General features: G+C 42.9%; 1 protein-coding gene across 4 annotated transcripts; it reads left to right on the forward strand.

Moving 5' to 3' along the window:
• Positions 1-18,814: 18,814 nt before the first annotated feature.
• LOC141175908 (solute carrier family 66 member 2-like) lies at positions 18,815-93,785 on the forward strand. 4 transcript variants are annotated; one of them, XM_073659902.1, is made up of 5 exons: positions 18,815-18,891; positions 69,127-69,362; positions 70,914-71,089; positions 89,284-89,500; positions 93,261-93,785. In XM_073659902.1, the coding sequence occupies exons 2-5, from the start codon at positions 69,169-69,171 to the stop codon at positions 93,433-93,435; spliced, it is 762 nt and encodes a 253-aa protein (XP_073516003.1). In that variant the 5' UTR covers positions 18,815-18,891; positions 69,127-69,168; the 3' UTR covers positions 93,436-93,785. The 4 variants fall into 4 exon arrangements, with proteins under 4 accessions (XP_073516003.1, XP_073516004.1, XP_073516002.1 ...); XM_073659903.1 differs by lacking the exon at positions 18,815-18,891 and adding an exon at positions 33,828-34,019 and having other exon boundaries at positions 70,914-71,068; XM_073659901.1 differs by lacking the exon at positions 18,815-18,891 and adding an exon at positions 33,829-34,019.
• The last annotated feature ends 50,394 nt before the right edge of the window (positions 93,786-144,179 follow it).

The following is a 144,179-nucleotide window of genomic DNA, read 5'->3' on the forward strand; positions in this document are numbered from 1 at the left end:
TATATAAACAGTAAAAGGATTAAAACTGATGGCGTTGGCCCATTGAAAAATAACCTGGGTAAAATCCTAGAGGGCGATGAGGGTAAAGCAAACCTACTCAATAGCTTCTTCTCCACTGTTCTCACAAAAGAAAACAATTTATCAGAGGAAATGCAGAGTGATAAAGTAAACCCTCCGCTAAATATCACCCACCTAACCCAGGAGGAAGTTCAGAAACGCCTAAATAATATCAAAATAGACAAGTCACCAGGCCCAGATGGCATACACCCCCGGGTACTAAAAGAATTAAGTAATGTGATAGACAGGCCGCTGTATCTTATATTCAAGCACTCTTTATGGACAGGGACTGTCCCACTAGACTGGCGCCAAGCAAATGTGGTACCAATATTCAAAAAGGGGTCTAAAAGTGACCCTGGGAACTATAGAGCAGTCAGCTTAACGTCTGTTGTGGGTAAATTGTTTGAAGGATTTCTTAGAGATGCTATTGTAGAATATCTTAATGATAATAACTGTCTAACTCCGTATCAACATGGATTCATGAGGGATCGCTCCTGATGGCCTTCTACGAGGAGGTGAGCTCACAGCTGGACCGGGGAGAGTCAGTGGATGTTGTAGACCTTGACTTCTCCAAAGCGTTTGATACCGTGCCACACAAAAGGTTGGTCTATAAAATGAGAATGCTTGGTCTGGGGGATAATGTGTGCAAGTGGGTAAATAGCTGGCTGAGTGATAGAAAGCAGAGGGTGGTTATCAATGGAGTAAGCTCAGGGGGTGTCAGGGTTACTAGCGGGGGCCTCAAGGGTCTGTCTTGGGCCCTATATTATTTAATATATTTATTAATGATCTAGTGGAAGGGTTGCATAGTAAAATAGCAATATTTGCAGATGATACTAAACTTTGTAAAGTAGTTAATACAGATGAGGATAGGGCACAGCTACAGGAGGATTTAGATAAATTGGGGAGTTGGGCCAAAAAATGGCAAATGGGGTTCAATGCCGATAAATGTAAGGTCATGCACATGGGAAAGAAAAACAGCAGTCACCCATACATATTAAATGGGAAACCGTTGGGGAAATCTGACATGGAGAAGGACCTGGGCGTCTTGGTTAATAGCAAATTAAATTGGAGTGCCCAGTGTCAGGCAGCAGCTGCGAAGGCAAATAGAGTCATGGCATGCATCAGAAGAGGAATAGGGGCATATGATGAGAAGATTGTTCTTCCTCTGTATAAAGCGCTGGTAAGGCCGCACTTAGAATATTGTGCACAGTTCTGGGCTCCGGTGCTCAGGAAAGACATATTGGAGCTAGAGAGGGTACAAAGGAGGGCGACTAAGGTAATAAAGGGAATGGAGGGACTAGAATACCCAGAGAGGTTGTCAAAATTAGGCCTATTTACGTTGGAAAAGAGAAGGCTTAGGGGAGACCTCATAAACATGTATAAATACATCAGGGGGCAGTACAGAGATCTCTCCCATGACCTGTTTATACCAAGGATGGAGACAAAGACGAGGGGGCACACTATGCGTCTGGAGGAAAGGAGGTTCCTGCACCAGTATAGAAGGGGATTCTTTACGGTCAGAGCCGTGAGACTCTGGAACTCTCTGGGAGAGGAAGTGGTGATGTCCAACTCACTTAATGAGTTCAAGAGAGGCCTGGACGCCTTTCTTGAGAACAATAAAATTACATCTTATGCTTAGTGATAGTTAATTAATCCAGATTGGTGTCGGGAAGTGAATTTTTTCCTCAATGATGTCAATTGGCCTATACCGCATGTTTTTTTTTTTTGTTTTTTTGTTTTTTGCGTTCCCCTGGATCAACGCTGCGGAATAGCTGCAGTGCACAAGAAATAGTCTGAACTGGATGGACGCTTGTCTTTTTTCGGCCTTATAAACTATGTAACTATGAGGTCTCGACCGCTCGTTGCGCTGGTTCAGGACAAGGACTTCCCTATCATGAGGTGTCCTGCACTCCCCGACTTTACTAGACTATCTCCACTTTTTCGGAGCGGTGACCTTACACCCTCCTCTGTCTTCTTGCAGGATGTTGCGTCCTAGGAATGGGCGACGGTGGAGAAGATGGACATGATGAGAAGAAGCTGGGCGACAATTGTCTGAAGCGACTGTGAGCGACGGCGACTACACCAGGTTATTATGTCTTATTGTAAACAGGAGCTGGGGAACAACCACCGGCGTGGACATCACTGACGTGTAATAAGGTCTGGGATTATCACCTTGGGGGTTATTGGGTGATGGCATTAGCGGTGGCCATAACGGGGGCCGCACTGGTCGTCACCCAGCTTTCCCAGACTGCCGGGTCTCACTCACACAGGACGAGTGGTGCTGGCGGTCTCGGTGTGAGCTATAGTGAACGCCCTGTGTTGTCACCCAGCTTTCCCAGACTGCCGGGTCTCAGTCACACAGGACGAGTGGTGCTGGTGGTCTCTGTGTGAGCTATAGTGAACGCCATGTGTTGTCACCCAGATTTGATGGCTCTGCACAGTGCGTGAACTTCAGGGCTTTATTTATCGGGGGTCGCTCTCCAGCAGCGGAGGGAGGTGAGCAGATACAGTACAGACCAAAAGTTTGGACACACCTTCTCATTTAAAGATTTTTCTGTATTTTCATGACTTTGAAAATTGCACATTCACACTGAAGGCATCAAAACTATGAATTACCACATGTGGAATTATATACTTAACAAAAAAGTGTGAAACAACTGAAAATATGTCTTATATTCTAGGTTCTTCACAGTAGCCACCTTTTGCTGTGATGACTGCTTTGCACACTCTTGGCATTCTCTTGATGAGCTTCAAGAGGTAGTCACCGGAAATGGTCTTCACTTCACAGGTGTGCCCTGTCAGGTCTAATAAGTGGGATTTCTTGCCTTATAAATGGGGTTGGGACCATCAGTTGTGTTGTGCAGAAGTCAGGTGGATACACAGCTGATAGTCCTACTGAATAGACTGTTAGAATTAGTATTATGGCAAGAAAAAAGCAGCTAAGTAAAGAAAAATGAGTGGCCATCATTACTTTAAGAAATGAAGGTCAGTCAGTCCGAAAAATTGGGAAAACTTTGAAAGTGTCCCCAAGAGCAGTTGCAAAAACCATCAAGCGCTACAAAGAAACTGGCTCACATGAGGACCGCCCCAGGAAAGGAAGACCAAGAGTCACCTCTGCTTCTGAGGATAAGTTTATCCGAGTCACCAGCCTCAGAAATCGCAGGTTAACAGCAGCTCAGATTAGAGACCAGGTCAATGCCACACAGAGTTCTAGCAGCAGACACATCTCTACAACAACTGTTAAGAGGAGACTTTGTGCAGCCGGCCTTCATGGTAAAATAGCTGCTAGGAAACCACTGCTAAGGACAAGCAACAAGCAGAAGAGACTTGTTTGGGCTAAAGAACACAAGGAATGGACGTTAGACCAGTGGAAATCTGTGCTTTGGTCTGATGAGTCCAAATTTGAGATCTTTGGTTCCAACCACCGTGTCTTTGTGCGACGCCGAAAAGGTGAACGGATGGACTCTACATGCCTGGTTTCCACCGTGAAGCATGAAGGAGGAGGTGTGATGGTGTGGGGGGCTTTGCTGGTGACACTGTTGGGGATTTATTCAAAATTGAAGGCATACTGAACCAGCATGGCTACCACAGCATCTTGCAGCGGCATGCTATTCCATCCGGTTTGCCTTTAGTTGGACCATCATTTATTTTTCAACAGGACAATGACCCCAAACACCTCCAGGCTGTGTAAGGGCTATTTGACCAATGAGGAGAGTGATGGGGGGCTACGCCAGATGACCTGGCCTCCACAGTCACCAGACCTGAACCCAATCGAGATGGTTTGGGGTGAGCTGGACCGCAGAGTGAAGGCAAAAGGGCCAACAAGTGCTAAGCATCTCTGGGAACTCCTTCAAGATTGCTGGAAGACCATTTCCGGTGACTACCTCTTGAAGCTCATCAAGAGAATGCCAAGAGTGTGCAAAGCAGTCATCAAAGCAAAAGGTGGCTACTGTGAAGAACCTAGAATATAAGACATATTTTCAGTTGTTTCACACTTTTTTGTTAAGTATATAATTCCACATGTGGTAATTCATAGTTTTGATGCCTTCAGTGTGAATGTACAATTTTCAAAGTCATGAAAATACAGAAAAATCTTTAAATGAGAAGGTGTGTCCAAACTTTTGGTCTGTACTGTACATGAGAAGCGTCAGTCTCCCAGCAGGAGGCGCCGCTCATCTCCATAGTCACGCTCCGAAGTCCATACAGCACACAGAACATGGAGCGACGCGCGTTGTCGTTACCCTGCTCTCGTTTTTGAGGCTCACAGATCTTTCATTCTATGAGGCCCCTTCCCCATTTGGAAGATTCAGGGGTTGTAGTTGTGACCATACAGCCTAAAATCTTAATAAGCCAGACGTTTTGTTAATTCAAGAGAAATACACTATTGTGTTGTGTTGTCTTATAAATGTATTTGTATTTCTCTTTCTGATCAAAAAGGTCATAGTATTTGTATAACCCTGAATGTTGAAAATTATTTGTTTGGAAACAATCATGTTTACTATGCTAATGACAAATTGTGCTAAGTCTCCTGAAAGTTTATTTACAATAGCCCCTGTGATTCCAACTATGTAAATAGATTAGCTCAAACAATGATAGCTGAGCCCTGCTCCTTTACCTCTGACATGTGACTAATGACTCTTGACCTGTGGATGTGTACTTAAAAAGCACACATGTGCTTCTGTAGCAGTCAGACTTGAAACAGAGATTGGAGAAAGACTTTACAAGGAGAATGAGAGACATTCTTCAGGACAGTAGATGGATTGCATGACATTACCCAAAGTGACACAGATTTGTATTCTACATGATTCTAGCCTAAAGATGACTGGAAAGATACAGATCTGCTCCATTAACCATCAGGGAGACCATGGATACATTTGGAGAGACCAGGTTGGGACGATGAAGTCACTTGGCCCCATGGATATGTTGTTTGGGGTTGCTAGGAGGGACCCACCGGTCATCTGGCTCTATGGAAACTCTCGGAGAGGCCAGGTTGGGACCCTCGAGTCTCCTGGTCTTGTACCTTGATGGACTGCTAGTTTCCTAATCTTGCCACTACCTCCTCTCTGTCGGGGCCTGCCAGAAGCGGGGGGCCACTGGTTGAGGTAGTCGGCCCTGGAAGTCTCCAAAGTCACAGCTGCTCTATTCCCGGCGGGCGGAGAAGGAAGGGTGAGATTGTGTGATGTTGCCCCATCTTGGGTATTTGCTGGGACTGTTCTATGTGTTTATTGTCTGCTTTGTGGTTCAGTAAAGTATTGCCACGCTGTTTTACCCTCACCCTGTGTTGTCTGAGTAGCGTTACGCCCACGGAAGACCCCGGGTCTTCACAGTAGCGTTCTTCTGTACACCCCTCATAAAGATGAGTGTGTGGGGCTTCGTAGAGCAGCATGGTCCCCGACTCTGAGCCGCTCGTCCTTCCATCCCACGCTGCCTTTTACCTCTTGCCTGGGATGTGCCGGGTGTCCCTGGCGCTGCGGGTCCACCCTGCCGCTCATACTGGGAGTATATGGCTCTGCCGCCTGCACCCAATTAGGAAGACCACTAAATGGTTTCTCGCCTGCGGGTGACACAGGGGTCTCTCACCGGAGGATCCTCCGTATGTCTCAAGCTCTTTAGAAACAGCAGATCTGTCTTTACCCCGAGATTGGACGTAGGGTGCTCCCTGCACCCACACACTGCCCAGAGAGCAGCAGCTCCATGTGATGATAGACGAGAGTATTAATTATTCATGGTGGCCATATCCCGAGCGTGTAGCCTAATGAAAGCGTCAGCGGTAATGATACTGATGGATAATAGCTGTACAAGCACAGAAAGTTCCAGCCGTGTCTCCTCTGATTTATGAGACCCCCCCCACAGAGAGTCAGAGCACTGGATATCACATAGGGTGTCATAGAAAATATTAAAATCTCTGCTGCCACTCGGGAGGGGGTCATTCACCACCCTCCATCCTCCCCTCTCACACAGATCTCCAGTAAGGCAAAAATCAGCTGACCGAATCTCCTAGACTGATACCGTAGACATAAAGAAGTAGGGTATAGTTGGGAAGTGACAATCTTATTTACATGCACTCTGCTCCTTTTTGAAGTGAAAGACTCCGGCAGTGCCAACGAGGATGTCTTTTGTGCATAGACAAAGAATTATAGATTGGACAGGTAACTGAGACAGGAAAAGTCTTTTCACGGGGTTGGACAACAAAAGAGACATGTGTTTACACATAGATAGAGACATAGAAGAGCTTCTTTTATCCACAGGAAATGCATTGTTCCCTTCAAGGAAATGCTCTACATTAACCCCAGACCTATGTCTCCGAAAGAAAATTCTGAATATAAGAGTTTGTATCGATCCAATAGTGACGAATCAGGGAAGAAGATACATGTTTTTTTCATAACTGTAACCCCTGCCTATAAGCCACAAATCAATAGTGGACGGATAACTGACACCAGCCATGTCATGTTTGGTTTCTGGGGAAAGGTAAAATCCTGATAAAAAATATGGCGGTGATCTCAAACTTCTGCGATCATCAGGAGTGAAGTTATCGCACAAGTTGGGAATTTCATAAAATCCTGAGGACATCCCACAACCTGGCCCATGTGAGGTCATCACGGAGTGGGGGTGTGGGTGTGGGTGTATCTCAGGTGCTGATAAAAGGTAAAGACAAACTATGATCCGTGTTCCCATAGAGCAGGGGTGGGGAACCTCAGACCCACGGGGCATTTACTGCCCTCGACAAGCTATTCTCCGGCTCCCCGGGCAGATTCCTGGGGATTATAGTGCAGTGTTTGACAGCCGCCAGCCCTTTAATTTCTTCTTGCTCTGTGAGCATGCGCACACAGCGTTCACTACTGAGTGCTGAGGCGTATGCAGTGAAAGATTATGTCCTGACATTAGTGCCAGGGTCAGGACGTATCTTGTGGGCCGAGCTAGCGCGCGATTTGTACAGCCCCCAAAGGATGGTATAAATATGCAAAAGGCCCTTGGCAAAAGAAAGGCTTCCCACCCCTGCTGTAGAGAGATGGACATCGTGTGTGCCTGAATCCCGTTCACTGAACATCTCCAATCGAAGTGCTCTCCTTCGGCTAAGTTGACTCATCTCTGCGAGCCGCGTAGTAAGTTTTCTTTGTTATTTTATGTCACTGTATGTTTTGTTTTGTTTTGTCCCCTTTGTAAAATCTTTTGTGTATTTTTTATAAACACTGCCTCAATGTAATAGTTCTGTTCCTTATGTTCTGTAAGCCGTGCCTCGAAGCCATACGCTACCAGAAATCAGGCGTCCAGTCAGCTTGTATAAAACACGGCCGGTGGTGGCAGCTAATGATCTTTCTTGATTTATTATGGAATTCGCAGTGACCGTATCGGAGGTATATACATATATTCCATGCATTGGAATCGGAGAAGTATATACCATACGCTCACTGTTAGTTGCCCGATAACCAGCCTATTAGCCTCCTTCTGTTAATCGTCAGCCAATTGTGTAATTGTCTGGATGATAGGGGGCAGCAGAGAGCTGTTATCTCCAAAGATAACAGTGTGGTGAGTCTAGTTACGACCCCCCCTGGCTGTGATCTTTGACACAGGGCTTTGTTCTGGGGGCCACTGCGGCAGTGACGGTTGGGTCCCACTTGCCAGGGTGAATGAGCGCACAGTTTGCCTGCTGACTCGTGGGCTCATTCTCCCCCATTCTCTCTTTCCTCCAGGCTGTATAATGAGAGCTCTCTGTGGTCTCACGATCGAGGCTATTACCAGTGTTTTTCCATTGAAGTCAGTGGGGTCACGAGTTCTCCGGCAGGAGACCCTGCTATGCGCAAAGTGGACACTAGATGGCAGCGGTGTGCAGTAATCACTGCACAGCAGCGGCAGGAGAGCAATAAGTTGAAGTGAGGCAGGAGGATGAGGACGGACGTCTGGGATAGGTGGCGCCCGCAGTCACCGCTTCTGTTCACACACGGCAGATTTATTGTGAAGTCACTTCTGTCATCTAATACTCATGGTCCCCATTGACAGAAATGTCCGCTGCCTGTGAATGAACCCCGACAACCTGATGTCTGACAACCAGAGGCGCAGCCTGTGGGGTCCGAGGCTGGACAGAATTGTCAGGAGGACAGGGATAAAATGCCGCAATCACTGGAAGCCAAAAACTGTTCAGAATGATGGGAGGTCTCCAGGCCTAGGCCGAGGGGGGAAATGAATAAAAACTGAAACAGAAGTCACTGACAGCTCTGCCGCCATTACAGAGCGGCCATTCTGCTGCTCCCACCATGTTGTCCTGTAGGGATGACGCTCCTGACTACATATGTGTCAGGAAAACTTGGTCAGACCTTGCAGCCCTCTGGCGCCCCCTTATCCTGCTGGTCAAACACGTTATTGACCGAGGATAAGCACGGGCGCAGCTGCTCTCATTTATGTCGACCATTGTGGCACGTGATGTGACAGGACGTACAGTACAGGCCAAAAGTTTGGACACACCTTCTCATTTAAAGGTTTTTCTGTATTTTCCTGACTATGAAAATTGTACATTCACACTGAAGGCATCAAAACTATGAATTACCACATGTGGAATTATATACTTAACAAAAAAGTGTGAAACCACTGAAAATATGTCTTATATTCTAGGTTCTTCACAGTAGCCACCTTTTGCTTTGATGACGGCTTTGCACACTCTTGGCATTCTCTTGATGAGCTTCAAGAGGTAGTCACCGGAAATGGTCTTCCAACCATCTTGAAGGAGTTCCCAGAGATGCTTAGCACTTGTTGGCCCTTTTGCCTTCACTCTGCGGTCCAGCTCACCCCAAACCATCTCGATTGGGTTCAGGTCTGGTAACTGTGGAGGCCAGGTCATCTGGCGTAGCCCCCCATCACTCTCCTTCTTGGTCAAATAGCCCTTACACAGCCTGGAGGTGTTTGGGGTCATTGTCCTGTTGAAAAATAAATGATGGTCCAACTAAACGTAAACCGGATGGAATAGCATGCCGCTGCAAGATGCTGTGGTAGCCATGCTGGTTCAGTATGCCTTCAATTTTGAATAAATCCCCAACAGTGTCACCAGCAAAGCCCCCCCACACCATCACACCTCCTCCTCCATGCTTCACGGTGGGAACCAGGCATGTAGAGTCCATCCGTTCACCTTTTCTGCTTCGCACAAAGACACGGTGGTTGGAACCAAAGATCTCAAATTTGGACTCATCAGACCAAAGCACAGATTTCCACTGGTCTAACGTCCATTCCTTGTGTTCTTTAGCCCAAACAAGTCTCTTCTGCTTGTTGCCGGTCCTTAGCAGTGGTTTCCTAGCAGCTATTTTACCATGAAGGCCTGCTGCACAAAGTCTCCTCTTAACAGTTGTTGTAGAGATGTGTCTGCTGCTAGAACTCTGTGTGGCATTGACCTGGTCTCTAATCTGAGCTGCTGTTAACCTGCGATTTCTGAGGCTGGTGACTCAGATAAACTTATCCTCAGAAGCAGAGGTGACTCTTGGTCTTCCTTTCCTGGGGCGGTCCTCATGTGAGCCAGTTTCTTTGTAGCGCTTGATGGTTTTTGCAACTGCACTTGGGGACACTTTCAAAGTTTTCCTAATTTTTCGGACTGACTGACCTTCATTTCTTAAAGTAATGATGGCCACTCGTTTTTCCTTACTTAGCTGCTTTTTTCTTGCCATAATACTAATTCTAACAGTCTATTCAGTAGGACTATCAGCTGTGTATCCACCCGACTTCTGCACAACACAACTGATGGTCCCAACCCCATTTATAAGGCAAGAAATCCCACTTATTAAACCTGACAGGGCACACCTGTGAAGTGAAGGCCATTTCCGGTGACTACCTCTTGAAGCTCATCAAGAGAATGCCAAGAGTGGGCAAAGCAGTCATCAAAGCAAAAGGTGGCTACTGTGAAGACCCTAGAATATAAGACATATTTTCAGTTGTTTCACACTTTTTTGTTAAGTATATAATTCCACATGTGGTAATTCATAGTTTTGATGCCTTCAGTGTGAATGTACAATTTTCATAGTCATGAAAATAAAATACAGAAAAATCTTTAAATGAGAAGGTGTGTCCAAACTTTTGGTCTGTACTGTATATTTACCACCAGTTCCTTCCAGGAACGTATATATACCTCCGTCCAGCCACCCTCAAACCACAATATCACATAAATACTGGTATACTGCCACCACCGATCGCTTAACAGGGGGATCGGGTACCTGGTAGGTAACGTGAATTAATGGGTGAGGAACGTGTTTGCTCGACATAGGACAAGAAGAACGAAGCTGATAAATAATAATGATTAACTCCCGAAAGTGGGCAGTGTTTACAAAAGATATACAAGATATTATAAAAGAGACAATGTACATATATGCATAAAACAGTTATTAAAATAAAAGGGGTAAATAATAGCAAAACCTGCGCCACGAGGTGATGGTCTCAGATTCTGTTGGGGGGGACGGCTCCTCGGAAATTAGGTGTGATTCCTCCACGCAGCGAGGAGTGCTTGCGTCTGACGTCCCTGGGTTGGAATGAGCCAAAGATGGACGTTCTGGATTTTAGTAAAGAGGCAAAACACTAGGACACACCTTACCTCACATGAGGGCTCGGTTTTGTGAACCCACCCAGCTGCACAAGACATAAAAATCCTTTATTTTTCACATCTTGGTATGGGGGGGCCCCACATCCAAGATGGATACATCATGTTTGCCGTCACCAATATTCACGAAGATTGATATCAAATATGATATTTCTATGACGTTCAGAAGCTCAGAACCCATTTCCCAGGTTTCTGGTGGTTTCCCAGTTATGAAGGATACACCATCATAACTGGAAAAAGGTGAACATCCCAAAAATGTGGTCTATGTGTTTGTGACAGTCATGTGCATTATTAAACTTGACATTAAAAGTTTGTACAGTTACACAATAGGGCTTTGGAGGGGAAATCCAGTGTAGACCAGTATGCTTGCTCTTGGCTGAAGTTTATGGCGGTTATAAAAATTCCTTGTTTGGGGGAAGCAAGAGTTGAGTTCTATGGATGTCCCTTCCAAATGAACAGGTGCAGAGATTTAAGACATCTCTGGCTGTCCTTTCAACATGTTTAAAACTAGGACAAAAAATACATTTTGCCTGACAATATGTGACCCCTGCAGCCAATCACAGGCCTCAGCTGCATGTTTTATGCATTTTCCCTCCCTCAAATCCTGAAAATTGTCATCATCTTTACAGAATGCATCTTCCTAATAGACGTCAAGATCTCTGCTTGCTGTCAGTGACAGTGTAAACCCATGCACACAGCTGAAGGTTTGTGACAATGTACCAGTGAAGGTTGTGAGCTCAGGAGGTTTTTGCTGCTGTTTTGACCCCACACTGGCACATTGTGACCGAGCCCTGCTCTGTATGGACAGGGCAGGTACTTAGTATATTAGTTTTCTACCACGCGGGTGTTGGATGAGAGGGCGAGCTCTGATATCCGGATGGCTCCTGGGCCCACATGCTGTGACGCCGTGATATCGCCCCCTCGCCTTATGTCGCTGCCGGTAATGAGCGCTCTCCGTCTCCTGGTGATTTATCTACAGTGCGGAGCAGACTCCACCGGGGATGAAATGTATTTCACAGAATATAATCCCTTAATCCAGAAGGGAGAGAAGATCCGGATCTCAGTGCACTTTGTAAGCACAGATGTGATTTATAATGTCCCCATCTGTCTGCGCTCACCCCTCTGATTACACGGATGCTGGCATCAGTCGTCCATGGGCAGCGGTGCCCTCTGCGGGGTGAGCTCCGGAGATAGATATGAGGGGGATGGGCCGGGAAGATAAATATAGCTCCAGTGTGATGTCATAACTCCACCGTGTGCTGGACGTCTACAGTATGATGTCAAAACTCCACCGTGTGCTGGACGTCTCCAGTGTGATGTCATAACTCCACCGTGTGTAGGACGTTTTCAGTGTGATGTCATAACTCCACAGTGTGATGTCATAGCTCCACCGTGTGCGGAACGTCTCCAGTGTGATGTCATAGCTCCAACGTGTGCAGGACGTCTCCAGTGTGATGTCATAGCTCCACCGTGTGCGAGACGTCTCCAGTGTGATGTCATAGCTGCACCTTATGCTGGACGTCTCCAGTGTGATGTCATAGCTCCACCGTGTGCTGGACGTCTCCAGTGTGATGTCATGGCTCCAACGTGTGCGGGACGTCTCCAGTGTGATGTCATAGCTCCACCGTGTGCGAGACGTCTACAGTATGATGTCATAACTCCACCGTGTGCTGGACATCTCCAGTGTGATGTCATAACTCCACCTTGTGCTGGATGTCTCCAGTGTGATGTCATAACTCCACCGTGTGCGGGACGTCTCCAGTGTGATGTCATAACTCCACCTTGTGCTGGACATCTCCAGTGTGATGTCATAACTCCACCGTGTGTAGGATGTCTCCAGTGTGATGTCATAACTCCACCATATGTAGGACGTCTCCAGTGTGATGTCATAACTCCACAGTGTGTTGGACGTCTCTAGTGTGATGTCATAACTCCACCGTGTGCTGGACGTCTCCAGTGTGATGTCATAGCTCCACCGTGCCGGGATGTGAGGTCATCCATCCATTTATTGCTACGAGAGCTCCTAACATTTCTGTGTGATCTGGTTCGGTAACTCCCATAGGCAGGTATAGGGATGGACTCGTGGGCATGGCCCCCTGTCTATTTATGGAGATCACACGGGGCCCCAATCTCAAGGTAGATTTGTCAGAAATCCATAAAGGTCCCCAATGTGAATAACTCAAAGCTTCTGCTGCTAACGCCTTATGGCAGACACCAGAGACACCACCAGAGGCCGATCCTCAGTGCACAATATGACTGTGGTTCTAGTGTTCTGGCTGATAGGTGTAGATGGCACTTTCTCCTCTATGGTATACTCAGCGCTATAGTCCGCTACCCTGTGATGACCGCAGCGGCTCAGAAGTTGCCACTGTTTCCTTTGCCAGTCTGGGTACAGGTCTGGGTATTGGTCTGGGTAATGGTCTGGGTACTGGTCTGGGTAATGGTCTGGGTATTGGTCTGGGTACTGGTCTGGGTACTGGTCTGGGTATTGGTCTGGGTAATGGTCTGGGTACTGGTCTGGGTACTGGTCTGGGTACTGGTCTGGGTACTGGTCTGGGTATTGGTCTGGGTAATGGTCTGGGTAATGGTCTGGGTACTGGTCTGGGTATTGGTCTGGGTACTGGTCTGGGTACTGGTCTGGGTAATGGTCTGGGTAATGGTCTGGGTATTGGTCTGGGTACTGTTCTGGGTACTGGTCTGGGTACTGGTCTGGGTACTGGTCTGGGTACTGGTCTGGGTAATGGTCTGGGTATTGGTCTGGGTACTGGTCTGGGTACTGGTTTGGGTACTGGTCTGGGTATTGGTCTGGGTACTGGTCTGGGTACTGGTCCTGCTCTGTGATTGGTCTATATAATTAGGATCCATATGCAGTATACTGGGCAGGGGGCATCCTGGAGATTAGAGTGATTGAATGGGAGATAAACGGTGACATCACTTGTGTGATAGCTCCGCCCAGTGTGATTACATCATCATGCATTAGAAGTATGACATCACTCCCCTCCACATTGTGCCATTCGTGTACACCCCCAGTAGCTGCCAGGAATGATGCATTGTCCTGACTCATCATCTTCTTGCAGCCCCCGGGGTGCAGGGTCAGATGGTGTCCTCCAGCTGCAGTCAGCGAGCTGCAGGGTCAGATGGCGTCCGCCAGCTGCAGTCAGCTAGCTGCAGGGTCAGATGGCGTCCTCCCGCAGCAGTCAGCGAGCTGCAGGGTCGGATGGCGTCCTCCCGCTGCAGTCAGCGAGCTGCAGGGGCAGATGGCGTCCTCCCGCTGCAGTCAGCGAGCTGCAGGGTCGGATGGCGTCGTCCCGCTGCAGTCAGCGAGCTGCAGGGTTGGATGGTGTCCTCCAGCTGCAGTCAGCGAGCTGCAGGGTTGGATGGCGTCCTCCCGCTGCAGTCAGCGAGCTGCAGGGGCAGATGGCGTCCTCCCGCTGCAGTCAGCGAGCTGCAGGGGCAGATGGCGTCCTCCCGCTGCAGTCAGCGAGCTGTAGGGTTGGATGGCGTCCTCCCGCTGCAGTCAGCGAGCTGCAGGGTTGGATGGTGTCCTCCAGCTGCAGTCAGCGAGCTGCAGGGTTGGATGGCGTCCTCCCGCTGCAGTCAGCGAGCTGCAGGGTCGGATGGCGTCGTCCCGCTGCAGTCAGCGAGCTGCAGGGTTGGATGGTGTCCTCCAGCTGCAGTCAGCGAGCTGCAGGGTTGGATGGCGTCCTCCCGCTGCAGTCAGCGAGCTGCAGGGGCAGATGGCGTCCTCCCGCTGCAGTCAGCGAGCTGCAGGGTCGGATGGCGTCCTCCCGCTGCCGTCAGCGAGCTGTAGGGTTGGATGGCGTCCTCCCGCTGCAGTCAGCGAGCTGCAGGGTTGGATGGTGTCCTCCAGCTGCAGTCAGCGAGCTGCAGGGTTGGATGGCGTCCTCCCGCTGCAGTCAGCGAGCTGCAGGGTCAGATGGCGTCCTCCCGCTGCAGTCAGCGAGCTGCAGGGGCAGATGGCGTCCTCCCGCTGCAGTCAGCGAGCTGCAGGGGCAGATGGCGTCCTCCCGCTGCAGTCAGCGAGCTGTAGGGTTGGATGGCGCCCTCCCGCTGCAGTCAGCGAGCTGCAGGGTTGGATGGTGTCCTCCAGCTGCAGTCAGCGAGCTGCAGGGGCAGATGGCGTCCTCCCGCTGCAGTCAGCGAGCTGCAGGGTCGGATGGCGTCGTCCCGCTGCAGTCAGCGAGCTGCAGGGTTGGATGGCGTCCTCCCGCTGCAGTCAGCGAGCTGCAGGGTTGGATGGCGTCCTCCCGCTGCCGTCAGCGAGCTGTAGGGTTGGATGGCGTCCTCCCGCTGCAGTCAGCGAGCTGCAGGGTTGGATGGTGTCCTCCAGCTGCAGTCAGCGAGCTGCAGGGTTGGATGGCGTCCTCCCGCTGCAGTCAGCGAGCTGCAGGGTCAGATGGCGTCCTCCCGCTGCAGTCAGCGAGCTGCAGGGGCAGATGGCGTCCTCCCGCTGCAGTCAGCGAGCTGCAGGGGCAGATGGCGTCCTCCCGCTGCAGTCAGCGAGCTGTAGGGTTGGATGGCGCCCTCCCGCTGCAGTCAGCGAGCTGCAGGGTTGGATGGTGTCCTCCAGCTGCAGTCAGCGAGCTGCAGGGGCAGATGGCGTCCTCCCGCTGCAGTCAGCGAGCTGCAGGGTCGGATGGCGTCGTCCCGCTGCAGTCAGCGAGCTGCAGGGTTGGATGGCGTCCTCCCGCTGCAGTCAGCGAGCTGCAGGGGCAGATGGCGTCCTCCCGCTGCAGTCAGCGAGCTGCAGGGTCGGATGGCGTCCTCCCGCTGCCGTCAGCGAGCTGTAGGGTTGGATGGCGTCCTCCCGCTGCAGTCAGCGAGCTGCAGGGTTGGATGGTGTCCTCCAGCTGCAGTCAGCGAGCTGCAGGGTTGGATGGCGTCCTCCCGCTGCAGTCAGCGAGCTGCAGGGTCAGATGGCGTCCTCCCGCTGCAGTCAGCGAGCTGCAGGGGCAGATGGCGTCCTCCCGCTGCAGTCAGCGAGCTGCAGGGGCAGATGGCGTCCTCCCGCTGCAGTCAGCGAGCTGTAGGGTTGGATGGCGCCCTCCCGCTGCAGTCAGCGAGCTGCAGGGTTGGATGGTGTCCTCCAGGTGCAGTCAGCGAGCTGCAGGGTTGGATGGCGTCCTCCCGCTGCAGTCAGCGAGCTGCAGGGTCAGATGGCGTCCTCCCGCTGCAGTCAGCGAGCTGCAGGGTCAGATGGCGTCCTCCCGCTGCAGTCAGCGAGCTGCAGGGTCAGATAGCGTCCTCCAGCTGCAGTCAGCGAGCTGCAGGGTCGGATGGTGTCCTCCCGCTGCAGTCAGCGAGCTGCAGGGTCAGATGGCGTCCTCCCACTGCAGTCAGCGAGCTGCAGGGTTGGATGGCGTCCTCCTGCTGCAGTCAGCGAGCTGCAGGGTTGGATGGTGTCCTCCAGCTGCAGTCAGCGAGCTGCAGGGTCAGATGGTGTCCTCCCGCTGCAGTCAGCGAGCTGCAGGGTTGGATGGTGTCCTCCCGCGGTAGTCAGCGAGCTGAAGGGTTGGATGGTGTACTCCAGCTGCAGTCAGTGAGCTGCAGGGTCAGATGGCGTCCTCTCGCTGCAGTCAGCGAGCTGCAGGGTTGGATGGCGTCCTCCAGCTGCAATCAGCGAGCTGCAGGGTCAGATGGCGTCCTCCAGCTGCAGTCAGCGAGCTGCAGGGTCAGATGGCGTCCTCCTGCTGCAGTCAGCGAGCTGCAGGGTTGGATGGTGTCCTCCCGCGGTAGAAAGCGAGCTGCAGGGTTGGATTGTGTACTCCAGCTGCAGTCAGTGAGCTGCAGGGTCAGATGGTGTCCTCCCGCTGCAGTCAGCGAGCTGCAGGGTCAGATGGTGTCCTCCCGCTGCAGTCAGCGAGCTGCAGGGTCAGATGGTGTCCTCCCGCTGCAGTCCGCGAGCTGCAGGGTCAGAAGGCGTCCTCCAGCTGCAGTCAGCGAGCTGCAGGGTCAGATGGCGTCCTCCCGCTGCAGTCAGCGAGCTGCAGGGTCAGATGGCGTCGTCCAGCTGCAGTCAGCGAGCTGCAGGGTCAGATGACATCCTCCCGCTGCAGTCAGCGAGCTGCAGGGTTGGATGGTGTCCTTTAGCTGCGGTCAGCGAGCTGCAGGGTCGGATGGTGTCCTTTAGCTGCAGTCAGCGAGCTGCAGGGTCAGATGGTGTCCTCCCGCTGCAGTCAGCGAGCTGCAGGGTCAGATGGCATCCTCCAGCTGCAGTCAGCGAGCTGCAGGGTCAGATGGCGTCCTCCAGCTGCAGTCAGCGAGCTGCAGGGTTGGATGGCGTCCTCCCGCTGCAGTCAGTGAGCTGCAGGGTCGGATGGCGTCCTCCAGCTGCAGTCAGCGAGCTGCAGGGTCGGATGGCTTCCTCCTGCTGCAGTCAGCGAGCTGCAGGGTTGGATGGCGTCCTCCCGCTGCAGTCAGCGAGCTGCAGGGTCAGATGGCTTTCTCCCGCTGCAGTCAGCGAGCTGCAGGGTTGGATGGCGTCCTCCCGCTGCAGTCAGTGAGCTGCAGGGTCGGATGGCGTCCTCCAGCTGCAGTCAGCGAGCTGCAGGGTCGGATGGCTTCCTCCTGCTGCAGTCAGCGAGCTGCAGGGTCAGATGGCTTTCTCCCGCTGCAGTCAGCGAGCTGCAGGGTTGGATGGCGTCCTCCAGCTGCAGTCAGCGGGCTGCAGGGTTGGATGGTGTCCTCCAGCTGCAGTCAGCGAGCTGCAGGGTCACATGGTGTCCTCCCGCTGCAGTCAGCGAGCTGCAGGGTTAGATGGTGTCCTCCCGCGGTAGTCAGCGAGCTGCAGGGTTGGATGGTGTACTCCAGCTGCAGTCAGTGAGCTTCAGGGTCAGATGGCGTCCTCTCGCTGCAGTCAGCGAGCTGCAGGGTCAGATGGCGTCCTCCCGCTGCAGTCAGCGAGCTGCAGGGTCAGATGGCGTCCTCCAGCTGCAGTCAGTGAGCTGCAGGGTCAGATGGCGTCCTCCAGCTGCAGTCAGCGAGCTGCAGGGTCAGATGGCGTCCTCCTGCTGCAGTCAGCGAGCTGCAGGGTCAGATGGCATCCTCCCGCTGCAGTCAGTGAGCTGCAGGGTTGGATGGTGTCCTTTAGCTGCAGTCAGCGAGCTGCAGGGTCAGATGGCGTCCTCCAGCTGCAGTCAGCGAGCTGCAGGGTCAGATGGCGTCCTCCCGCTGCAGTCAGCGAGCTGCAGGGTCAGATGGCGTCGTCCAGCTGCAGTCAGCGAGCTGCAGGGTCAGATGGCGTCCTCCCGCTGCAGTCAGCGAGCTGCACGATTGGATGGTGTCCTCCAGCTGCAGTCAGCGAGCTGCAGGGTCAGATTGCGTCCTCCAGTTGCAGTCAGCGAGCTGCAGGGTCAGATGGCGTCCTCCAGCTGCAGTCAGCGAGCTGCAGGGTCAGATGGCGTCCTCCCGCTGCAGTCAGCGAGCTGCAGGGGCAGATGGAGTCCTCCCGCTGCAGTCAGCGAGCTGCAGGGTTGGATAGTGTCCTCCCGCTGCAGTCAGCGAGCTGCAGGGTCAGATGGCGTCCTCCCGCTGCAGTCAGCGAGCTGCAGGGTTGGATAGTGTCCTCCCGCTGCAGTCAGCGAGCTGCAGGGTCAGATGGAGTCCTCCCGCTGCAGTCAGCGAGCTGCAGGGTCAGATGGCGTCTTCCCGCTGCAGTCAGCGAGCTGCAGGGGCAGATGGAGTCCTCCAGCTGCAGTCAGCGAGCTGCAGGGTCAGATGGCGTCTTCCCGCTGCAGTCAGCGAGCTGCAGGGGCAGATGGAGTCCTCCCGCTGCAGTCAGCGAGCTGCAGGGGCAGATGGAGTCCTCCCGCTGCAGTCAGCGAGCTGCAGGGTTGGATGGAGTCCTCCAGCTGCAGTCAGCGAGCTGCAGGGTTGGATGGAGTCCTCCAGCTGCAGTCAGCGAGCTGCAGGGTCAGATGGAGTCCTCCCGCTGCAGTCAGCGAGCTGCAGGGTCAGATGGAGTCCTCCAGCTGCAGTCAGCGAGCTGCAGGGTCAGATGGAGTCCTCCAGCTGCAGTCAGCAAGCTGCAGGGTTGGATGGAGTCCTCCAGCTGCAGTCAGCGAGCTGCAGGGTCAGATGGCGTCCTCCCGCTGCAGTCAGCGAGCTGCAGGTCGGTAATTCCATCCTGTGCAGGAAGTTCTCTCCAGCTGTTTACATATTCACTGCAGCCTCCTCCTCTTCTCCTTTTCTCCAGCTCAGCTGTCCGACATCTACACCCGCACCCTGCAGGGGACTTCTCTGCGGTGAGTACCCCTCCGTGACTCCCCACATCCCACTGACAGCAGGCCGATTCAGGGTGCTCTGCACATGTGACAGGACTGTGATGTCACGTGTGGTGCATGATGTCACATGATGTCACCTGCTGACCCCCCACCAATCCTGTGTTCACATGTAGCAGATTGATTTCGAAAATTGCAGCAGCATTGGAGAAAATCTATACAATCATTAGAATAGATAATTCTGGAAGCAACGCACAGATTTCTGCAAGCTGCATTTACATGAATGAGACAGTCACCTTTGCTCCATTCATTCTCTATGGGATGGCTGGAGGCTGCCATCGCCACATACAAACGGGGAATTTTAGACTCTTGTTCTCTGGTTCAGTGAGAGTCCTGGTGTTCAGAGCCCCATTCCACAGATCAGTAAGGGTCCCTGCGATCAGAGCCCCGTTCTACAGATCAGTAAGGGTCTCAGCGATCAGAGCCCCTTTCTACAGATCAGTAAGGGTCTCAGCGATCAGAGCCCCGTTCTACACATCAGTAAGGGTCTAAGCGATCAGAGCCCCGTTCCACAGATCAGTAAGGGTCCCAGCAATCAGAGCCCTGTTCTACAGATCAGTAAGGGTCTCAGCGGTCAGAGCCCCGTTCTACAGGTCAGTAAGGGTCTCAGCGATCAGAGCCCCGTTCTACACATCAGTAAGGGTCCCAGCAATCAGAGCCCTGTTCTACAGATCAGTAAGGGTCTCAGCGGTCAGAGTCCTGTTCTACAGATCAGTAAGGGTCTCAGCGGTCAGAGCCCCATTCTACAGATCAGTAAGGGTCTCAGCGGTCAGAGCCCCGTTCTACAGATCAGTAAGGGTCTCAGCGGTCAGAGCCCCGTTCTACAGATCAGTAAGGGTCCCAGCGGTCAGAGCCCCGTTCTACAGATCAGTAAGGGTCTCAGCGGTCAGAGCCCCGTTCTACAGATCAGTAAGGGTCTCAGCGGTCAGAGCCCCGTTCTACAGATCAGTAAGGGTCTCAGCGGTCAGAGCCCCGTTCTACAGATCAGTAAGGGTCTCAGCGATCAGAGCCCCGTTCCACAGATCAGTAAGGGTCCCTGCGATCAGAGCCCCGTTCTACAGATCAGTAAGGGTCTCAGCGATCAGAGCCCCTTTCTACAGATCAGTAAGGGTCTCAGCGATCAGAGCCCCGTTCTACAGATCAGTAAGGGTCTAAGCGATCAGAGCCCCGTTCCACAGATCAGTAAGGGTCCCTGCGATCAGAGCCCCGTTCTACAGATCAGTAATGGTCTCAGCGATCAGAGCCCCGTTCTACAGATCAGTAATGGTCTCAGCGGTCAGAGCCCCATTCTACAGATCAGTAAGGGTCTCAGCAGTCAGAGCCCCATTCTACAGATCAGTAAGGGTCTCAGCGGTCAGAGCCCCATTCTACAGATCAGTGAGAGTCCCTGCGATCAGAGCCCCTTTCTACAGATCAGTAAGGGTCTCAGCGGTCAGAGCCCCGTTCTACAGATCAGTAAGGGTCTCAGCTATCAGAGCCCCGTTCTACAGATCAGTAAGGGTCCCTGCGATCAGAGCCCCTTTCTACAGATCAGTAAGGGTCTCAGCGATCAGAGCCCCGTTCTACAGATCATTAAGGGTCTCAGTGGTCAGAGCCCCATTCTACAGGTCAGTAAGGGTCTCAGCGATCAGAGCCCCTTTCTACAGATCAGTAAGGGTCCCTGCGATCAGAGCCCCGTTCTACAGATCAGTAAGGGTCTCAGCGGTCAGAGCTCCGTTCTACAGATCAGTAAGGGTCTCAGCGATCAGAGCTCCGTTCTACAGATCAGTGAGAGTCCCGGTGGTCAGAGCCCCATTCTACAGATCAGTAAGGGTCTCAGCAGTCAGAGCCCCATTCTACAGATCAGTAAGGGTCTCAGCGGTCAGAGCCCCGTTCTACAGATCAGTAAGGGTCTCAGCTATCAGAGCCCCGTTGTACAGATCAGTAAGGGTCCCTGCGATCAGAGCCCCTTTCTACAGATCAGTAAGGGTCTCAGCGATCAGAGCCCCGTTCTACAGATCAGTAAGGGTCTCAGTGGTCAGAGCCCCATTCCACAGGTCAGTAAGGGTCTCAGCGATCAGAGCCCCTTTCTACAGATCAGTAAGGGTCCCTGCGATCAGAGCCCCGTTCTACAGATCAGTAAGGGTCTCAGCGGTCAGAGCTCCGTTCTACAGATCAGTAAGGGTCTCAGCGATCAGAGCTCCGTTCTACAGATCAGTGAGAGTCCCGGTGGTCAGAGCCCCATTCTACAGATCAGTAAGGGTCTCAGCAGTCAGAGCCCCATTCTACAGATCAGTAAGGGTCTCAGCAGTCAGAGCCCCATTCTACAGATCAGTAAGGGTCTCAGCGGTCAGATCCCCATTCTACAGATCAGTAAGGGTCTCAGCGGTCAGAGCCCCGTTCTACAGATCAGTAAGGGTCTCAGCTATCAGAGCCCCGTTCTACAGATCAGTAAGGGTCTCAGTGGTCAGAGCCCCATTCTACAGGTCAGTAAGGGTCTCAGCGATCAGAGCCCCTTTCTACAGATCAGTAAGGGTCTCAGCGGTCAGAGCCCCGTTCTACAGATCAGTAAGGGTCTCAGCTATCAGAGCCCCGTTCTACAGATCAGTAAGGGTCCCTGCGATCAGAGCCCCTTTCTACAGATCAGTAAGGGTCTCAGCGATCAGAGCCCCTTTCTACAGATCAGTAAGGGTCCCTGCGATCAGAGCCCCGTTCTACAGATCAGTAAGGGTCTCAGCGGTCAGAGCTCCGTTCTACAGATCAGTAAAGGTCTCAGCGATCAGAGCTCCGTTCTACAGATCAGTGAGAGTCCCGGTGGTCAGAGCCCCATTCTACAGATCAGTAAGGGTCTCAGCAGTCAGAGCCCCATTCTACAGATCAGTAAGGGTCTCAGCGGTCAGAGCCCCGTTCTACAGATCAGTAAGGGTCTCAGCTATCAGAGCCCCGTTCTACAGATCAGTAAGGGTCCCTGCGATCAGAGCCCCTTTCTACAGATCAGTAAGGGTCTCAGCGATCAGAGCCCCGTTCTACAGATCAGTAAGGGTCTCAGTGGTCAGAGCCCCATTCTACAGGTCAGTAAGGGTCTCAGCGATCAGAGCCCCTTTCTACAGATCAGTAAGGGTCCCTGCGATCAGAGCCCCGTTCTACAGATCAGTAAGGGTCTCAGCAGTCAGAGCCCCATTCTACAGATCAGTAAGGGTCTCAGCAGTCAGAGCCCCATTCTACAGATCAGTAAGGGTCTCAGCGGTCAGAGCCCCGTTCTACAGATCAGTAAGGGTCTCAGCTATCAGAGCCCCGTTCTACAGATCAGTAAGGGTCTCAGTGGTCAGAGCCCCATTCTACAGGTCAGTAAGGGTCTCAGCGATCAGAGCCCCTTTCTACAGATCAGTAAGGGTCTCAGCGGTCAGAGCCCCGTTCTACAGATCAGTAAGGGTCTCAGCTATCAGAGCCCCGTTCTACAGATCAGTAAGGGTCCCTGCGATCAGAGCCCCTTTCTACAGGTCAGTAAGGGTCTCAGCGATCAGAGCCCCTTTCTACAGATCAGTAAGGGTCCCTGCGATCAGAGCCCCGTTCTACAGATCAGTAAGGGTCTCAGCGGTCAGAGCTCCGTTCTACAGATCAGTAAGGGTCTCAGCGATCAGAGCTCCGTTCTACAGATCAGTGAGAGTCCCGGTGGTCAGAGCCCCATTCTACAGATCAGTAAGGGTCTCAGCAGTCAGAGCCCCATTCTACAGATCAGTAAGGGTCTCAGCGGTCAGAGCCCCGTTCTACAGATCAGTAAGGGTCTCAGCTATCAGAGCCCCGTTCTACAGATCAGTAAGGGTCCCTGCGATCAGAGCCCCTTTCTACAGATCAGTAAGGGTCTCAGCGATCAGAGCCCCGTTCTACAGATCAGTAAGGGTCTCAGTGGTCAGAGCCCCATTCTACAGGTCAGTAAGGGTCTCAGCGATCAGAGCCCCTTTCTACAGATCAGTAAGGGTCCCTGCGATCAGAGCCCCGTTCTACAGATCAGTAAGGGTCTCAGCGGTCAGAGCTCCGTTCTACAGATCAGTAAGGGTCTCAGCGATCAGAGCTCCGTTCTACAGATCAGTGAGAGTCCCGGTGGTCAGAGCCCCATTCTACAGATCAGTAAGGGTCTCAGCAGTCAGAGCCCCATTCTACAGATCAGTAAGGGTCTCAGCAGTCAGAGCCCCATTCTACAGATCAGTAAGGGTCTCAGCGGTCAGATCCCCATTCTACAGATCAGTGAGAGTCCCTGCGATCAGAGCCCCTTTCTACAGATCAGTAAGGGTCTCAGCGGTCAGAGCCCCGTTCTACAGATCAGTAAGGGTCTCAGCTATCAGAGCCCCGTTCTACAGATCAGTAAGGGTCCCTGCGATCAGAGCCCCGTTCTACAGATCAGTAAGGGTCTCAGCGGTCAGAGCTCCGTTCTACAGATCAGTAAGGGTCTCAGCGATCAGAGCTCCATTCTACAGATCAGTAAGGGTCCCGGTGGTCAGAGCCCCATTCTACAGATCAGTAAGGGTCTCAGCAGTCAGAGCCCCATTCTACAGATCAGTAAGGGTCTCAGCGGTCAGAGCCCCGTTCTACAGATCAGTGAGAGTCCCGGTGGTCAGAGCCCCATTCTACAGATCAGTAAGGGTCTCAGCAGTCAGAGCCCCATTCTACAGATCAGTAAGGGTCTCAGCGGTCAGAGCCCCGTTCTACAGATCAGTAAGGGTCCCAGCGATCAGAGCCCCATTCTACAGATCAATAAGGGTCTCAGCGATCAGAGCCTTGTTCTACAGATCAGTAAGGGTCTCAGCTATCAGAGCCCCATTCTACAGCTCAGTAAGGGTCCCTGCGATCAGAGCCCCGTTCTACAGATCAGTAAGGGTCTCAGCGGTCAGAGCTCCGTTCTACTGATCAGTAAGGGTCTCAGCGGTCAGATCCCCGTTCTACAGATCAGTAAGGGTCTCAGCAGTCAGAGCCCTGTTCTACAGATCAGTAAGGGTCTCAGTGGTTAGAGCCCCATTCTACAGATCAGTAAGGGTCCCAGCGATCAGAGCCCCGTTCTACAGATCAGTAAGGGTCTCAGCGGTCAGATCCCCATTCTACAGATCAGTAAGGGTCTCAGCTATCAGAGCCCCATTCTACAGATCAGTAAGGGTCCCAGCGATCAGAGCCCCGTTCTACAGATCAGTAAGGGTCTCAGTGGTCAAAGCCCCGTTCTACAGATCAGTAAGGGTCTCAGTGGTTAGAGCCCCATTCTACAGATCAGTAAGGGTCCCAGCGGTCAGAGCTCCGTTCTACAGATCAGTAAGGGTCTCAGCGATCAGAGCCCCATTCTACAGATCAGTAAGGGTCTCAGCTATCAGAGCCCTGTTCTACAGGTCAGTAAGGGTCTCAGCTATCAGAGCCCCGTTCTACAGATCAGTAAGGGTCCCAGCGGTCAGAGCTCCGTTCTACAGATCAGTAAGGGTCTCAGTGGTTAGAGCCCCGTTCTACAGATCAGTAAGGGTCCCAGCGGTCAGAGCTCCGTTCTACAGATCAGTAAGGGTCTCAGCGATCAGAGCCCCATTCTACAGATCAGTAAGGGTCTCAGCTATCAGAGCCCTGTTCTACAGGTCAGTAAGGGTCTCAGCTATCAGAGCCCCGTTCTACAGATCAGTAAGGGTCCCAGCGGTCAGAGCTCCGTTCTACAGATCAGTAAGGGTCTCAGCGATCAGAGCCCCGTTCTACAGATCAGTAAGGGTCTGAGCGATCAGAGCCCCGTTCTACAGATCAGTAAGGGTCTCAGCGGTCAGAGCCCCGTTCTACAGATCAGTAAGGGTCTCAGCGATCAGAGCCCTGTTCTACAGGTCAGTAAGGGTCTGAGCGATCAGAGCCCCGTTCTACAGATCAGTAAGGGTCTCAGCGATCAGAGCCCTGTTCTACAGATCAGTAAGGGTCTCAGCGGTCAGAGCCCCGTTCTACAGATCAGTAAGGGTCTCAGCGGTCAGAGCCCCGTTCTACAGGTCAGTAAGGGTCTGAGCGATCAGAGCCCCGTTCTACAGATCAGTAAGGGTCTCAGCGGTCAGAGCCCCGTTCTACAGATCAGTAAGGGTCTCAGCGATCAGAGCCCTGTTCTACAGGTCAGTAAGGGTCTCAGCTATCAGAGCCCCGTTCTACAGATCAGTAAGGGTCCCAGCGGTCAGAGCTCCGTTCTACAGATCAGTAAGGGTCTCAGCGATCAGAGCCCTGTTCTACAGGTCAGTAAGGGTCTGAGCGATCAGAGCCCCGTTCTACAGATCAGTAAGGGTCCCTGCGATCAGAGCCCCGTTCTACAGATCAGTAAGGGTCTCAGCGATCAGAGCCCAGTTCTACAGATCAGTAAGGGTCTCAGCAATCAGAGCCCCGTTCTACAGATCAGTAAGGGTCTCAGCGGTCAGAGCCCCGTTCTACAGATCAGTAAGGGGCTCAGCGGTCAGAGCCCCGTTCTACAGATCAGTAAGGGTCTCAGCTATCAGAGCCCCATTCTACAGATCAGTAAGGGTCTCAGCGGTCAGAGCCCTTTTCTACAGATCAGTAGGGGTCTCAGCGGTCAGAGCCCCGTTCTACAGATCAGTAAGGGTCTCAGCGGTCAGAGCCCCGTTCTACAGATCAGTAAGGGTCCCAGCGGTCAGAGCCCCGTTCTACAGATCAGTAAGGGTCTCAGCTATCAGAGCCCCATTCTACAGATCAGTAAGGGTCTCAGCGGTCAGAGCCCCGTTCTACAGATCAGTAAGGGTCTCAGCGGTCAGAGCCCCGTTCTACAGATCAGTAAGGGTCTCAGCTATCAGAGCCCCGTTCTACAGATCAGTAAGGGTCCCTGCGATCAGAGCCCCGTTCTACAGATCAGTAAGGGTCTCAGCGATCAGAGCCTCTTTCTACAGATCAGTAAGGGTCTCAGCGATCAGAGCCCCGTTCTACAGATCAGTAAGGGTCTCAGCGATCAGAGCCCCGTTCTACAGATCAGTAAGGGTCTCAGCTATCAGAGCCCCATTCTACAGATCAATAAGGGTCTAAGCGATCAGAGCCCCGTTCCACAGATCAGTAAGGGTCCCTGCTATCAGAGCCCCGTTCTACAGATCAGTAATGGTCTCAGTGGTCAGAGCTCCGTTCTACAGATCAGTGAGAGTCCCGGTGGTCAGAGCCCCATTCTACAGATCAGTAAGGGTCTCAGCAGTCAGATCCCCATTCTACAGATCAGTAAGGGTCTCAGCGATCAGAGCTCCGTTCTACAGATCAGTGAGAGTCCCGGTGGTCAGAGCCCCATTCTACAGATCAGTAAGGGTCTCAGCAGTCAGATCCCCATTCTACAGATCAGTAAGGGTCTCAGCGGTCAGAGCCCCATTCTACAGATCAGTAAGGGTCTCAGCGGTCAGAGCCCCATTCTACAGATCAGTGAGAGTCCCTGCGATCAGAGCCCCTTTCTACAGATCAGTAAGGGTCTCAGCTATCAGAGCCCCGTTCTACAGATCAGTAAGGGTCTCAGCGGTCAGAGCCCCTTTCTACAGATCAGTAAGGGTCTCAGTGGTCAGAGCCCCGTTCTACAGATCAGTAAGGGTCTCAGCTATCAGAGCCCCGTTCTACAGATCAGTAAGGGTCCCTGCGATCAGAGCCCCTTTCTACAGATCAGTAAGGGTCTCAGCGATCAGAGCCCCGTTCTACAGATCAGTAAGGGTCTCAGCGGTCAGAGCCCCATTCTACAGGTCAGTAAGGGTCTCAGCGATCAAAGCCCCTTTCTACAGATCAGTAAGGGTCCCTGCGATCAGAGCCCCGTTCTACAGATCAGTAAGGGTCTCAGCGGTCAGAGCTCCGTTCTACAGATCAGTAAGGGTCTCAGCGATCAGAGCTCCGTTCTACAGATCAGTGAGAGTCCCGGTGGTCAGAGCCCCATTCTACAGATCAGTAAGGGTCTCAGCAGTCAAGAGCCCCATTCTACAGATCAGTAAGGGTCTCAGCGGTCAGAGCCCCATTCTACAGATCAGTAAGGGTCTCAGCGGTCAGAGCCCCATTCTACAGATCAGTGAGAGTCCCTGCGATCAGAGCCCCTTTCTACAGATCAGTAAGGGTCTCAGTGGTCAGAGCCCCGTTCTACAGATCAGTAAGGGTCTCAGCTATCAGAGCCCCGTTCTACAGATCAGTAAGGGTCCCTGCGATCAGAGCCCCTTTCTACAGATCAGTAAGGGTCTCAGCGATCAGAGCCCCGTTCTACAGATCAGTAAGGGTCCCAGCGGTCAGAGCCCCATTCTACAGGTCAGTAAGGGTCTCAGCGATCAAAGCCCCTTTCTACAGATCAGTAAGGGTCCCTGCGATCAGAGCCCCGTTCTACAGATCAGTAAGGGTCTCAGCGGTCAGAGCTCCGTTCTACAGATCAGTAAGGGTCTCAGCGATCAGAGCTCCGTTCTACAGATCAGTGAGAGTCCCGGTGGTCAGAGCCCCGTTCTACAGATCAGTAAGGGTCTCAGCAGTCAGAGCCCTGTTCTACAGATCAGTAAGGGTCTCAGTGGTTAGAGCCCCGTTCTACAGATCAGTAAGGGTCTCAGCGGTCAGAGCCCCGTTCTACAGATCAGTAAGGGTCTCAGCGGTCAGAGTCCTGTTCTACAGATCAGTAAGGGTCTCAGTAGTTAGAGCCCCATTCTACAGATCAGTAAGGGTCCCAGCAATCAGAGCCCCGTTCTACAGATCAGTAAGGGTCTCAGCGGTCAAAGCCCCGTTCTACAGATCAGTAAGGGTCTCAGCGGTCAGAGTCCCGTTCTACAGATCAGTAAGGGTCTCAGTGGTTAGAGCCCCATTCTACAGATCAGTAAGGGTCTCAGCGATCAGAGCCCTGTTCTACAGGTCAGTAAGGGTCTGAGCGATCAGAGCCCCGTTCTACAGATCAGTAAGGGTCTCAGCGATCAGAGCCCTGTTCTACAGGTCAGTAAGGGTCTGAGCGATCAGAGCCCCATTCTACAGATCAGTAAGGGTCCCAGCGGTCAGAGCTCCGTTCTACAGATCAGTAAGGGTCTCAGCGATCAGAGCCCTGTTCTACAGATCAGTAAGGGTCTCAGCAATCAGAGCCCCGTTCTACAGATCAGTAAGGGTCTCAGCGATCAGAGCCCCGTTCTACAGATCAGTAAGGGTCTCAGCGGTCAGAGCCCCGTTCTACAGATCAGTAAGGGTCTCAGCGGTCAGAGCCCCTTTCTACAGATCAGTTAGGGTCTCAGCGGTCAGAGCCCCGTTCTACAGATCAGTAAGGGTCTCAGCGATCAGAGCCCCGTTCTACAGATCAGTAAGGGTCTCAGCGGTCAAAGCCCCGTTCTACAGATCAGTAATGGTCTCAGCTATCAGAGCCCCATTCTACAGATCAGTAAGGGTCTCAGCGGTCAGAGCCCCGTTCTACAGATCAGTAAGGGTCTCAGCGATCAGAGCCCCGTTCTACAGATCAGTAAGGGTCTCAGCGGTCAGAGCCCCGTTCTACAGATCAGTAAGGGTCTCAGCGGTCAGAGCCCCTTTCTACAGATCAGTTAGGGTCTCAGCGGTCAGAGCCCCGTTCTACAGATCAGTAAGGGTCTGAGCGATCAGAGCCCCGTTCTACAGATCAGTAAGGGTCTCAGCGATCAGAGCCCCGTTCTACAGATCAGTAAGGGTCTCAGCGGTCAAAGCCCCGTTCTACAGATCAGTAATGGTCTCAGCTATCAGAGCCCCATTCTACAGATCAGTAAGGGTCTCAGCGGTCAGAGCCCCGTTCTACAGATCAGTAAGGGTCTCAGTGGTCAGAGCCCTGTTCTACAGATCAGTAAGGGTCTCAGTGGTCAGAGCCCCGTTCTACAGATCAGTAATGGTCTCAGCGATCAGAGCCCCGTTCTACAGATCAGTAAGGTCTCAGTGGTCAGAGCCCTGTTCTACAGATCAGTTAGGGTCTCAGCGGTCAGAGCCCCGTTCTACAGATCAGTAAGTGTCTCAGCGATCAGAGCCCCGTTCTACAGATCAGTAAGGGTCTCAGCGGTCAAAGCCCCGTTCTACAGATCAGTAAGTGTCTCAGCAATCAGAGCCCCTTTCTACAGATCAGTAAAGGTCTCAGCGGTCAGAGCCCCGTTCTACAGATCAGTAAGGGTCTCAGCGGTCAGAGCCCCATTCTACAGATCAGTAAGGGTCTCAGCGGTCAGAGCCCCATTCTACAGATCAGTAAGGGTCTCAGCGATCAGAGCCCTGTTCTACAGATCAGTAAGGGTCTCAGCGATCAGAGCCCCGTTCTACAGATCAGTAAGGGTCTCAGCGGTCAGAGCCCCGTTCTACAGATCAGTAAGGGTCTCAGTGGTCAGAGCCCCATTCTACAGATCAGTAAGGGTCTCAGCGATCAGAGCCCCTTTCTACAGATCAGTAAGGGTCTCAGCGATCAGAGCCCCGTTCTACAGATCAGTAAGGGTCTCAGTGGTCAGAGCCCCGTTCTACAGATCAGTAAGGGTCTCAGCGATCAGAGCCCCTTTCTACAGATCAGTAAGGGTCTCATCGGTCAGAGCCCCTTTCTACAGATCAGTAAGGGTCTCAGTGGTCAGAGCCCCGTTCTACAGATCAGTAAGGGTCTCAGCGGTCAGAGCCCCGTTCTACAGATCAGTAAGGGTCTCAGCTATCAGAGCCCCATTCTACAGATCAGTAAGGGTCTCAGCGATCAGAGCCCCGTTCTACAGATCAGTAAGTTTCTCAGCGGTCAGAGCCCCATTCTACAGATCAGTAAGGGTCTCATCGGTCAGAGCCCCTTTCTATAGATCAGTAAGGGTCTCAGCGGTCAGAGCCCCGTTCTACAGATCAGTAAGGGTCTCAGTGGTCAGAGCCCCGTTCTACAGATCAGTAAGGGTCTCAGCGGTCAGAGCCCCTTTCTACAGATCAGTAAGGGTCTCAGCTATCAGAGCCCCGTTCTACAGATCAGTAAGGGTCTCAGCGATCAGAGCCCCGTTCTACAGATCAGTAAGGGTCTCAGCGATCAGAGCCCCGTTCTACAGATCAGTAAGGGTCTCAGTGATCAGAGCCCCGTTCTACAGATCAGTAAGGGTCTCAGCGGTCAGAGCCCCATTCTACAGATCAGTAAGGGTCTCATCGGTCAGAGCCCCTTTCTACAGATCAGTAAGGGTCTCAGCGGTCAGAGCCCCGTTCTACAGATCAGTAAGGGTCTCAGTGGTCAGAGCCCCGTTCTACAGATCAGTAAGGGTCTCAGTGGTCAGAGCCCCTTTCTACAGATCAGTAAGGGTCTCAGCTATCAGAGCCCCGTTCTACAGATCAGTAAGGGTCTCAGCGATCAGAGCCCCGTTCTACAGATCAGTAAGGGTCTCAGCGGTCAGAGCCCCGTTCTACAGATCAGTAAGGGTCTCAGCGGTCAGAGCCCCGTTGTACAGATCAGTAAGGGTCCCAGCGATCAGAGCCCCGTTCTACAGATCAGTAAGGGTCTCAGCTATCAGAGCCCCATTCTACAGATCAATAATGGTCCCAGCGATCAGAGCCCCATTCTACAGATCAGTAAGGGTCTCAGCGGTCAGAGCCCCGTTCTACAGATCAGTAAGGGTCTCAGCGATCAGAGCCCCGTTCTACAGATCAGTAAGGGTCTCAGCGGTCAGAGCCCCGTTCTACAGATCAGTAAGGGTCTCAGCTATCAGAGCCCCATTCTACAGATCAGTAAGGGTCTCAGTGGTCAGAGCCCCGTTCTACAGATCAGTAAGGGTCTCAGCGGTCAGAGCCCCGTTTTCCAGATCAGTAAGGGTCTCAGCGGTCAGAGCCCCGTTCTACAGATCAGTAAGGGTCTCAGCGATCAGAGCCCCGTTCTACAGATCAGTAAGGGTCTCAGCTATCAGAGCCCCGTTCTACAGATCAGTAAGGGTCTCAGCGGTCAGAGCCCCTTTTTCCAGATCAGTAATGGTCCCAGCGATCAGCAAAGTATCACTTACTCTTTAGTTAACCTGATCCTTTTTAATTTTAGAAATGTATTTTAAATGACTGATACCTGATGCAGGGCCGGTGCACCCCTGTGAGTGGGTGTATGTGGTGCATGGCGTTCCTGGCATCATGTCAGCACTATGGTGTCTTGCACACAATACCTCCTCAAGAGCAACACTGTGCTCATGTATACAGGGTATAGAGTGTGACCCCCGGTCTTATATCTGTATACAGGGTGTAGAGTGTGACCCCTGGTCTTATATCTGTATACGGGGTGTAGAGTGTGACCCCTGGTCTTATATCTGTATACGGGGTGTAGAGTGTGACCCCCGGTCTTATATCTGTATACGGGGTGTAGAGTGTGACCCCTGGTCTTATATCTGTATATGGGGTGTAGAGTGTGACCCCCGGTCCTATATCTGTATACGGGGTGTAGAGTGTGACCCCTGGTCTTATATCTGTATATGGGGTGTAGAGTGTGACCCCCGGTCTTATATCTGTATACGGGGTGTAGAGTGTGACCCCCGATCTTATATCTGTATACGGGGTGTAGAGTGTGACTCCCGGTCTTATATCTGTATATGGGGTATAGAGTGTGACCCCCGGTCTTATATCTGTATACGGGGTGTAGAGTGTGACCCCCGGTCCTATATCTGTATACGGGGTGTAGAGTGTGACCCCCGGTCTTATATCTGCATACGGGGTGTAGAGTGTGACCCCCGGTCTTATATCTGTATACGGGGTGTAGAGTGTGACCCCTGGTCTTATATCTGTATATGGGGTATAGAGTGTGACCCCCGGTCTTATATCTGTATACAGGGTGTAGAGTGTGACCTCCGGTCTTATATCTGTATACGGGGTGTAGAGTGTGACCCCTGGTCTTATATCTGTATATGGGGTATAGAGTGTGACCCCCGGTCTTATATCTGTATACGGGGTGTAGAGTGTGACCCCCGGTCTTATATCTGTATACAGGGTGTAGAGTGTGACCCCTGGTCTTATATCTGTATACGGGGTGTAGAGTGTGTACCCCGGTCTTATATCTGTATACGGGGTGTAGAGTGTGACACCCGGTCTTATATCTGTATACAGGGTGTAGAGTGTGACCCCTGGTCTTATATCAGTATACGGGGTATAGAGTGTGACCCCCGGTCTTATATCTGTATACAGGATGTAGAGTGTGACCCCTGGTCTTATATCTGTATATGGGGTGTAGAGTGTGACCCCCGGTCTTATATCTGTATATGGGGTGTAGAGTGTGACCCCCGGTCTTATATCTGTATACGGGGTGTAGAGTGTGACCCCCGGTCTTATATCTGTATACGGGGTGTAGAGTGTGACCCCCGGTCTTATATCTGTATACGGGGTGTAGAGTGTGACCCCCGGTCTTATATCTGTATACGGGGTGTAGAGTGTGACCCCCGGTCTTATATCTGTATACGGGGTGTAGAGTGTGACACCCGGTCTTTTATCTGTATACGGGGTGTAGAGTGTGACCCCCGGTCTTATATCTGTATACGGGGTGTAGAGTGTGACACCCGGTCTTATATCTGTATACAGGGTGTAGAGTGTGACCCCCGGTCTTATATCTGTATATGGGGTGTAGAGTGTGACCCCCGGTCTTATATCTGTATACGGGGTGTAGAGTGTGACCCCCGGTCTTATATCTGTATACGGGGTGTAGAGTGTGACCCCCGGTCTTATATCTGTACACAGGGTGTAGAGTGTGACCCCTGATCTTATATCTGTATACGGGGTGTAGAGTGTGACCCCTGGTCTTATATCTGTATATGGGGTGTAGAGTGTGACCCCTGGTCTTATATCTGTATACGGGGTGTAGAGTGTGACACCCGGTCTTATATCTGTATACGGGGTGTAGAGTGTGACCCCTGGTCTTATATCTGTATACGGGGTGTAGAGTGTGACCCCTGGTCCTATATCTGTATACGGGGTGTAGAGTGGGACCCCTGGTCTTATATATGTATACGGGGTGTAGAGTGTGACCCCTGGTCTTATATATGTATACGGGGTGTAGAGTGTGACCCCTGGTCCTATATCTGTATATGGGGTGTAGAGTGTGACCCCTGGTCTTATATATGTATACGGGGTGTAGAGTGTGACCCCTGGTCCTATATCTGTATATGGGGTGTAGAGTGTGACCACTGGTCCTATATCTGTATACGGGGTGTAGAGTGTGACCCCTGGTCCTATATCTGTATACGGGGTGTAGAGTGGGACCCCTGGTCTTATATATGTATACGGGGTGTACAGTGTGACCCCTGGTCTTATATCTGTATACGGGGTGTAGAGTGTGACCCCTGGTCTTATATATGTATAGGGGTGTAGAGTGTGACCCCTGGTCCTATATCTGTATACGGGGTGTAGAGTGTGACCCCTGGTCTTATATCTGTATACGGGGTGTAGAGTGTGACCCCTGGTCCTATATCTGTATACGGGGTGTAGAGTGGGACCCCTGGTCTTATATATGTATACGGGGTGTACAGTGTGACCCCTGGTCCTATATCTGTATACGGGGTGTAGAGTGTGACCCCTGGTCTTATATATGTATACGGGGTGTAGAGTGTGACCCCTGGTCTTATATCTGTATACGGGGTGTAGAGTGTGACCCCTGGTCCTATATCTGTATACGGGGTGTAGAGTGTGACCCCTGGTCTTATATATGTATACGGGGTGTACAGTGTGACCCCTGGTCCTATATCTGTATACGGGGTGTAGAGTGTGACCCCTGGTCTTATATATGTATACGGGGTGTAGAGTGTGACCCCTGGTCCTATATCTGTATACGGGGTGTAGAGTGTGACCCCTGGTCTTATATATGTATACGGGGTGTAGAGTGTGACCCCTGGTCCTATATCTGTATACGGGGTGTAGAGTGTGACCCCTGGTCTTATATATGTATACGGGGTGTAGCGTCTGCTCCCCGGCACCAGTATCTTTGCTGCGTGTGAGCGGAGATGTGGCCGCCTGTACATGTCCTGTAATCACAGTCAGGAAGCCGCAGCCCTTCCCTCCTGAGCTGTCACTACATGTTCTGGTGTTTGGATCAGGATGGTCGGAGCTTGTGAACTTCTGCGCCCTACAAGAACCTTTCTCACAAGCACCCACTGACACCCCAAAACGACAGAAGCTACAGACAGCTACAGCAACACCCGGGAGCCTGCAACGCCACATGGAAGGATGTAAGTTGTGAGATGTTACCTCCTGTATTATACTCCAGAGCTGCACTCACTATTCTGCTGGTGCAGTCACCGTGTACATACATTACATTACTGATCCTGAGTTACCTCCTGTATTATACTCCAGAGCTGCACTCACTATTCTGCTGGTGCAGTCACCGTGTACATACATTACATTACTGATCCTGAGTTACCTCCTGTATTATACTCCAGAGCTGCACTCACTATTCTGCTGGTGCAGTCACCGTGTACATACATTACATTACTGATCCTGAGTTACCTCCTGTATTATACTCCAGAGCTGCACTCACTATTCTGCTGGTGCAGTCACTGTGTACATGCATTACATTACTGATCCTGAGTTGCATCCTGTATTATACTCCAGAGCTGCACTCACTATTCTGCTGGTGCAGTCACTGTGTACATACATTACATTACTGATCCTGAGTTACATCCTGTATTATACTCCAGAGCTGCACTCACTATTCTGCTGGTGCAGTCACTGTGTACATACATTACATTACTGATCCTGAGTTACATCCTGTATTATACCCCAGAGCTGCACTCACTATTCTGCTGGTGCAGTCACTGTGTACATACATTACATTACTGATCCTGAGTTACCTCCTGTATTACACTCCAGAGCTGCACTCACTATTCTGCTGGTGCAGTCACTGTGTACATACATTACATTACTGATCCTGAGTTGCATCCTGTATTATACTCCAGAGCTGCACTCACTATTCTGCTGGTGCAGTCACTGTGTACATACATTACTGACCCTGAGTTATATCCTGTATTATACTCCAGAGCTGCACTCACTATTCTGCTGGTGCAGTCACTGTGTACATACATTACATTACTGATCCTGAGTTACATCCTGTATTATACTCCAGAGCTGCACTCACTATTCTGCTGGTGCAGTCACTGTGTACATACATTACATTACTGATCCTGAGTTACATCCTGTATTATACTCCAGAGCTGCACTCACTATTCTACTGGTGCAGTCACTGTGTACATACATTACATTACTGATCCTGAGTTACCTCCTGTATTATACTCCAGAGCTGCACTCACTATTCTGCTGGTGCAGTCACTGTGTACACACATTACATTACTGATCCTGAGTTACATCCTGTATTATACTCCAGAGCTGCACTCACTATTCTGCTGGTGCAGTCACCGTGTACATACATTACATTACTGATCCTGAGTTACCTCCTGTATTATACTCCAGAGCTGCACTCACTATTCTGCTGGTGCAGTCACTGTGTACATACATTACATTACTGACCCTGAGTTACATCCTGTATTATACTCCAGAGCTGCACTCACTATTCTGCTGGTGCAGTCACTGTGTACACACATTACATTACTGATCCTGAGTTACATCCTGTATTATACTCCAGAGCTGCACTCACTATTCTGCTGGTGCAGTCACCGTGTACATACATTACATTACTGATCCTGAGTTACCTCCTGTATTATACTCCAGAGCTGCACTCACTATTCTGCTGGTGCAGTCACTGTGTACATACATTACATTACTGATCCTGAGTTACATCCTGTATTATACTCCAGAGCTGCACTCACTATTCTGCTGGTGCAGTCACTGTGTACATACATTACATTACTGATCCTGAGTTACCTCCTGTATTATACTCCAGAGCTGCACTCACTATTCTGCTGGTGCAGTCACTGTGTACATACATTACATTACTGATCCTGAGTTACATTCTGTATTATACTCCAGAGCTGCACTCACTATTCTGCTGGTGCAGTCACTGTGTACATACATTACATTACTGATCCTGAGTTACCTCCTGTATTATACTCCAGAGCTGCACTCACTATTCTGCTGGTGCAGTCACTGTGTACATACATTACATTACTGATCCTGAGTTACATCCTGTATTATACTCCAGAGCTGCACTCACTATTCTACTGGTGCAGTCACTGTGTACATACATTACATTACTGATCCTGAGTTACCTCCTGTATTATACTCCAGAGCTGCACTCACTATTCTGCTGGTGCAGTCACTGTGTACATACATTACATTACTGACCCTGAGTTACATCCTGTATTATACTCCAGAGCTGCACTCACTATTCTGCTGGTGCAGTCACTGTGTACATACATTACATTACTGATCCTGAGTTACATCCTGTATTATACTCCAGAGCTGCACTCACTATTCTGCTGGTGCAGTCACTGTGTACATACATTACATTACTGATCCTGAGTTACCTCCTGTATTATACTCCAGAGCTGCACTCACTATTCTGCTGGTGCAGTCACTGTGTACATACATTACATTACTGATCCTGAGTTACATTCTGTATTATACTCCAGAGCTGCACTCACTATTCTGCTGGTGCAGTCACTGTGTACATACATTACATTACTGATCCTGAGTTACCTCCTGTATTATACTCCAGAGCTGCACTCACTATTCTGCTGGTGCAGTCACTGTGTACATACATTACATTACTGATCCTGAGTTACATCCTGTATTATACTCCAGAGCTGCACTCACTATTCTACTGGTGCAGTCACTGTGTACATACATTACATTACTGATCCTGAGTTACCTCCTGTATTATACTCCAGAGCTGCACTCACTATTCTGCTGGTGCAGTCACTGTGTACATACATTACATTACTGACCCTGAGTTACATCCTGTATTATACTCCAGAGCTGCACTCACTATTCTGCTGGTGCAGTCACTGTGTACATACATTACATTACTGATCCTGAGTTACATCCTGTATTATACTCCAGAGCTGCACTCACTATTCTGCTGGTGCAGTCACTGTGTACATACATTACATTACTGATCCTGAGTTACCTCCTGTATTATACTCCAGAGCTGCACTCACTATTCTGCTGGTGCAGTCACTGTGTACATACATTACATTACTGATCCTGAGTTACATTCTGTATTATACTCCAGAGCTGCACTCACTATTCTGCTGGTGCAGTCACTGTGTACATACATTACATTACTGATCCTGAGTTACCTCCTGTATTATACTCCAGAGCTGCACTCACTATTCTGCTGGTGCAGTCACTGTGTACATACATTACATTACTGATCCTGAGTTACATCCTGTATTATACTCCAGAGCTGCACTCACTATTCTACTGGTGCAGTCACTGTGTACATACATTACATTACTGATCCTGAGTTACCTCCTGTATTATACTCCAGAGCTGCACTCACTATTCTGCTGGTGCAGTCACTGTGTACATACATTACATTACTGACCCTGAGTTACATCCTGTATTATACTCCAGAGCTGCACTCACTATTCTGCTGGTGCAGTCACTGTGTACACACATTACATTACTGATCCTGAGTTACATCCTGTATTATACTCCAGAGCTGCACTCACTATTCTGCTGGTGCAGTCACCGTGTACATACATTACATTACTTATCCTGAGTTACCTCCTGTATTATACTCCAGAGCTGCACTCACTATTCTGCTGGTGCAGTCACTGTGTACATACATTACATTACTGATCCTGAGTTACCTCCTGTATTATACTCCAGAGCTGCACTCACTATTCTGCTGGTGCAGTCACCGTGTACATACATTACATTACTGATCCTGAGTTACCTCCTGTATTATACTCCAGAGCTGCACTCACTATTCTGCTCGTGCAGTCACTGTGTACATACATTACATTACTGATCCTGAGTTACATCCTGTATTATACTCCAGAGCTGCACTCACTATTCTGCTGGTGCAGTCACTGTGTACATACATTACATTACTGATCCTGAGTTACCTCCTGTATTATACTCCAGAGCTGCACTCACTATTCTGCTGGTGCAGTCACTGTGTACATACATTACATTACTGATCCTGAGTTACATCCTGTATTATACTCCAGAGCTGCACTCACTATTCTGCAGGTGCAGTCACTGTGTACATACATTACATTACTGATCCTGAGTTACCTCCTGTATTATACTCCAGAGCTGCACTCACTATTCTGCTGGTGCAGTCACTGTGTACATACATTACATTACTGATCCTGAGTTACCTCCTGTATTATACTCCAGAGCTGCACTCACTATTCTGCTGGTGCAGTCACTGTGTACATACATTACATTACTGATCCTGAGTTACATCCTGTATTATACTCCAGAGCTGCACTCACTATTCTGCTGGTGCAGTCACTGTGTACATACATTACATTACTGATCCTGAGTTACATCCTGTATTATACTCCAGAGCTGCACTCACTATTCTGCAGGTGCAGTCACTGTGTACATACATTACATTACTGATCCTGAGTTACATCCTGTATTATACTCCAGAGCTGCACTCACTATTCTGCTGGTGCAGTCACTGTGTACATACATTACATTACTGATCCTGAGTTACATCCTGTATTATACTCCAGAGCTGCACTCACTATTCTGCTGGTGCAGTCACTGTGTACATACATTACATTACTGATCCTGAGTTACCTCCTGTATTATACTCCAGAGCTGCACTCACTATTCTGCTGGTGCAGCCACTGTGTACATACATTACATTACTGATCCTGAGTTACATCCTGTATTATGCCCCAGAGCTGCACTCACTATTCTGCTGGTGCAGTCACCGTGTACATACATTACATTACTGATCCTGAGTTACCTCCTGTATTATACTCCAGAGCTGCACTCACTATTCTGCTGGTGCAGTCACTGTGTACACACATTACATTACTGATCCTGAGTTACATCCTGTATTATACTCCAGAGCTGCACTCACTATTCTGCTGGTGCAGTCACCGTGTACATACATTACATTACTGATCCTGAGTTACCTCCTGTATTATACTCCAGAGCTGCACTCACTATTCTGCTGGTGCAGTCACTGTGTACATACATTACATTACTGATCCTGAGTTACATCCTGTATTATACTCCAGAGCTGCACTCACTATTCTGCTGGTGCAGTCACTGTGTACATACATTACATTACTGATCCTGAGTTACCTCCTGTATTATACTCCAGAGCTGCATTCACTATTCTGCTGGTGCAGTCACTGTGTACATACATTACATTACTGATCCTGAGTTACATCCTGTATTATACCCCAGAGCTGCACTCACTATTCTGCTGGTGCAGTCACTGTGTACATACATTACATTACTGATCCTGAGTTACATCCTGTATTATACTCCAGAGCTGCACTCACTATTCTGCTGGTACACTCACTGTGTATATACATTACATTACTGATCCTGAGTTACTTCCTGTATTATACTCCAGAGCTGCACTCACTATTCTGCTGGTGCAGTCACTGTGTACATACATTACATTACTGATCCTGAGTTACCTCCTGTATTATACTCCAGAGCTGCACTCACTATTCTGCTGGAGCAGTCACTGTGTACATACATTACATTACTGACCCTGAGTTACATCCTGTATTATACTCCAGAGCTACACTCACTATTCTGCTGGTGCAGTCACTGTGTACACACATTACATTACTGATCCTGAGTTACATCCTGTATTATACTCCAGAGCTGCACTCACTATTCTGCTGGTGCAGTCACCGTGTACATACATTACATTACTGATCCTGAGTTACCTCCTGTATTATACTCCAGAGCTGCACTCACTATTCTGCTGGTGCAGTCACTGTGTACATACATTACATTACTGATCCTGAGTTACATCCTGTATTATACTCCAGAGCTGCACTCACTATTCTGCTGGTGCAGTCACTGTGTACATACATTACATTACTGATCCTGAGTTACCTCCTGTATTATACTCCAGAGCTGCACTCACTATTCTGCTGGTGCAGTCACTGTGTACATACATTACATTACTGATCCTGAGTTACATCCTGTATTATACTCCAGAGCTGCACTCACTATTCTGCTGGTGCAGTCACTGTGTACATACATTACATTACTGATCCTGAGTTACCTCCTGTATTATACTCCAGAGCTGCACTCACTATTCTGCTGGTGCAGTCACTGTGTACATACATTACATTACTGATCCTGAGTTACATCCTGTATTATACTCCAGAGCTGCACTCACTATTCTACTGGTGCAGTCACTGTGCACATACATTACATTACTGATCCTGAGTTACCTCCTGTATTATACTCCAGAGCTGCACTCACTATTCTGCTGGTGCAGTCACTGTGTACATACATTACATTACTGATCCTGAGTTACATCCTGTATTATACTCCAGAGCTGCACTCACTATTCTGCTGGTGCAGTCACTGTGTACATACATTACATTACTGACCCTGAGTTACATCCTGTATTATACTCCAGAGCTGCACTCACTATTCTGCTGGTGCAGTCACTGTGTACACACATTACATTACTGATCCTGAGTTACATCCTGTATTATACTCCAGGGCTGCACTCACTATTCTGCTGGTGCAGTCACCGTGTACATACATTACATTACTTATCCTGAGTTACCTCCTGTATTATACTCCAGAGCTGCACTCACTATTCTGCTGGTGCAGTCACCGTGTACATACATTACATTACTGATCCTGAGTTACCTCCTGTATTATACTCCAGAGCTGCACTCACTATTCTGCTGGTGCAGTCACTGTGTACATACATTACATTACTGATCCTGAGTTACATCCTGTATTATACTCCAGAGCTGCACTCACTATTCTGCTGGTGCAGTCACTGTGTACATACATTACATTACTGATCCTGAGTTACATCCTGTATTATACTCCAGAGCTGCACTCACTATTCTGCTGGTGCAGTCACTGTGTACATACATTACATTACTGATCCTGAGTTACCTCCTGTATTATACTCCAGAGCTGCACTCACTATTCTGCTGGTGCAGTCACTGTGTACATACATTACATTACTGATCCTGAGTTACATCCTGTATTATACTCCAGAGCTGCACTCACTATTCTGCAGGTGCAGTCACTGTGTACATACATTACATTACTGATCCTGAGTTACCTCCTGTATTATACTCCAGAGCTGCACTCACTATTCTGCTGGTGCAGTCACTGTGTACATACATTACATTACTGATCCTGAGTTACCTCCTGTATTATACTCCAGAGCTGCACTCACTATTCTGCTGGTGCAGTCACTGTGTACATACATTACATTACTGATCCTGAGTTACATCCTGTATTATACTCCAGAGCTGCACTCACTATTCTGCTGGTGCAGTCACTGTGTACATACATTACATTACTGATCCTGAGTTACATCCTGTATTATACTCCAGAGCTGCACTCACTATTCTGCTGGTGCAGTCACTGTGTACATACATTACATTACTGATCCTGAGTTACATCCTGTATTATGCCCCAGAGCTGCACTCACTATTCTGCTGGTGCAGTCACCGTGTACATACATTATATTACTGATCCTGAGTTACCTCCTGTATTATACTCCAGAGCTGCACTCACTATTCTGCTGGTGCAGTCACTGTGTACACACATTACATTACTGATCCTGAGTTACATCCTGTATTATACTCCAGAGCTGCACTCACTATTCTGCTGGTGCAGTCACCGTGTACATACATTACATTACTGATCCTGAGTTACCTCCTGTATTATACTCCAGAGCTGCACTCACTATTCTGCTGGTGCAGTCACTGTGTACATACATTACATTACTGATCCTGAGTTACATCCTGTATTATACTCCAGAGCTGCACTCACTATTCTGCTGGTGCAGTCACTGTGTACATACATTACATTACTGATCCTGAGTTACCTCCTGTATTATACTCCAGAGCTGCATTCACTATTCTGCTGGTGCAGTCACTGTGTACATACATTACATTACTGATCCTGAGTTACATCCTGTATTATACCCCAGAGCTGCACTCACTATTCTGCTGGTGCAGTCACTGTGTACATACATTACATTACTGATCCTGAGTTACATCCTGTATTATACTCCAGAGCTGCACTCACTATTCTGCTGGTGCAGTCACTGTGTACATACATTACATTACTGATCCTGAGTTACATCCTGTATTATACTCCAGAGCTGCACTCACTATTCTGCTGGTACACTCACTGTGTATATACATTACATTACTGATCCTGAGTTACTTCCTGTATTATACTCCAGAGCTGCACTCACTATTCTGCTGGTGCAGTCACTGTGTACATACATTACATTACTGATCCTGAGTTACCTCCTGTATTATACTCCAGAGCTGCACTCACTATTCTTCTGGTGCAGTCACTGTGTACATACATTACATTACTGACCCTGAGTTACCTCCTGTATTATACTCCAGAGCTGCACTCACTATTCTGCTGGTGCAGTCACTGTGTACATACATTACATTACTGATCCTGAGTTACTTCCTGTATTATACTCCAGAGCTGCACTCACTATTCTGCTGGTGCAGTCACTGTGTACATACATTACATTACTGATCCTGAGTTACCTCCTGTATTATACTCCAGAGCTGCACTCACTATTCTGCTGGTGCAGTCACTGTGTACATACATTACATTACTGACCCTGAGTTACCTCCTGTATTATACTCCAGAGCTGCACTCTCTATTCTGCTGGTCCAGCCGCTCCCTCTCTCCTCACACACATATTATACATATATACACTATAATAACTACCTACACCATGACATCTGGTCCGGTTACCAAACAAATAATAACAATATAATAAACAATAACCGACAAATTATATACAAACTAATATATACATTCTTTTTTTTTTTTTTTTTTTTTAATAAATAAAATAAATGCTAACTATACAAATATATACAAGACAAAACAAAACCCCCCACACTGGAGCCCACCAGTCCCTCCCCGGCACTGACCTGAGAGCTGCTCCTGCGCCTCATGCCTCAGTCCATGTCCAACGTCCATAGGCCAGATCAGGCAGTGCCAGTTTTTCACCCAAATAACCAGTGTCCCACAAGATGAACCCACCTCCCCCCTTTTCCCTCCACCCAACCTAACACCTCCACCCAAACCCATATATACAATATATACAGAAACAAACAATACAATAACCACAACTGACAAAGCCCAAGTTCGGCGCCTGCAGCCCTACATCACTGTCTACTGATCAATAAAACAAAAATCTATGGTGTCAGCAGCAGCCCACCACCAGGAGAGGAGACGAGCAGACTAGGGCACACTAAAAGAAAAGCCCCTCCAGAGGAGAGCGGCCCTCCGTGTACCCAGTCTCTCATACTCCAGAGAGCGCACCTTCACCAGGTCACCGAGTATGGTCCTAAACACATCGTCCACTGGGAGGATTTTCCGCTGCGTCGATACTAAGCACCGTGCGTTCCACGTGTGATACCTAACCACTGCGCTAACTAGAAATAAGGTGCAGCGGTCCCGACCACCCAGGTCCCCGAATGCTCCATAGGCCCATTCCGCATAAGAGAGACCGGCCAGCCGGGGCCAGCCAATGGAGGCGTCCACCCTGTTGTACACCTCTGTGTTAAAGGGACAACGAAGCAGGAAGTGGTCCATGCTTTCAAGCATGGTACCACAATGCTCCCGAGGACAGTTCCTGTCCTCAGAGCTCCTACACTTCAGATTGTCCCTCACACACAGTTTCCCATGGAAGCAGCGCCAAGCCAAGTCCCAAACCTTCGAGGGGATCCTGATAGAATTCAAAAGATGCAGACCCACCCCAAGATCCCGACTTGGGCAATCCCTGAGCGCCAGAGGCCTTTGAAAATGGGTCAACAGAACCCTTTTGTCAAGGAGCTTCCTTGGCAGAGTCCTGACCTCCCACATTCCCAGACCCCACCGGCGAATTACCTTCAGAACCACGGTAGCGTAAGCCGGGAGATGTCCATGCGGTGTGCGGAGATCCTTCACTTGCCCTCCTGTCTCCCATTCCTGGAAGAAAGGCTGAAACCATCCCTTACAGGAGAATACGCACGGAGGAGCCCTCTCTTTCCAGAGGTTTGCAATATTGATCTTAATGAAGGTATTCACAAGGAATACCACAGGGTTGACCATACCCAACCCTCCTAGGCTCCTCGTACGGTAAGTAACCTCCCTCTTGACCAGGTTCAGTCTATTCCCCCATAACAGTTGAAAGAACAAACTGTAGACCCGAGTCCAGAGAGGCTCTGGCAAGATGCACACACTGCCCAGATAGATCAGCAAAGGGAGCAGGTAAGTTTTGATCAGGTTTACCCTTTCCCTTAGGGTCAAAGACCAACCCTTCCATTGGTTCACCTTCTGAGTGGCGATCTCTAGCCTGCTGTCCCAATTTTGTTTGGGGTAATCCCCCTGGCCAAATTCGATGCCAAGAACTTTTGCAGAGACTTTGGGTTCTGGAAGGGTGTCCGGGAGATCAAAACCAGGATCTCCTCCTCCCAGCCAGAGACTCTCACACTTATCCCGGTTGATCTTAGACCCGGATGCCTCCGAGTAGCGATTTACCTCTGACATCAGCCATTCTGCCTCCCCATCAGAGGAAACAAAAACGGTGACGTCATCGGCATACGCCACCACTCTCAGAGTGTCTTCCGGTGCTGCCCGGTCCATCCCGATCCCAGCCAACGGTCCACGCTCCACCCTCCTAAGAAGTGGGTCAATCGCAAACACGTACAGTAGCGGGCTCAAGGGACAACCCTGGCGAACACCACACCCAACCTCAAAAGAGCTGCCAATCCAACCGTTCACAAGCGGGAAACTCTCTGCCCCAGAGTACAAGGTCTTAAGCCAATCAACAAACCCCCCCAGCAGGCCATACCTCAGAAGGACAGACCAGAGGTACTCATGATTAACCCGATCAAACGCTTTTGCCTGGTCCAATGACAGCATGTACCCTTTCCAGTGGCCAGCCCTACCCTGCTCCACCGCCTCTCGGACACAGAGTACAGCACTAATTGTACTGCGGCCCGGAACAGAGCAATGCTGGGCCCCCGAAAGGAGCTGGGGTGCAAATTTCACCAGCCGATTAAACAGCACCTTTGCCAAAACCTTCCTGTCTGCATTGAGAAGCGCTATGGGACGCCATTTCTCAATGCAAGATGGGTCCTTACCCTTTGACAAGATGATCAGGGCAGACCTCCTCATTGACTTTGGCAGAGTGCCCGAGGAAAGACACTCATTGAATACCTCAGTCAAGAGGGGAACCAAGGCGTCCTTAAAGGTCTTATAGAATTCAGATGTTAAGCCATCCGGACCGGGAGATTTCTTCAGGGCAAGCCCTTCAATCGCCAACTTAACTTCCTCTTCCCTGATCATCTCTGTCAAAACGCCAAGAGAGGGGTCTACCCCTGGTTCGGGGACGGCTTCAGCCAGAAAAGCCGACATCTCATCCCAATCCAGATCCCTCTTCCCCAAGAGGTGCGAGTAGAAGGATCTGACGACCTCCAGGATCCCCGATCTGGATCTTTTCAGGGACCCCGCAGTGTCAACCAGTCCTGTAACAACTTTACTATTCACTGACATCTTGCAGTTTCTGTAAGGGTCGGGCGAGCGGTACTTCTCTTAATCCCTCTCAAAAACCAAAGATGCGTGTCTATCATACTGACACCTCATTAGCAAAGATTTTACTCTGGAGATCTCCTCGCGGCTACCTCCAGTTGAGACAAGATGCTCGAGTTTCCTCCTCAGGCCCTGATACAGGCGGTACCTGTCCAGGCTCCTGAGGCTCGAGAGCTGCCGGAAGAATCTCGCCACCCTTTTCTTAAGCATCTCCCACCACTCTGACTTACTACTACAAAGATCCAGTAAGGGTACCTGGCTATGAAGAAAATCCTCAAAGGACTGTCTTATTTCCGCTTCTTCCAAGAGAGACGAATTGAGCCTCCAAAAGCCTCTTCCCATCCGGGGGGTCTCTGTAACATTCAGGGAAAACAAAATCAAACAGTGATAGGAGAACTCCACCTCAACAACAGATACTGCTGAAGAGACGGCTTCCTCCTTTAAATAAAACCTGTCTATCCTGGACCTACAGTTACCTCTATGATAGGTGAACCCCTCGTGGCCTGCGGTGTGCCGGATGTGGACATCCACCAGGCGAGCCTCACTAGCTATACTATTAAGGGCGACGCTGTCATAAGTCAGCTTGTCTCTGGAACCTCCTCTATCCCGGGGCCTCGTGACAGTGTTGAAGTCCCCTCCAAAGACGACCTGCCGACTCGTAAAAAGGTAGGGCTTGATCCTCGTAAAGAGACACTTCCGGTCCCATTTAGATTGGGGACCATAGATGTTAATGAGCCGAAGCTCTTGTCCCTTCATGAGGACATCTAATATCAGGCACCTCCCCATTTCTAACTCAATAACCCGTCGGCATTCTACCGGTGCGGTAAAAAGGACCGCCACTCCGCTATACGGCTCGGCCGCAAGAGACCAATAGGAGGGCCCGAGTCTCCACTCCCTCTTAGCTATAAACACCTCTGCCATATTTGGCAGCCTGGTCTCTTGCAAAAAGAAAATGTCAGCTTCAACCCGGCTGAGAAAATCAAAGGCCGCAAATCTAGCCATGTTTGACTTAATGCTGGCGACATTAATGGACGCCAGCGTCAACGGAGTGGGTACCGCCATCATTGGTGATTGAGTTAGATGGCTTTCTTCTTCCCACTCCCCTTATCCTCTGCCTCAGAGGAGGAATCCTTCCCCCTCTTTAATGACACAGAGGTGTCCATTCCCACATTTTTCCTTCTTTTCTCGTCCTCGTCTCCGGACTCTGGGCCAGTCCCTCCCCCCAAGGACCCTGCATCCCCAGGAGAAGGAGACTCGGCGCCCCCTGTAAGCTCCGCCGAAGCCGGAACCTCACCCTCAGCCTCCTCTTCTGAGGAAGAGATGTTATCAAGGGCTTGGAACCGGTTAGAAAGACCAACCAGAGGGGAGTCAGTTTTACCTTCCTTAGGTACCTTGGTCAGAGCGGGAGAAGATGTTTTATCTCCCTTCTTTCTCTTCTTTTTGGTGCCGAGCTTACGCTTGTGCTCTAGCCACCGCTTATTATCCTCATCCATACTTTCATAATGGGAGGATTCTGAGGCAGAGGCGGTTTCCTCCCTGTGGATCCTCCTGACCTCCTCATCCAACTCATCATCCCTCGGGGCCTCAGCAGCAACACTGGCATCCAGGACAGGGGCTGCCCCGGTAGTCTGGGGCTCGCCCCGCTCCCTCTCCTGTCTGCGCTTGTCTAGACGCCTCAGCTGGGCAGGCGTCTTTTTATTGCTTTTCTTCCCTGGCCCCTCAGCTCCCCCACCCCTGCTAGTCCCCTCCCCAGCAGAATCAGCCTCACGGCTTACTCCCACCGGGGTCTCGACTGCATTAGCGAAGGAGCGAGGACAACGGCTGAATGGGTGACCTAACTCACCACACAGGTGGCACCTAATCTCCACACAAGAGGCGGCAAGATGGCCGACACCCCCACACAACGCGCATTTCTGCACGGTGCAGTTTGCACTGAAGTGTGTGGGGTCGCCGCACCTGTGACAGAGCTTCGGTTGCCCCTGGTAGAAGACCAGGATACGATCCCTACCCAGGAAGGCAGACGATGGAATGTGGGCAACCGTACCACCTGAACGCTTAAGTTTTACCATAAACGTCCAGGCCCCTGACCAGATACCAAACTCGTCGCGGTTTTTCTTTGGCATCTCCACCACCTCTCCATACCGACCAAGCCACGTCATGATGTCATAGCAAGAAAGCGACTCGTTACGAGTCATCACGGTCACTTTCTTGATCTGGTTTTGGCGAGACACTGCCTGAACGGCAAAGTCTCGCCAGCCGGGCTCATTTTTTGCCAACTCATAATTCGCCCAGAAGAGCTCAAGCCCCTCCGGCCGAACAAAGCTGACATCAAACTCAGGCGTGGAATAGGGATGTATCAAGGCGTAGATGTCAATCGCCTTGAAGCCCATCCTCAGCAGGAGCTCCACAACTTTAGACCTTGGCGGACATGCATCACTGCCCCTCCACCGAAGACGGACCACATTCCTACGCACACTGCCTGGCCCGGCTGTTGGGAGGGACCACACTGTATCCCCCCCTTTTTGCTCTCGGAAGGCCCCGAGGCCATGCCTCTCTATCCAGAAGGATAGATCAACCTCTCGACCCTCTACCATTAGTGATCTCTCCCCCTTCTTTAGAGCCTCCAGAAGGCGCCGTTGCAACATGCCGTCCCCAAAGCCCGGAGACGAGGAGGATGCCCTATTTGCCCCGGAGGTGATACTGGCATAACTCTGGACAGGTGTTGCCACCCCCGGGGGGGCAACCGGACCAGTGACCACATCAGCCCCAACAGTATCACCATTACCCACCTCCATCTCACCCTCCACCAAACCAGCAACCACACCACTAGACAATGAATTATCCTCATTCACCTCCACCACCACATTCATTCCTGCTGGACCAGTAACAATGGTGGATGACCTTTTGACCTCCGCATCAGGCACAAGGGGCTCAGTCACCTCCATAGAGCTGGAGGCGACCTCACCCCCGGTCTTATGTGTGCCCTCCACATCATCAGTCGGTAATTTCCGCTGTTTGGCATTTGGTATAATGTGCCGCTGATCTCTAGCTGCAGTTAGGCGCCGCTGATCTTTAGCATCAGGATCTTCCGGACCAGCGACGCCAACACAAAATAGCACTTTGGTGGGAGGACCGAAACGCTCAGCCCCAACTGCCCCCTCACACTGCCGCCGCTTCTCAACTAAGTGATCAGCGGCAACAGCATTCAGAGGTGCCGAGGCTACCGGAGCTGCCCCCGACACCGGGCTGCTCCCCCCTCCCACTGAGGAGCGCACCACAGCATCGTGGCCTGACGGAACGCCCGCCGCCGGGCCGCCCTCACTGTCCAGCCTCTCGGCTGATGCACCTCCTGCTGCTTCCCCGCTACTACAAGCAGAGACGGAGCTCTGCGCCTCACTACCGCGCTCTGTAATCTCCCCGCGCCTTTGCACCGGATCCACAGCAGAACCCGGGCTGGGCTGGGCAACGGGGCTTATACAGCGAGCTGAGCCTGCCGCCGACTCAGGGGGTACAGGGAGGGGGGCATATACGTATCTTACCGCTTCCTGCAGCTTTGGCTTGGTCTTCTTTGCCTTTTTGTGGCCCCCAGGTGCCTCTTCTGGTAGATCGTCACCAAGATGGAAGTTTTGGAGGCACACTGGGGACTCCAGGAGCTTAATCTCCACCATTAGCGCCCCTCCCTGGCCGCTGCTGTCACTGTCCTCCCCAGAGCCGGCAGAACTGCGACCGGATGTCACTGTCGCCTGTCCTGCAGGGAGCTCGCTGCACGTGGCCTGCGGGTGACTTTGCAGGCTGCCAGGTGGGGCTTCCTGCTGGTCATCATCACTCTCATCATCCACCTGGCTCTCAGGCTGCAGCCCTATCTACCTTTGCTCTCTGGTATCAGCCATTTCTCTAAAGCGGTCTTCATTTATAAGTTTTTCTTTGAAAGGACCACTCTGCTCCCTGATGTCAGCTTTCCTCAGTTCCAGCAGGTGAATCTCGCTGGTCAGTCGCTTTACCTCGGCCTGGAGTTTTGCCTTCCTTGGTTTGGAGGCCCCCGCAGCTTTGGCGCTTGTGCAGCGCAGCTCCTCCCGGAGCCTCCTGATGAGCTTAATGGCATCTTCATACTCACGGAGGCGGATCATGACCCGGGAGGCATAGGTGAACACAGACTATCGGGGTCTCTGCAGCGCCCAACCCCCCTCAGGGAGGTCGGCCTCACCTCCGTGAGCACTCCGCTTTCCTCCGGAAGGAGCGCCATCTTGCACGCCGCTGTCAGGCTTTTCCTCCATGCTGGAAGCCTTGCGGCTTCTGGGGGTCTCCACAATCCCGGGGGGAGTAGGAGCCACATTGCTGCGACTCCTGGTGCAGCGTCTCACCCCCGAGTCCTCTGATGTGCAGGCCGGTTGCTGGTTTCTTCTGCCCCCCGCCGGCCTGGTTCGGGAAGCAGAAGCCTGGGACTTGGCTCCATCACTCATCCCAGAAACCCGCTCCCTCCCTGGGAAAGAGAGAAAGCAGGTCCCCAGGTGGAGAGGTGTTGGTTTCTCAGAGATCAGGAGCTCACAGCAGGATCTGCAGCCACCACACCCGTAATCAGCACACTGACTAGCAGCTGATCAGAGCTGCACCCAGTATGCTGCTGGTGCAGTCACTGTATACATACATTACATTACTGATCCTGAGTTACATCCTGTATTATACTCCAGAGCTGCACTCACTATTTTGCTGGTGGAGTCACTGTGTACATACATTACATTACTGATCCTGAGTTACATCCTGTATTATACTCCAGAGCTGCACTCACTATTCTGCTGGTGCAGTCGCTGTGTACATACATTACATTACTGATCCTGAGTTACATCCTGTATTATACTCCAGAGCTGCACTCACTATTCTGCTGGTGCAGTCACTGTGTACATACATTACATTACTGATCCTGAGTTACCCCCTGTATTATACTCCAGAGCTGCACTCACTATTGTGCTGGTGGAGTCACTGTGTACATACATTACATTACTGATCCTGAGTTACCTCCTGTATTATACTCCAGAGCTGCACTCACTATTCTGCTGGTGCAGTCCCTGTGTACATACATTACTTTACTGATCCTGAGTTACATCCTGTATTATACTCCAGAGCTGCGCTCACTATTCTGCTGGTGCAGTCTCCAGCTGCCCTCCATTGGAGGAGCAGATTGATCTGCCCTTCTTGATGACTGTTTCCAGTCGCTGGCTCAGTAGCAGACAGTTGTGTGTATATCGGTTGGTTCGGGGTTGGTTTGGGCCGGAGCTATCGCTCCGCTTGGTTGGGTCGTGGAGGACGCTCCGCAGGGTTGGGTCGTGGAGGATGCTCCTCAGGGTTGGGTCGTGAAGGACGCTCCGCAGGGTTGGGTCGTGGAGGACGCTCCTCAGGGTTGGGTCGTGGAGGACGCTCTGCATGGTTGGGTCGTGGTGGACGCTCCGCAGGGTTGGGTCGTGAAGGACGGTCCGCAGGGTTGGGTCGTGGAGGACGCTCCGCAGGGTTGGGTCGTGGAGGACGGTCCTCAGGGTTGGGTCGTGGAGGACGCCCGTGTGTTGCAGACTCTGACGGGTGCAGTTCTGATTCCCGCTCCTCACCCTCCTTCACACAAAGCAGCCGCCATCGATACTAACAAGGAAAACAGAGATGACTATGACGAGTCCAACCTGTTCCCGGGGAGTCGTCCCGACAGGTGATAATTGCCTCATAATATACAGGCGAGGGCGGGGCCTATCAGGATGGGTGACATCACTGGAGTGGGGATTACATCATCAGTGGTTGCAGACAGGAGGTTAACAAGTCTGATAGGGGTTACGCATCGTGTCTGATGGGGGGTTACACATACTGTATGGTGGGGGTTACGCCTTGTGTCTGATGGGGGTTACACATACCGTCTGGTGGGGGTTACGCCTTGTGTCTGATGGGGGTTACACATACCGTCTGGTGGGGGTTACACATACCGTGTGATGGGTGGTAACACATCGTGTCTGATGGGGGGTTGCATATACCGTCTGGTGGGGGCTACGCATAGTGTCTGATGGGGGCTTACATGTCGTGTATGATGGGGGGTTACACATTGTGTCTGATAGGGGTTATGCATCGTGTCTGATGGGGGGGTTACACATACCGTCTGGTGGGGGTTACACATGTCTGATGGGGGGTTACGCGTCGTGTCTGAGGGGGGGTTACATGTCGTGTCTGATGGGGGGTTACACATACCGTGTGATGGGTGGTAACACATCGTGTCTGATGGGGGTTACATATACCGTCTGGTGGGGGCTACGCATAGTGTCTGATGGGGGCTTACATGTCGTGTCTGATGGGGGGTTACACATACCGTGTGATGGGTGGTAACACATCGTGTCTGATGGGGGGTTACATATACCGTCTGGTGGGGGCTACGCATAGTGTCTGATGGGGGCTTACATGTTGTGTCTGATTGTGGGTTACACATACCGTCTGGTGGGGGTTACACATGTCTGATGGGGGTTACGCATTGTGTCTGATGGGTGGTTACACATCGTGTCTGATGGGGGTTACACATACCGTCTGGTGGGGGTTACACATGTCTGATGGGGGGTTATGTGTTGTGTCTGATGGGTATTACACCTCGTGTCCATGTCTGGGGGGGCTTATGTCTGGTTCATGCTGGAGGTCTTGTATAAGACTGTGGGTACCTGCTGTGTGTATGGGGTCATGTACCCCATAGGGTGACCGCCTGCTGACAGCATTGCTCTGATCACGGTATGCAGCCCTCCTGCAGGACGATGTCCCTGTATACTAGTGCAGTAGGTACAAGTAATAGTCGGTCGTCTACGTCCTGCCCCCGCGTGCTGACACGGCTGTATACCTGTGTACACATGGTCCCGTAGCGTGCGTCCCACCAGGTCCGTATGCCGTCCCGTCTGTCAGGAGAACCGGTCAGTGAGGGGCAGAACAGGGAGCACAGGTCACCGATGTCCGTAGCTGGTTGCTATGCAGCACGTCCCCTAGTAACTATGTCTCTGTGATTGATATCATCAGTACAAGACACCGACAATGGGGGAACAAGACAAGATGGCGCCCCCCATACACAGCTCAGGATCCATTACTCAGCGGGATGATTGCGGCCTGACAATCCGTCTCTGGGGGCGACCGCCATCACCTACAGTACAGACCAAAAGTTTGGACACACCTTCTCATTTAAAGATTTTTCTGTATTTTCCTGACTATGAAAATTGTACATTCACACTGAAGGCATCAAAACTATGAATTACCACATGTGGAATTATATACTTAACAAAAAAGTGTGAAACAACTGAAAATATGTCTTATATTCTAGGTTCTTCACAGTAGCCACCTTTTGCTTTGATGACTGCTTTGCACACTCTTGGCATTCTCTTGATGAGCTTCAAGAGGTAGTCACCGGAAATGGTCTTCCAACAATCTTGAAGGAGTTCCCAGAGATGCTTAGCACTTGTTGGCCCTTTTGCCTTCACTCTGCGGTCCAGCTCACCCCAAACCATCTCGATTGGGTTCAGGTCTGGTGACTGTGGAGGCCAGGTCATCTGGCGTAGCCCCCCATCACTCTCCTTCTTGGTCAAATAGCCCTTACACAGCCTGGAGGTGTTTGGGGTCATTGTCCTGTTGAAAAATAAATGATGGTCCAACTAAACGCAAACCGGATGGAATAGCATGCCGCTGCAAGATGCTGTGGTAGCCATGCTGGTTCAGTATGCCTTCAATTTTGAATAAATCCCCAACAGTGTCACCAGCAAAGCCCCCCCCACACCATCACACCTCCTCCTCCATGCTTCACGGTGGGAACCAGGCATGTAGAGTCCATCCGTTCACCTTTTCTGCGTCGCACAAAGACACGGTGGTTGGAACCAAAGATCTCAAATTTGGACTCATCAGACCAAAGCACAGATTTCCACTGGTCTAATGTCCATTCCTTGTGTTCTTTAGCCCAAACAAGTCTCTTCTGCTTGTTGCCTGTCCTTAGCAGTGGTTTCCTAGCAGCTATTTTACCATGAAGGCCTGCTGCACAAAGTCTCCTCTTAACAGTTGTTGTAGAGATGTGTCTGCTGCTAGAACTCTGTGTGGCATTGACCTGGTCTCTAATCTGAGCTGCTGTTAACCTGCGATTTCTGAGGCTGGTGACTCGGATAAACTTATCCTCAGAAGCAGAGGTGACTCTTGGTCTTCCTTTCCTGGGGCGGTCCTCATGTGAGCCAGTTTCTTTGTAGCGCTTGATGATTTTTGCAACTGCACTTGGGGACACTTTCAAAGTTTGCCCATTTTTTTGGACTGACTGACCTTCATTTCTTAAAGTAATGATGGCCACTTGTTTTTCTTTACTTAGCTGCTTTTTTCTTGCCATAATACAAATTCTAACAGTCTATTCAGTAGGACTATCAGCTGTGTATCCACCAGACTTCTGCACAGCACAACTGATGGTCCCAACCCCATTTATAAGGCAAGAAATCCCACTTATTAAACCTGACAGGGCACACCTGTGAAGTGAAGACCATTTCCGGAGACTACCTCTTGAAGCTCATCAAGAGAATGCCAAGAGTGTGCAAAGCAGTCATGAAAGCAAAAGGTGGCTACTGTGAAGACCCTAGAATATAAGACATATTTTCAGTGGTTTCACACTTTTTTGTTCAGTATATAATTCCACATGTGGTAATTCATAGTTTTGATGTCTTCAGTGTGAATGTACAATTTTCATAGTCAGGAAAATACAGGAAAATCTTTAAATGAGAAGGTGTGTCCAAACTTTTGGTCTGTACTGTATAGTCTCCTCTGCAGACACAAGACTGATTTCAGATTCGTGAGATTGGACACTTCATCTGCGAGGTGACGAGAAAGACTTAAGTGTGCGCCATATCTGATGGATGAGTTACCAAGTCACCGGAGACACAATGAGAGCAAAGCCCCAGAGATCCTACATCTACATACCGCAACACCCTGCTGAGCGCAGCTCCGGAGCATAATACAGGATCAGTAATGTATGCACACAGTGACTGCACCAGCAGAATAGTGAGTGCAGCTCTGGAGGATAATACAGGATGTAACTCAGGATCAGTAATGTAATGTATGCACACAGTGACTGCACCAGCGGAATAGTGAGTGCAGCTCTGGAGTATAATACAGGATGTAACTCAGGATCAGTAATGTAATGTATGTACACAGTGACTGCACCAGCGGAATAGTGAGTGCAGCTCTGGAGTATAATACAGGAGGTAACTCAGGATCAGTAATGTAATGTATGTACACAGTGACTGCACCAGCAGAATAGTGAGTGCAGCTCTGGAGTATAATACAGGATGTAACTCAGGATCAGTAATGTAATGTATGTACACAGTGACTGCACCAGCGGAATAGTGAGTGCAGCTCTGGAGTATAATACAGGATGTAACTCAGGATCAGTAATGCAATGTATATACACAGTGACTGCACCAGCAGAATAGTGAGTGCAGCTCTGGAGTATAATACAGGATATTACTCAGGATCAGTAATGTAATGTATGTACACAGTGACTGCACCAGCAGAATAGTGAGTGCAGCTCTGGAGTATAATACAGGATGTAACTCAGGATCAGTAATGTAATGTATATACACAGTGACTCCACCAGCAGAATAGTGAGTGCAGCTCTGGAGTATAATACAGGAGGTAACTCAGGATCAGTAATGTAATATATGTACACAGTGACTGCACCAGCAGAATAGTGAGTGCAGCTCTGGAGTATAATACAGGAGGTAACTCAGGATCAGTAATGTAATGTATATACACAGTGACTGCACCAGCAGAATAGTGAGTGCAGCTCTGGAGTATAATACAGGAAGTTTCTAAGGATCAGTAATGTAATGTATGTACACAGTGACTGCACCAGCAGAATAGTGAGTGCAGCTCTGCAGTATAATACAGGAGGTAACTCAGGATCAGTAATGTATTGTGTGTACACAGTGACTGCACCAGCAGAATAATGAGTGCAGCTCTGGAGTATAATACAAGATGTAACTCAGGATCAGTAATGTAATGTATGTACACAGTGACTGCACCAGCAGAATAGTGAGTGCAGCTCTGTAGTATAATACAGGAGGTAACTCAGGATCAGTAATGTATTGTGTGTACACAGTGACTGCACCAGCAGAATAGTGAGTGCAGCTCTGGAGTATAGCACAGGATGTAACTCAGGATCAGTAATGTAATGTATGTACACAGTGACTGCACCAGCAGAATAGTGAGTGCAGCTCTGGAGTATAATACAGGATGTAACTCAGGATCAGTAATGTAATGTGTGTACACAGTGACTGCACCAGCAGAATAGTGAGTGCAGCTCCGGAGTATAGCACAGGATGTAACTCAGGATCAGTAATGTAATGTATGTACACAGTGACTGCACCAGCAGAATAGTGAGTGCAGCTCTGGAGTATAATACAGGATGTAACTCAGGATCAGTAATGTAATGTATGTACTCAGTGACTGCACCAGCAGAATAGTGAGTGCCGCTCTGGAGTATAATACAGGAGGTAACTCAGGATCAGTAATGTAATGTATGTACACAGTGACTGAACCAGCAGAATAGTGAGTGCAGCTCCGGAGTATAATACAGGATGTAACTCAGGATCAGTAATGTAATGTATGTACACAGTGACTGCACCAGCAGAATAGTGAGTGCCGCTCTGGAGTATAATACAGGAGGTAACTCAGGATCAGTAATGTAATGTATGTACACAGTGACTGAACCAGCAGAATAGTGAGTGCAGCTCTGGGATATAATACAAGATGTAACTCAGGATCAGTAATGTAATGTGTGTACACAGTGACTGCACCAGCAGAATAGTGAGTGCTGCTCTGGAGTATAATACAGGATGTAACTCAGGATCAGTAATGTAATGTATGTACACAGTGACTGCACCAGCAGAATAGTGAGTGCAGCTCTGGAGTATAATACATGATGTAACTCAGGATCAGTAATGTAATGTATGTACACAGTGACTGTACCTGCAGAATAGTGAGTGCAGCTCTGGAGTATAATACAGGATGTAACTCAGGATCAGTAATGTAATGTATGTACACAGTGACTGCACCAGCAGAATAGTGAGTGCAGCTCTGGAGTATAATACAAGATGTAACTCAGGATCAGTAATGTAATGTATGTACACAGTGACTGCATCAGCAGAATAGTGAGTGCAGCTCTGGAGTATAATACAGGATGTAACTCAGGATCAGTAATGTAATGTATGTACACAGTGACTGCACCAGCAGAATAGTGAGTGCTGCTCTGGAGTATAATACAGGAGGTAACTCAGGATCAGTAATGTAATGTATGTACACAGTGACTGCATCAGCAGAATAGTGAGTGCAGCTCTGGAGTATAATACAGGATGTAACTCAGGATCAGTAATGTAATGTATGTACACAGTGACTGCACCAGCAGAATAGTGAGTGCTGCTCTGGAGTATAATACAGGATGTAACTCAGGATCAGTAATGTATGTACACAGTGACTGCACCAGCAGAATAGTGAGTGCAGCTCTGGAGTATAATACAGGAGGTTACTCATGATCAGTAATGTAATGTATGTACACAGTGACTGCACCAGCAGAATAGTGAGTGCAGCTCTGGGGTATAATACAGGATGTAACTCAGGATCAGTAATGTAATGTATGTACACAGTGACGGCACCAGCAGAATAGTGAGTGCAGCTCTGGAGTATAATACAGGAGGTAACTCAGGATCAGTAATGTAATGTATGTACACAGTGACTGCACCAGCAGAATAGTGAGTGCAGCTCTGGAGTATAATACAGGAGGTAACTCAGGATCAGTAATGTAATGTATGTACACAGTGACTCCACCAGCAGAATAGTGAGTGCAGCTCTGGGGTATAATACAGGAGGTAACTCACGATCAGTAATGTAATGTATGTACACAGTGACTGCACCAGCAGAATATTGAGTGCAGCTCTGGAGTATAATACAGGATGTAACTCAGGATCAGTAATGTAATGTATGTACACAGTGACTGCATCAGCAGAATAGTGAGTGCAGCTCTGGAGTATCATACAGGAGGTAACTCAGGATCAGTAATGTAATGTATGTACACAGTGACTGCACCAGCAGAATAGCGAGTGCAGCTCTGGAGTATAATATAGGAGGTAACTCAGGATCAGTAATGTAATGTGTGTACACAGTGACTGCACCCGCAGAATAGTGAGTGCAGCTCTGGAGTATAATATAGGAGGTAACTCAGGATCAGTAATGTAATGTATGTACACAGTGACTGCACCAGCAGAATAGAGAGTGCAGCTCTGGAGTATAATACAGGAGGTAACTCAGGATCAGTAATGTAATGTATGTACACAGTGACTGCACCAGCAGAATAGAGAGTGCAGCTCTGGAGTATAATACAGGAGGTAACTCAGGATCAGTAATGTAATGTATGTACACAGTGACTGCACCAGCAGAATAGAGAGTGCAGCTCTGGAGTATAGCACAGGATGTAACTCAGGATCAGTAATGTAATGTATGTACACAGTGACTGCACCAGCAGAATAGTGAGTGCAGCTCTGGAGTATAATATAGGAGGTAACTCAGGATCAGTAATGTAATATATGTACACAGTGACTGCACCAGCAGAATAGTGAGTGCAGCTCTGGAGTATAATACAGGAGGTAACTCAGGATCAGTAATGTAATGTATGTACACAGTGACTGCACCAGCAGAATAGTGAGTGCAGCTCTGGAGTATAATACAGGAGGTAACTCAGGATCAGTAATGTATTGTGTGTACACAGTGACTGCACCAGCAGAATAATGAGTGCAGCTCTGGAGTATAGCACAGGATGTAACTCAGGATCAGTAATGTAATGTATGTACACAGTGACTGCACCAGCAGAATAGTGAGTGCAGCTCTGTAGTATAATACAGGAGGTAACTCAGGATCAGTAATGTATTGTGTGTACACAGTGACTGCACCAGCAGAATAGTGAGTGCAGCTCTGGAGTATAATACAGGATGTAACTCAGGATCAGTAATGTAATGTATGTACACAGTGACTGCACCAGCAGAATAGTGAGTGCAGCTCTGGAGTATAATACAGGATGTAACTCAGGATCAGTAATGTAATGTGTGTACACAGTGACTGCACCAGCAGAATAGTGAGTGCAGCTCCGGAGTATAGCACAGGATGTAACTCAGGATCAGTAATGTAATGTATGTACGCAGTGACTGCACCAGCAGAATAGTGAGTGCAGCTCTGGAGTATAATACAGGATGTAACTCAGGATCAGTAATGTAATGTGTGTACACAGTGACTGCACCAGCAGAATAGTGAGTGCAGCTCCGGAGTATAGCACAGGATGTAACTCTGGATCAGTAATGTAATGTATGTACACAGTGACTGCACCAGCAGAATAGTGAGTGCAGCTCTGGAGTATAATACAGGATGTAACTCAGGATCAGTAATGTAATGTATGTACTCAGTGACTGCACCAGCAGAATAGTGAGTGCCGCTCTGGAGTATAATACAGGAGGTAACTCAGGATCAGTAATGTAATGTATGTACACAGTGACTGAACCAGCAGAATAGTGAGTGCAGCTCCGGAGTATAATACAGGATGTAACTCAGGATCAGTAATGTAATGTATGTACACAGTGACTGCACCAGCAGAATAGTGAGTGCCGCTCTGGAGTATAATACAGGAGGTAACTCAGGATCAGTAATGTAATGTATGTACACAGTGACTGAACCAGCAGAATAGTGAGTGCAGCTCTGGGATATAATACAAGATGTAACTCAGGATCAGTAATGTAATGTGTGTACACAGTGACTGCACCAGCAGAATAGTGAGTGCTTCTCTGGAGTATAATACAGGATGTAACTCAGGATCAGTAATGTAATGTATGTACACAGTGACTGAACCAGCAGAATAGTGAGTGCAGCTCTGGGATATAATACAAGATGTAACTCAGGATCAGTAATGTAATGTGTGTACACAGTGACTGCACCAGCAGAATAGTGAGTGCAGCTCTGGAGTATAATACATGATGTAACTCAGGATCAGTAATGTAATGTATGTACACAGTGACTGTACCTGCAGAATAGTGAGTGCAGCTCTGGAGTATAATACAGGATGTAACTCAGGATCAGTAATGTAATGTATGTACACAGTGACTGCACCAGCAGAATAGTGAGTGCAGCTCTGGAGTATAATACAAGATGTAACTCAGGATCAGTAATGTAATGTATGTACACAGTGACTGCACTAGCAGAATAGTGAGTGCAGCTCTGGAGTATAATACAGGATGTAACTCAGGATCAGTAATGTAATGTATGTACACAGTGACTGCATCAGCAGAATAGTGAGTGCAGCTCTGGAGTATAATACAGGATGTAACTCAGGATCAGTAATGTAATGTATGTACACAGTGACTGCACCAGCAGAATAGTGAGTGCTGCTCTGGAGTATAATACAGGATGTAACTCAGGATCAGTAATGTATGTACACAGTGACTGCACCAGCAGAATAGTGAGTGCAGCTCTGGAGTATAATACAGGAGGTTACTCATGATCAGTAATGTAATGTATGTACACAGTGACTGCACCAGCAGAATAGTGAGTGCAGCTCTGGGGTATAATACAGGATGTAACTCAGGATCAGTAATGTAATGTATGTACACAGTGACGGCACCAGCAGAATAGTGAGTGCAGCTCTGGAGTATAATACAGGAGGTAACTCAGGATCAGTAATGTAATGTATGTACACAGTGACTGCACCAGCAGAATAGTGAGTGCAGCTCTGGAGTATAATACAGGAGGTAACTCAGGATCAGTAATGTAATGTATGTACACAGTGACTCCACCAGCAGAATAGTGAGTGCAGCTCTGGGGTATAATACAGGAGGTAACTCACGATCAGTAATGTAATGTATGTACACAGTGACTCCACCAGCAGAATAGTGAGTGCAGCTCTGGAGTATAATACAGGAGGTAACTCAGGATCAGTAATGTAATGTATGTACACAGTGACTGCACCAGCAGAATAGTGAGTGCAGCTCTGGAGTATAATACAGGATGTAACTCAGGATCAGTAATGTATGTACACAGTGACTGCACCAGCGGAATATTGAGTGCAGCTCTGGAGTATAATACAGGATGTAACTCAGGATCAGTAATGTAATGTATGTACACAGTGACTGCATCAGCAGAATAGTGAGTGCAGCTCTGGAGTATCATACAGGAGGTAACTCAGGATCAGTAATGTAATGTATGTACACAGTGACTGCACCAGCAGAATAGCGAGTGCAGCTCTGGAGTATAATATAGGAGGTAACTCAGGATCAGTAATGTAATGTGTGTACACAGTGACTGCACCCGCAGAATAGTGAGTGCAGCTCTGGAGTATAATACAGGAGGTAACTCAGGATCAGTAATGTAATGTATGTACACAGTGACTGCACCAGTAGAATAGAGAGTGCAGCTCTGGAGTATAATACAGGAGGTAACTCAGGATCAGTAATGTAATGTATGTACACAGTGACTGCACCAGCAGAATAGAGAGTGCAGCTCTGGAGTATAATACAGGAGGTAACTCAGGATCAGTAATGTAATGTATGTACACAGTGACTGCACCAGCAGAATAGAGAGTGCAGCTCTGGAGTATAGCACAGGATGTAACTCAGGATCAGTAATGTAATGTATGTACACAGTGACTGCACCAGCAGAATAGTGAGTGCAGCTCTGGAGTATAATATAGGAGGTAACTCAGGATCAGTAATGTAATGTATGTACACAGTGACTGCACCAGCAGAATAGTGAGTGCAGCTCTGGAGTATAATACAGGAGGTAACTCAGGATCAGTAATGTAATGTATGTACACAGTGACTGCACCAGCAAAATAGAGAGTGCAGCTCTGGAGTATAGCACAGGATGTAACTCAGGATCAGTAATGTAATGTATGTACACAGTGACTGCACCAGCAGAATAGTGAGTGCAGCTCTGGAGTATAATACAGGAGGTAACTCAGGATCAGTAATGTAATGTATGTACACAGTGATTGCACCAGCAGAATAGTGAGTGCAGCTCTGGAGTATAATACAGGAGGTAACTCAGGATCAGTAATGTAATGTATGTACACAGTGACTGCACCAGCAGAATAGTGAGTGCAGCTCTAGAGTATAATACAGGAGGTAACTCAGGATCAGTAATGTAATGTATGTACACAGTGACTGCACCAGCAGAATAGTGAGTGCAGCTCTGGAGTATAATACAGGAGGTAACTCAGGATCAGTAATGTAATGTATGTACACAGTGACTGCACCAGCAAAATAGTGAGTTTAGCTCTGGGGTATAATACAGGATGTAACTCCGGATCAGTAATTTAATGTATGTACACAGTGACTGCACCAGCAGAATAGTGAGTGCAGCTCTGGAGTATAATACAGGAAGTAACTCAGGATCAGTAATGTAATGTATGTACACAGTGACTGCACCAGCAGAATAGTGAGTGCAGCTCTGGAGGATAATACAGGATGTAACTCAGGATCAGTAATGTAATGTATGTATACAGTGACTGCACCAGCAGAATAGTGAGTGCAGCTCTGGAGTATAATACAGGATGTAACTCAAGATCAGTAATGTAATGTATGTATACAGTGACTGCACCAGCAGAATAGTGAGTGCAGCTCTGGAGTATAATACAGGATGTAACTCAGGATCAGTAATGTAATGTATGTACACAGTGACTGCACCAGCAGAACAGTGAGTGCAGCTCTGGAGTATAATACAGGATATAACTCAAGATCAGTAATGTAATGTATGTACACAGTGACTGCACCAGCAGAATAGTGAGTGCCGCTTTGGAGTATAATACAGGATGTATCTCAGGATCAGTAATGTAATGTATGTACACAGTGACTGCACCAGCAGAATAGTGAGTGCAGCTCTGGAGTATAATACAGGATATAACTCAAGATCAGTAATGTAATGTATGTACACAGTGACTGCACCAGCAGAATAGTGAGTGCAGCTCTGGAGTATAATACAGGAGGTAACTCAGGATCAGTAATGTATTGTGTGTACACAGTGACTGCACCAGCAGAATAGTGAGTGCAGCTCTGGAGTATAATACAGGATGTAACTCAGGATCAGTAATGTAATGTATGTACTCAGTGACTGCACCAGCAGAATAGTGAGTGCAGCTCTGTAGTATAATACAGGAGGTAACTCAGGATCAGTAATGTATTGTGTGTACACAGTGACTGCACCAGCAGAATAGTGAGTGCAGCTCTGGAGTATAGCACAAGATGTAACTCAGGATCAGTAATGTAATGTATGTACACAGTGACTGCACCAGCAGAATAGTGAGTGCCGCTCTGGAGTATAATACAGGAGGTAACTCAGGATCAGTAATGTAATGTATGTACACAGTGACTGAACCAGCAGAATAGTGAGTGCAGCTCTGGGGTATAATACAGGATGTAACTCAGGATCAGTAATGTAATGTGTGTACACAGTGACTGCACCAGCAGAATAGTGAGTGCAGCTCTGGAGTATAATACAGGATCAGTACAGGATCAGTAATGTAATGTATGTACACAGTGACTGCACCAGCAGAATAGTGAGTGCAGCTCTGGAGTATAATACAGGATGTAACTCAGGATTAGTAATGTAATGTATATACACAGTGACTGCACCAGCAGAATAGTGAGTGCAGCTCTGGAGTATAATACAGGAGGTAACTCAGGATCAGTAATGTAATGTATGTACACAGTGACTGCACCAGCAGAATAGTGAGTGCAGCTCTGGAGTATAATACAGGATGTAACTCAGGATCAGTAATGTAATGTGTGTACACAGTGACTGCACCAGCAGAATAGTGAGTGCAGCTCCGGAGTATAGCACAGGATGTAACTCAGGATCAGTAATGTAATGTATGTACACAGTGACTGCACCAGCAGAATAGTGAGTGCAGCTCTGGAGTATAATACAGGATGTAACTCAGGATCAGTAATGTAATGTATGTACTCAGTGACTGCAGCAGCAGAATAGTGAGTGCCGCTCTGGAGTATAATACAGGAGGTAACTCAGGATCAGTAATGTAATGTATGTACACACTGACTGAACCAGCAGAATAGTGAGTGCAGCTCTGGGGTATAATACAAGATGTAACTCAGGATCAGTAATGTAATGTGTGTACACAGTGACTGCACCAGCAGAATAGTGAGTGCAGCTCTGGAGTATAATACAGGAGGTAACTCAGGATCAGTAATGTAATATATGTACACAGTGACTGAACCAGCAGAATAGTGAGTGCAGCTCTGGAGTATAATACAGGATGTAACTCAGGATCAGTAATGTAATGTATGTACACAGTGACTGCTCCAGCAGAATAGTGAGTGCCGCTCTGGAGTATAATACAGGACGTAACTCAGGATCAGTAATGTAATGTATGTACACAGTGACTGAACCAGCAGAATAGTGAGTGCAGCTCTGGGGTATAATACAAGATGTAACTCAGGATCAGTAATGTAATGTGTGTACACAGTGACTGCACCAGCAGAATAGTGAGTGCTGCTCTGGAGTATAATACAGGATGTAACTCAGGATCAGTAATGTAATGTATGTACACAGTGACTGCACCAGCAGAATAGTGAGTGCAGCTCTGGAGTATAATACATGATGTAACTCAGGATCAGTAATGTAATGTATGTACACAGTGACTGTACCTGCAGAATAGTGAGTGCAGCTCTGGAGTATAATACAGGATGTAACTCAGGATCAGTAATGTAATGTATGTACACAGTGACTGCACCAGCAGAATAGTGAGTGCAGCTCTGGAGTATAATACAAGATGTAACTCAGGATCAGTAATGTAATGTATGTACACAGTGACTGCACTAGCAGAATAGTGAGTGCAGCTCTGGAGTATAATACAGGATGTAACTCAGGATCAGTAATGTAATATATGTACACAGTGACTGCATCAGCAGAATAGTGAGTGCAGCTCTGGAGTATAATACAGGATGTAACTCAGGATCAGTAATGTAATGTATGTACACAGTGACTGCACCAGCAGAATAGTGAGTGCTGCTCTGGAGTATAATACAGGATGTAACTCAGGATCAGTAATGTATGTACACAGTGACTGCACCAGCAGAATAGTGAGTGCAGCTCTGGAGTATAATACAGGAGGTAACTCATGATCAGTAATGTAATGTATGTACACAGTGACTGCACCAGCAGAATAGTGAGTGCAGCTCTGGGGTATAATACAGGATGTAACTCAGGATCAGTAATGTAATGTATGTACACAGTGACGGCACCAGCAGAATAGTGAGTGCAGCTCTGGAGTATAATACAGGAGGTAACTCAGGATCAGTAATGTAATGTATGTACACAGTGACTGCACCAGCAGAATAGTGAGTGCAGCTCTGGAGTATAATACAGGAGGTAACTCAGGATCAGTAATGTAATGTATGTACACAGTGACTCCACCAACAGAATAGTGAGTGCAGCTCTGGGGTATAATACAGGAGGTAACTCACGATCAGTAATGTAATGTATGTACACAGTGACTGCACCAGCAGAATATTGAGTGCAGCTCTGGAGTATAATACAGGATGTAACTCAGGATCAGTAATGTAATGTATGTACACAGTGACTGCATCAGCAGAATAGTGAGTGCAGCTCTGGAGTATCATACAGGAGGTAACTCAGGATCAGTAATGTAATGTATGTACACAGTGACTGCACCAGCAGAATAGTGAGTGCAGCTCTGGAGTATAATATAGGAGGTAACTCAGGATCAGTAATGTAATATATGTACACAGTGACTGCACCAGCAGAATAGCGAGTGCAGCTCTGGAGTATAATACAGGAGGTAACTCAGGATCAGTAATGTAATATATGTACACAGTGACTGCACCAGCAGAATAGTGAGTGCAGCTCTGGAGTATAGCACAGGATGTAACTCAGGATCAGTAATGTAATGTATGTACACAGTGACTGCACCAGCAGAATAGTGAGTGCAGCTCTGGAGTATAATACAGGAGGTAACTCAGGATCAGTAATGTAATGTATGTACACAGTGACTGCAACAGCAGAATAGTGAGTACAGCTCTAGAGTATAATACAGGAGGTAACTCAGGATCAGTAATGTAATGTATGTACACAGTGACTGCACCAGCAGAATAGAGAGTGCAGCTCTGGAGTATAGCACAGGATGTAACTCAGGATCAGTAATGTAATGTATGTACACAGTGACTGCACCAGCAGAATAGTGAGTGCAGCTCTGGAGTATAATACAGGAGGTAACTCAGGATCAGTAATGTAATGTATGTACACAGTGATTGCACCAGCAGAATAGTGAGTGCCGCTCTGGAGTATAATGCAGGAGGTAACTCAGGATCAGTAATGTAATGTATATACACAGTGACTGCACCAGCAGAATAGTGAGTGCAGCTCTGGAGTATAATACAGGAGGTAACTCAGGATCAGTAATGTAATGTATGTACACAGTGACTGCACCAGCAGAATAGTGAGTTTAGCTCTGGGGTATAATACAGGATGTAACTCCGGATCAGTAATTTAATGTATGTACACAGTGACTGCACCAGCAGAATAGTGAGTGCAGCTCTGGAGTATAATACAGGAAGTAACTCAGGATCAGTAATGTAATGTATGTACACAGTGACTGCACCAGCAGAATAGTGAGTGCAGCTCTGGAGGATAATACAGGATGTAACTCAGGATCAGTAATGTAATGTATGTATACAGTGACTGCACCAGCAGAATAGTGAGTGCAGCTCTGGAGTATAATACAGGATGTAACTCAGGATCAGTAATGTAATGTATGTATACAGTGACTGCACCAGCAGAATAGTGAGTGCAGCTCTGGAGTATAATACAGGATGTAACTCAGGATCAGTAATGTAATGTATGTACACAGTGACTGCACCAGCAGAACAGTGAGTGCAGCTCTGGAGTATAATACAGGATATAACTCAAGATCAGTAATGTAATGTATGTACACAGTGACTGCACCAGCAGAATAGTGAGTGCCGCTCTGGAGTATAATACAGGATGTAACTCAGGATCAGTAATGTAATGTATGTACACAGTGACTGCACCAGCAGAATAGTGAGTGCAGCTCTGGAGTATAATACAGGATATAACTCAAGATCAGTAATGTAATGTATGTACACAGTGACTGCACCAGCAGAATAGTGAGTGCAGCTCTGGAGTATAATACAGGAGGTAACTCAGGATCAGTAATGTATTGTGTGTACACAGTGACTGCACCAGCAGAATAGTGAGTGCAGCTCTGGAGTATAATACAGGATGTAACTCAGGATCAGTAATGTAATGTATGTACACAGTGACTGCACCAGCAGAATAGTGAGTGCAGCTCTGTAGTATAATACAGGAGGTAACTCAGGATCAGTAATGTATTGTGTGTACACAGTGACTGCAGCAGCAGAATAGTGAGTGCAGCTCTGGAGTATAGCACAGGATGTAACTCAGGATCAGTAATGTAATGTATGTACACAGTGACTGCACCAGCAGAATAGTGAGTGCCGCTCTGGAGTATAATACAGGAGGTAACTCAGGATCAGTAATGTAATGTATGTACACAGTGACTGAACCAGCAGAATAGTGAGTGCAGCTCTGGGGTATAATACAGGATGTAACTCAGGATCAGTAATGTAATGTGTGTACACAGTGACTGCACCAGCAGAATAGTGAGTGCTGCTCTGGAGTATAATACAGGATGTAACTCAGGATCAGTAATGTAATGTATGTACACAGTGACTGCACCAGCAGAATAGTGAGTGCAGCTCTGGAGTATAATACATGATGTAACTCAGGATCAGTAATGTAATGTATGTACACAGTGACTGTACCTGCAGAATAGTAAGTGCAGCTCTGGAGTATAATACAGGATGTAACTCAGGATCAGTAATGTAATGTATGTACACAGTGACTGCACCAGCAGAATAGTGAGTGCAGCTCTGGAGTATAATACAAGATGTAACTCAGGATCAGTAATGTAATGTGTGTACACAGTGACTGCACCAGCAGAATAGTGAGTGCAGCTCTGGAGTATAGCACAGGATGTAACTCAGGATCAGTAATGTAATGTATGTACACAGTGACTGCACCAGCAGAATAGTGAGTGCCGCTCTGGAGTATAATACAGGATGTAACTCAGGATCAGTAATGTAATGTATGTACACAGTGACTGCACCAGCAGAATAGTGAGTGCAGCTCTGGAGTATAATACAGGATGTAACTCAGGATCAGTAATGTAATGTATGTACACAGTGACTGCACCAGCAGAATAGTGAGTGCCGCTCTGGAGTATAATACAGGAGGTAACTCAGGATCAGTAATGTAATGTATGTACACAGAGTGACTGCACCAGCAGAATAGTGAGTGCAGCTCTAGAGAATAATACAGGATGTAACTCAGGATCAGTAATGTATGTACACAGTGACTGCACCAGCAGAATAGTGAGTGCCGCTCTGGAGTATAATACAGGAGGTAACTCAGGATCAGTAATGTAATGTATGTACACAGAGTGACTGCTCCAGCAGAATAGTGAGTGCAGCTCTAGAGAATAATACAGGAGGTAACTCAGGATCAGTAATGTATGTACACAGTGACTGAACCAGCAGAATAGTGAGTGCAGCTCTGGGGTATAATACAGGATGTAACTCAGGATCAGTAATGTAATGTGTGTACACAGTGACTGCACCAGCAGAATAGTGAGTGCTGCTCTGGAGTATAATACAGGATGTAACTCAGGATCAGTAATGTATGTACACAGTGACTGCACCAGCAGAATAGTGAGTGCAGCTCTGGAGTATAATACAGGATGTAACTCAGGATCAGTAATGTAATGTATGTACACAGTGACTGCACCAGCAGAATAGTGAGTGCCGCTCTGGAGTATAATACAGGATGTAACTCAGGATCAGTAATGTAATGTATGTACACAGTGACTGCACCAGCAGAATAGTGAGTGCAGCTCTGGAGTATAATACATGATGTAACTCAGGATCAGTAATGTAATGTATGTACACAGTGACTGTACCTGCAGAATAGTGAGTGCAGCTCTGGAGTATAATACAGGATGTAACTCAGGATCAGTAATGTAATGTATGTACACAGTGACTGCACCAGCAGAATAGTGAGTGCAGCTCTGGAGTATAATACAAGATGTAACTCAGGATCAGTAATGTAATGTATGTACACAGTGACTGCACCAGCAGAATAGTGAGTGCAGCTCTGGAGTATAATACATGATGTAACTCAGGATCAGTAATGTAATGTATGTACACAGTGACTGCACCAACAGAATAGTGAGTGCAGCTCTGGAGTATAATACAGGATGTAACTCAGGATCAGTAATGTAATGTATGTACACAGTGACTGCACCAGCAGAATAGTGAGTGCAGCTCTGGAGTATAATACAGGATGTAACTCAGGATCAGTAATGTAATGTGTGTACACAGTGACTGCACCAGCAGAATAGTGAGTGCAGCTCTGGAGTATAATACAGGGTGGGTAGGATATGTGATGCAGTGGTGGCCATGGGTGGTGTCTTTGGACTGATAATTCTTCCTCTTCCAGTGATTGGTTTCTTCATGTCTGTATTGTGATCTGTGGAGTGAGATGGATCTTTCGGGGGTCTCTGCGGCCTCGTGGCCGGTGCTGTCCTGGGCTTCGTGCGGTTTCTTGGTGTTTGGCGGTATGCTCCCTTACATCCCGCAGTATGTGGAGATTAGGAGGACGTCCAGCACTGACGGCTTCTCCACCTGGGTCTGCTTTCTTCTGCTCATTGCCAATATTCTCCGGATATTTTTTTGGTAAGTGACATCACGGCTGCAGCTGCTTTGGTTGATCCGGTCACATGACCCCAGCCTTTGAGTCTGATGGGCGGAGCCTTGTTTGGAGTCTGATGGGCGGAGCATTGTTTGGAGTCTGATGGGCGGAGCATTGTTTGGAGTCTGGTGGGCAAAGCTTTGTTTGGAGTCTGATGGGCGGGGCCTTGTTTGGATTCTGATGGGCGGGTCCTTGTTTGGAGTCTGATGGACGGAGCCTTGTTTGGAGTCTGATGGACGGAGCCTTGTTTGGAGTCTGATGGGCGGAGCCTTGTTTGGAGTCTGATGGGCGGAGCCTTGTTTGGAGTCTGATGGGCGGAGCCTTGTTTGGAGTCTGATGGGCGGAGCCTTGTTTGGAGTCTGATGGGCGGAGCATTGTTTGGAGTCTGATGGGCAGAGCCTTGTTTGGAGTCTGGTGGGCAAAGCTTTGTTTGGAGTCTGATGGGCGGGGCCTTGTTTGGAGTCTGATGGGCGGGGCCTTGTTTGGAGTCTGATGGGCGGGTCCTTGTTTGGATTCTGATGGGCGGGTCCTTGTTTGGAGTCTGATGGACGGAGCCTTGTTTGGAGTCTGATGGGCGGAGCCTTGTTTGGAGTCTGATGGGCGGAGCCTTGTTTGGAGTCTGATGGGCGGAGCCTTGTTTGGAGTCTGATGGGCGGAGCATTGTTTGGAGTCTGATGGGCAGAGCCTTGTTTGGAGTCTGGTGGGCAAAGCTTTGTTTGGAGTCTGATGGGCGGGGCCTTGTTTGGAGTCTGATTGGCGGAGCATTGTTTGGAGTGTGATGGGTGGAGCTTTGAGGGTTTGTTCCTCAGCGGCGCCTCCATCAGGCTGCTGTGTGCAGGGCTCGGTGTCCCCGCACCGTGCTGTCCCCATTGCTGTTCTGATGGTGGCGCTGTGGATCCCCTGTTCCTTCTCAGCTTCGGCTGCATTAACCCCGTCCTGACTGTCGGCTCTTCCCTGGTTATTCCAGCAGAGGAGTTCAGCTCTTGAGATGTGCGGGTGTTAATGAGCTCGTCTGATTTCGGCTCCTGCAGATAATATCTCCGCCCGGCGCAGCTGATTGTTTCCGGCAATGTCACGGTGATCAGTGCGGAGATGGCAGCTCGTTACAATGTGCCATTAATGTCGGCTCGTTAGTGGGCTGCCCGGCTCCTGCGCCCGCGGCTCCTATCAATGTTTTATCAGGATGAAAGTTATTTCACTATTAATTATCTTCCTGATCTGAACGCGCCCAGAGCCGCGATTAATACACAAGTCATCGGCAGCCGAGTGTTAAAGGGGCCGCGTGTGAGTTCACCGCTGCTGACAACCCTCCTGATGTACTGGAGGCTGACGGGGGCACCGCTGACGTGCTGTAAAGTGGGCGTGATAGCCCCCGGGGCCAGTGACTACCTGTAGGTGACCCAGGCCACCTCAACCAAAGCCAAGAGGAGGAGATGTTGGAGGTCACTGATTGCCGCAGTGGTGACTCCGGCCCCCCGGTCCGGCCCCCCGATGCTACACTGGCCGCCTGTGATTCCTGTTCTCCTCTCTTCCAGGTTTGGGAAGTTTTTTGAGCTGCCGCTCCTCCTGCAGAGCTTCCTGATGATCGCCACCATGCTGTCCATGCTGCATCTGTGCTGCGCCGTGCAGAGCGTGAACCGCGTCTCCACCAGGTGCCACGCCTTCACTGGTCAGTGCCATGCCTTCACTGGTCAGTGCCACGCCTTCACCGGTCAGTTTCACGCCTTCACCTGTCAGTTTCACGCCTTCACCGGTCAGTGTCACGCCTTCACTGGTCAGTGCCACGCCTTCACCGGTCAGTGCCACACCTTCACCAGTCAGTGCCATGCGTTCACTGGTCAGTGCCACGCCTTCATCTGTCAGTGTGATGCCTTCACCGGTCAGTCCCACGCCTTCACCGGTCTGTGTCACGCCTTCACCGGTCAGTGCCATGCCTTCACTAGTCAGTCAGTGTCATGCCTTCACCTGTTAGTGTCATGCCTTCATCTGTCAGTGTCACGCCTTCACTGATCAGTGCCACACCTTCACCGGTCAGTGCCACGCCTTCACCGGTCAGTGCCACGCCTAGGCTGGGGTCACAGTGACCCGACGGCTGTAAGACCACAACCCATAGAGAGGCATCGGGACAGTATGCGGGGCAATATGGGCACAAGGGGCACACGGGTCAGGATGCCGAAAGATGGCGCCTTAGCTGCAATATAATGACCAGGACAACCTGAGCGGCAGAAAGCACCTTGTGAATAGACCACTCAGGACACCATAAACTATACCGCAATAATACAAATAGCAGCAGACCAGGGACACTGAGCGGCTGTGGGGCCTTCACAGATGAGACATAGACCACCACCACCCAGTGTCCCGGCCCCCACAACCCTGTGAGAACCACACTTAAGACCTTACTAGCTGCAGCCCCCAAAAAATCAATGGGACCCTCTTAATTAGGGTGAACTGAGAGGACCTGAAGGTGGAATCCCCTGTAACCTCCAAATTGTAGAGCCGTGGACACGGGATTGAAAAGGACGGCACTGCACCTTCGTGATCTCACTACATCCTGCAGAGCTGCGCTCCCATGGACATAATAATGTGTGAGGTGACAGGTCACCATCCAGTAACTGTCAGGATCAGGAGGCCGGGATCTGTCATATGTGTAGGTCGAGATCCGGTAACTATCAGAATCAGGACTTCAGGATCCAGTAACTATCAAGATCAGGAAGTCGAGATCTGTTACATATCAGAAGGTCAGGATACTGTCAGGATCAGGAGGTTGGGATCCAGTAACTGTCAGGATCAGGAGGCCGGGATCTGGCATATGTGAGGAGATCAAGATCCGGTAACTGTCAGGATCAGGAGGTCGGGTTCCATTACATGTCAGGATCCAGTAATTATCAGGATCAGGAGGTTGGGATCCAGTAACTGTCAAGACCAAGACTTCGGGATCCAGTAACTCAAAATCAGGAGGATGGGATCCAGTAATTATCATGATCCGGAGGTTGAGATCTGTTACATATCAGGAGGTGAGGATCCGTTAACTATCAGGATCAGGAAGCCGAGATCCAGTAATTATCAGGATCAGGAGGTCGAGATCTGTTACATTTCATGATCAGGAGGTCGGGATCCTGTAATTATCAAGATCAGGAGGTCGAGATCTGTTGCATATCAGGATCAGGAGGTGAGGATCCAGTAACTGTCAGGATCAGGAGGTCGGGATCCTGTAACTGTCAGGATCAGGAGGTCGGGATCCAGTAAATGTCAGGATCAGGAGGTCGGGATCCAGTAACTGTCAGGATCAGGAGGTCGGGATCCAGTAACTGTCAGGATCAGGAGGTCGGGATCCAGTAACTGTCAGGATCAGGAGGTCGGGATCCAGCAACTGTCAGGATCAGGAGGTCGGGATCCAGTAACTGTCAGGATCAGGAGGTCGGGATCCAGTAACTGTCAGGATCAGGAGGTCGGGATCCAGTAACTGTCAGGATCAGGAGGTCGGGATCCAGTAACTGTCAGGATCAGGAGGTCGGGATCCAGCAACTGTCAGGGTCAGGAGGTCGGGATCCAGTAACTGTCAGGATCAGGAGGTCGGGATCCAGTAACTGTCAGGATCAGGAGGTCGGGATCCAGCAACTGTCAGGATCAGGAGGTCGGGATCCAGTAACTGTCAGGATCAGGAGGTCGGGATCCAGTAACTGTCAGGATCAGGAGGTCGGGATCCAGTAACTGTCAGGATCAGGAGGTCGGGATCCAGTAACTGTCAGGATCAGGAGGTCGGGATCCAGCAACTTTCAGGGTCAGGAGGTCGGGATCCAGTAACTGTCAGGATCAGGAGGTCGGGATCCAGTAACTGTCAGGATCAGGAGGTCGGGATCCAGTAACTGTCAGGATCAGGAGGTCGGGATCCAGTAACTGTCAGGATCAGGAGGTCGGGATCCAGTAACTGTCAGGATCAGGAGGTCGGGATCCAGTAACTGTCAGGATCAGGAGGTTGGGATGATTGAGTTTAAAAAGAGATTGTGATTTCCTGGACAAATAGATATTTTAATCAACCAAACATCACTTCAGTATTAATCCATTCACATTTCCGCACTCACTGAACCTCTCATGACGCTTTCTCCCACTTTCCCACCGCCCAAGTGTCAGTCCTCACTGTTTTCTGCCATTCTATTCGATTACCTGGAAGACCTGAGAAATGACTTCAGTTACAGACTGACATTGACAGGACGCTGCATCTAAAGACTTTACTCCTAACCGGATCTCATCACCTCATCCCGGGTTCACTCCTCTTCTGTTCACACATCGACTGGCAGAACCATTCACCTTCTCCCTGGTTACTTATGAGTAATAGACCCTGGAAATAATGTGCCGGCACCATGAATCTTCTCCTGTAATCGTATCCACTGCAGATCAGCAATGTGCCACGCCGTGCCGCCATCATACTTTCATATTTCATAGACATTACTGCACTGGTCCAATAATTACCACTGCAACCACACAGCGAGGGGCACGGGAGTCGCTATACAACTGCTAGAAGTGGCGGCATCTGCAACTCGTCTCACTCAGAACGCAAACACATACATCAATATAACTACTATAATACTGCCCCTATGTACAAGAATATAACTACTATAATACTGCCCCCCTATGTACAAGAATATAACTACTATAATACTGCCCCCTATGTACAAGAATACAACTACTATAATACTGCTCCTATGTACAAGAATATAACTACTATAATACTGCCCCCTATGTACAAGAATACAACTACCATAATACTGCCCCCTATGTACAAGAATATAACTACTATAATACTGCCCCCTATGTACAAGAATATAACTACTATAATACTGCTCCTATGTACAAGAATATAACTACTATAATACTGCCCCCTATGTACAAAAATATAACTACTATAATACTGCCCCCCTATGTACAAGAATATAACTACTATAATACTGCCCCCTATGTACAAGAATACAACTACTATAATACTGCTCCTATGTACAAGAATATAACTACTATAATACTGCTCCCTATGTACAAGAATACAACTACCATAATGCTGCCCCCTATGTACAAGAATATAACTACTATAATACTGCCCCCTATGTACAAGAATATAACTACTATAATACTGCTCCTATGTACAAGAATATAACTACTATAATACTGCCCCCTATGTACAAAAATATAACTACTATAATACTGCCCCCCTATGTACAAGAATATAACTACTATAATACTGCCCCCTATGTACAAGAATACAACTACTATAATACTGCTCCTATGTACAAGAATATAACTACTATAATACTGCCCCCTATGTACAAGAATACAACTACCATAATACTGCCCCCTATGTACAAGAATATAACTACTATAATACTGCCCCCTATGTACAAGAATATAACTACTATAATACTGCTCCTATGTACAAGAATATAACTACTATAATACTGCCCCCTATGTACAAAAATATAACTACTATAATACTGCCCCTATGTATAAGAATATAACTACTATAATACTGCCCCCCTATGTACAAGAATATAACTACTATAATACTGCCCCCTATGTACAAGAATACAACTACTATAATACTGCCCCTATGTACAAGAATATAACTACTATAATACTGCCCCCTATGTACAAGAATACAACTACCATAATACTGCCCCCTATGTACAAGAATATAACTACTATAATACTGCCCCCTATGTACAAGAATATAACTACTATAATACTGCTCCCTATGTACAAGAATATAACTACTATAATACTGCCCCCTATGTACAAGAATATAACTACTATAATACTGCTCCCTATGTACAAGAATATAACTACTATAATACTGCCCCCTATGTACAAAAATATAACTACTATAATACTGTCCACATGTACAAGAATATAACTACTATAATACTGCTACTATGTACAAGAATATAACTACTATAATACTGCCTCTATGTACAAGAATATAACTACTATAATACTGCTCCTATGTACAAGAATATAACTACTATAATACTGCCCCCTATGTGCAAGAATATAACTACTATAATACTGCCCCCTATGTGCAAGAATATAACTACTATAATACTGCCCCCTATGTACAAGAATATAACTACTATAATACTGCTCCTATGTACAAGAATATAACTACTATAATACTGCCCCCTATGTGCAAGAATATAACTACTATAATACTGCCCCCTATGTGCAAGAATATAACTACTATAATACTGCCCCCTATGTACAAGAATATAACTACTATAATACTGCTCCCTATATACAAGAATATAACTACTATAATACTGCCTCCTATGTACAGGAATATAACTACTATAATACTGCCCCCTAGGTACAAGAATATAACTACTATAATACTGCTCCTATGTACAAGAATATAACTACTATAATACTGCTCCTATGTAGAAGAATATAACTACTATAATACTGCTCCTATGTACAAGAATATAACTACTATAATACTGCCTCCTATGTACAAGAATACAACTACTATAATACTGCCCCCTATGTACAGGAATATAACTACTATAATACTGCTCCCTATATACAAGAATATAACTACTATAATACTGCCTCCTATGTACAAGAATATAACTACTATAATACTGCCCCCTATGTACAGGAATATAACTACTATAATACTGCTCCCTATATACAAGAATATAACTACTATAATACTGCCTCCTATGTACAGGAATATAACTACTATAATACTGCTCCCTATATACAAGAATATAACTACTATAATACTGCCTCCTATGTACAGGAATATAACTACTATAATACTGCTCCCTATATACAAGAATATAACTACTATAATACTGCCCCCCATGTACATGAATATAACTACTATAATACTGCTCCTTATATACAAGAATATAACTACTATAATACTGCCCCCTATGTACAAGAATAGAACTACTATAATACTGCCCCCTATGTGCAAGAATATAACTACTATAATACTGCTCCTATGTACAGAAATATAACTACTATAATACTGCTCCCTATGTACAAGAATATAACTATTATATTACTGCTCCTATGTACAAGAATATAACTACTATAATACTGCCACCATGTACAAGAATATAACTACTATAATACTGCTCCCTATGTACAAGAATATAACTACTATAATACTGCTCCCTATGTACAAGAATATAACTACTATAATACTGCCCCTATGTACAAGAATATAACTACTATAATACAGCTCCTATGTACAAGAATATAACTACTATAATACTGCCCCTATGTACAAGAATATAACTACTATAATACTGCTCCTATGTACAAGAATATAACTACTATAATACTGCTCCCTATGTACAAGAATATAACTACTATAATACTGCCCCTATGTACAAGAATATAACTACTATAATACTGCCCCCTATGTACAAGAATAGAACTACTATAATACTGTCCCTATGTACAAGAATATAACTACTATAATACTGCGCCCTATGTACAAGAATATAACTACTATAATACTGCTCCCTATGTACAAGAATATAACTACTATAATACTGCCCCTATGTACAAGAATATAACTACTATAATACTGACCCCTATATACAAGAATATAACTACTATAATACTGCGCCCTATGTACAAGAATATAACTACTATAATACTGCGCCCTATGTACAAGAATATAACTACTATAATACTGCTCCCTATGTACAAGAATATAACTACTATAATACTGCCCCTATGTACAAGAATATAACTACTATAATACTGACCCCTATATACAAGAATATAACTACTATAATACTGCGCCCTATGTACAAGAATATAACTACTATAATACTGCGCCCTATGTACAAGAATATAACTACTATAATACTGCTCCCTATGTACAAGAATATAACTACTATAATACTGCGCCCTATGTACAAGAATATAACTACTATAATACTGACCCCTATATACAAGAATATAACTACTATAATACTGCCCCCTATGTACAAGAATATAACTACTATAATACTGCGCCCTATGTACAAGAATATAACTACTATAATACTGCTCCCTATGTACAAGAATATAACTACTATAATACTGCCCCTATGTACAAGAATATAACTACTATAATACTGACCCCTATATACAAGAATATAACTACTATAATACTGCCCCTATGTACAAGAATATAACTACTATAATACTGACCCCTATATACAAGAATATAACTACTATAATACTGACCCCTATATACAAGAATATAACTAATATAATACAGCTCCTATGTACAAGAATATAACTACTATAATACTGCTCCTATGTACAAGAATATAACTACTATAATACAGCTCCTATGTACAAGAATATAACTACTATAATACTGCTCCTATGTACAAGAATATAACTACTATAATACAGCTCCTATGTACAAGAACATAAATACTGTAATACTGTCCCTATGTACAAGAATATAACTACTATAATACTGCCCATATGTACAAGAATATAACTACTATAATGCTGCCCCTATGTACAAGAATATTACTACTATAATACTGCCCCCCTATGTACAAGAATATAACTACTATAATACTGCCCCCTATGTACAAGAATACAACTACTATAATACTGCCCCCTATGTACAAGAATACAACTACTATAATACTGCCCCTATGTACAAGAATATAACTACTATAATACTGCCCCCTATGTACAAGAATACAACTACTATAATACTGCCCCCTATGTACAAGAATATAACTACTATAATACTGCCCCCTATGTACAAGAATATAACTACTATAATACTGCTCCCTATGTACAAGAATATAACTACTATAATACTGCCCCCTATGTACAAGAATATAACTACTATAATATTGCTCCTATGTACAAGAATATAACTACTATAATACTGTCCCCTATGTACTAGAATATAACTACTATAATACTGCCCCCTATGTACAAGAATATATCTACTATAATACTGCTCCTATGTACAAGAATATAACTGCTATAATACTGCTCCTATGTACAAGAATATAGCTACTATAATACTGTCCACATGTACAAGAATATAACTACTATAATACTGCTCCTATGTACAAGAATATAACTACTATAATACTGCTTCTATGTACAAGAATATAACTACTATAATACTGCCCCCTATATACAAGAATATAACTACTATAATACTGCTCCTATGTACAAGAATATAACTACTATAATACTGCCCCCTATGTGCAGGAATATAACTACTATAATACTGCCCCCTATGTACAAGAATATAACTACTATAATACTGCTCCCTATATACAAGAATATAACTACTATAATACTGCCTCCTATGTACAGGAATATAACTACTATAATACTGCTCCCTATATACAAGAATATAACTACTATAATACTGCCCCCTATGTACAGGAATATAACTACTATAATACTGCTCCCTATATACAAGAATATAACTACTATAATACTGCCTCCTATGTACAGGAATATAACTACTATAATACTGCTCCCTATATACAAGAATATAACTACTATAATACTGCCTCCTATGTACAGGAATATAACTGCTATAATACTGCTCCCTATATACAAGAATATAACTACTATAATACTGCCCCCCATGTACATGAATATAACTACTATAATACTGCTCCTTATATACAAGAATATAACTACTATAATACTGCCCCCTATGTACAAGAATATAACTACTATAATACTGCCCCCTATGTGCAAGAATATAACTACTATAATACTGCTCCTATGTACAGAAATATAACTACTATAATACTGCTCCCTATGTACAAGAATATAACTATTATAATACTGCTCCTATGTACAGGAATATAACTACTATAATACTGCCACCATGTACAAGAATATAACTACTATAATACTGCTCCCTATGTACAAGAATATAACTACTATAATACTGCTCCCTATGTACAAGAATATAACTACTATAATACTGCTCCCTATGTACAAGAATATAACTACTATAATACTGCTCCTATGTACAGGAATATAACTACTATAATACTGCCACCATGTACAAGAATATAACTACTATAATACTGCTCCCTATGTACAAGAATATAACTACTATAATACTGCTCCCTATATACAAGAATATAACTACTATAATACTGCTCCTATGTACAAGAATATAACTACTATAATACTGCGCCTATGTACAAGAATATAACTACTATAATACTGCTCCCTATGTACAAGAATATAACTACTATAATACTGCCCCTATGTACAAGAATATAACTACTATAATACTGCCCCCATGTACAAGAATATAACTACTATAATACTGTCCCCTATGTACAAGAATATAACTACTATAATACTGTCCCCTATGTACAAGAATATAACTACTGTAATACTGCTCCTATGTATAAGAATATAACTACTATAATACTGCTCCTATGTACAAGAATATAACTACTATAATACTGCCCCTATGTACAAGAATATAACTACTATAATACTGCCCCTATGTACAAGAATATAACTACTATAATACTGCCCCCTATGTACAAGAATATAACTACTATAATACTGTCCCCTATGTACAAGAATATAACTACTATAATACTGCTCCTATGTATAAGAATATAACTACTATAATACTGCTCCTATGTACAAGAATATAACTACTATAATACTGCCCCTATGTACAAGAATATAACTACTATAATACTGCCCCTATGTACAAGAATATAACTACTATAATACCGCCCCCTATGTACAAGAATATAACTACTATAATACTGTCCCCTATGTACAAGAATATAACTACTATAATACTGCTCCTATGTATAAGAATATAACTACTATAATACTGCCCCCATGTACAAGAATATAACTACTATAATACTGTCCCCTATGTACAAGAATATAACTACTATAATACTGCTCCTATGTATAAGAATATAACTACTATACTACTGCTCCTATGTACAAGAATATAACTACTATAATACTGCCCCTATGTACAAGAATATAACTACTATAATACTGACCCCTATATACAAGAATATAACTACTATAATACTGCCCCCTATGTACAAGAATATAACTACTATAATACTGTCCCCTATGTACAAGAATATAACTACTATAATACTGCTCCCTATGTACAAGAATATAACTACTATAATACTGCCCCTATGTACAAGAATATAACTACTATAATACTGACCCCTATATACAAGAATATAACTACTATAATACTGCCCCTATGTACAAGAATATAACTACTATAATACTGCCCCTATGTACAAGAATATAACTACTATAATACTGCTCCTATGTACAAGAATATAACTACTATAATACTGCCCCCTATGTACAAGAATATAACTACTATAATACTGACCCCTATATACAAGAATATAACTACTATAATACTGCCCCTATGTACAAGAATATAACTACTATAATACTGCTCCTATGTACAAGAATATAACTACTATAATACTGCCCCTATGTACAAGAATATAACTACTATAATACTGCCCCTATGTACAAGAATATAACTACTATAATACTGCCCCTATGTACAAGAATATAACTACTATAATACTGCCCCTATGTACAAGAATATAACTACTATAATACTGACCCCTATATACAAGAATATAACTACTATAATACTGACCCCTATATACAAGAATATAACTACTATAATACAGCTCCTATGTACAAGAATATAACTACTATAATACTGCTCCTATGTACAAGAATATAACTACTATAATACAGCTCCTATGTACAAGAATATAACTACTATAATACTGCTCCTATGTACAAGAATATAACTACTATAATACTGCTCCCTATGTACAAGAATATAACTACTATAATACTGCTCCCTATGTACAAGAATATAACTACTATAATACTGCTCCTATGTACAAGAATATAACTACTATAATACTGCGCCCTATGTACAAGAATATAACTACTATAATACTGCCCCTATGTACAAGAATATAACTACTATAATACTGCTCCCTATGTACAAGAATATAACTACTATAATACTGCCCCCCATGTACAAGAATATAACTACTATAATACTGTCCCCTATGTACAAAAATATAACTACTATAATACTGCGCCCTATGTACAAGAATATAACTACTATAATACTGCTCCCTATGTACAAGAATATAACTACTATAATACTGCCCCTATGTACAAGAATATAACTACTATAATACTGCCCCTATGTACAAGAATATAACTACTATAATACAGCTCCTATGTACAAGAATCTAACTACTATAATACTGCTCCTATGTACAAGAATATAACTACTATAATACAGCTCCTATGTACAAGAATATAACTACTATAATACTGCTCCTATGTACAAGAATATAACTACTATAATACTGCTCCCTATGTACAAGAATATAACTACTATAATACTGCTTCCTATGTACAAGAATATAACTACTATAATACTGCTCCTATGTACAAGAATATAACTACTATAATACTGCTCCCTATGTACAAGAATATAACTACTATAATACTGCCCCTATGTACAAGAATATAACTACTATAATACTGCTCCCTATGTACAAGAATATAACTACTATAATACTGCTCCCTATGTACAAGAATATAACTACTATTATACTGCCCCTATGTACAAGAATATAACTACTATAATACAGCTCCTATGTACAAGAATATAACTACTATAATACAGCTCCTATGTACAAGAATATAACTACTATAATACTGCTCCTATGTACAAGAATATAACTACTATAATACTGCCCCTATGTACAAGAATATATCTACTATAATACTACCCCTATGTACAAGAATATAACTACTATAATACTGGCCCTATGTACAAGAATATAACTACTATAATACTGCTCCCTATGTACAAGAATATAACTACTATAATACTGCTCCCTATGTACAAGAATATAACTACTATAATACTGCTCCTATGTACAAGAATATAACTACTATAATACTGCTCCTATGTACAGAAATATAACTACTATAATACTGCTCCCTATGTACAAGAATATAACTATTATAATACTGCTCCTATGTACAGGAATATAACTACTATAATACTGCTCCTATGTACAGGAATATAACTACTATAATACTGCTCCCTATGTACAAGAATATAACTATTATAATACTGCTCCCATGTACAGGAATATAACTACTATAATACTGCTCCTATGTACAGGAATATAACTACTATAATACTGCCACCATGTACAAGAATATAACTACTATAATACTGCTCCCTATGTACAAGATTATAACTACTATAATACTGCTCCCTATGTACAAGAATATAACTACTATAATACTGCCCCTATGTACAAGAATATAACTACTATAATACAGCTCCTATGTACAAGAATATAACTACTATAATACTGCCCCTATGTACAAGAATATAACTACTATAATACTGCTCCTATGTACAAGAATATAACTAGTATAATACTGCTCCCTATGTACAAGAATATAACTACTATAATACTGCCCCTATGTACAAGAATATAACTACTATAATACTGCCCCCTATGTGCAAGAATATAACTACTATAATACTGTCCCCTATGTACAAGAATATAACTACTATAATACTGCGCCCTATGTACAAGAATATAACTACTATAATACTGCTCCCTATGTACAAGAATACAACTACTATAATACTGCCCCTATGTACAAGAATATAACTACAATAATACTGACCCCTATATACAAGAATATAACTACTATAATACTGACCCCTATATACAGGAATATAACTACTATAATACAGCTCCTATGTACAAGAATATAACTACTATAATACTGCTCCTATGTACAAGAATATAACTACTATAATACAGCTCCTATGTACAAGAATATAACTACTATAATACTGCTCCTATGTACAAGAATATAACTACTATAATACTGCTCCCTATGTACAAGAATATAACTACTATAATACTGCTCCCTATGTACAAGAATATAACTACTATAATACTGCTCCTATGTACAAGAATATAACTACTATAATACTGCCCCTATGTACCAGAATATAACTACTATAATACTGCTCCCTATGTACAAGAATATAACTACTATAATACTGCCCCCCATGTACAAGAATATAACTACTATAATACTGTCCCCTATGTACAAGAATATAACTACTATAATACTGCGCCCTATGTACAAGAATATAACTACTATAATACTGCTCCCTATGTACAAGAATATAACTACTATAATACTGCCCCTATGTAGAAGAATATAACTACTATAATACTGCTCCTATGTACAAGAATATAACTACTATAATACTGCGCCCTATGTACAAGAATATAACTACTATAATACTGCCCCTATGTACAAGAATATAACTACTATAATACTGCTCCCTATGTACAAGAATATAACTACTATAATACTGCCCCCCATGTACAAGAATATAACTACTATAATACTGTCCCCTATGTACAAGAATATAACTACTATAATACTGCGCCCTATGTACAAGAATATAACTACTATAATACTGCCCCTATGTACAAGAATATAACTACTATAATACTGCCCCTATGTACAAGAATATAACTACTATAATACAGCTCCTATGTACAAGAATATAACTACTATAATACTGCTCCTATGTACAAGAATATAACTACTATAATACAGCTCCTATGTACAAGAATATAACTACTATAATACTGCTCCTATGTACAAGAATATAACTACTATAATGCTGCTCCCTATGTACAAGAATATAACTACTATAATACTGCTTCCTATGTACAAGAATATAGCTACTATAATACTGCTCCTATGTACAAGAATATAACTACTATAATACTGCTCCCTATGTACAAGAATATAACTACTATAATACTGCCCCTATGTACAAGAATATAACTACTATAATACTGCTCCCTATGTACAAGAATATAACTACTATAATACTGCGCCCTATGTACAAGAATATAACTACTATAATACTGCTCCCTATGTACAAGAATATACCTACTATTATACTGCCCCTATGTACAAGAATATAACTACTATAATACAGCTCCTATGTACAAGAATATAACTACTATAATACTGCTCCTATGTACAAGAATATAACTACTATAATACTGCCCCTATGTTCAAGAATATATCTACTATAATACTACCCCTATGTACAAGAATATAACTACTATAATACTGGCCCTATGTACAAGAATATAACTACTATAATACTGCTCCCTATGTACAAGAATATAACTACTATAATACTGCTCCCTATGTACAAGAATATAACTACTATAATACTGCTCCTATGTACAAGAATATAACTGCTATAATACTGCTCCCTATGTACAAGAATATAACTACTATAATACTGCTCCCTATGTACAAGAATATAACTACTATAATACTGCTCCTATGTACAAGAATATAACTACTATAATACTGCTCCTATGTACAGGAATATAACTGCTATAATACTGCCCCTATGTGCAAGAATATAAATATTATAATACAGCTCCTATGTACAAGAATATAACTACTATAATACTGCTCCCTATGTACAAGAATATAACTACTATAATACTGCCCCTATGTACAAGAATATAACTACTATAATACTGCCCCTATGTACAAGAATATAACTACTATAATACTGCCCCTATGTACAAGAATATAACTACTATAATACTGCCCCCTATGTACAAGAATATAACTACTATAATACTGCTCCTATATACTAGAATATAACTACTATAATACTGCTCCAATATACAAGAATATAACTAATATAATACTGTCCCCTATGTACAAGAATATAACTACTATAATACTGGTCCTATGTACAAGAATATAACTACTATAATACTGCTCCCTATGTACAAGAATATAACTACTATAATACTGCCCCTATGTACAAGAATATAACTACTATAATACTGCTCCTATGTACAAGAATATAACTACTATAATACTGCCCCTATGTACAAGAATATAACTACTATAATACTGCCCCTATGTACAAGAATATAACTACTATAATACTGTCCCCTATGTACAAGAATATAACTACTATAATACTGCCCCCTATGTGCAAGAAGATAACTACTATAATACTGCTCCTATATACAAGAATATAACTACTATAATACTGCTCCAATATACAAGAATATAACTACTATAATACTGCCCCCTATGTACAAGAATATAACTAATATAATACTGTCCCCTATGTACAAGAATATAACTACTATAATACTGCTCCTATGTACAAGAATATAACTACTATAATACTGCTCCCTATGTGCAAGAATATAACTACTATAATACTGCCCCCATGTACAAGAATATAACTACTATAATACTGCCCCTATGTACAAGAATATAACTACTATAATACTGCCCCTATGTACAAGAATATAACTACTATAATACTGCTCCCTATGTACAAGAATATAACTACTAAAATACTGCTCCTATGTACAAGAATATAACTACTATAATACTGCCCCTATGTACAAGAATATAACTACTATAATACTGCTCCTATGTACAAGAATATAACTACTATAATACTGCCCCTATGTACAAGAATATAACTACTATAATACTGCCCCTATGTACAAGAATATAACTACTATAATACTGTCCCCTATGTACAAGAATATAACTACTATAATACTGCCCCCTATGTGCAAGAAGATAACTACTATAATACTGCTCCTATATACAAGAATATAACTACTATAATACTGCTCCAATATACAAGAATATAACTACTATAATACTGCCCCCTATGTACAAGAATATAACTAATATAATACTGTCCCCTATGTACAAGAATATAACTACTATAATACTGCTCCTATGTACAAGAATATAACTACTATAATACTGCTCCCTATGTGCAAGAATATAACTACTATAATACTGCCCCCATGTACAAAAATATAACTACTATAATACTGCCCCTATGTACAAGAATATAACTACTATAATACTGCTCCTATATACAAGAATATAACTACTATAATACTGCTCTAATATACAAGAATATAACTACTATAATACTGCCCTCTATGTACAAGAATATAACTACTATAATACTGCCCCTATGTACAAGAATATAACTACTATAATACTGCTCCTATATCCAAGAATATAACTACTATAATACTGCTCCTATGTACAAGAATGTAACTACTATAATACTGCTCCTATATACAAGAATATAACTACTATAATACTGCTCCTATATACAAGAATATAACTACTATAATACTGCCCCCATGTACAAGAATGTAACTACTATAATACCGCCCCCTATGTACAAGAATATAACTACTATAATACTGCCCCTATGTACAAGAATATAACTACTATAATACTGTCCCCTATGTACAAGAATATAACTACTATAATACTGCCCCCTATGTACAAGAATATAACTACTATAATACTGCCCCTATGTACAAGAATATAACTACTATAATACTGTCCCCTATGTACAAGAATATAACTACTATAATACTGCTCCTATATACAAGATTATAACTACTATAATACTGCTCCAATATACAAGAATATAACTACTATAATTCTGCCCCCTATGTACAAGAATATAACTACTATAATACTGCCCCTATGTACAAGAATATAAGTACTATAATACTGCCCCCTATGTACAAGAATATAACTACTATAATACTGCCCCTATGTACAAGAATATAACTACTATAATACTGTCCCCTATGTACAAGAATATAACTACTATAATACTGCTCCTATATACAAGAATATAACTACTATAATACTGCTCCAATATACAAGAATATAACTACTATAATTCTGCCCCCTATGTACAAGAATATAACTACTATAATACTGCCCCTATGTACAAGAATATAACTACTATAATACTGTCCCCTATGTACAAGAATATAACTACTATAATACTGCTCCTATGTACAGGAATATAACTACTATAATACTGCTCCTATGTACAAGAATATAACTGCTATAATACTGCCCCCTATGTACAAGAATATAACTACTATAATACTGCCCCTATGTACAAGAATATAACTACTATAATACTGTCCCCTATGTACAAGAATATAACTACTATAATACTGCTCCTATATACAAGAATATAACTACTATAATTCTGCCCCCTATGTACAAGAATATAACTACTATAATACTGCCCCTATGTACAAGAATATAACTACTATAATACTGTCCCCTATGTACAAGAATATAACTACTATAATACTGCTCCTATATACAAGATTATAACTACTATAATACTGCTCCAATATACAAGAATATAACTACTATAATTCTGCCCCCTATGTACAAGAATATAACTACTATAATACTGCCCCTATGTACAAGAATATAAGTACTATAATACTGCCCCCTATGTACAAGAATATAACTACTATAATACTGCCCCTATGTACAAGAATATAACTACTATAATACTGCTCCTATGTACAAGAATATAACTACTATAATACTGCCCCCTATGTACAAGAATATAACTACTATAATACTGCCCCCTATGTACAAGAATATAACTACTATAATACTGCCCCTATGTACAAGAATATAACTACTATAATACTGCCCCTATGTACAAGAATATAACTACTATAATACTGCCCCTATGTACAAGAATATAACTACTATAATACTGCTCCTATGTACAAGAATATAACTACTATAATACTGCTCCTATGTACAAGAATATAACTACTATAATACTGCTCCTATGTACAAGAATATAACTACTATAATACTGTCCCCTATGTACAAGAATATAACTACTATAATACTGCTCCTATGTACAAGAATATAACTACTATAATACTGCTCCTATGTACAAGAATATAACTACTATAATAATGCCCCTATGTACAAGAATATAACTACTATAATACTGCCCCTATGTACAAGAATATAACTACTATAATACTGCCCCTATGTACAAGAATATAATTACTATAATACTGCTCCTATGTACAAGAATATAACTACTATAATACTGCTCCTATGTACAAGAATATAACTACTATAATACTGCCCCCTATGTACAAGAATATAACTACTATAATACTGCTCCTATGTAGAGGATATAACTCCTATAACACTGCACATTGCGCTGTCTTTTCTGTCTCCTGTGGGGGGACGTTTCCGGCTGTGGAGGATCTGTATATTTTCCGTTGTTTTCCTCTCTTGATGATTCTCACATTTCGTGTATAATTGGGATATCAGCGTCTCTGCTTTGGGGCTGTCGGACGTGCGGTGCTTTATCTCCTCTCTGGGGGCCACTGCTGAATTGTTCCTCTGGCTGTCATGACCTGTTGTCCTTTTGGTTGTCTTGACCTGCTGTCTCTCTGGCTGTTATGACCTGCTGCCCCTCTGGCTGTCATCAACTGCTGCCCCTTTGGTTGTCAAGACACATTGCCCCTCTTGCTGACATGACCTGCTGCCCCTCTTGCTGTCATGACCTGCTGCCCTTTTGGCTGTTATGATTTGCTTCCCCTCTGGCGGTCAAGACTTGGCCCCTCTGGCTGCCATGATCTGCTGCCTCTCTACCTGTCATGACCTGTTGTCCTTCTGGCTGTTATGACCTACTGTTCCTCAGGCTGTTGTAACCTGCTGCACATGTGATGTATAGCTAGACACCATCTTCTGGCTGCGATCCTGAGAGTCCTTATGGGTAATGGCCTCCAGATCAGGAATATTCTTGTGTTTGCTGCATTAGTCTGAGGCCTCAGTGTCGGGTGAAAGGTCGGGACCCCGGCCAGGATCTGACCCTTACACTTGTTTTTGCAGATTTCGATCTCCGCCACTTCTGGAAGTGGAGCCGCTTTGAGGATTACGTGCAGTTCTGCCTGTCGCTGACCATCTTGGGGGCGCTCCTCACTTATCTCCTCCTGGATGTCCCCATCTTTGTGGAGGGTCTGGGGTTAGTCGCTCTTCTAACTGAAGCCACATTGGGACTCCCTCAGCTGCTGCAGAACCTCAGGAACAAGTCCACCCAAGGGATGAGGTAACAAACAATGTTCATGTATCTGAAGAAGTGGTCACTAGGGGGCGCCGCTGCACTGGTGTCTGTGATTGATGGATCCCGTCACCCCAGGGAGGACGTGTCCTAATGCCACCAAACGTCAGACGTTTAGAGATAAGAGCCGCACTCATAGGTGATTTACAAAGTTTATTGTGCTGCAATAAGATGGAGTGCGAAGCGATGAGCCGCGACGTTTCCACCTATTAGGAGTCTTTCTGAAACATGGCTCTATAGGCTCCTATAGCAGAAGTGAGAGGAAGGCAGGTACTTCAGGTGGTGCCGCCGCAGCGGTGGTGTGCGATCATCAGCAGGTAAGTGCTTTCTTTGCAAATCATCTATGAGTGCGGCTGTTAACTCTATGCTAAGTTCTGAATCCAGTACAGCCTGCACACACCCTCTGCAGCTCAGTGCGCATCCTCTTTATTACTAACCGAACGGCAGAAGAAGGCAAAGTTACAAAAACATCCGCAAATCCACCGAGCACCAGATCCACGCCCGTATACCACACAGCACCAGCCCCTCAGCTATCACTGCTGACAACCTGCCTGTACTTAGAGGTTGTCAGCACCACCCCCGCTCCATGGACGGCTGCCCCTTCTTATGATAAGACACTTGTGTCCCTGAGGACTTCCCATCATTGTGGTGGCGCATGATGGCAAGCGTCTGCACTGACACTGTGCTCCTCCGCGCCTGGTGCTACGCTGCCCATTACTGCACCGTGTACTCATGAAGCAGGGGGCTCAGGATGAACAGCAGCCGTGGGAGGATACAGATTGTGAGATGAATAATTACTGATGTCCTCTGTGCTGCTGATATCCGGGGTCCTGAATCAGGGTTAGGGTTAGACGCCCTCAGACGCCAATGCTGTAGCATGTGCCAGCAGCCGTGGCCCTGGGGCCCGCACATGGCCGGCACTGACAGCCTATAAATTATCTCGTCAAGGAGATTGGCACAGAAATGATGGAGGGAGAATTGTGCCGTGGCCCAATCAGTTCGGGCCCCGGACCTCACCCTCCACCCAGTAGCGGCCCCGATCCTCTCCCTCCTCCCAGTGCTGGCTCTGGACATCACCCTCCTCCCAGTGCCGGCCCGGACCTCACCCTCCTCCCAGTGTCGACCCCGGACCTCACCCTCCTCCCAGTGCCGGCCCCGAACCTCGCCCTCCTCCCAGTGTCAGCCCCGGACCTCGCCCTCCTCCCAGTGCCGACCCCGGACCTCGCCCTCCTCCCAGTGCCGACCCCGGACCTCGTCCTCCTCCCAGTGCCGACCCCGGACCTCGCCCTCCTCCCAGTGCCGACCCCGGACCTCGCCCTCCTCCCAGTGCCGACCCCGGACCTCACCCTCCTCCCAGTGTCGACCCCGGACCTCACCCTCCTCCCAGTGCCAGTACAGGTCCTCGCCCTCCTCCCAGTGCCGACCCCGGACCTCACCCTCCTCCCAGTGCCGACCCCGGACCTCACCCTCCTCCCAGTGCCGACCCCGGACCTCGCCCTCCTCCCAGTGCCGACCCCGGACCTCGCCGTCCTCCAGTGCCGGCTCCGAACCTCGCCCTCCTCCCAGTGTCAGCCCCGGACCTCGCCTTCCTCCCAGTGCCGACCCCGGACCTCGCCGTCCTCTCAGTACCGGCCCCGAACCTCGCCCTCCTCCCAGTGCTGACCCCGGACCTCGCCCTCCTCCCAGTGCCGACCCCGGACCTCGCCCTCCTCCCAGTGCCGACCTCGGACCTCGGCCTCCTCCAAGTGCCGGCCACGGATCTAACCCTCCTCCCAGTGCCTGCCCCGAACCTCGCCCTCCTCCCAGTACCAGCCCCGAATCTCGCCCTCCTCCCAGTGATGGCCCCTGACTTCGCCCTCCTCCCAGTGTCAGCCCCGGACCTCGCCTTCCTCCCAGTGCCGACCCCGGACCTCGCCGTCCTCCCAGTGCCGGCCCCGAACCTCGCCCTCCTCCCAGTGCTGACCCCGGACCTCGCCCTCCTCCCAGTGCCGACCTCGGACCTCGCCCTCCTCCAAGTGCCGGCCACGGATCTAACCCTCCTCCCAGTGCCTGCCCCGAACCTCGCCCTCCTCCCAGTACCAGCCCCGAATCTCGCCCTCCTCCCAGTGACGGCCCCTGACTTCGCCCTCCTCCCAGTGCCGATACCGGACCTCGCCCTCCTCCCAGTGCCGACCCCGGACCTCGCCCTCCTCCCAGTGCCGACCCCGGACCTCGCCCTCCTCCCAATGCCAAACCCGGACCTCGCCGTTCTCCCAGTGCCGGCCACGGACCCAACCTTCCTCCTAGTGCCGGCCCCGAACCTCGCCCTCCTCCCAGTACCAGCCCCGAATCTCGCCCTCCTCCCAGTGACGGCCCCTGACCTCGCCCTCCTCCCAGTGCCGGTACCGGACCTCACCCTCCTCCCAGTGCCGGTATACTGACCTTGCCCTCCTCCCAGTGCCAGCCCCGGACCTCACCCTCCTCCCAGTGCCGGCCCCGGACCTCACCCTCCTCCCAGTGCCGGCCCCGGACCTCACCCTCCTCCCAGTGCCGGCCCCGGACCTCACCCTCCTCCCAGTGCCGGCCCCGGACCTCACCCTCCTCCCAGTGCCGGCCCCGGACCTCACCCTCCTCCCAGTGCCGGCCCCGGACCTCACCCTCCTCCCAGTGCCGGCCCCGGACCTCACCCTCCTCCCATTGTCGGCCCCAGACCTCACCCTCCTCCCATTTTGGGCCCCGGACCTCACCCTCCTCCCTGTGCTGGCCCCGGACCTCACTCTCCTCCCAGTGCCGGCCCCGGACCTCATCCTCCTCCCAGTGCCGGCCCCGGACCTCACCCTCCTCCCAGTGCCCAACCTCATCCTCCTCCCAGTGTAGGTCCTGGTCCTCACCCTCCTCCTAGTGCCGGACCTCACCCTCCTCCCAGTGCCGGCTCCTGACCTCACCCTCCTCCCAGTCCTGAACCTCACCCTCCTCCTAGTGCCGGACCTCACCCTTCTCCCAGTGCCAGCCACGGACATCACCCTCCTCCCAGTGCTGGCACCAGACCTCACTTTTTCCCAGTGCCGGGCCTGGACCTCACCCTCCTCCCAGTGCCGGCCCCGGACCTCACCCTCCTCCCAGTGCCGGTACCGGACCTCACTCTCCTCCCAGTGCTGGCTCTTGACCTCACCCTCCTCCCAGTGACGGCCCCGGACCTCACCCTCCTCCCAGTGCCGGTCCCGGACCTCACCCTCCTCCCAGTGCCAGCCCGGACCTCACCCTCCTCCCAGTGCCGGCCCCGGACCTCGCCCTCCTCCCAGTACCAGCCCCGAATCTCGCCCTCCTCCCAGTGACGGCCCCTGACCTCGCCCTCCTCCCAGTGCCGGTATACTGACCTTGCCCTCCTCCCAGTGCCAGCCCCGGACCTCACCCTCCTCCCAGTGCCGGCCCCGGACCTCACCCTCCTCCCAGTGCCGGCCCCGGACCTCACCCTCTACCCAGTGCCGGCCCCGGACTTCACCCTCCTCCCAGTGCCGGCCCCGGACCTCACCCTCCTCCCAGTGCCGGCCCGGACCTCATCCTCCTGCCAGTGGCAGCCCCGGACCTCACCCTCCTCCCAGTGCCAGCCCCGGACCTCACCCTCCTCCCAGTGCCGGCCCCCGGACCTCACCCTCCTCCCAGTGCCGGCCCCGGACCTCACCCTCCTCCTAGTGCCGGCCCCGGACCTCACCCTCCTCCTAGTGCCGGTCCAAAACTTCACCCTTCTCTCTGTGTCTCTCCCCATTAGTGTGAAGATGGTCGTGCTGTGGACTGCCGGCGACTGCTTTAAGACGTCATACTTCATCATTAGGGCCACCCCGGCTCAGTTCTGGCTGTGCGGAGCCCTGCAGATCTGCCTGGACACTCTCATCCTCCTCCAGGTGTGGTACTACAACCAGCAGCCTCACATTAAGTTTGGCTGAGGATCTGACAATTCCTGGAGGGCGGGGAATGTGGCCCGGGGGCCACAAGGTCTGAAGCCGGACCCAAAGAGAAGTAATATATAAGTGCTATATATACACACCCATCATTCTGACACCCGGAGGGGAGAGACGATGAGACTCCGCAGGACCTCGCAACTGCGTGACTTGGCAATAGCAGGAATAGGGGCCTCAAAGAAAGATGGGCCCCGATGTGCTCCTGACACCCCCTCCACCACATACAGACCCCAGTAATCTCCTGCCGATCACTGCGCCGATCGTTGCGTCCGGTCTTGTCCGTTATTATTATATGTTAACCTGTAATAACTAAAGATGTGACCTCAAATCCACAAGATGAGCGACAGTGCAGTATATCTCTCAGAAACCAGACGGCGTCAGCGTCAGACCGCGCGCCGGCTTGTGCCGCATCACCGGGAACCTTCTTCGCTCACAGACGCGTCATGTTCCTCGTCCCCCTGATTACAGACGGTTCTGATCAATCCGAAAAGCAGAAGAATAAACCTCCGGAGCGTTAAATGTGTAACTGCAGAATAAGAATCGCCCTCGTGAGTCATAACTGCGCGCAGGTGACGGTGGGAGATCAGCCCCGCGCCCGGGCACCGCAGGTGTCAGTCTATGGGACCATAATCGGGGGTCCGGATCAGGGGACCCTGCGACTCCAAAATCGCTGATAAAGTCAGTTTTGTGCAACGTTGGAGCCCCGCACACTTTCCGCACCACCCAATCAGAATGACTACAGGAACCATGAGTCCCAGCATGCCCCTGATCCGCTTTCAGTGCTCAGACTTCCCTGCTCATCACCGTGCGGTGTATAATGAGCCAGAGGTCAGCGGGCATTACTATAATACCACGTATGGCGGCAGCGGGACCGGCGCCAGCGCGAACATCATCATCTGTACAGATTGATCCAGAGGACGGACCCCCGAGATTAACCGGAGACAGAGCAACATCAGGACAAACGGCATCACTCACCTCCAGAGCTGCAGTCACTATTCTGCTGTTACATCATGTCTTATCCTCCAGTCACCTCCAGAGCTGCAGTCACTGTTCTGCTGTTACATCGTGTATTATCCTCCAGTTACCTCCAGAGCTGCAGTCACTATTCTGCTGTTACATCATGTCTCATCCTCCAGTCACCTCCAGAGCTGCAGTCACTATTCTGCTGTTACATCGTGTCTTATCCTCCAGTCACCTCCAGAGCTGCAGTCACTATTCTGCTGTTACATCATGTCTTATCCTCGAGTCACCTCCAGAGCTGCAGTCACTACTCTGCTGTTACATCATGTCTTATCATCCAGTCACCTCCAGAGCTGCACTCACTATTCTGCTGTTACATCGTGTCTTATCCTCCATTCACCTCCAGAGGTGCACTCACTATATCTTATTCTCCAGCCACCTCCAGAGCTGCACTCACTATATCTTATTCTCCAGCCACCTCCAGAGCTGCACTCACTATATCTTATTCTCCAGCCACCTCCAGAGCTGCACTCACTATATCTTATTCTCCAGCCACCTCCAGAGCTGCACTCACTATTTTGCTGTTACATCGTGTCTTATTCTCCAGTCATCTCCAGAGCTGCAGTCACTATTCTGCTGTTACATCGTGTCTTATTCTCCAGCCACCTCCAGAGCAGCACTCACTATTCTGCTGTTACATCGTGTCTTATCCTCCATTCACCTCCAGAGGTGCACTCACTATGTCTTATCCTCCAGTCACATCCAGAGTTGCACTCACTATATCTTATTCTCCAGCCACTTCCAGAGCTGCACTCACTATATCTTATTCTCCAGCCACCTCCAGAGCTGCACTCACTATATCTTATTCTCCAGCCACCTCCAGAGCTGCACTCACTATATCTTATTCTCCAGCCACCTCCAGAGCTGCACTCACTATTCTGCTGTTACATCGTGTCTTATTCTCCAGTTATCTCCAGAGCTGCAGTCACTATTCTGCTGTTACATCGTGTCTTATTCTCCAGCCACCTCCAGAGCAGCACTCACTATCCTGCTGTTACATTGTGTCTTATCCTCCCATTCACCTCCAGAGCTGCACTCACTATATCTTATTCTCCAGCCACCTCCAGAGCTGCACTCACTATTTCTTATTCTCCAGCCACCTCCAGAGCTGCAGTCAATATATCTTATTCTCCAGCCACCTCCAGAGCTGCACTCACTATATCTTATCCTCCCATTCACCTCCAGAGCTGCACTCACTATATCTTATTCTCCAGCCACCTCCAGAGCTGCACTCACTATATCTTATTCTCCAGCCACCTCCAGAGCTGCACTCACTATATCTTATTCTCCAGCCACCTCCAGAGCTGCACTCACTATTTTGCTGTTACATCGTGTCTTATTCTCCAGTCATCTCCAGAGCTGCAGTCACTATTCTGCTGTTACATCGTGTCTTATTCTCCAGCCACCTCCAGAGCTGCACTCACTATTTCTTATTCTCCAGCCACCTCCAGAGCTGCACTCACTATATCTTATTCTCCAGCCACCTCCAGAGCTGCACTCACTATATCTTATCCTCCCATTCACCTCCAGAGCTGCACTCACTATATCTTATTCTCCAGCCACCTCCAGAGCTGCACTCACTATATCTTATTCTCCCATTCACCTCCAGAGCTGCACTCACTATATCTTATTCTCCAGCCACCTCCAGAGCTGCACTCACTATATCTTATCCTCCCATTCACCTCCAGAGCTGCACTCACTATATCTTAGTCTCCAGCCACCTCCAGAGCTGCACTCACTATATCTTATCCTCCCATTCACCTCCAGAGCTGCACTCACTATATCTTATTCTCCAGCCACCTCCAGAGCTGCACTCACTATATCTTATTCTCCAGCCACCTCCAGAGCTGCACTCACTATTTTGCTGTTACATCGTGTCTTATTCTCCAGTCATCTCCAGAGCTGCAGTCACTATTCTGCTGTTACATCGTGTCTTATTCTCCAGCCACCTCCAGAGCAGCACTCACTATTCTGCTGTTACATCGTGTCTTATCCTCCATTCACCTCCAGAGGTGCACTCACTATGTCTTATCCTCCAGTCACATCCAGAGTTGCACTCACTATATCTTATTCTCCAGCCACTTCCAGAGCTGCACTCACTATATCTTATTCTCCAGCCACCTCCAGAGCTGCACTCACTATATCTTATTCTCCAGCCACCTCCAGAGCTGCACTCACTATATCTTATTCTCCAGCCACCTCCAGTGCTGCACTCACTATTCTGCTGTTACATCGTGTCTTATTCTCCAGTTATCTCCAGAGCTGCAGTCACTATTCTGCTGTTACATCGTGTCTTATTCTCCAGCCACCTCCAGAGCAGCACTCTCTATCCTGCTGTTACATTGTGTCTTATCCTCCCATTCACCTCCAGAGCTGCACTCACTATATCTTATTCTCCAGCCACCTCCAGAGCTGCACTCACTATTTCTTATTCTCCAGCCACCTCCAGAGCTGCACTCACTATATCTTATTCTCCAGCCACCTCCAGAGCTGCACTCACTATATCTTATCCTCCCATTCACCTCCAGAGCTGCACTCACTATATCTTATTCTCCAGCCACCTCCAGAGCTGCACTCACTATATCTTATCCTCCCATTCACCTCCAGAGCTGCACTCACTATATCTTAGTCTCCAGCCACCTCCAGAGCTGCACTCACTATATCTTATCCTCCCATTCACCTCCAGAGCTGCACTCACTATATCTTATTCTCCAGCCACCTCCAGAGCTGCACTCACTATATTTTATTCTCCAGCCACCTCCAGACCTGCACTCACTATATCTTATCCTCCCATTCACCTCCAGAGCTGCACTCACTATATCTTATTCTCCAGCCACCTCCAGAGCTGCACTCACTATATTTTATTCTCCAGCCACCTCCAGACCTGCACTCACTATATCTTATCCTCCCATTCACCTCCAGAGCTGCACTCACTATATCTTATTCTCCAGCCACCTCCAGAGCTGCACTCACTGTCCTGCTGTTACATCATGTTCTTTATGGCGGATCGTTGGTGTCGTGGCTGTGTTTGGGCAGGGCGTCCTCTGTGGAGCAGCTCGGAGAGCGCACAATAGTGGTGGGGAGCAGACATGCGCCTGCGCCCGCCGGTGACTCCTGGTACATGTAGATGAGACGCCATCAATATGTATGACTGAAGATTGTATCCGCGGCGCCGCTGCAGATTGTTTTGAGAGTTTTATAGATGGAACGTTAATTGGTGGCGGCAGTGAGCGATTTATAGAACGTAATATACCAGTCGCCCCCCGGGCCTCAGTCATGATGAAGGGGCGCAGAGCCCGGAGGAGTGGAGTGTCGGCACACAACAGACTAAATACAGCAAGGGTGTGATGACCATCACCAGGGGGCAGTACAGCACATCTGACTCTGCCCCACCACTCCAAGGAGCAGTATTATAGTAGTTATATTCTTGTACATAGGAGCAGTATTATAGTAGTTATATTCTTGTACATAGGAGCAGTATTATAGTAGTTATATTCTTGTACATAGGGGGCAGTATTATAGTAGTTATATTCTTGTACATAGGGGGCAGTATTATAGTAGTTATATTCTTGTACATAGGGGGCAGTATTATAGTAGTTATATTCTTGTACATAGGAGCAGTATTATAGTAGTTATATTCTTGTACATAGGAGCAGTATTATAGTAGTTATATTCTTGTACATAGGAGCAGTATTATAGTAGTTATATTCTTGTACATAGGGGGCAGTATTATAGTAGTTATATTCTTGCATATAGGGGGCAGTATTATAGTAGTTATATTCTTGTATATAGGGGGCAGTATTATAGTAGTTATATTCTTGTACATAGGGGGCAGTATTATAGTAGTTATATTCTTGTACATAGGAGCAGTATTATAGTAGTTATATTCTTGTACATAGGAGCAGTATTATAGCAGTTATATTCTTGTATATAGGAGCAGTATTATAGTAGTTATATCCTTGTACATAGGGGACAGTATTATAGTAGTTATATTCTTGTACATAGGAGCAGTATTATAGTAGTTATATTCTTGTACACAGGGGCAGTATTATAGTAGTTATATTCTTGTATATAGGAGCAGTATTATAGTAGTTATATTCTTGTACATAGGAGCAGTATTATAGTAGTTATATTCTTGTACATAGGGGGCAGTATTATAGTAGTTATATTCTTGTACATAGGGGGCAGTATTATAGTAGTTATATTCTTGTACATAGGAGCAGTATTATAGTAGTTTTATTCTTGCATATAGGGGGCAGTATTATAGTAGTTATATTCTTGTATATAGGGGCAGTATTATAGTAGTTATATTCTTGTACATAGGGGGCAGTATTATAGTAGTTATATTCTTGTCCATAGGGGCAGTATTATAGTAGTTATATTCTTGTACATGGGAGCAGTATTATAGTAGTTATATTCTTGTACAAAGGAGCAGTATTATAGTAGTTATATTCTTGTACATAGGGGGCAGTATTATAGTAGTTATATTCTTGTACATAGGGGGCAGTATTATAGTAGTTATATTCGTGTACATAGGGGGCAGTATTATAGTAGTTATATTCTTGTACATAGGGGGCAGTATTATAGTAGTTATATTCTTGTACATACGAGCAGTATTATAGTAGTTATATTCTTGTACATAGGAGCAGTATTATAGTAGTTATATTCTTGTACATAGGGGACAGTATTATAGTAGTTATATTCTTGTACATAGGGGCAGTATTATAGTAGTTATATTCTTGTACATAGGAGCAGTATTATAGTAGTTATATTCTTGTACATAGGAGGCAGTATTATAGTAGTTATATTCTTGTACATAGGAGCAGTATTATAGTAGTTATATTCTTGTACATAGGAGCAGTATTATAGTAGTTATATTCTTGTACATAGGAGCAGTATTATAGTAGTTATATTCTTGTACATAGGAGGCAGTATTATAGTAGTTATATTCTTGTACATAGGGGGCAGTATTATAGTAGTTATATTCTTGTACATAGGGGGCAGTATTATAGTGGTTATATTCTTGTACATATGGGCAGTATTATAGTAGTTATATTCTTGTACATAGGAGCAGTATTATAGTAGTTATATTCTTGTACATAGGGGCAGTATTATAGTAGTTATATTCTTGTACATAGGGGGCAGTATTATATTAGTTATATTCTTGTACATAGGGGGCAGTATTATAGTAGTTATATTCTTGTACATAGGTGCAGTATTATTGTAGATATATTCTTGTATATAGGGGGCAGTATTATAGTAGTTATATTCTTGTACATAGGAGCAGTATTATAGTAGTTATATTCTTGTACATAGGAGCAGTATTATAGTAGTTATATTCTTGTACATAGGGGGCAGTATTATAGTAGTTATATTCTTGTACATAGGGGCAGTATTATAGTAGTTATATTCTTGTACATAGGAGCAGTATTATAGTAGTTATATTCTTGTACATAGCGGCAGTATTATAGTAGTTATATTCTTGTACATAGGGGCAGTATTATAGTAGTTATATTCTTGTATATAGGGGGCAGTATTATAGTAGTTATATTCTTGTACATAGGGGGCAGTATTATAGTAGTTATATTCTTGTACATAGGGGCAGTATTATAGTAGTTAAATTCTTGTACATAGGGGGCAGTATTATAGTAGTTATATTCTTGTACATAGGAGCAGTATTATAGTAGTTATATTCTTGTACATACGAGCAGTATTATAGTAGTTATATTCTTGCATATAGGGGGCAGTATTATAGTAGTTATATTCTTGCATATAGGGGGCAGTATTATAGTAGTTATATTCTTGTACATAGGGGGCAGTATTATAGTAGTTATATCCTTGTACATAGGAGCAGTATTATAGTAGTTATATTCGTGTACATAGGGGGCAGTATTATAGTAGTTATATTCTTGTACATAGGAGCAGTATTATAGTAGTTATATTCTTGTACATAGGAGCAGTATTATAGTAGCTATATTCTTGTACATAGGGGGCAGTATTATAGTAGTTATATTCTTGTACAAAGGAGCAGTATTATAGTAGTTATATTCTTGTACATAGGAGCAGTATTATAGTAGCTATATTCTTGTACATAGGGGCAGTATTATAGTAGTTATATTCTTGTACATAGGAGCAGTATTATAGTAGTTATATTCTTGTACATGGGAGCAGTATTATAGTAGTTATATTCTTGTACATGGGAGCAGTATTATAGTAGTTATATTCTTGTACATAGGAGCAGTATTATAGTAGTTATATTCTTGTACATAGGAGCAGTATTATAGTAGTTATATTCTTGTGCATGGGAGCAGTATTATAGTAGTTATATTCTTGTACATAGGGGGCAGTATTATAGTAGTTATATTCTTGTACATAGGGGGCAGTATTATAGTAGTTATATTCGTGTACATAGGAGCAGTATTATAGTAGTTATATTCTTGTACATAGGAGCAGTATTATAGTAGTTATATTCTTGTACATAGGGGCAGTATTATAGTAGTTATATTCTTGTACATAGGGGGCAGTATTATAGTAATTATATTCTTGTACATAGGGGGCAGTATTATAGTAGTTATATTCTTGTACATAGGGGGCAGTATTATAGTAGTTATATTCTTGTACATAGGAGCAGTATTATAGTAGTTATATTATTGTACATAGGAGGCAGTATTATAGTAGTTATATTCTTGTACATAGGGGGCAGTATTATAGTAGTTATATTATTGTACATAGGGGGCAGTATTATAGTGGTTATATTCTTGTACATATGAGCAGTATTATAGTAGTTATATTCTTGTACATAGGAGCAGTATTATAGTAGTTATATTCTTGTACATATGGGCAGTATTATAGTAGTTATATTCTTGTACATAGAGGGCAGTATTATATTAGTTATATTCTTGTACATAGGGGGCAGTATTATAGTAGTTATATTCTTGTACATAGGTGCAGTATTATAGTAGTTATATTCTTGTACATAGGAGCAGTATTATAGTAGTTATATTCCTGTACATAGGAGCAGTATTATAGTAGTTATATTCTTGTACATAGGGGCAGTATTATAGTAGTTATATTCGTATACATAGGGGGCAGTATTATAGTAGTTATATTCTTGTACATAGGGGGCAGTATTATAGTAGTTATATTCTTGTACATAGGAGCAGTATTATAGTAGTTATATTCTTGTACATAGGAGCAGTATTATAGTAGTTATATTCTTGTACATAGGGGGCAGTATTATAGTAGTTATATTCTTGTACATAGGGGCAGTATTATAGTAGTTATATTCTTGTACATAGGGGGCAGTATTATAGTAGTTATATTCTTGTACATATGGGCAGTATTATAGTAATTATATTCTTGTACATAGGGGGCAGTATTATAGTAGCTATATTCTTGTACATAGGGGGCAGTATTATAGTAGTTATATTCTTGTACATATGAGCAGTATTATAGTAGTTATATTCTTGTACATAGGAGCAGTATTATAGTAGTTATATTCTTGTACATATGGGCAGTATTATAGTAGTTATATTCTTGTACATAGGGGGCAGTATTATATTAGTTATATTCTTGTACATAGGGGGCAGTATTATAGTAGTTATATTCTTGTACATAGGTGCAGTATTATAGTAGTTATATTCTTGTACATAGGAGCAGTATTATAGTAGTTATATTCCTGTACATAGGAGCAGTATTATAGTAGTTATATTCTTGTACATAGGGGCAGTATTATAGTAGTTATATTCTTGTACATAGGGGGCAGTATTATATTAGTTATATTCTTGTACATAGGGGGCAGTATTATAGTAGTTATATTCTTGTACATAGGAGCAGTATTATAGTAGTTATATTCTTGTACATAGGTGCAGTATTATAGTAGTTATATTCCTGTACATAGGAGCAGTATTATAGTAGTTATATTCTTGTACATAGAAGCAGTATTATAGTAGTTATATTCTTGTACATAGGAGCAGTATTATAGTAGTTATATTCTTGTACATAGGAGCAGTATTATAGTAGTTATATTCTTGTACATAGGGAGCAGTATTATAGTAGTTATATTCTTGTACATAGGAGCAGTATTATAGTAGTTATATTCTTGTACATAGGAGCAGTATTATAGTAGTTATATTCTTGTACATAGGAGCAGTATTATAGTAGTTATATTCTTGTACATAGGAGCAGTATTATAGTAGTTATATTCCTGTACATAGGAGCAGTATTATAGTAGTTATATTCTTGTACATAGGAGCAGTATTATAGTAGTTATATTCCTGTACATAGGGAGCAGTATTATAGTAGTTATATTCTTGTACATAGGGGGCAGTATTATAGTAGTTATATTCTTGTACACAGGAGCAGTATTATAGTAGTTATATTCTTGTACATAGGGGGCAGTATTATAGTAGTTATATTCCTATACATAGGGGCAGTATTATAGTAGTTATATTCTTGTACATAGGGGGCAGTATTATAGTAGTTATATTATTGTATATAGGAGCAGTATTATAGTAGTTATATTCTTGTATATAGGAGCAGTATTATAGTAGTTATATTCTTGTACATAGGGGCAGTATTATAGTAGTTATATTCTTGTACATAGGGGCAGTATTATAGTAGTTATATTCTTGTACATAGGGGGCAGTATTATAGTAGTTATATTCTTGTACATAGGGGGCAGTATTATAGTAGTTATATTCTTGTACATAGGGGGTAGTATTATAGTAGTTATATTCCTATACATAGGGGCAGTATTATAGTAGTTATATTCTTGTACATAGGGGCAGTATTATAGTAGTTATATTCTTGTACATAGGGGCAGTATTATAGTAGTTATATTCTTGTACATAGGGGGCAGTATTATAGTAGTTATATTCTTGTACACAGGGGCAATATTATAGTAGTTATATTCTTGTATATAGGAGCAGTATTATAGTAGTTATATTCTTGTACATAGGAGCAGTATTATAGTAGTTATATTCTTGTACATAGGAGCAGTATTATAGTAGTTATATTCTTGTACATAGGAGCAGTATTATAGTAGTTATATTCCTGTACATAGGAGCAGTATTATAGTAGTTATATTCTTGTACATAGGAGCAGTATTATAGTAGTTATATTCCTGTACATAGGGAGCAGTATTATAGTAGTTATATTCTTGTACATAGGGGGCAGTATTATAGTAGTTATATTCTTGTACACAGGAGCAGTATTATAGTAGTTATATTCTTGTACATAGGGGGCAGTATTATAGTAGTTATATTCCTATACATAGGGGCAGTATTATAGTAGTTATATTCTTGTACATAGGGGGCAGTATTATAGTAGTTATATTATTGTATATAGGAGCAGTATTATAGTAGTTATATTCTTGTATATAGGAGCAGTATTATAGTAGTTATATTCTTGTACATAGGGGCAGTATTATAGTAGTTATATTCTTGTACATAGGGGCAGTATTATAGTAGTTATATTCTTGTACATAGGGGGCAGTATTATAGTAGTTATATTCTTGTACATAGGGGGCAGTATTATAGTAGTTATATTCTTGTACATAGGGGGTAGTATTATAGTAGTTATATTCCTATACATAGGGGCAGTATTATAGTAGTTATATTCTTGTACATAGGGGCAGTATTATAGTAGTTATATTCTTGTACATAGGGGCAGTATTATAGTAGTTATATTCTTGTACATAGGGGGCAGTATTATAGTAGTTATATTCTTGTACACAGGGGCAATATTATAGTAGTTATATTCTTGTATATAGGAGCAGTATTATAGTAGTTATATTCTTGTACATAGGAGCAGTATTATAGTAGTTATATTCTTGTACATAGGAGCAGTATTATAGTAGTTATATTCTTGTACATAGGAGCAGTATTATAGTAGTTATATTCTTGTACATAGGAGCAGTATTATAGTAGTTATATTCTTGTACATAGGAGCAGTATTATAGTAGTTATATTCTTGTACATAGGAGCAGTATTATAGTAGTTATATTCTTGTACATCGGGGGCAGTATTATAGTAGTTATATTCTTGTACATAGGAGCAGTATTATAGTAGTTATATTCTTGTACATAGGAGCAGTATTATAGTAGTTATATTCTTGTACATAGGAGCAGTATTATAGTAGTTATATTCTTGTACATAGGGGGCAGTATTATAGTAGTTATATTCTTGTACATAGGAGCAGTATTATAGTAGTTTTATTCTTGCATATAGGGGGCAGTATTATAGTAGTTATATTCTTGTATATAGGGGCAGTATTATAGTAGTTATATTCTTGTACATAGGGGGCAGTATTATAGTAGTTATATTCTTGTCTATAGGGGCAGTATTATAGTAGTTATATTCTTGTACATGGGAGCAGTATTATAGTAGTTATATTCTTGTACATGGGAGCAGTATTATAGTAGTTATATTCTTGTACATAGGAGCAGTATTATAGTAGTTATATTCTTGTACATAGGAGCAGTATTATAGTAGTTATATTCTTGTACATAGGAGCAGTATTATAGTAGTTATATTCTTGTACATAGGGGGCAGTATTATAGTAGTTATATTCTTGTACATAGGAGCAGTATTATAGTAGTTTTATTCTTGCATATAGGGGGCAGTATTATAGTAGTTATATTCTTGTATATAGGGGCAGTATTATAGTAGTTATATTCTTGTACATAGGGGGCAGTATTATAGTAGTTATATTCTTGTCCGTAGGGGCAGTATTATAGTAGTTATATTCTTGTACATGGGAGCAGTATTATAGTAGTTATATTCTTGTACATGGGAGCAGTATTATAGTAGTTATATTCTTGTACATGGGAGCAGTATTATAGTAGTTATATTCTTGTACATAGGAGCAGTATTATAGTAGTTATATTCTTGTACATAGGAGCAGTATTATAGTAGTTATATTCTTGTACATAGGGGGCAGTATTATAGTAGTTATATTCTTGTACATAGGGGGCAGTATTATAGTAGTTATATTCGTGTACATAGGGGGCAGTATTATAGTAGTTATATTCTTGTACATAGGGGGCAGTATTATAGTAGTTATATTCTTGTACATAGGAGCAGTATTATAGTAGTTATATTCTTGTACATAGGAGCAGTATTATAGTAGTTATATTCTTGTACATAGGGGCAGTATTATAGTAGTTATATTCTTGTACATAGGGGGCAGTATTATAGTAGTTATATTCTTGTACATAGGAGCAGTATTATAGTAGTTATATTCTTGTACATAGGAGGCAGTATTATAGTAGTTATATTCTTGTACATAGGGGGCAGTATTATAGTAGTTATATTCTTGTACATAGGGGGCAGTATTATAGTGGTTATATTCTTGTACATATGGGCAGTGTTATAGTAGTTATATTCTTGTACATAGGAGCAGTATTATAGTAGTTATATTCTTGTACATAGGGGCAGTATTATAGTAGTTATATTCTTGTACATAGGGGGCAGTATTATATTAGTTATATTCTTGTACATAGGGGGCAGTATTATAGTAGTTATATTCTTGTACATAGGTGCAGTATTATAGTAGATATATTCTTGTATATAGGGGGCAGTATTATAGTAGTTATATTCTTGTACATAGGAGCAGTATTATAGTAGTTATATTCTTGTACATAGGGGGCAGTATTATAGTAGTTATATTCTTGTACATAGGGGCAGTATTATAGTAGTTATATTCTTGTACATAGGAGCAGTATTATAGTAGTTATATTCTTGTACATAGCGGCAGTATTATAGTAGTTATATTCTTGTACATAGGGGCAGTATTATAGTAGTTATATTCTTGTATATAGGGGGCAGTATTATAGTAGTTATATTCTTGTACATAGGGGCAGTATTATAGTAGTTATATTCTTGTACATAGGGGGCAGTATTATAGTAGTTATATTCTTGTACATAGGGGCAGTATTATAGTAGATAAATTCTTGTACATAGGGGGCAGTATTATAGTAGTTATATTCTTGTACATAGGAGCAGTATTATAGTAGTTATATTCTTGTACATAGCGGCAGTATTATAGTAGTTATATTCTTGCATATAGGGGGCAGTATTATAGTAGTTATATTCTTGTACATAGGGGGCAGTATTATAGTAGTTATATCCTTGTACATAGGAGCAGTATTATAGTAGTTATATTCGTGTACATAGGGGGCAGTATTATAGTAGTTATATTCTTGTACATAGGAGCAGTATTATAGTAGTTATATTCTTGTACATAGGAGCAGTATTATAGTAGCTATATTCTTGTACATAGGGGGCAGTATTATAGTAGTTATATTCTTGTACATAGGAGCAGTATTATAGTAGTTATATTCTTGTACATGGGAGCAGTATTATAGTAGTTATATTCTTGTACATGGGAGCAGTATTATAGTAGTTATATTCTTGTACATAGGAGCAGTATTATAGTAGTTATATTCTTGTACATAGGAGCAGTATTATAGTAGTTATATTCTTGTACATAGGGGGCAGTATTATAGTAGTTATATTCTTGTACATAGGAGCAGTATTATAGTAGTTTTATTCTTGCATATAGGGGGCAGTATTATAGTAGTTATATTCTTGTATATAGGGGCAGTATTATATTAGTTATATTCTTGTACATAGGGGGCAGTATTATAGTAGTTATATTCTTGTCCATAGGGGCAGTATTATAGTAGTTATATTCTTGTACATGGGAGCAGTATTATAGTAGTTATATTCTTGTACATGGGAGCAGTATTATAGTAGTTATATTCTTGTACATAGGAGCAGTATTATAGTAGTTATATTCTTGTACATAGGGGGCAGTATTATAGCAGTTATATTCTTGTACATAGGGGGCAGTATTATAGTAGTTATATTCGTGTACATAGGGGGCAGTATTATAGTAGTTATATTCTTGTACATAGGAGCAGTATTATAGTAGTTATATTCTTGTACATAGGAGCAGTATTATAGTAGTTATATTCTTGTACATAGGGGGCAGTATTATATTAGTTATATTCTTGTACATAGGGGGCAGTATTATAGTAGTTATATTCTTGTACATAGGTGCAGTATTATAGTAGATATATTCTTGTATATAGGGGGCAGTATTATAGTAGTTATATTCTTGTACATAGGAGCAGTATTATAGTAGTTATATTCTTATACATAGGGGGCAGTATTATAGTAGTTATATTCTTGTACATAGGGGCAGTATTATAGTAGTTATATTCTTGTACATAGGAGCAGTATTATAGTAGTTATATTCTTGTACATAGCGGCAGTATTATAGTAGTTATATTCTTGTACATAGGGGCAGTATTATAGTAGTTATATTCTTGTATATAGGGGGCAGTATTATAGTAGTTATATTCTTGTACATAGGGGCAGTATTATAGTAGTTATATTCTTGTACATAGGGGGCAGTATTATAGTAGTTATATTCTTGTACATAGGGGCAGTATTATAGTAGTTAAATTCTTGTACATAGGGGGCAGTATTATAGTAGTTATATTCTTGTACATAGGAGCAGTATTATAGTAGTTATATTCTTGTACATAGCGGCAGTATTATAGTAGTTATATTCTTGCATATAGGGGGCAGTATTATAGTAGTTATATTCTTGTACATAGGGGGCAGTATTATAGTAGTTATATCCTTGTACATAGGAGCAGTATTATAGTAGTTATATTCGTGTACATAGGGGGCAGTATTATAGTAGTTATATTCTTGTACATAGGAGCAGTATTATAGTAGTTATATTCTTGTACATAGGAGCAGTATTATAGTAGCTATATTCTTGTACATAGGGGGCAGTATTATAGTAGTTATATTCTTGTACATAGGAGCAGTATTATAGTAGTTATATTCTTGTACATAGGAGCAGTATTATAGTAGTTATATTCTTGTACATAGGAGCAGTATTATAGTAGTTATATTCTTGTACATGGGAGCAGTATTATAGTAGTTATATTCTTGTACATAGGGGGCAGTATTATAGTAGTTATATTCTTGTACATAGGGGGCAGTATTTTAGTAGTTATATTCGTGTACATAGGAGCAGTATTATAGTAGTTATATTCTTGTACATAGGAGCAGTATTATAGTAGTTATATTCTTGTACATAGGGGGCAGTATTATAGTAGTTATATTCTTGTACATACGGGGCAGTATTATAGTAATTATGTTCTTGTACATAGGGGGCAGTATTATAGTAGTTATATTCTTGTACATAGCGGCAGTATTATAGTAGTTATATTCTTGTACATAGGGGCAGTATTATAGTAGTTATATTCTTGTATATAGGGGGCAGTATTATAGTAGTTATATTCTTGTACATAGGGGCAGTATTATAGTAGTTATATTCTTGTACATAGGGGGCAGTATTATAGTAGTTATATTCTTGTACATAGGGGCAGTATTATAGTAGTTAAATTCTTGTACATAGGGGGCAGTATTATAGTAGTTATATTCTTGTACATAGGAGCAGTATTATAGTAGTTATATTCTTGTACATAGCGGCAGTATTATAGTAGTTATATTCTTGCATATAGGGGGCAGTATTATAGTAGTTATATTCTTGTACATAGGGGGCAGTATTATAGTAGTTATATCCTTGTACATAGGAGCAGTATTATAGTAGTTATATTCGTGTACATAGGGGGCAGTATTATAGTAGTTATATTCTTGTACATAGGAGCAGTATTATAGTAGTTATATTCTTGTACATAGGAGCAGTATTATAGTAGCTATATTCTTGTACATAGGGGGCAGTATTATAGTAGTTATATTCTTGTACATAGGAGCAGTATTATAGTAGTTATATTCTTGTACATAGGAGCAGTATTATAGTAGTTATATTCTTGTACATAGGAGCAGTATTATAGTAGTTATATTCTTGTACATGGGAGCAGTATTATAGTAGTTATATTCTTGTACATAGGGGGCAGTATTATAGTAGTTATATTCTTGTACATAGGGGGCAGTATTTTAGTAGTTATATTCGTGTACATAGGAGCAGTATTATAGTAGTTATATTCTTGTACATAGGAGCAGTATTATAGTAGTTATATTCTTGTACATAGGGGGCAGTATTATAGTAGTTATATTCTTGTACATACGGGGCAGTATTATAGTAATTATGTTCTTGTACATAGGGGGCAGTATTATAGTAGTTATATTCTTGTACATAGGGGGCAGTATTATAGTAGTTATATTCTTGTACATAGGAGCAGTATTATAGTAGTTATATTATTGTACATAGGAGGAAGTATTATAGTAGTTATATTCTTGTACAAAGGGGGCAGTATTATAGTAGTTATATTATTGTACATAGGGGGCAGTATTATAGTGGTTATATTCTTGTACATATGAGCAGTATTATAGTAGTTATATTCTTGTACATAGGAGCAGTATTATAGTAGTTATATTCTTGTACATATGGGCAGTATTATAGTAGTTATATTCTTGTACATAGAGGGCAGTATTATATTAGTTATATTCTTGTACATAGAGGGCAGTATTATAGTAGTTATATTCTTGTACATAGGGGGCAGTATTATAGTAGTTATATTCTTGTACATAGGTGCAGTATTATAGTAGTTATATTCTTGTACATAGGAGCAGTATTACAGTAGTTATATTCCTGTACATAGGAGCAGTATTATAGTAGTTATATTCTTGTACATAGGGGGCAGTATTATAGTAGTTATATTCTTGTACATAGGGGCAGTATTATAGTAGTTATATTCTTGTACATAGGGGGCAGTATTATAGTAGTTATATTCTTGTACATATGGGCAGTATTATAGTAATTATATTCTTGTACATAGGGGGCAGTATTATAGTAGCTATATTCTTGTACATAGGGGGCAGTATTATAGTAGTTATATTCTTGTACATATGAACAGTATTATAGTAGTTATATTCTTGTACATAGGAGCAGTATTATAGTAGTTATATTCTTGTACATATGGGCAGTATTATAGTAGTTATATTCTTGTACATAGGGGGCAGTATTATATTAGTTATATTCTTGTACATAGGGGGCAGTATTATAGTAGTTATATTCTTGTACATAGGTGCAGTATTATAGTAGTTATATTCTTGTACATAGGAGCAGTATTATAGTAGTTATATTCCTGTACATAGGAGCAGTATTATAGTAGTTATATTCTTGTACATAGGGGCAGTATTATAGTAGTTATATTCTTGTACATAGGGGGCAGTATTATATTAGTTATATTCTTGTACATAGGGGGCAGTATTATAGTAGTTATATTCTTGTACATAGGAGCAGTATTATAGTAGTTATATTCTTGTACATAGGTGCAGTATTATAGTAGTTATATTCCTGTACATAGGAGCAGTATTATAGTAGTTATATTCTTGTACATAGAAGCAGTATTATAGTAGTTATATTCTTGTACATAGGAGCAGTATTATAGTAGTTATATTCTTGTACATAGGAGCAGTATTATAGTAGTTATATTCTTGTACATAGGGAGCAGTATTATAGTAGTTATATTCTTGTACATAGGAGCAGTATTATAGTAGTTATATTCTTGTACATAGAAGCAGTATTATAGTAGTTATATTCTTGTACATAGGAGCAGTATTATAGTAGTTATATTCTTGTACATAGGAGCAGTATTATAGTAGTTATATTCTTGTACATAGGAGCAGTATTATAGTAGTTATATTCCTGTACATAGGAGCAGTATTATAGTAGTTATATTCTTGTACATAGGAGCAGTATTATAGTAGTTATATTCCTGTACATAGGGAGCAGTATTATAGTAGTTATATTCTTGTACATAGGGGGCAGTATTATAGTAGTTATATTCTTGTACACAGGAGCAGTATTATAGTAGTTATATTCTTGTACATAGGGGGCAGTATTATAGTAGTTATATTCCTATACATAGGGGCAGTATTATAGTAGTTATATTCTTGTACATAGGGGGCAGTATTATAGTAGTTATATTATTGTATATAGGAGCAGTATTATAGTAGTTATATTCTTGTATATAGGAGCAGTATTATAGTAGTTATATTCTTGTACATAGGGGCAGTATTATAGTAGTTATATTCTTGTACATAGGGGCAGTATTATAGTAGTTATATTCTTGTACATAGGGGGCAGTATTATAGTAGTTATATTCTTGTACATAGGGGGCAGTATTATAGTAGTTATATTCTTGTACATAGGGGGTAGTATTATAGTAGTTATATTCCTATACATAGGGGCAGTATTATAGTAGTTATATTCTTGTACATAGGGGCAGTATTATAGTAGTTATATTCTTGTACATAGGGGCAGTATTATAGTAGTTATATTCTTGTACATAGGGGGCAGTATTATAGTAGTTATATTCTTGTACACAGGGGCAATATTATAGTACTTATATTCTTGTATATAGGAGCAGTATTATAGTAGTTATATTCTTGTACATAGGAGCAGTATTATAGTAGTTATATTCTTGTACATAGGAGCAGTATTATAGTAGTTATATTCTTGTACATAGGAGCAGTATTATAGTAGTTATATTCTTGTACATAGGAGCAGTATTATAGTAGTTATATTCTTGTACATAGGAGCAGTATTATAGTAGTTATATTCTTGTACATAGGAGCAGTATTATAGTAGTTATATTCTTGTACATCGGGGGCAGTATTATAGTAGTTATATTCTTGTACATAGGAGCAGTATTATAGTAGTTATATTCTTGTACATAGGAGCAGTATTATAGTAGTTATATTCTTGTACATAGGAGCAGTATTATAGTAGTTATATTCTTGTACATAGGGGGCAGTATTATAATAGTTATATTCTTGTACATAGGAGCAGTATTATAGTAGTTTTATTCTTGCATATAGGGGGCAGTATTATAGTAGTTATATTCTTGTATATAGGGGCAGTATTATAGTAGTTATATTCTTGTACATAGGGGGCAGTATTATAGTAGTTATATTCTTGTCTATAGGGGCAGTATTATAGTAGTTATATTCTTGTACATGGGAGCAGTATTATAGTAGTTATATTCTTGTACATGGGAGCAGTATTATAGTAGTTATATTCTTGTACATAGGAGCAGTATTATAGTAGTTATATTCTTGTACATAGGAGCAGTATTATAGTAGTTATATTCTTGTACATAGGAGCAGTATTATAGTAGTTATATTCTTGTACATAGGGGGCAGTATTATAGTAGTTATATTCTTGTACATAGGAGCAGTATTATAGTAGTTTTATTCTTGCATATAGGGGGCAGTATTATAGTAGTTATATTCTTGTATATAGGGGCAGTATTATAGTAGTTATATTCTTGTACATAGGGGGCAGTATTATAGTAGTTATATTCTTGTCCGTAGGGGCAGTATTATAGTAGTTATATTCTTGTACATGGGAGCAGTATTATAGTAGTTATATTCTTGTACATGGGAGCAGTATTATAGTAGTTATATTCTTGTACATGGGAGCAGTATTATAGTAGTTATATTCTTGTACATAGGAGCAGTATTATAGTAGTTATATTCTTGTACATAGGAGCAGTATTATAGTAGTTATATTCTTGTACATAGGGGGCAGTATTATAGTAGTTATATTCTTGTACATAGGGGGCAGTATTATAGTAGTTATATTCGTGTACATAGGGGGCAGTATTATAGTAGTTATATTCTTGTACATAGGGGGCAGTATTATAGTAGTTATATTCTTGTACATAGGAGCAGTATTATAGTAGTTATATTCTTGTACATAGGAGCAGTATTATAGTAGTTATATTCTTGTACATAGGGGCAGTATTATAGTAGTTATATTCTTGTACATAGGGGGCAGTATTATAGTAGTTATATTCTTGTACATAGGAGCAGTATTATAGTAGTTATATTCTTGTACATAGGAGGCAGTATTATAGTAGTTATATTCTTGTACATAGGGGGCAGTATTATAGTAGTTATATTCTTGTACATAGGGGGCAGTATTATAGTGGTTATATTCTTGTACATATGGGCAGTGTTATAGTAGTTATATTCTTGTACATAGGAGCAGTATTATAGTAGTTATATTCTTGTACATAGGGGCAGTATTATAGTAGTTATATTCTTGTACATAGGGGGCAGTATTATATTAGTTATATTCTTGTACATAGGGGGCAGTATTATAGTAGTTATATTCTTGTACATAGGTGCAGTATTATAGTAGATATATTCTTGTATATAGGGGGCAGTATTATAGTAGTTATATTCTTGTACATAGGAGCAGTATTATAGTAGTTATATTCTTGTACATAGGGGGCAGTATTATAGTAGTTATATTCTTGTACATAGGGGCAGTATTATAGTAGTTATATTCTTGTACATAGGAGCAGTATTATAGTAGTTATATTCTTGTACATAGCGGCAGTATTATAGTAGTTATATTCTTGTACATAGGGGCAGTATTATAGTAGTTATATTCTTGTATATAGGGGGCAGTATTATAGTAGTTATATTCTTGTACATAGGGGCAGTATTATAGTAGTTATATTCTTGTACATAGGGGGCAGTATTATAGTAGTTATATTCTTGTACATAGGGGCAGTATTATAGTAGATAAATTCTTGTACATAGGGGGCAGTATTATAGTAGTTATATTCTTGTACATAGGAGCAGTATTATAGTAGTTATATTCTTGTACATAGCGGCAGTATTATAGTAGTTATATTCTTGCATATAGGGGGCAGTATTATAGTAGTTATATTCTTGTACATAGGGGGCAGTATTATAGTAGTTATATCCTTGTACATAGGAGCAGTATTATAGTAGTTATATTCGTGTACATAGGGGGCAGTATTATAGTAGTTATATTCTTGTACATAGGAGCAGTATTATAGTAGTTATATTCTTGTACATAGGAGCAGTATTATAGTAGCTATATTCTTGTACATAGGGGGCAGTATTATAGTAGTTATATTCTTGTACATAGGAGCAGTATTATAGTAGTTATATTCTTGTACATGGGAGCAGTATTATAGTAGTTATATTCTTGTACATGGGAGCAGTATTATAGTAGTTATATTCTTGTACATAGGAGCAGTATTATAGTAGTTATATTCTTGTACATAGGAGCAGTATTATAGTAGTTATATTCTTGTACATAGGGGGCAGTATTATAGTAGTTATATTCTTGTACATAGGAGCAGTATTATAGTAGTTTTATTCTTGCATATAGGGGGCAGCATTATAGTAGTTATATTCTTGTATATAGGGGCAGTATTATATTAGTTATATTCTTGTACATAGGGGGCAGTATTATAGTAGTTATATTCTTGTCCATAGGGGCAGTATTATAGTAGTTATATTCTTGTACATGGGAGCAGTATTATAGTAGTTATATTCTTGTACATGGGAGCAGTATTATAGTAGTTATATTCTTGTACATAGGAGCAGTATTATAGTAGTTATATTCTTGTACATAGGGGGCAGTATTATAGCAGTTATATTCTTGTACATAGGGGGCAGTATTATAGTAGTTATATTCGTGTACATAGGGGGCAGTATTATAGTAGTTATATTCTTGTACATAGGAGCAGTATTATAGTAGTTATATTCTTGTACATAGGAGCAGTATTATAGTAGTTATATTCTTGTACATAGGGGGCAGTATTATATTAGTTATATTCTTGTACATAGGGGGCAGTATTATAGTAGTTATATTCTTGTACATAGGTGCAGTATTATAGTAGATATATTCTTGTATATAGGGGGCAGTATTATAGTAGTTATATTCTTGTACATAGGAGCAGTATTATAGTAGTTATATTCTTGTACATAGGGGGCAGTATTATAGTAGTTATATTCTTGTACATAGGGGCAGTATTATAGTAGTTATATTCTTGTACATAGGAGCAGTATTATAGTAGTTATATTCTTGTACATAGCGGCAGTATTATAGTAGTTATATTCTTGTACATAGGGGCAGTATTATAGTAGTTATATTCTTGTATATAGGGGGCAGTATTATAGTAGTTATATTCTTGTACATAGGGGCAGTATTATAGTAGTTATATTCTTGTACATAGGGGGCAGTATTATAGTAGTTATATTCTTGTACATAGGGGCAGTATTATAGTAGTTAAATTCTTGTACATAGGGGGCAGTATTATAGTAGTTATATTCTTGTACATAGGAGCAGTATTATAGTAGTTATATTCTTGTACATAGCGGCAGTATTATAGTAGTTATATTCTTGCATATAGGGGGCAGTATTATAGTAGTTATATTCTTGTACATAGGGGGCAGTATTATAGTAGTTATATCCTTGTACATAGGAGCAGTATTATAGTAGTTATATTCGTGTACATAGGGGGCAGTATTATAGTAGTTATATTCTTGTACATAGGAGCAGTATTATAGTAGTTATATTCTTGTACATAGGAGCAGTATTATAGTAGCTATATTCTTGTACATAGGGGGCAGTATTATAGTAGTTATATTCTTGTACATAGGAGCAGTATTATAGTAGTTATATTCTTGTACATAGGAGCAGTATTATAGTAGTTATATTCTTGTACATAGGAGCAGTATTATAGTAGTTATATTCTTGTACATGGGAGCAGTATTATAGTAGTTATATTCTTGTACATAGGGGGCAGTATTATAGTAGTTATATTCTTGTACATAGGGGGCAGTATTTTAGTAGTTATATTCGTGTACATAGGAGCAGTATTATAGTAGTTATATTCTTGTACATAGGAGCAGTATTATAGTAGTTATATTCTTGAACAGAGGGGGCAGTATTATAGTAGTTATATTCTTGTACATAGGGGGCAGTATTATAGTAATTATATTCTTGTACATAGGGGGCAGTATTATAGTAGTTATATTCTTGTACATAGGGGGCAGTATTATAGTAGTTATATTCTTGTACATAGGAGCAGTATTATAGTAGTTATATTATTGTACATAGGAGGCAGTATTATAGTAGTTATATTCTTGTACAAAGGGGGCAGTATTATAGTAGTTATATTATTGTACATAGGGGGCAGTATTATAGTGGTTATATTCTTGTACATATGAGCAGTATTATAGTAGTTATATTCTTGTACATAGGAGCAGTATTATAGTAGTTATATTCTTGTACATATGGGCAGTATTATAGTAGTTATATTCTTGTACATAGAGGGCAGTATTATATTAGTTATATTCTTGTACATAGGGGGCAGTATTATAGTAGTTATATTCTTGTACATAGGTGCAGTATTATAGTAGTTATATTCTTGTACATAGGAGCAGTATTACAGTAGTTATATTCCTGTACATAGGAGCAGTATTATAGTAGTTATATTCTTGTACATAGGGGGCAGTATTATAGTAGTTATATTCTTGTACATAGGGGCAGTATTATAGTAGTTATATTCTTGTACATAGGGGGCAGTATTATAGTAGTTATATTCTTGTACATATGGGCAGTATTATAGTAATTATATTCTTGTACATAGGGGGCAGTATTATAGTAGCTATATTCTTGTACATAGGGGGCAGTATTATAGTAGTTATATTCTTGTACATATGAACAGTATTATAGTAGTTATATTCTTGTACATAGGAGCAGTATTATAGTAGTTATATTCTTGTACATATGGGCAGTATTATAGTAGTTATATTCTTGTACATAGGGGGCAGTATTATATTAGTTATATTCTTGTACATAGGGGGCAGTATTATAGTAGTTATATTCTTGTACATAGGTGCAGTATTATAGTAGTTATATTCTTGTACATAGGAGCAGTATTATAGTAGTTATATTCCTGTACATAGGAGCAGTATTATAGTAGTTATATTCTTGTACATAGGGGCAGTATTATAGTAGTTATATTCTTGTACATAGGGGGCAGTATTATATTAGTTATATTCTTGTACATAGGGGGCAGTATTATAGTAGTTATATTCTTGTACATAGGAGCAGTATTATAGTAGTTATATTCTTGTACATAGGTGCAGTATTATAGTAGTTATATTCCTGTACATAGGAGCAGCATTATAGTAGTTATATTCTTGTATATGGGGGGCAGTATTATAGTAGTTATATTCTTGTACATAGGAGCAGTATTATAGTAGTTATATTCTTGTACATAGGAGCAGTATTATAGTAGTTATATTCTTGTACATAGGGAGCAGTATTATAGTAGTTATATTCTTGTACATAGAAGCAGTATTATAGTAGTTATATTCTTGTACATAGAAGCAGTATTATAGTAGTTATATTCTTGTACATAGGAGCAGTATTATAGTAGTTATATTCTTGTACATAGGAGCAGTATTATAGTAGTTATATTCTTGTACATAGGAGCAGTATTATAGTAGTTATATTCCTGTACATAGGAGCAGTATTATAGTAGTTATATTCTTGTACATAGGAGCAGTATTATAGTAGTTATATTCCTGTACATAGGGAGCAGTATTATAGTAGTTATATTCTTGTACATAGGGGGCAGTATTATAGTAGTTATATTCTTGTACACAGGAGCAGTATTATAGTAGTTATATTCTTGTACATAGGGGGCAGTATTATAGTAGTTATATTCCTATACATAGGGGCAGTATTATAGTAGTTATATTCTTGTACATAGGGGGCAGTATTATAGTAGTTATATTATTGTATATAGGAGCAGTATTATAGTAGTTATATTCTTGTATATAGGAGCAGTATTATAGTAGTTATATTCTTGTACATAGGGGCAGTATTATAGTAGTTATATTCTTGTACATAGGGGCAGTATTATAGTAGTTATATTCTTGTACATAGGGGGCAGTATTATAGTAGTTATATTCTTGTACATAGGGGGCAGTATTATAGTAGTTATATTCTTGTACATAGGGGGTAGTATTATAGTAGTTATATTCCTATACATAGGGGCAGTATTATAGTAGTTATATTCTTGTACATAGGGGCAGTATTATAGTAGTTATATTCTTGTACATAGGGGCAGTATTATAGTAGTTATATTCTTGTACATAGGGGGCAGTATTATAGTAGTTATATTCTTGTACACAGGGGCAATATTATAGTAGTTATATTCTTGTATATAGGAGCAGTATTATAGTAGTTATATTCTTGTACATAGGAGCAGTATTATAGTAGTTATATTCTTGTACATAGGAGCAGTATTATAGTAGTTATATTCTTGTACATAGGAGCAGTATTATAGTAGTTATATTCTTGTACATCGGGGGCAGTATTATAGTAGTTATATTCTTGTACATAGGAGCAGTATTATAGTAGTTATATTCTTGTACATAGGAGCAGTATTATAGTAGTTATATTCTTGTACATAGGAGCAGTATTATAGTAGTTATATTCTTGTACATAGGGGGCAGTATTATAGTAGTTATATTCTTGTACATAGGAGCAGTATTATAGTAGTTTTATTCTTGCATATAGGGGGCAGTATTATAGTAGTTATATTCTTGTATATAGGGGCAGTATTATAGTAGTTATATTCTTGTACATAGGGGGCAGTATTATAGTAGTTATATTCTTGTCCATAGGGGCAGTATTATAGTAGTTATATTCTTGTACATGGGAGCAGTATTATAGTAGTTATATTCTTGTACATGGGAGCAGTATTATAGTAGTTATATTCTTGTACATAGGAGCAGTATTATAGTAGTTATATTCTTGTACATAGGGGGCAGTATTATAGTAGTTATATTCTTGTACATAGGGGGCAGTATTATAGTAGTTATATTCGTGTACATAGGGGGCAGTATTATAGTAGTTATATTCTTGTACATAGGGGGCAGTATTATAGTAGTTATATTCTTGTACATAGGAGCAGTATTATAGTAGTTATATTCTTGTACATAGGAGCAGTATTATAGTAGTTATATTCTTGTACATAGGGGGCAGTATTATAGTAGTTATATTCTTGTACATAGGGGCAGTATTATAGTAGTTATATTCTTGTACATAGGGGGCAGTATTATAGTAGTTATATTCTTGTACATAGGAGCAGTATTATAGTAGTTATATTCTTGTACATAGGAGGCAGTATTATAGTAGTTATATTCTTGTACATAGGGGGCAGTATTATAGTAGTTATATTCTTGTACATAGGGGGCAGTATTATAGTGGTTATATTCTTGTACATATGGGCAGTATTATAGTAGTTATATTCTTGTACATAGGAGCAGTATTATAGTAGTTATATTCTTGTACATAGGGGCAGTATTATAGTAGTTATATTCTTGTACATAGGGGGCAGTATTATATTAGTTATATTCTTGTACATAGGGGGCAGTATTATAGTAGTTATATTCTTGTACATAGGTGCAGTATTATAGTAGATATATTCTTGTATATAGGGGGCAGTATTATATTAGTTATATTCTTGTACATAGGAGCAGTATTATAGTAGTTATATTCTTGTACATAGTGGGCAGTATTATAGTAGTTATATTCTTGTACATAGGAGCAGTATTATAGTAGTTATATTCTTGTACATAGCGGCAGTATTATAGTAGTTATATTCTTGTACATAGGGGCAGTATTATAGTAGTTATATTCTTGTACATAGGGGCAGTTTTATAGTAGATATATTCTTGTATATAGGGGGCAGTATTATAGTAGTTATATTCTTGTACATAGGGGCAGTATTATAGTAGTTATATTCTTGTACGTAGGGGGCAGTATTATAGTAGTTATATTCTTGTACATAGGGGCAGTATTATAGTAGATAAATTCTTGTACATAGGGGGCAGTATTATAGTAGTTATATTCTTGTACATAGCGGCAGTATTATAGTAGTTATATTCTTGCATATAGGGGGCAGTATTATAGTAGTTATATTCTTGTACATAGGGGGCAGTATTATAGTAGTTATATCCTTGTACATAGGAGCAGTATTATAGTAGTTATATTCGTGTACATAGGGGGCAGTATTATAGTAGTTATATTCTTGTACATAGGAGCAGTATTATAGTAGTTATATTCTTGTACATAGGAGCAGTATTATAGTAGCTATATTCTTGTACATAGGGGGCAGTATTATAGTAGTTATATTCGTGTACATAGGAGCAGTATTATAGTAGTTATATTCCTGTACATAGGAGCAGTATTATAGTAGTTATATTCTTGTACATAGAAGCAGTATTATAGTAGTTATATTCTTATACATAGGAGCAGTATTATAGTAGTTATATTCTTGTACATAGGAGCAGTATTATAGTAGTTATATTCTTGTACATAGGGAGCAGTATTATAGTAGTTATATTCTTGTACATAGGGAGCAGTATTATAGTAGTTATATTCTTGTACATAGAAGCAGTATTATAGTAGTTATATTCTTGTACATAGGAGCAGTATTATAGTAGTTATATTCTTGTACATAGGAGCAGTATTATAGTAGTTATATTCTTGTACATAGGAGCAGTATTATAGTAGTTATATTCCTGTACATAGGAGCAGTATTATAGTAGTTATATTCTTGTACATAGGAGCAGTATTATAGTAGTTATATTACTGTACATAGGGAGCAGTATTATAGTAGTTATATTCTTGTACATAGGGGGCAGTATTATAGTAGTTATATTCTTGTACACAGGAGCAGTATTATAGTAGTTATATTCTTGTACATAGGGGGCAGTATTATAGTAGTTATATTCCTATACATAGCGGCAGTATTATAGTAGTTATATTCTTGTACATAGGGGCAGTATTATAGTAGTTATATTCTTGTACATAGGGGGCAGTATTATAGTAGTTATATTATTGTATATAGGAGCAGTATTATAGTAGTTATATTCTTGTATATAGGAGCAGTATTATAGTAGTTATATTCTTGTACATAGGGGCAGTATTATAGTAGTTATATTCTTGTACATAGGGGCAGTATTATAGTAGTTATATTCTTGTACATAGGGGGCAGTATTATAGTAGTTATATTCTTGTACATAGGGGGCAGTATTATAGTAGTTATATTCTTGTACATAGGGGGTAGTATTATAGTAGTTATATTCTTGTACATAGGGGCAGTATTATAGTAGTTATATTCTTGTACATAGGGGGCAGTATTATAGTAGTTATATTCTTTACTTAGGGGACAGTAGTATAGTATTTATATTCTTGTACATATGGGCAGTATTATAGTAGTTATATTCTTGTATATAGGAGCAGTATTATAGTAGTTATATTCTTGTACATAGGGGGCAGTATTATAGTAGTTATATTCTTGTACATAGGAGACAGTATTATAGTAGTTATATTCTTGTACATAGGGGGCAGTATTATAGTCGTTATATTCTTGTACATAGGGGCAGTATTATAGTAGTTATATTCTTGTACATAGGAGCAGTATTATAGTAGTTATATTCTTGCATATAGGGGGCAGTATTATATTAGTTATATTCTTGTATATAGGGGGCAGTATTATAGTAGTTATATTCTTGTACATAGGGGGCAGTATTATAGTAGTTATATTCTTGTACATAGGAGCAGTATTATAGTAGTTATATTCTTGTACATAGGAGCAGTATTATAGTAGTTATATTCTTGTATATAGGAGCAGTATTATAGTAGTTATATTCTTGTACATAGAAGGCAGTATTATAGTAGTTATATTCTTGTACATAGGGGGCAGTATTATAGTAGTTATATTCTTGTACACAGGGGCAGTATTATAGTAGTTATATTCTTGTATATAGGAGCAGTATTATAGTAGTTATATTCTTGTACATAGTAGCAGTATTATAGTAGTTATTTTCTTGTACATAGGAGCAGTATTATAGTAGTTATATTCTTGTACATAAGAGCAGTATTATAGTAGTTATATTCTTGTACATAGGAGCAGTATTATAGTAGTTATATTCTTGTACATAAGAGCAGTATTATAGTAGTTATATTCTTGTACATAGGAGCAGTATTATAGTAATTATATTCTTGTACATCGGGGGCAGTATTATAGTAGTTATATTCTTGTACATAGGAGCAGTATTATAGTAGTTATATTCTTGTACATAGGAGCAGTATTATAGTAGTTATATTCTTGTACATAGGGGGCAGTATTATAGTAGTTATATTCTTGTACATAGGAGCAGTATTATAGTAGTTATATTCTTGTACATAGGAGCAGTATTATAGTAGTTATATTCTTGTACATAGGGGGCAGTATTATACTAGTTATATTCTTGTACATAGGAGCAGTATTATAGTAGTTATATTCTTGTACATAGAAGGCAGTATTATAGTAGTTATATTCTTGCATATAGGGGGCAGTATTATAGTAGTTATATTCTTGTATATAGGGGGCAGTATTATAGTAGTTATATTCTTGTACATAGGGGGCAGTATTATAGTAGTTATATTCTTTTCCATAGGGGCAGTATTATAGTAGTTATATTCTTGTACATGGGAGCAGTATTATAGTAGTTATATTCTTGTACATGGGAGCAGTATTATAGTAGTTATATTCTTGTACATAGGAGCAGTATTATAGTAGTTATATTCTTGTACATAGGGGGCAGTATTATAGTAGTTATATTCGTGTACATAGGGGGCAGTATTATAGTAGTTATATTCTTGTACATAGGGGCAGTATTATAGTAGTTATATTCTTGTACATAGGAGCAGTATTATAGTAGTTATATTCTTGTACATAGGAGCAGTATTATAGTAGTTATATTCTTGTACATAGGGGGCAGTATTATAGTAGTTATATTCTTGTACATAGGGGCAGTATTATAGTAGTTATATTCTTGTACATAGGGGGCAGTATTATAGTAGTTATATTCTTGTACATAGGAGCAGTATTATAGTAGTTATATTCTTGTACATAGGAGTCAGTATTATAGTAGTTATATTCTTGTACATAGGGGGCAGTATTATAGTAGTTATATTCTTGTACATAGGGGGCAGTATTATAGTAGTTATATCCTTGTACATAGGGGGCAGTATTATAGTGGTTATATTCTTCTACATATGGGCAGTATTATAGTAGTTATATTCTTGTACATAGGAGCAGTATTTTAGTAGTTACATTCTTGTACATAGCGGCAGTATTATAGTAGTTATATTCTTGCATATAGGGGGCAGTATTATAGTAGTTATATTCTTGTACATAGGGGGCAGTATTATAGTAGTTATATTCTTGTACATAGGGGGCAGTATTATAGTAGTTATATCCTTGTACATAGGAGCAGTATTATAGTAGTTATATTCTTGTACATAGGAGTCAGTATTATAGTAGTTATATTCTTGTACATAGGGGGCAGTATTATAGTAGTTATATTCTTGTACATAGGGGGCAGTATTATAGTAGTTATATCCTTGTACATAGGGGGCAGTATTATAGTGGTTATATTCTTCTACATATGGGCAGTATTATAGTAGTTATATTCTTGTACATAGGAGCAGTATTTTAGTAGTTACATTCTTGTACATAGCGGCAGTATTATAGTAGTTATATTCTTGCATATAGGGGGCAGTATTATAGTAGTTATATTCTTGTACATAGGGGGCAGTATTATAGTAGTTATATTCTTGTACATAGGGGGCAGTATTATAGTAGTTATATCCTTGTACATAAGAGCAGTATTATAGTCGTTATATTTGTGTACATAGGGGGCAGTATTATAGTAGTTATATTCTTGTACATAGGAGCAGTATTATAGTAGTTATATTCGTGTACATAGGGGGCAGTATTATAGTAGTTATATTCTTGTACATAGGAGCAGTATTATAGTAGTTATATTCTTGTACATAGGGGGCAGTATTATAGTAGTTATATTCTTGTACATAGGAGCAGTATTATAGTAGTTATATTCTTGTACATAGGAGCAGTATTATAGTAGTTATATTCTTGTACATAGGGGGCAGTATTATACTAGTTATATTCTTGTACATAGGAGCAGTATTATAGTAGTTATATTCTTGTACATAGAAGGCAGTATTATAGTAGTTATATTCTTGCATATAGGGGGCAGTATTATAGTAGTTATATTCTTGTATATAGGGGGCAGTATTATAGTAGTTATATTCTTGTACATAGGGGGCAGTATTATAGTAGTTATATTCTTGTCCATAGGGGCAGTATTATAGTAGTTATATTCTTGTACATGGGAGCAGTATTATAGTAGTTATATTCTTGTACATGGGAGCAGTATTATAGTAGTTATATTCTTGTACATAGGAGCAGTATTATAGTAGTTATATTCTTGTACATAGGGGGCAGTATTATAGTAGTTATATTCTTGTACATAGGGGGCAGTATTATAGTAGTTATATACGTGTACATAGGGGGCAGTATTATAGTAGTTATATTCTTGTACATAGGGGCAGTATTATAGTAGTTATATTCTTGTACATAGGAGCAGTATTATAGTAGTTATATTCTTGTACATAGGAGCAGTATTATAGTAGTTATATTCTTGTACATAGGGGGCAGTATTATAGTAGTTATATTCTTGTACATAGGGGCAGTATTATAGTAGTTATATTCTTGTACATAGGGGGCAGTATTATAGTAGTTATATTCTTGTACATAGGAGCAGTATTATAGTAGTTATATTCTTGTACATAGGAGTCAGTATTATAGTAGTTATATTCTTGTACATAGGGGGCAGTATTATAGTAGTTATATTCTTGTACATAGGGGGCAGTATTATAGTAGTTATATCCTTGTACATAGGGGGCAGTATTATAGTGGTTATATTCTTCTACATATGGGCAGTATTATAGTAGTTATATTCTTGTACATAGGAGCAGTATTTTAGTAGTTACATTCTTGTACATAGCGGCAGTATTATAGTAGTTATATTCTTGCATATAGGGGGCAGTATTATAGTAGTTATATTCTTGTACATAGGGGGCAGTATTATAGTAGTTATATTCTTGTACATAGGGGGCAGTATTATAGTAGTTATATCCTTGTACATAGGAGCAGTATTATAGTAGTTATATTCTTGTACATAGGAGTCAGTATTATAGTAGTTATATTCTTGTACATAGGGGGCAGTATTATAGTAGTTATATTCTTGTACATAGGGGGCAGTATTATAGTAGTTATATCCTTGTACATAGGGGGCAGTATTATAGTGGTTATATTCTTCTACATATGGGCAGTATTATAGTAGTTATATTCTTGTACATAGGAGCAGTATTTTAGTAGTTACATTCTTGTACATAGCGGCAGTATTATAGTAGTTATATTCTTGCATATAGGGGGCAGTATTATAGTAGTTATATTCTTGTACATAGGGGGCAGTATTATAGTAGTTATATTCTTGTACATAGGGGGCAGTATTATAGTAGTTATATCCTTGTACATAAGAGCAGTATTATAGTCGTTATATTTGTGTACATAGGGGGCAGTATTATAGTAGTTATATTCTTGTACATAGGAGCAGTATTATAGTAGTTATATTCGTGTACATAGGGGGCAGTATTATAGTAGTTATATTCTTGTACATAGGAGCAGTATTATAGTAGTTATATTCTTGTACATAGGAGCAGTATTATAGTAGCTATATTCTTGTACATAGGGGGCAGTATTATAGTAGTTATATTCTTGTACATAGGAGCAGTATTATAGTAGTTATATTCTTGTACATGGGAGCAGTATTATAGTAGTTATATTCTTGTACATAGGAGCAGTTTTATAGTAATTATATTCTTGTACATAGGAGCAGTATTATAGTAGTTATATTCTTGTACATGGGAGCAGTATTATAGTAGTTATATTCTTGTACATAGGGGGCAGTATTATAGTAGTTATATTCGTGTACATAGGAGCAGTATTATAGTAGTTATATTCTTGTACATAGGAGCAGTATTATAATAGTTATATTCTTGTACATAGGTGGCAGTATTCTAGTAGTTATATTCTTGTACATAGGGGGCAGTATTATAGTAGTTATATTCTTGTACATAGGGGGCAGTATTATAGTAGTTATATTCTTGTACATAGGGGGCAGTATTATAGTAGTTATATTCTTGTACATAGGGGGCAGTATTATAGTAGTTATATTCTTGTACATAGGAGCAGTATTATAGTAGTTATATTCTTGTACATAGGAGGCAGTATTATAGTAGTTATATTCTTGTACATAGGGGGCAGTATTATAGTAGTTATATTCTTGTACATAGGGGGCAGTATTATAGTGGTTATATTCTTGTACATATGAGCAGTATTATAGTAGCTATATTCTTGTACATAGGAGCAGTATTATAGTAGTTATATTCTTGTACATATGGGCAGTATTATAGTAGTTATATTCTTGTACATAGGGGGCAGTATTATATTAGTTATATTCTTGTACATAGGGGGCAGTATTATAGTAGTTATATTCTTGTACATAGGTGCAGTATTATAGTAGTTATATTCTTGTACATAGGAGCAGTATTATAGTAGTTATATTCCTGTACATAGGAGCAGTATTATAGTAGTTATATTCTTGTACATAGGGGCAGTATTATAGTAGTTATATTCGTGTACATATGGGGCAGTATTATAGTAGTTATATTCTTGTACATAGGAGCAGTATTATAGTAGTTATATTCTTGTACATAGGTGCAGTATTATAGTAGTTATATTCCTGTACATAGGAGCAGTATTATAGTAGTTATATTCTTGTACATAGAAGCAGTATTATAGTAGTTATATTCTTGTACATAGGAGCAGTATTATAGTAGTTATATTCTTGTACATAGGAGCAGTATTATAGTAGTTATATTCTTGTACATAGGGAGCAGTATTATAGTAGTTATATTCTTGTACATAGGAGCAGTATTATAGTAGTTATATTCTTGTACATAGGAGCAGTATTATAGTAGTTATATTCTTGTACATAGAAGCAGTATTATAGTAGTTATATTCTTGTACATAGGAGCAGTATTATAGTAGTTATATTCTTGTACATAGGAGCAGTATTATAGTAGTTATATTCTTGTACATAGGGGCAGTATTATAGTAGTTATATTCTTGTACATAGGAGCAGTATTATAGTAGTTATATTCCTGTACATAGGAGCAGTATTATAGTAGTTATATTCTTGTACATAGGAGCAGTATTATAGTAGTTATATTCTTGTACATAGGGGCAGTATTATAGTAGTTATATTCTTGTACATAGGAGCAGTATTATAGTAGTTATATTCCTGTACATAGGAGCAGTATTATAGTAGTTATATTCTTGTACATAGGAGCAGTATTATAGTAGTTATATTCCTGTACATAGGGAGCAGTATTATAGTAGTTATATTCTTGTACACAGGAGCAGTATTATAGTAGTTATATTCTTGTACATAGGGGGCAGTATTATAGTAGTTATATTCCTATACATAGGGGCAGTATTATAGTAGTTATATTCTTGTACATAGGGGCAGTATTATAGTAGTTATATTCTTGTACATAGGGGGCAGTATTATAGTAGTTATATTCTTGTATATAGGAGTAGTATTATAGTAGTTATATTCTTGTATATAGGAGCAGTATTATAGTAGTTATATTCTTGTACATAGGGGCAGTATTATAGTAGTTATATTCTTGTACATAGGGGCAGTATTATAGTAGTTATATTCTTGTACATAGGGGGCAGTATTATAGTAGTTATATTCTTGTACATAGGGGGCAGTATTATAGTAGTTATATTCTTGTACATATGGGCAGTATTATAGTAATTATATTCTTGTACATAGGGGGCAGTATTATAGTAGTTATATTCTTGTACATAGGGGGTAGTATTATAGTAGTTATATTCTTGTACATAGGGGCAGTATTATAGTAGTTATATTCTTGTACCTAGGGGTCAGTATTATAGTAGTTATATTCTTTACTTAGGGGACAGTATTATAGTAGTTATATTCTTGTACATAGGGGCAGTATTATAGTAGTTATATTCTTGTATATAGGAGCAGTATTATAGTAGTTATATTCTTGTACATAGGAGCAGTATTATAGTAGTTATATTCTTGTACATAGGGGCAGTATTATAGTAGTTATATTCTTGTACATAGGGGGCAGTATTATAGTCATTATATTCTTGTACATAGGGGCAGTATTATAGTAGTTATATTCTTGTACATAGGAGCAGTATTATAGTAGTTATATTCTTGTACATAGGAGCAGTATTATAGTAGTTATATTCTTGTACATAGGGGGCAGTATTATTGTAGTTATATTCCTGTACATAGGGGCAGTATTATAGTAGTTATTTTCTTGTACATAGGGGCAGTATTATAGTAGTTATATTCTTGTACATAGGGAGCAGTATTATAGTAGTTATATTCTTGTACATAGGGGGCAGTATTATAGTAGTTATATTCGTGTACATACGGGGCAGTATTATAATAGTTATATTCCTGTACATAGGGGGCAGTAATATAGTAGTTATAATCTTGTACATAGGAGGCAGTATTATAGTAGTTATATTCTTGTACATAGGAGCAGTATTATAGTAGTTACATTCTTGTACATAGGGGCAGTATTATAGTAGTTATATTCTTGTACATAGGAGCAGTATTATAGTAGTTATATTCTTGTACATAGGGGCAGTATTATAGTAATTATATTCTTGTACATAGGGGGCAGTATTATAGTAGTTATATTCTTGTACATAGGAGCAGTATTATAGTAGTTATATTCTTGTACATAGGGAGCAGTATTATAGTAGTTATATTCTTGTACATAGGAGCAGTATTATAGTAGTTATATTCCTGTACATAGGAGCAGTATTATAGTAGTTATATTCTTGTACATAGGGGGCAGTATTATAGTAGTTATATTCTTGTACATAGGAGCAGTATTATAGTAGTTATATTCCTGTACATAGGGAGCAGTATTATAGTAGTTATATTCTTGTACACAGGAGCAGTATTATAGTAGTTATATTCTTGTACATAGGGGGCAGTATTATAGTAGTTATATTCCTATACATAGGGGCAGTATTATAGTAGTTATATTCTTGTACATATGGGTAGTATTATAGTAATTATATTCTTGTACATAGGGGACAGTATTATAGTAATTATATTCTTGTACATAGGGGGCAGTATTATAGTAGCTATATTCTTGTACATAGGGGGTAGTATTATAGTAGTTATATTTTTGTACATAGGGGCAGTATTATAGTAGTTATATTCTTGTACATAGGGGGCAGTATTATAGTAGTTATATTCTTGTACATAGGGGGCAGTATTATAGTGGTTATATTCTTGTACATATGAGCAGTATTATAGTAGTTATATTCTTGTACATAGGAGCAGTATTATAGTAGTTATATTCTTGTACATATGGGCAGTATTATAGTAGTTATATTCTTGTACATAGGGGGCAGTATTATATTAGTTATATTCTTGTACATAGGGGGCAGTATTATAGTAGTTATATTCTTGTACATAGGAGCAGTATTATAGTAGTTATATTCCTGTACATAGGAGCAGTATTATAGTAGTTATATTCTTGTACATAGGGGCAGTATTATAGTAGTTATATTCTTGTACATGGGGGGCAGTATTATATTAGTTATATTCTTGTACATAGGGGCAGTATTATAGTAGTTATATTCTTGTACATAGGAGCAGTATTATAGTAGTTATGTAGCACCCTGAGGATTCGGCTGCTACAGGGGTATTGCACCTCAACCCAGAGGTGTGATATTCCACTCCCGGGTAAGGAAGGAGTGTGGAACTGAGCTCAGATAGACTGCATGCACTACATACATCCCATTCCAGAGGAGCAGGCCGACGGTACTCCCACTTAGAAATGTGCAGGTACAACCGAGCCTGTTCCTGGCTGGAGTGGGAGGGGGGTGGTACATCCCATGTAGTGTAGGGGCAGATAGGGGGAGCAGTCTGGGTAGTGATAGGAGCTCATTGGGTGCTGGTCACCTGAGCTCACACATAGAGGGATATATAAGGAGGGCACCAACTTAGATCAGGGTCAGACGCTGAGAACAAGTCAGTTGGAGAGAGAGAAGGAAACAGCAGCCCTGGAGAGAGAGAGAGGAGAAAGAAAGAGAAAGACCCAGAGGGGGAAGACTGAAGGGACCCAAGAACCCAAATTAGAGCACCGGGTGAGGAGTCAGCAAGAGGGTACCGGAACCCAAGCTGGTGGGGGCAAAAACAATCCCCAGCCAGAGACCGGAGACCGTGGGCAGTGTCTGTCACGGTCACCCACTACATTCACCCTGAAGGCAAACCACATGAAGGGTCAGGGAACCCAGGGCCGAGGGTGTCCCAAAAGAAGGCCCGAGGGAGCTGGACCTAGGTGAATCACTGGTGGGGACGGCTGAAGAAAGGACAGAGGGAGAGCTCAGGGCCACGCTCTGGACTTGTTTGGGGGTTGACCGGATCCAGGACCTGGTGGACGCAGCACGGCTCGGGTGGTCACTAGCAGCTGGAGTGACCAGTACAACATCAGCAGTAAGTAAACACCCTTAACTGCACAACCCGAGTCTGTCTTCATTGCCGGCTGCACTGCACCACCACAACCCCCATCCTCTGCGCCTGTCCCCTCTGAGGCTATACCCCTCCCGTTGGGGGTTATCCCACCAAGCTGCACATCCACCATCAGCCTCAGCGGACCCTGCTGCAGCGGCGGCCACAGTGACCGCATCACAACGGGTGGCGTAGTCGACATAAAAGAACTTTAATAACATCTGTAGGACTGCCACATAACACTTAGCTTGACGCCCTGGGCACGGGACCGGGTCACAGCCGCTCGGAGACTACAACCCCCCCCCATCTGATCCGGTGCCGGGTATTCCCCTCAAAAAGGAATATGTCCCAGGGGGCGCGTCAACTTTGGCGTAGTCGGCAGGATTACGTGCCCGCAACACCCGGGTACTGCGTGCCTGAAGAAAGGTGCAAGTTTACCTCAGAAAGAAGTCTCCCGCCGGTTCCGGAGGGTCCACGCCATCGGACTCCATCGCCAGTCGTTTCCCGCCGATTGTCCGCCATTTCCAGCTTGTTCCCGCCATCTGCAGAGTTTCCCGCCACTGGGAAGCGATTCCCGCCAAAACCGCAGATTTCCCGCCTTGGAAGAGCAGCGGACGCCATTATGGGCGTGCCAAAGGAGGGCAGGAGGCCACCTCCCATCGTGGGCCAGGACAGAAAATGGCGCCAAAAGTGGAAACCGCCCCCACCAACAGAGACTGTGATGCTGGAGGTGTCTGTCAGCGTGAAAGAACTCCCCCTGGAGCTGACAGTCACCGAGTTGCCCCGGGACCGCCCTAGAAGTGGGAGGAGACGAAAGAGAAGAGAAAAGATGGGTGTCGCTTGGAGCAGTCTGGAGCGAGCGCACCCGGAGGCAGGAAGCCTGGAAAGGAGCAGCAGAAAAGCTCACCCGGAGATGGAAAGAGAGCAGAACAGCACCGGCCCGCTGGCCAGGAGTCTGCTAGAGACCGAGGAAGGAGGGCAGAGCAGCACCGGCCCGCTGGCCAGGAGCCTGCCGGAAGCAGAGCAGAGCAGCACCGACCCGATGGTCAGGAGCCTGCTGGAGTCCACAACCCCGCTAGGTCTAGCGGAGATCCTAGCGCAGCTCCCCCGAGACCGGGAGTGTGCACAAACTGCCCTGGAGGGCCTCGCACGGAGGATGGCCCGGGTACAGCGGGAGATACTGGCGGAGTGGAGCCGGGAGATGGCTCAGCACGCAGAGACCAGTCAACGGAGCACGCTACCCTGGAAGAGGAAGCAGACCGCCTCTGAGGATGGCGCAGGAGGACCCAAGGCCGGAGACGGCGCCGAGGAGGGAGCCGAACGCATGGAGGCAGGTAAAGGGGACGCCTATACCCCAAGCCGTGACACCGCTCACCTGCCCCAGCTCCCCGTCGCAGAGCCCGAAAGTCCCCCTGCTGTGCCCGTAACCGCCAGGTCACCGCCATGGACTAGGCCCCGACCGGAAGCCGCCGCAGCGACCCCTGTGACGTCACGCGCCTCGACCCGGAGCGTGACAAAGCAGGAATTACCACCAGCCTGGTCGCAAGGCCTAGTACCCCCGGGCGCCGCACCACCAACAGCGCCCCCTACCTCCGCGGAGCCTCCGGCCTGGCCGCAAGGCCAGGTAGCCCAGGGCGCCGCCGTCCTAACGGTGCCCTTCACCTTCCAGGTGCCCCAGGCCTGGCCGCAAGGCCTGGGCAACCCGGGCGCCACCACCACCGCGCCCGCGCCCGCAATACCTAGGGTGCCACACCTGGGGGAGGACCTCTTCGGCCAGCTCACATGGCCGGACGGGCGGCCCTTCATCTGGCCCGAAGGGTACCCTGAGATGGAGCGGCAGCAAAGACTAGGGCCCTTGTGTGAGCCCCTAATCCCGGCTCCGAAGCCCGTGGCTCGGGTCTCGCCTCCTCTAGCAGAAGCCCAATTCGTGTGGGACCCCACGGGAGAAGATTTGATGGGGTTCACCGGAGAAACTCGGGCAGCCGCAGCTGAACGTACAGAGTGTTGCCGTCAACAGCTGGCAGAGTTTAAGAGAGAACGGGAGGAGAGGCGGGTCAGAGAACAACAGGCCCAAATCCAGAGCGCGGAGCAGAAGAGCCGGACTAGGAGGAACCCCCATGCAGCGCATTGTCCCCGCACCATCGGGACAGTGATAAAGTTCAACCCGCAGCATGGGTGGGGCTTTATTCGGGACCGTAACAACCGCGGTGACGTTTTTGTGACTCGCAGAGACGTCGAGTCCCACCTGCCGGAAGGTCACAAAGGCCGTGACCTCTACGTCGGAGACGAGGTCACTTTCACCCGGCACAAGTGTGCCAAAGGACCTTACGCCCTCCACGTACACCGCCTGACGGAGGAGGAGTTGCGGTGCGAGGAGGAGGAGCAAGAGGACCCGGACGGGTCTGAAGTAACAACCAGCTATAAGCAAAGAGCAGGAGGAAGACGCCGTTGAGTGCGGCAGAGCAGGTGTTGTAAATAGTTACCCAATCAGGGTATAAAGGAACTGGAACTGTTGTTGCTGCTAAAATAGTCCCCGTTGGGACCAGTGAACTGTTTTACCCGTTAACCCCTTCATCCTACAGGCTGAGGACTGTGAGCAGCCATTCCCTTCCCTCTACCTGGCCGAGGACTGAGAGCGGCCAACTTCCAACTTTCCCTGTATATAGTTGCGCGTCCTAAAGCGCCCCCTACCGGTTTTATAAGAAAACCAGATTTTCTAAGAGACTGTCGCACTATTCCCGGACACACGTTGCACAGTGTCCGGAGGAGGAACCAGAGACAAGAGAAGTCTACGAGAAAGTTTTATCTGATAAGATATGTTATATATATAATGTCTTATATGTTTTATATGTTTATATGAAAAATTTGTATGTTTTGGTGTTTTTGTCTTTACAGCCCGAGGACGTGCTGTGATTTACCAGGGGGGAATGTAGCACCCTGAGGATTCGGCTGCTACAGGGGTATTGCACCTCAACCCAGAGGTGTGATATTCCACTCCCGGGTAAGGAAGGAGTGTGGAACTGAGCTCAGATAGACTGCATGCACTACATACATCCCATTCCAGAGGAGCAGGCCGACGGTACTCCCACTTAGAAATGTGCAGGTACAACCGAGCCTGTTCCTGGCTGGAGTGGGAGGGGGGTGGTACATCCCATGTAGTGTAGGGGCAGATAGGGGGAGCAGTCTGGGTAGTGATAGGAGCTCATTGGGTGCTGGTCACCTGAGCTCACACATAGAGGGATATATAAGGAGGGCACCAACTTAGATCAGGGTCAGACGCTGAGAACAAGTCAGTTGGAGAGAGAGAAGGAAACAGCAGCCCTGGAGAGAGAGAGAGGAGAAAGAAAGAGAAAGACCCAGAGGGGGAAGACTGAAGGGACCCAAGAACCCAAATTAGAGCACCGGGTGAGGAGTCAGCAAGAGGGTACCGGAACCCAAGCTGGTGGGGGCAAAAACAATCCCCAGCCAGAGACCGGAGACCGTGGGCAGTGTCTGTCACGGTCACCCACTACATTCACCCTGAAGGCAAACCACATGAAGGGTCAGGGAACCCAGGGCCGAGGGTGTCCCAAAAGAAGGCCCGAGGGAGCTGGACCTAGGTGAATCACTGGTGGGGACGGCTGAAGAAAGGACAGAGGGAGAGCTCAGGGCCACGCTCTGGACTTGTTTGGGGGTTGACCGGATCCAGGACCTGGTGGACGCAGCACGGCTCGGGTGGTCACTAGCAGCTGGAGTGACCAGTACAACATCAGCAGTAAGTAAACACCCTTAACTGCACAACCCGAGTCTGTCTTCATTGCCGGCTGCACTGCACCACCACAACCCCCATCCTCTGCGCCTGTCCCCTCTGAGGCTATACCCCTCCCGTTGGGGGTTATCCCACCAAGCTGCACATCCACCATCAGCCTCAGCGGACCCTGCTGCAGCGGCGGCCACAGTGACCGCATCACAACGGGTGGCGTAGTCGACATAAAAGAACTTTAATAACATCTGTAGGACTGCCACATAACACTTAGCTTGACGCCCTGGGCACGGGCCGGGTCACAGCCGCTCGGAGACTACAACCCCCCCCCCATCTGATCCGGTGCCGGGTATTCCCCTCAAAAAGGAATATGTCCCAGGGGGCGCGTCAGTTATATTCTTGTACATAGGAGCAGTATTATAGTAGTTATATTCTTGTACATAGTGGGCAGTATTATAGTAGTTATATTCCTGTACATAGGGGCAGTATTATAGTAGTTATATTCTTGTACATAGGGGCAGTATTATAGTAGTTATATTCTTGTACATAGGGAGCAGTATTATACTAGTTATATTCTTGTACATAGGGGGCAGTATTATAGTAGTTATATTCGTGTACATACGGGGCAGTATTATAGTAGTTATATTCCTGTACATAGGGGGCAGTAATATAGTAGTTATATTCTTGTACATAGGAGGCAGTATTATAGTAGTTATATTCTTGTACATAGGAGCAGTATTATAGTAGTTATATTCTTGTACATAGGAGCAGTATTATAGTAGTTATATTCTTGTACATAGGGGGCAGTATTATAGTAGTTATATTCTTGTACATAGGAGCAGTATTATAGTAGTTTTATTCTTGCATATAGGGGGCAGTATTATAGTAGTTATATTCTTGTATATAGGGGCAGTATTATAGTAGTTATATTCTTGTACATAGGGGGCAGTATTATAGTAGTTATATTCTTGTACATAGGGGGCAGTATTATAGTAGTTATATTCTTGTACATAGGTGCAGTATTATAGTAGTTATATTCTTGTACATAGGAGCAGTATTATAGTAGTTATATTCCTGTACATAGGAGCAGTATTATAGTAGTTATATTCTTGCACATAGGGGAAGTATTATAGTAGTTATATTCTTGTACATAGGGGGCAGTATTATATTAGTTATATTCTTGTACATAGGGGGCAGTATTATAGTAGTTATATTCTTGTACATAGGAGCAGTATTATAGTAGTTATATTCTTGTACATAGGTGCAGTATTATAGTAGTTATATTCCTGTACATAGGAGCAGTATTATAGTAGTTATATTCTTGTACATAGAAGCAGTATTATAGTAGTTATATTCTTGTACATAGGAGCAGTATTATAGTAGTTATATTCTTGTACATAGGAGCAGTATTATAGTAGTTATATTCTTGTACATAGGGAGCAGTATTATAGTAGTTATATTTTTGTACATAGGAGCAGTATTATAGTAGTTATATTCTTGTACATAGAAGCAGTATTATAGTAGTTATATTCTTGTACATAGGAGCAGTATTATAGTAGTTATATTCTTGTACATAGGAGCAGTATTATAGTAGTTATATTCTTGTACATAGGGGCAGTATTATAGTAGTTATATTCTTGTACATAGGAGCAGTATTATAGTAGTTATATTCCTGTACATAGGAGCAGTATTATAGTAGTTATATTCTTGTACATAGGAGCAGTATTATAGTAGTTATATTCCTGTACATAGGGAGCAGTATTATAGTAGTTATATTCTTGTACACAGGAGCAGTATTATAGTAGTTATATTCTTGTACATAGGGGGCAGTATTATGGTAGTTATATTCCTATACATAGGGGCAGTATTATAGTAGTTATATTCTTGTACATAGGGGCAGTATTATAGTAGTTATATTCTTGTACATAGGGGGCAGTATTATAGTAGTTATATTCTTATATATAGGAGCAGTATTATAGTAGTTATATTCTTGTATATAGGAGCAGTATTATAGTAGTTATATTCTTGTACATAGGGGCAGTATTATAGTAGTTATATTCTTGTACATAGGGGCAGTATTATAGTAGTTATATTCTTGTACATAGGGGGCAGTATTATAGTAGTTATATTCTTGTACATAGGGGGCAGTATTATAGTAGTTATATTCTTGTACATATGGGCAGTATTATAGTAATTATATTCTTGTATATAGGGGGCAGTATTATAGTTGTTATATTCTTGTACATAGGGGCAGTATTATAGTAGTTATATTCTTGTACATAGGGGGCAGTATTATAGTAGTTATATTCTTTACTTAGGGGACAGTATTATAGTAGTTATATTCTTGTACATAGGGGCAGTATTATAGTAGTTATATTCTTGTATATAGGAGCAGTATTATAGTAGTGTTTTTCTTGTACATAGGGGGCAGTATTATAGTAGTTATATTCTTGTACATAGGGGCAGTATTATAGTAGTTATATTCTTGTACATAGAAGCAGTATTATAGTAGTTATATTCTTGTACATAGGAGCAGTATTATAGTAGTTATATTCTTGTACATAGGAGCAGTATTATAGTAGTTATATTCTTGTACATAGGGAGTAGTATTATAGTAGTTATATTCTTGTACATAGGAGCAGTATTATAGTAGTTATATTCTTGTACATAGGAGCAGTATTATAGTAGTTATATTCTTGTACATAGAAGCAGTATTATAGTAGTTATATTCTTGTACATAGGAGCAGTATTATAGTAGTTATATTCTTGCACATAGGAGCAGTATTATAGTAGTTATATTCTTGTACATAGGGGCAGTATTATAGTAGTTATATTCTTGTACATAGGAGCAGTATTATAGTAGTTATATTCCTGTACATAGGAGCAGTATTATAGTAGTTATATTCCTGTACATAGGAGCAGTATTATAGTAGTTATATTCTTGTACATAGGAGCAGTATTATAGTAGTTATATTCCTGTACATAGGGAGCAGTATTATAGTAGTTATATTCTTGTTCACAGGAGCAGTATTATAGTAGTTATATTCTTGTACATAGGGGGCAGTATTATAGTAGTTATATTCCTATACATAGGGGCAGTATTATAGTAGTTATATTCTTGTACATAGGGGCAGTATTATAGTAGTTATATTCTTGTACATAGGGGGCAGTATTATAGTAGTTATATTCTTGTATATAGGAGCAGTATTATAGTAGTTATATTCTTGTATATAGGAGCAGTATTATAGTAGTTATATTCTTGTACATAGGGGCAGTATTATAGTAGTTATATTCTTGTACATAGGGGCAGTATTATAGTAGTTATATTCTTGTACATAGGGGGCAGTATTATAGTAGTTATATTCTTGTACATAGGGGGCAGTATTATAGTAGTTATATTCTTGTACATATGGGCAGTATTATAGTAATTATATTCTTGTACATAGGGGGCAGTATTATAGTAGTTATATTCTTGTACATAGGGGGTAGTATTATAGTAGTTATATTCTTGTACATAGGGGCAGTATTATAGTAGTTATATTCTTGTACATAGGGGACAGTATTATAGTAGTTATATTCTTTACTTAGGGGACAGTATTATAGTAGTTATATTCTTGTACATAGGGGCAGTATTATAGTAGTTATATTCTTGTATATAGGAGCAGTATTATAGTAGTTATATTCTTGTACATAGGAGCAGTATTATAGTAGTTATATTCTTGTACATAGGGGCAGTATTATAGTAGTTATATTCTTGTACATAGGGGGCAGTATTATAGTCGTTATATTCTTGTACATAGGGGCAGTATTATAGTAGTTATATTCTTGTACATAGGAGCAGTATTATAGTAGTTATATTCTTGTACATAGGAGCAGTATTATAGTAGTTATATTCTTGTACATAGGGGGCAGTATTATTGTAGTTATATTCCTGTACATAGGGGCAGTATTATAGTAGTTATATTCTTGTACATAGGGGCAGTATTATAGTAGTTATATTCTTGTACATAGGGAGCAGTATTATAGTAGTTATATTCTTGTACATAGGGGGCAGTATTATAGTAGTTATATTCGTGTACATACGGGGCAGTATTATAATAGTTATATTCCTGTACATAGGGGGCAGTAATATAGTAGTTATATTCTTGTACATAGGAGGCAGTATTATAGTAGTTATATTCTTGTACATAGGAGCAGTATTATAGTAGTTACATTCTTGTACATAGGGGCAGTATTATAGTAGTTATATTCTTGTACATAGGAGCAGTATTATAGTAGTTATATTCTTGTACATAGGGGCAGTATTATAGTAATTATATTCTTGTACATAGGGGGCAGTATTATAGTAGTTATATTCTTGTACATAGGGAGCAGTATTATAGTAGTTATATTCTTGTACATAGGAGCAGTATTATAGTAGTTATATTCCTGTACATAGGAGCAGTATTATAGTAGTTATATTCTTGTACATAGGGGGCAGTATTATAGTAGTTATATTCTTGTACATAGGAGCAGTATTATAGTAGTTATATTCCTGTACATAGGGAGCAGTATTATAGTAGTTATATTCTTGTACACAGGAGCAGTATTATAGTAGTTATATTCTTGTACATAGGGGGCAGTATTATAGTAGTTATATTCCTATACATAGGCGCAGTATTATAGTAGTTATATTCTTGTACATATGGGTAGTATTATAGTAATTATATTCTTGTACATAGGGGACAGTATTATAGTAATTATATTCTTGTACATAGGGGGCAGTATTATAGTAGCTATATTCTTGTACATAGGGGGTAGTATTATAGTAGTTATATTTTTGTACATAGGGGCAGTATTATAGTAGTTATATTCTTGTACATAGGGGGCAGTATTATAGTAGTTATATTCTTGTACATAGGGGGCAGTATTATAGTGGTTATATTCTTGTACATATGAGCAGTATTATAGTAGTTATATTCTTGTACATAGGAGCAGTATTATAGTAGTTATATTCTTGTACATATGGGCAGTATTATAGTAGTTATATTCTTGTACATAGGGGGCAGTATTATATTAGTTATATTCTTGTACATAGGGGGCAGTATTATAGTAGTTATATTCTTGTACATAGGAGCAGTATTATAGTAGTTATATTCCTGTACATAGGAGCAGTATTATAGTAGTTGTATTCTTGTACATAGGGGCAGTATTATAGTAGTTATATTCTTGTACATGGGGGGCAGTATTATATTAGTTATATTCTTGTACATAGGGGCAGTATTATAGTAGTTATATTCTTGTACATAGGAGCAGTATTATAGTAGTTATATTCTTGTACATAGGAGCAGTATTATAGTAGTTATATTCTTGTACATAGTGGGCAGTATTATAGTAGTTATATTCCTGTACATAGGGGCAGTATTATAGTAGTTATATTCTTGTACATAGGGGCAGTATTATAGTAGTTATATTCTTGTACATAGGGAGCAGTATTATAGTAGTTATATTCTTGTACATAGGGGGCAGTATTATAGTAGTTATATTCGTGTACATACGGGGCAGTATTATAGTAGTTATATTCCTGTACATAGGGGGCAGTAATATAGTAGTTATATTCTTGTACATAGGAGGCAGTATTATAGTAGTTATATTCTTGTACATAGGAGCAGTATTATAGTAGTTATATTCTTGTACATAGGAGCAGTATTATAGTAGTTATATTCTTGTACATAGGGGGCAGTATTATAGTAGTTATATTCTTGTACATAGGAGCAGTATTATAGTAGTTTTCTTCTTGCATATAGGGGGCAGTATTATAGTAGTTATATTCTTGTATATAGGGGCAGTATTATAGTAGTTATATTCTTGTACATAGGGGGCAGTATTATAGTAGTTATATTCTTGTACATAGGGGGCAGTATTATAGTAGTTATATTCTTGTACATGGGTGCAGTATTATAGTAGTTATATTCTTGTACATAGGAGCAGTATTATAGTAGTTATATTCCTGTACATAGGAGCAGTATTATAGTAGTTATATTCTTGCACATAGGGGAAGTATTATAGTAGTTATATTCTTGTACATAGGGGGCAGTATTATATTAGTTATATTCTTGTACATAGGGGGCAGTATTATAGTAGTTATATTCTTGTACATAGGAGCAGTATTATAGTAGTTATATTCTTGTACATAGGTGCAGTATTATAGTAGTTATATTCCTGTACATAGGAGCAGTATTATAGTAGTTATATTCTTGTACATAGAAGCAGTATTATAGTAGTTATATTCTTGTACATAGGAGCAGTATTATAGTAGTTATATTCTTGTACATAGGAGCAGTATTATAGTAGTTATATTCTTGTACATAGGGAGCAGTATTATAGTAGTTATATTCTTGTACATAGGAGCAGTATTATAGTAGTTATATTCTTGTACATAGAAGCAGTATTATAGTAGTTATATTCTTGTACATGGGAGCAGTATTATAGTAGTTATATTCTTGTACATAGGAGCAGTATTATAGTAGTTATATTCCTGTACATAGGGAGCAGTATTATAGTAGTTATATTCTTGTTCACAGGAGCAGTATTATAGTAGTTATATTCTTGTACATAGGGGGCAGTATTATAGTAGTTATATTCCTATACATAGGGGCAGTATTATAGTAGTTATATTCTTGTACATAGGGGCAGTATTATAGTAGTTATATTCTTGTACATAGGGGGCAGTATTATAGTAGTTATATTCTTGTATATAGGAGCAGTATTATAGTAGTTATATTCTTGTATATAGGAGCAGTATTATAGTAGTTATATTCTTGTACATAGGGGCAGTATTATAGTAGTTATATTCTTGTACATAGGGGCAGTATTATAGTAGTTATATTCTTGTACATAGGGGGCAGTATTATAGTAGTTATATTCTTGTACATAGGGGGCAGTATTATAGTAGATATATTCTTGTACATATGGGCAGTATTATAGTAATTATATTCTTGTACATAGGGGGCAGTATTATAGTAGTTATATTCTTGTACATAGGGGGTAGTATTATAGTAGTTATATTCTTGTACATAGGGGCAGTATTATAGTAGTTATATTCTTGTACATAGGGGGCAGTATTATAGTAGTTATATTCTTTACTTAGGGGACAGTATTATAGTAGTTATATTCTTGTACATAGGGGCAGTATTATAGTAGTTATATTCTTGTATATAGGAGCAGTATTATAGTAGTTATATTCTTGTACATAGGAGCAGTATTATAGTAGTTAGGGGCAGTATTATAGTAGTTATATTCTTGTACATAGGGGGCAGTATTATAGTCGTTATATTCTTGTACATAGGGGCAGTATTATAGTAGTTATATTCTTGTACATAGGAGCAGTATTATAGTAGTTATATTCTTGTACATAGGAGCAGTATTATAGTAGTTATATTCTTGTACATAGGGGGCAGTATTATTGTAGTTATATTCCTGTACATAGGGGCAGTATTATAGTAGTTATATTCTTGTACATAGGGGCAGTATTATAGTAGTTATATTCTTGTACATAGGGAGCAGTATTATAGTAGTTATATTCTTGTACATAGGGGGCAGTATTATAGTAGTTATATTCGTGTACATACGGGGCAGTATTATAAGTTATATTCCTGTACATAGGGGGCAGTAATATAGTAGTTATATTCTTGTACATAGGAGGCAGTATTATAGTAGTTATATTCTTGTACATAGGAGCAGTATTATAGTAGTTACATTCTTGTACATAGGGGCAGTATTATAGTAGTTATATTCTTGTACATAGGAGCAGTATTATAGTAGTTATATTCTTGTACATAGGGGCAGTATTATAGTAATTATATTCTTGTACATAGGGGGCAGTATTATAGTAGTTATATTCTTGTACATAGGAGCAGTATTATAGTAGTTATATTCTTGTACATAGGGAGCAGTATTATAGTAGTTATATTCTTGTACATAGGAGCAGTATTATAGTAGTTATATTCCTGTACATAGGAGCAGTATTATAGTAGTTATATTCTTGTACATAGGGGGCAGTATTATAGTAGTTATATTCTTGTACATAGGAGCAGTATTATAGTAGTTATATTCCTGTACATAGGGAGCAGTATTATAGTAGTTATATTCTTGTACACAGGAGCAGTATTATAGTAGTTATATTCTTGTACATAGGGGGCAGTATTATAGTAGTTATATTCCTATACATAGGGGCAGTATTATAGTAGTTATATTCTTGTACATATGGGTAGTATTATAATAATTATATTCTTGTACATAGGGGACAGTATTATAGTAATTATATTCTTGTACATAGGGGGCAGTATTATAGTAGCTATATTCTTGTACATAGGGGGTAGTATTATAGTAGTTATATTTTTGTACATAGGGGCAGTATTATAGTAGTTATATTCTTGTACATAGGGGGCAGTATTATAGTAGTTATATTCTTGTACATAGGGGGCAGTATTATAGTGGTTATATTCTTGTACATATGAGCAGTATTATAGTAGTTATATTCTTGTACATAGGAGCAGTATTATAGTAGTTATATTCTTGTACATATGGGCAGTATTATAGTAGTTATATTCTTGTACATAGGGGGCAGTATTATATTAGTTATATTCTTGTACATAGGGGGCAGTATTATAGTAGTTATATTCTTGTACATAGGAGCAGTATTATAGTAGTTATATTCCTGTACATAGGAGCAGTATTATAGTAGTTATATTCTTGTACATAGGGGCAGTATTATAGTAGTTATATTCTTGTACATGGGGGGCAGTATTATATTAGTTATATTCTTGTACATAGGGGCAGTATTATAGTAGTTATATTCTTGTACATAGGAGCAGTATTATAGTAGTTATATTCTTGTACATAGGAGCAGTATTATAGTAGTTATATTCTTGTACATAGTGGGCAGTATTATAGTAGTTATATTCCTGTACATAGGGGCAGTAATATAGTAGTTATATTCTTGTACATAGGGGCAGTATTATAGTAGTTATATTCTTGTACATAGGGAGCAGTATTATAGTAGTTATATTCTTGTACATAGGGGGCAGTATTATAGTAGTTATATTCGTGTACATATGGGGCAGTATTATAGTAGTTATATTCCTGTACATAGGGGGCAGTAATATAGTAGTTATATTCTTGTACATAGGAGGCAGTATTATAGTAGTTATATTCTTGTACATAGGAGCAGTATTATAGTAGTTATATTCTTGTACATAGGAGCAGTATTATAGTAGTTATATTCTTGTACATAGGGGGCAGTATTATAGTAGTTATATTCTTGTACATAGGAGCAGTATTATAGTAGTTTTCTTCTTGCATATAGGGGGCAGTATTATAGTAGTTATATTCTTGTATATAGGGGCAGTATTATAGTAGTTATATTCTTGTACATAGGGGGCAGTATTATAGTAGTTATATTCTTGTACATAGGGGGCAGTATTATAGTAGTTATATTCTTGTACATAGGTGCAGTATTATAGTAGTTATATTCTTGTACATAGGAGCAGTATTATAGTAGTTATATTCCTGTACATAGG

Source organism: Phyllobates terribilis, unplaced genomic scaffold, assembly GCF_046119375.1.
Source record: "Phyllobates terribilis strain yellow unplaced genomic scaffold, ASM4611937v1 Scaffold_14__1_contigs__length_39327217, whole genome shotgun sequence".
Classification (NCBI taxonomy): Eukaryota; Metazoa; Chordata; class Amphibia; order Anura; family Dendrobatidae; genus Phyllobates; species Phyllobates terribilis.

Bases quoted from the DNA above. Each gene is read 5' to 3' on its own strand.
- LOC141175908 (XM_073659902.1), top strand. From the start codon at position 69,169: ATGGATCTTTCGGGGGTCTCTGCGGCCTCGTGGCCGGTGCTGTCCTGG. The intron at 69,363-70,913 runs GTAAGTGACATC...CCTCTCTTCCAG, and splicing joins ATTCTCCGGATATTTTTTTG to GTTTGGGAAGTTTTTTGAGC. The intron at 71,090-89,283 runs GTCAGTTTCACG...TTGTTTTTGCAG, and splicing joins TCAGTGCCACGCCTTCACCG to ATTTCGATCTCCGCCACTTC.